The sequence below is a fragment of the Hibiscus syriacus genome, unplaced genomic scaffold, assembly GCF_006381635.1.
Source record: "Hibiscus syriacus cultivar Baekdansim isolate YM2019G1 unplaced genomic scaffold, ASM638163v2 tig00111398_pilon, whole genome shotgun sequence".
Classification (NCBI taxonomy): Eukaryota; Viridiplantae; Streptophyta; class Magnoliopsida; order Malvales; family Malvaceae; genus Hibiscus; species Hibiscus syriacus.
In genome coordinates this window covers 502261-639726 of record NW_024063081.1, presented here as the reverse complement: position 1 = coordinate 639726, position 137466 = coordinate 502261, and the positions used below count along the sequence as shown (strand labels likewise).

Below are 137466 nucleotides of genomic sequence, written 5' to 3'. Positions count from 1 at the left end.
TAATGATAAAATATATTATATTCTTAATAAAAATTAACTTCAAACCATAATAATAATATTATTAAAAATAGATGTCACAACGAATGGGTTTGTTCAAGTGATAAATAACTTGATATCGCTTAAGCATTTCTTAAGTTCAAGTCTTTATGTATGCAGAAAATTCCTGTTGGAAGACTCGTCCACCCCAACCAGGTGTGCGACCCCAGTTAATCTGGATTAGTAAAGGTGAAGCCTTAAGAATTGGGAGAACAAATGAAAAAAAATGTCACAGATTTTAATAACAAATTTATTGATTTATCCATCTTTAAACTATTTGTAAATGATTAGTAATAATTATCATTACCATGCAATTACAAGTCTTCCTAATGTGAATGAAAAAAGAAATCAACATAAATGTATTTGAATTTGAGACGTGGTTTAATTTATATTATTGAAATTTTAATTATATTATTGGTTTTTTGTTTTAACTTTAATTATACCTTAATGCTTCATGTTTGCATTTTTTAAGAAATAGAAAAAATTGATTCGAAGTTTCATCATGTCTGCATGTGTTGTGAGATCGTGGGATTGTTTGTCCTTTGGAAAGACATATTGCCTCCTAAATCTACCCCGAATTTACGTGCTTTTGATATTGATGGCTGGTTGTGTACAAATCTAGCATCATATGCTTCATTTGATGGTTTTGATGTTTTCTGAAAGTTTCTATGTTTCTCATTTATATGGTAAATATAGAAGAGACAAAACGACTGTATTCAATGATACTTGCTAATAAGTTGATGTGATGCTATACTGTAGCATGAATTGAGCTCGATATTTTATTGGTTGCCGGAATTTTAGTGTTAATCCTCAGTTGAGTTGCATCGAAGACATCATGTGGCAAAGGTTGTCGGGAGGATGTTTTTTCTCTCTTTATATTGATGTTTTTTTACCGGAATTTTAGTGTTATTGCTCTATATTGATGGTGTTGTTGCTTTAACTGTTTTGTTTAATAAAATTTTCTTTTTTATGAAAATTATAAAATATTTTTATTTATCCTTCTAATACATTTTAATTTTACTTTTGCAAGTTCTTTTCTTTCTTCTAAAATTGGATTAGTTTATCAGTTTTATAGTTGTAATTGTTAGATTACCGTGTAAATATTACTCCTTGAAAAGTTAAACATTTATTTTAAAGAAAAATAGATAAAAATATTTCTATTAATTGTTAAAGTTTTCAAAGTGACCATTTAAACGAAACAATTTTAAATATAAAAATAATAAATTTATTAAGACATTCAATTCTATAAAAATGAATTGGATTTTTTTTTAAAAAAATATTAGACAGGGTTTACTTTTGGTAGGGATTTTATTTATTATTTTCTTGAATATATATATATAACTACAATCCAGTGAATCTTATACCGGCAGGGCAACTATATAAATAAAGTAGGGAGAGAGATTATGGCATTTATCAATGAAAATACTTTCAGCGAAATCAATGATTCATATAATCTCCATTTGTGCATTCAAAATTAATTATCATTCAGAGTTGAAACTTGAAGATTCCAACACAACTAGCTCCTTCAGAAGATGAATATATATATTCAAGCATAAAACATAGCAAAACGACATCAATGATTCACATAATCTCCATTTGAGCATTCAAAATTATCATTCAGAGTTAAAACTTGAAGATTCCAACACAACTAGCTCCTTCAGAAGATGAATATATATATATATATATATATATATATTCAAGCATAAAACATAGCAAAACGACATTTGTTGTAATTTCACACTCTAAACCTATTTGGCATTTAAAAATTGCACAATCATTCATTATTATAGGTTTTCAAGATCCTTCTCCTTAAACACAATCTAATTTCTCCTTAATGTACACTAACCTTTCTTTCTTTCAGGGCTTTCTTAGCACTCTTATTTCCAAATCAAAATTACATCAGTTTTGCTATGAGAGACCCAAACATAGTTTCAATCCCCTAACAAACAGCTCTACTATTTCATCCCTCTGCTGTCACCAGTAGTTTTGAGCTTGTAATTATGTCAAAGCTAAACGATTTTGCTCCAATTTAAGATGTTAAAAGTAACTCGGGTGTAAATTGTCTTCACTTACTCAGTTGGCAGCCACTGAGTCGGTTCTTGGACTCGCATCCAAGAGTTGATGCAACTTGGCACCGGACTTTTTCTCGTACATTTCACTCTCTTTACCTTCGTTTTTGTTCGTAGTGATTTCCTGTGCCTGCCCCAGTTGAGCAGCTTTCAGTCCCTCCTGTATCACAAAAGACTTTGAACAAGTCATTACAAGAGGTATGGCAATTTTAGAGTTAAGGGGGATAGATCAGGCAAGTGCCAAATTAAAATCGAAAAGGTACAGAAGGAAGCTTAGACTGCAAACCACTAATGAAGCATTTTCTACCCTTAGTTTATCTGATTTTTCAGTTAGTTGATTTATTTCAGATCTGAGTGTTGCATTCTCTGCAGTCAAGGACTCAACTTTACGGGCAAGCTCTTCTGTCTCGGCCTACAAAATAATAATATGGCATCAGCTTCAGATTATTCATTGTTATACTTCAAAGAAGGAATTTCGTAAGTTTTTAAGAATGCGATAAGCAAAGGTGTAATACATATTTCTTGTACCTGCTTCCTCAACCTTGACCTTTTAGCAGATTCTCTATTAGATTGTTTCCTCCTCTCGCGTTTCAGCTCCCGCTCATTCTGGTTAAATCTCATTTATGTTAGCAACAGATTAAAATAGCACAACCCAACGTATACAACACTAAAATGTGCATTAACTATCCACATTCAAAGGGATTAACTACTTCAGAATGCAAAAAAGTGGATTCAAATTATAAGCTAAATCACATAGTTCAGATGAGCAGGACAGAAGTAGAAATACAAGAATTCCACTAACCAATACCTGCATCCAAACTTCAGTAGGCATTACCCCACAAGGTACGTACGTAGGACTGGATTTAGCATTAATAGAGGGAGGGTTCCTAAGCTCCAATGCTGTGCTCATGCCGGGAGAAAGTACAGCTCCGATTGGTTTGGGAGAGAGAGCTGTAGTTAACTCCCTTGCAGCAACTGCATTAGTAGGCTTTGCCTCATTTTTCCCATCTCCACCTGCTAAAACAGAGACAATAATCAATAAACCTAAACCTCCAGACATGAAGGTGGACCAAATGTATCCCAAGATGGAATAGTATTATTCATTCTTTTCATTTTCTAACACAAGTTACTTTTAGAAATCACAACAATACTTTTGCTTATCAAGGACATGAATCTAGCCTAGGTAGTGTACATTAAAGGAACCATGCAATTGCAAAATGCCTCAGATTTGACAACTACCCACTACTGTACAGAAGTCTGACTAAAACTTCAGGTCAACTATATTATTCATCAAGAATATACGTGGTGAAGAATGGAGTCATACCAACGGTTGGTGTTCCCTCTCTGCTTCTTTTCCGTCTACTTTGATCCGTCTGACCAAAGATGCAGAGATAAAAATAAGCTTTAGCATTTTGTCCTTAAAATCATTTTCTAATATACCAGTCAAATAAAACTAAGAAACAGAAAAGTTGCTTGAAAACAGGTAAACCAGATGGGAAGGAGATCTTACCCCAGTCGTGTTCCCATCACTACCATCAGTAGAACCTTCAGTCTCCACACTGTCCACATAATCAATAAATAAGTCAAGCTATGAGGAAATGGCCTTTGGATGTGTAATCTCTAACAAATGAGTTGCTATGGCAAAGCTCTTTGATCTTCTTAAAATACTAGTTTTCCCTGAAAAAATTAACAAACCTCTGGGACATTCTAGGCTCAGCGGTGCCCTCATCTTTCTCAGCAGTACCATTGCCTATTGACATAGGAAGGCCATCAAATCCTTTCATCTTTTTTGTTAAACCCCGTTCTGTATTACCTGATGACTTTGTAGGAGTTTCCACAGGGGTGGCAGTCTGCAGTAAAATGCTCCTGTTATATTCAGCACTTACAAAACACAATATGCAAAAAGTAACATCCCCAAAAGTAGTATATGTGCATGTGCATCCACAATAAGCATGAATAAAAACAAAATAGCAACGGTTTGAAATGAATCACTCAACAGACAACTCACTGCAGGTGATGATGAAATATCATGACCATGTTATCCTTGGATTTCAAGAGTAAACAGATAAAAATGCATTAAGGTATAATATGGTACAATAAAACCAGCATTTCGGATGTTATTTAGCATTCATATCATACCCTAAGGGAGAAAAAAATGCAAATTTTCTTTATTGTGTTGCTAGCTGTACCATAAGAAATCTACTGAGTATGACCAAGTTGGCTGTTGTATAAAACAGACAACTGTCAAGATATATGGCAGAAGAAAAAGAGAATTATGTGAGTATATTCCCTATACAAACTCAAACATCAGAAACTACACATACTTAGTAACTCAGGAAAAGCTAAGTTCCTAGATAATTTGGTACAAAATTAATACTGTAATTAACAGATAGTGACAAAGTAAACTTACTAAAGGAACTGCAGTATGGGCATAAACTCCCCCATGCGGGTACATTGTTGCATAAGGTGTCCCATAAGGTGACATCATCGGCTGAAAGAGTAAACAAATAAGTATTATTAATATTTTTTACAGAGATATTCAGTGATGAACTTAAATGAAGTTAAATGCCTCAGAGATGTGGGCAATACCTGTGGAGGACCCCACATATAAGGGGGAGGAACATGGCCAGCTGCCACAGCCGAGTTGTAATAGGGTGCCATTGCGACTCGAGGACCATAATATGCCTATATATGTAATATAGAACCATGAAATCCCCATTAGCAATTTCATTAGCAACAGTGTGCAATTTAGTTGAATAAATGTCTTAACAACAGAAGTGGGAAAGAGGGAAATGCATGAATAAGATGATAACCTGCATAGCTGCCCAATCAGGATATGCCTGAATATTGGCCTGATCCTGTGAATGGAAAAGTATCGACCAGTACTATGATATGAGCATAAAAATTTAATAGAATAAACACAAAGCAACTTGTGCAACTACTACGTTAGAGATCCTTTCCCTAATTCAATTTGGATAATCATAAACAGTATAGTAACTGTTTTTTTGTTCTAGGATTATAAGCTCCATTTTATCTCTAGTTTCAACAATTAAACATGCATAATAGCTTAGCTTACCGTTTGCACCGATGAAGATGATTTTTCAGAATTAGACTTTCCTTCGTCACTTTTTCCCATTGTCAAACACCAAATCTGAAAACCTATCTTCTAGAAATTTATTTGCCTCTCTGTCAACTGCAATCAAGGAGGGAAACATTAACTTGTGCATCACAGTAAAATTTACGAGAGCAATAGAAAGGGTTCAGAAAAAGTATTAACAAACAAAAAAGGGTTAAACAGTACAGAAAGTAACTTTTCTCTAATACTCTTCATGCAAAACATAAGCCGGTGGTTTGACTTGGAGAAGGCCAATAACCCCCCATGTTGGAGTGCAGACCCAACTAATAAGATGTTGTTCAATGCTTAAAAAACACAACATCAAATTAACAAAAGCTAAACTTGTAATCCTTGAACTGGATTGATGCATGTCAATAGCTACCCATAGCAACAATCATGATTTCCAGATATCTAATTGTTCATCTTCGTGTTAATCCAACCAGCTTCATATACAACTCTACATAAATAAAAACGAGTGTAGTATGACGCAATATTTAATGTTTCATTTCCTAATATCTTATCAAATTAAACCAAAGTCTTGTCGGGCTCTTTAAATATAGGATTTTAAGTGTAAAATCCAACAAATCAAATCTGGCCTTCTAATAACCAAGTTTCAGAAGATAAACCAATATTGAAACTCGACTCCTCTTAAGACTTTAACCGTATGCTAGCACTCTTGGCGGCTTTGGTAAGATAAGTTGGCATAAAAGCATGAACACAAATAGGGTTCTTTTGAAAAGTTGATGTAACCAACAAAGGGTTTCATTAAATTTCAGTAAATATAAATTTTCATTAAAAAATAATCCCTGAGAAGAAATTTTTGAAGTTTATGTTCACAAAATAATAATAAGAAGAAGAAGAAGCCTTATATCACAAATAAGTACCAAAATATACAACTTTTTGATCTAGGTACCTGAAGGTTTTTTTTTTGTTTTGTCAAAGACGATAACTTTAAGTAATCAAAAAATACTTTAGTACTTAGATGAATAAGTTAATACTTTAAGTATTTATTTGTGAATAAGCCTAATAATAATAATCCTTTGAATGAATAGATATGTTAAGGTGCTTAACCGAAAAAATATGGAAAGGAGGGGGTATAATCGTCTTTCAAGTACCCACTCCTAAAAGTTAAGAGCAAGAACAACTTTCGAAAATATAATCCACCGGATTAATCTAACAACTAAATGACAAAAATACCCTTGAGACGGCGGTCGAAGATTTCTGCACTTTTCCTGCAAGCTTTTCTCTAAGCAATTACTTTTCGTGTGGATTATGAATGCTTGAAACTTATTCAAAATCTGTCCGTCAAAACAGTCGTGCAGATTCATAGTTCCTCATAAAAAATTTCAACGAACTTAAATAGATCCATGAAATGGTAAACGGTAAAAGTTACAAAAAAGAACCAGGAGATGAAGGACGTATACGAATACTTTTTCTAAATCCTACAATTTTCCGTTATATGTTTTGGAAAAGTTCAGTTCAGTAAGGAGTTAGAGACTTTTTTTCTTTCTCCAGAACAATTAAAAACTTGAATTGAATCCACAGCCCTACATTACCTGACAACTATTTTTCAAAATAAAACTCCAAAACCAGATTTAATTCCCAAAAGACAAACTTTGCCGCACGTTCATCAGCCTTATAAACAACCAAAAAAAGACAATAAGCACAATCCACTAACCAAATATATTGGCAAACTCCAAGTTATTTTTTTGAAAAAAAAAACAACGGGACCTTAATTTCAACATACCCGAAAAAAGCAGAATCTTGAAACCCTCCTCCTCTCAGCAGAGAACGCCTCAATTGGGAAAGATAAAATTCAAAACAAACTAGTTAAGAAGAGTGCATTATATTGAGTGAAAAAACAAAGAGAAAAAGGTTTGTGTATTTGTTTTCAAATTCCGTAGAAAGAGGGAGATATTTAAGAAGGGAGGGCGTGGGAAGGAGAAGGAGAAGGAGAAGGAGAGGGAGAAAAGAGAAGAGACAAAGGCAACAGCCACGTCACCAAAAAACGTGTCGTGGAAAAGGCACGTATATAAATACAGCGTATATACGGAGGGGGCAAAGTTGGGTTGTTGCGTTGGCCATTTTTATTTATTCAAAACATCAGATATACCCTCCACGTGTTGCTTATTTAGTCCATCTACGCATATCGGGTAAAGGGGTCCACCCTATTCCACCCCTCATGTGGGCTTACGTGGTCATGTTTCGTAATTTACATTTTTATTTTCCAATATTTAATTCAACTCTGATTTAACAAATCCTTTGGAATCCACCAATTGCCACTTGTTCATGACCTCATTCTTCTCGTGGGACCCACGCCTGTCAATTAAGCAATGTTACCAAAACCGGACGAGATGGTTGGTTTACCGATTACATGATGCGGTCAACCTCTAAAATCAGTTTTACAATAAATCGTTAAAGAATCAATAAAATCAATTAGGAACCGATAAAATCAATGTGAATCAACTGAGAATCGGTAAAATTGGTGTAAACTATTGGTTCTATTTTTAAAAAAAAATATTAAATCAAACGACGTCGTTTATTATAATTTTTTTCGGCGTCAAATTTATTTTCTGATTTTAGTTATATAATTATATTTAATATTTTTACACTTTTACTTTTAATTGTTAAGTATTGTTTGTAAATTTAAATTTAACTTTGTATTTATTTATCATATTGTTAGGTGATAAAGATCTTGATGTTATAGACTTTCAAGTTCAAAATGATGTTATGGAGTTTTAAGTTCAAAGTGGTGATGGCGGTGATAGTTCAACTAATAAATAAATTTTTCCCAATATTTTAGAATTTGAGGGAATCAATTTCAATAGATATTATGATGATTGATACTTGTATCAATTATGTAATTTTTTATTTAGTTGTTGATGAATTTCATTAGGTATTGACCTTAAATATTATGTTGTAGTTGATTTGAATCATTTTGTTTCACTTAATATTATGGTATTTAACTTATATATGTTATGACTTGTGATATTTTTATATATTTTTAATATTGTGAACTTAAAAAGAGTGTTATATATATTAATATTGCTTTGAATATTATGTAAAATTAAAAAAAAAATATTATTTTATATAAATCGATTTAACCGCGATTTAATCCGGTTAAACTAATGAATCAATGAACTAATACCTTCATCGATTTAAGATCCGGTCCGATTTTAAAATCATTGCAACTAAGCATTGTTTTTCTTGATATTTTAATTCTCGTTTTCTTTTCTGTTTCTCAATTTGCAAATTATATTTTTAAATAAATCAATTGTAAAGCTGGGAGTTCCGACGGGGCTTGTTTCATTTTTATGCAAAATCTTGATTATAAAATAATTATTTTAATTTAAAACTAACTATTTTATCGAATTTTTTATAACTAATAAAATTAATATGGAGTAAAATTTTAACTCTCAATTTTCATATGTTATCATAATTTAATCATAATTTTAAGAAAGTTAACCTAGTTCTCTCGTTTATCAAGTTTTGAAATAGAATTAGTGGGGATAAAATCATCTCCTAAAATTTTAAATTATTATATATATATATATATATTTTTATTGATAATTTATTTCCATCTCTTATAATTTATAAGTTCATCATTTTTAAAATTTTATAAATTCATTCCTTAACATAAGATTATACGTCTGTAGCTGAGAATAAATAATTTATTTTACAGTTTAGTGATTAAGTTAGGATCTAAAATTCAAATTTAGCTAATCCTTCTTTAAACGAATCCATATGAAGCAACAGTCATGTCTGATTTCAATTTGGAATTAACTCAGTTAACAATTTGAAACCAAAGATATCTGATTTCATTTCTTTCAATTGGTATTGGTAGTACCAATACCAATATCAATATCGGGTCTTAGAGTAACATTGAAATCGACAAAAAGATTTATTCAAAGCCTCTGAATAAAAATAATTTCAATGTTAATATTGAAAGGGGAATAAGAATAAAACAGGAGTGTTTGTGCGAGCAAAAGGGGAAAGAAGAACAGTAGGAATAAGAACATTAACAATTATGGGTCTGGTAAGCCATGGAACACATTCCGTGTTATTCACAATAAGAGCAAAAAAGTATTGAAGCTACAGAAAAGATTAACAACAAATTTGAGTTTCTAAGCATGATTATTAAGGAGGTCTTGCAAATCTCTGTTTCCATAGATATTGTTTTACAATCTTTCTGGGTTTTTTGGGTTTCAGAATCTTGGTGGAATTTTATTTTGTGAATTAGTTTAATTAAAAGTTAATTACTATATATCTCTTATTTATTTTAGGTGTTTAAAGTTTGTTTTAATTAAAGTACGCGTGTAATGTTTTTTATTATTTTAATATGAATTCTGCCAGTGCCATTAAATGAATTTTGTCAACCAATCAAAATATGATACGTGACATGTTTATAAATTTTTGAAATTTTTATTTGAAAAAATCAAGAATTATTATTATTTAAAAACACCTTAATTTTCTCTAAATTCTAAAAAATATAGAATTTTTTTTTTTTTTTGAAAAAGTGAGTTTTGTATGTTATTACTGCAGGGAAACGTACAAAACCATGCCATGCCAAAGCAACAAGGAACAAACAGCACAACTACAAGATACAACCAATACAGCCATGGGGAAGAAAGCTGTCCAAGCACCAAATAATCGCCCATTGGCAGCACAGAAGATCTAAAACGCAAGGCAAAACAACCCAACATGCAATCAACAGCACCACACACCGTACCACACTTTGCTGCACACCCAAAACATGCGAGAGTTCAACCAAAATCACGCGACCAATGCATCAAAACTCAGCAGCCCCCAAACATCGAACAGCTCGACACAACAATAAACAAGGCATACAACCAACCAAAATGCTGCAAAAACGAGCCAAATAAACAACCAAACCGAGACAGCAAAACAAACCACCCAAACAAAGCTGTTAAACGCCCCACAGTAATCACCCCTTGACAGCCTGAAAAGAACCACTGCAACAACCCTTAAACCATAACCATCTCGCACATCAGATACCAATACCAAACAGCAGCAATGTAAAACATAAAAATATCCACTAGACAGAAAAACAAACACACAGAACAATCAAAACCAGAACTATTAGACCCCTACCAACCTGAGACTAATTTAACGAGCAAGATTTAAAATGGCAGCCGGATTACTAGCAACATTCAAGGGGCTGTGAGAGGCCACTTACACTTGAACAAGTGCCCAACTCTCAGCAGGATCAGCTCAGAGACCTACTCACCACTCCAGTTTTTACCATTGAAAACCGAATCGTTCCTGCAAGCCCAAACAGTCCATATTGTACCAAAAAATAATAATTTCCACAAGGGTTTGGGTGTTTTCCTTGTCACCAAAGCATCCCAAGACACTAACCAAGCCTTAACACTATTAGTCATAACCACTGAGAAATTCCAGAAACCATACCACTTCACCCAAATTCCCCAAATGATCGGGCAATGACAGAACAAATGGGAAACAATTTCCCAATCACTATGGCAGAAAACACACAAGGTCGAGCTTAAGTTTGTCACTCCCCGTTTTGAAAGTTCAACAAAAGTGGGGCTCTCTGTCTTACGACTTTCCAAACAAAACTCTCTACACTGTTAGATTGACCAACACCGAGTTTACTAAAGTAATTCTGCCAGCAAAGGGAAGCATCTTCCTTTTCCACCCATCCAGCCTCGATTTGAACTTCTCTTATTAGAGTATTATGCAGTTAAGGTTGTTATAACTGTTTGGAGGTTGTTGTAACTGATGGTTAATCTGTTATATATTCTATTGGGCTAATCAGTTGGGCTAGCTGATATTATAAATAGTGGGCCTGTCCACTTTGAAATATATGAGAGTATTTTTTATATTTTCTCCAAAAACTTTGTATTGTTCTGATTCTTTTTGGAATAACACTAAACTGTTTTCATTTCTATTGCACTTCTTCTCTCGTTCTCTACATGCTGTTCATAACTAGATTCTTAGTGGTTACTGTGTGTTTCTCCTATCATGGTATCATTCGCCTAAACTTCCTGCGGCCATTTGCCTTCCGTTATGCGTGGAGATTCTGTTCTTTGTTTTTATCTCGTGTGCCCTAATTTTTCAAATTGATGCTAGATTCCTGATGTTGCGTTTTTTATCCTTGTCGAAGTGATGTGCCTCCTTCGTTTGGTTTCTGAACAGTTCGATTACTTTCTGCCCTCTGGTCAATTGTTCGATTTGGTTCTGATTCGACTCTTTTATTCATCGATTCTGGTGAAATTGCTCCATTACTGTTCTTGATCGATCTTGCATAATGCTCTTCGATTTGTGCTTATTGCTTCTTAATTGGTCTGGCTTACTGCTTCTTCATTGTTCTGGTATACTGCTTCTTTGTTGTTCTTGTTCTGCTTTGCTATTCGTATTTCGTTCTGGTTGAAAGCTTGTGTGACTGGACTTCTGCCTGTTTCTTTTCTTTATGGCAAATACTGCCGATGACAATCCTGTTAGTACTGCTTCTGATGTCTCCTCTAGATTGTTTTCTACTAAGAAAATCAATGTGACCTTAGATGATCACAACTACCTATTATGGCATCAACAAGTATTTCTTACTATTAAAACTCATAGGCTTCAAAAATTCATAGACTCTAACATCTCATGGCCTACACAGTATGTTACTAGAGATGGTGTTGTTAGTCTAAATCCTGAGTATGAAATTTATGAAGAGCATGATGGAGCTCTTGCTTCCTGGTTACTCTCCACTGTTAGTGAGGAGGTGATTCCTCACCTCATAGGTCTCAATACTGCTGCTGAGATATGGAACACTTTCCATAGGTTGTATAGTGGCAAAACTACCTCTAGATTGATGACTTATAGGAGAATGTTTCATTCTCAGAGGAATGGAGACCTGAGTATGAGGGAGTACTTGATGAAAATCAAGACTGTCTGTGACAATTTAGCTAGCTGTGGTGAAATAATTTCAGAACATGAACATATTACTGTTATACTGAATGGTTTGCCACCTGAATTTGAGTCAGTTTTTACTGTCATAACTGCTACCCCTACTCTTCCAGATTTAAGGTCTGTCAGTACTATTTTACTGGATGCTGACACAAGACAGTCACAGTCCTTTAATCATGTCACTGTCTGTGCTCACATCACCACTCAAGCTACAGTTGATCAAGTAACCTCTAATAATGCTTCTTATTTTGACAATCAAAACAAGGGAGAGGCTGGTGATAATTATGGTCATAACTTTAATAATAATACCAGCAATAATAGAGGTAGAGGTCAAGGACGTTTTTCATCCTCTAGACCGCAGTGCTAGTTGTCTGGTCGAATGGGCCACCTTGTTGAAAGGTGCTATTACAAATTTGACATGAATTATAAGAATGAATCCTCTCGACTTACTCAAAACAATAATAATAAAGGCTACTCTGGTGTTCAAGCTAATGTCAGTTCATATTGTCCCAACAATAGTAACATCAACCCTTATAATTCAGTATATTATGCTCACCCACCTACAGCTCCTCAAGCTCATCAGTTTTCTACAGCCCCTCTGGTTCACCAGTTTTCTGCAGTCCCTCAAAGTCCTCAGTTTTCTATTTTTCAACCACAAGTTTATCCCTCTAATGCTCAACATCAAGTACACTCAAACACTCACAACATGTCTTCATTTCCTGCTGGAAATTTAAATCAGCTCACATCTGTTACACAACCACAATCTACATCTTAAGCCTATATAGCCACACCTGAGATAGTGGATGATAATGCTTGGTATCCAGACTCTGGAGCAACTCACCATATAACAAAAGACTTGAATAATCTACAGATTAAAGATACTCACCTTGGAACAGGTAATGTAATTGTAGGCAATGGTAACTCACTTCCAATACAGTATACTAGTCAGTCTCATTTCTATGTTAACTATAATAAGTTTCATTTAAACAAGTTGTTGTATGTTCCTAACATTACTAAAAATTTCCTCTCTGTTTCCAAGTTCACTCAGGACAATCAGGTTCTGCTTGAATTTTACCATGATTTCTGTCAAGTTCGTGATCTGTAATCTCGAAAAGTGTTGTTAAAAGGAGGTCAATATGGAGGGTTATACAAACTCAATATTGCTATGAATAATGCTTGCATGTCTGTTGGTGATGAATTGCATGTTAATAGTTCTAATAAAGAAAAAATTTCTTCAATAAGCTGTCACATTGTAAATACTAGGGTGTCTGCAGATGTGTGGCATAAAAGACTTGGTCACCCTTCTAAAGAGGTGTTACTTTCAGCATTAAATCATTACAATGTAACTCTTTCTGATATAAATAAAGAACAGATGTTATGCAAAGTGTGTCAACTTGCTAAGTCACACAAGCTGCCCTTTTATGATTCACTTACTGTTTATAAACAACCGTTAGAACTTATAGTTTCATATGTGTGGGGTCCTGCTCCTGTGTATTCTAATGGGTTTAGGTTTTATGTTGCCTTTACTGATGCTCATAATAGATATACTTGGATCTATTTCTTGAAATAAAAATCTGAAGTTAAATTTGTTTTTCTTCAGTTTCATAGACAGGTTGAAAGGCAATTTGGTGTCAAACTCAAGGTTTTTCAGTCAGACGGAGGAGGTGAGTTTGGTGCCCTTCGAGCTTACATGAAAGAACAAGGTATAGTACACAGACTATCTTGTCCTCATACTTCAGAACAAAATGGTTTAGTGGAAAGAAATCACAGGCAGATAGTTGAGGTAGGTCTTTATATGCTAGCCCAGGCTTCTATGCCTTTAAGTTTTTGGAATGATGCTTTTTCTAGTATTGTTTTTCTTATTAATAGGTTACCTACACGTGTGCTGTCTGGTATTTCACCATATGAGAAATTTTTTCATAAAGCACAAGATTACAATTTTTTAAGAATTTTTGGTTGCACATGTTATCCTTTTTAAGACCCTATAATCAGCATAAATTTCAGTTTCATTCTTCTGCCTGTGTTTTCTTGGGGTATTCACCTGCACACAAGTGATATAAGTGTTTAGACTCTAGTGGTCGTGTCTATGTGTCAAGGCATGTTAGATTTGAAGAAAATGAGTTTCCATATCAGCAACACCAAAGTTTTCTTACTTTTCTAGTTTGTCAGATTTGAGCAGTCGAAAGCGTCCAAATGTCAATAGTATTTCTCAAAACAATTTCTTTTATCCTTCCTTTCTTTCTATTCCTACTAACACACACAATCACAAATCAATCTTACCATTCACTACACCATCAACATCATCATCTTCACCACATATATCATTACCATCACAACAACTCATCACATCTCCACTTTCTTCTCCTAATGCGTCTCATTCAATTTTACCGTCCACTACGTCATCATCGTCACCACATGTATCATCACCATCATCATCTCCACCTCCATTTTCTTCTCCGAACTTATCACATTCAAATTTGCCATCCACTACACCGTCAACATCATCATCTTCATCACCTCCACCTTCACCGTCACCACCACCATCTCCACCTCGGCTACTTCAGAATGCTCATCCTATGGTTACTCGTGGTAAGGCTTGTGTTTTTAAGCCTAAAGTGTTGCTTGCTGAGACAAGTCCTCAAGATCTAGCAAATGTCTATGAAGCATTGCAGCATCCTGCTTGGTGTGAGGCAGTTCAAAGTGAGTATAATGCTCTTATGAAGAATGGTACGTAGGAGTTAAAGCCTCTGTCACCAGCACGTAAAGCAGTAGGCTGTAAATGGCTTTTTAAAGTAAAAAAGAAGCCTGATGGGTCAGTTGAAAGGCTTAAAGCTCGTCTAGTGGCCAAGGGTACTCTCAAATGGTGGAAAGAGATTTTTTCGAGATGTTTAGTCCAGTGGTTCGAGCAAGTACAATAAGAACTATACTGGCAGTTGCTGTCATGAAAGATTGGCCACTTAGACAAATTGATATCAACAATGCGTTTCTCAATGGGACGCTAACAGAGGAAATATACATGTGTCAACCTCCAGGTTTTGAGCAAAGAAGTGAAGATGGGAAGGAGTTGGTTTGTTGTTTGAAAAAGGCTCTTTATGTGCTTAGACAAGCACCTAGAGCATGGTTTGAGACCTTGAGGAAGTTTCTGGTTGAAAGCTTGAGCTTTGTTGCTTCAAAAGCTGATTCTTCCCTGTTTATCAGAAACTCGTCGTGTTCTCAAGTGTTATTAATGGTATATGTAGATGACATAGTTATCACTGGAAGTCAGGTGATAGAAGTGGATGCCGTAGTGCAAGCAAATAACAAGGAATTTTCACTTAAAGATTTGGGTCAGCTAGAGCTGTTTCTTGGAATGCAGGTAGAACATTCTCAAAGAGGCTTGTTTTTGAATTAGAAGAAGTATATCTCTGAGCTACTAAAAATGTCAAGCCTAGATGAGTCAACTCCAACTCCTACTCCCATGGTTGTTGCTCCTAAACTCCAAGTAAATGATGGACAGCTGTTTGGTGATGTCCATCTTTATCGTAGTATTGTAAGAGGTCTGTAGTACATATGTTTAACAAGACCTGACATTGCCTATGCGGTTAATAAGGTGAGTCAATACATGAGCAGTCCATGTGATACTCATTGGAGGGCAGTGAAACGTATACTGAGGTATCTCAGTGGGACACTTGAGTATAGGCTGGTTTTCACACCAACTAAAAATTTTAGTCTTTTCTGCTACACTGATGCAGACTGGCCAGCCTCGGTTAAAGACAGGCGATCCACAACGGGCTATTGTGTGTACCTTGGAGGCAATCCAATTGCACGGTGCTCTAAAAAGCAAAGTGTTGTCTCCAGGTCTACGTCAAAAACAGAGTATAGGAGTCTTGCTAATTCTGTTTCTGAGTTGGTTTGGATTGAGCAGCTACTTGGTGAAGTAGGGATTAGTGTAACTGGAAAGCCAGTTGTATGGTGTGATAACACCTCTACAATCTCTATGGCAACACATCTGACTCATCATGCTCGCATAAAGCATGTAGAAATTGACATTCACTTTGTGAGGGAAAGAGTTTTGGATGAACAGCTTAGTGTTAACTTTGTTCCCTCTGCAGAACAGGTAGCTGATATACTCACCAAACTGTTGCATCCTGCAGTATTTGGTGACATGCAGTCTCGCCTTGGTGTAAAATCTTGGGCAGAAGTCAGTGATACCAGCTATGTCAAGCAAATCTGAAAATGCCAGGAAAATGTTGAATTGGTAGTTCAGATTAGTAGAAAACCCAGAGAATATTAGAGTATTATACAATTAAGATTGTTATAACTGTTTGGAGGTTGTTGTATCTGATGGTTAATCTGTTATATATTCTGTTGGGCTAATCAGTTGGGCTAGCTGATATTATAAATAGTGGGCCTGTCCACTTTAAAATATATGAGAGTATTTTTTGTATTTTCTCCAAAAAAACTCTATATTGTTCTGATTCTTTTTGGAATAACACTAAACTGTTTTCATTCCTGTTGCACTTCTTCTCTCGTTCTCTACCTGCTGTTCATAACTAGATTTTTAGTGGTTACTGTGTGTTTCTCCTATCATCTCTATCATCTGTTTCCATATCTCCATAGAATTCCTGACATGACCCAGTGGTAAGCCAAGATACTGCGTCGGGAAAGAGTCCAAGCAGCACCTAATTGACTCAGCCCACACCTTAGCTTGCTCCAGTTCAACACCAATACCGTACAACTTAGTTTTTCTCAGATTTAATTTAAGGCTGGAAGCAAGCTCAAAAACTCGAAAAATCCTTTTTAGATTTCTAATCATTTCACCATTGGCTTCCGAGAAAACAATGAGTTTGTCCGCAAATTGGATGTGAGACACTCTGAATCTCAAATTCCCCATTAGGACACCCATAAACAACCCAATATCCTCGACTTTGCACAGCAGACCGCTAAGGGCCTCTCCATCTAGGTTAAATAGCATCGACAAAAGCGGACAACCGTGCCTAAACCCTCTTTTGATTTTAAAGCTTTTTTACGGAGACACATTCACTAAAACCGAAATTGAGTGGGTTGAAATTCATAACCTCATCGAACTACGCCATCTCGGACCAAACCCATGCGCCGCATAACAAGGTCCAGAAAATCCCAATAAATAATAGAAAATATAAAAAATTAAAATTATAAGAAAAATTAAAATTTTTAAGGATACGGCCGCTCTCATTCCGTTCATCCCTGACAATGTTAACCAACCTCGGCACTTCAGCAAGAACTGCCAAAGATCTTGGATAGTTGGTGGAACGACGAGTAACGTTCCTATAGGTGTTGGACGGAAGAAGAATAAGCACTTGGCCTCCAAATACCGTCAGATAATAGTTTCTTCCAGCGGAGTACCGGTAATTTGTAACGGCATATTGCAATGGTGCATTTCCTGTGGTAGTTTTCATAGAATCTTTTTACTTTTTAATTATTACGTAATACTTTAATTAACGGATTAACATGGAGTTAACGATTAATTGATTAAAATCAAATGAATCGATAACGGAAATTATCAAAATCATTTTCTTAACTAATGACCAAAATCGGTTGGACCAAAAACATAAATAACCATTCATATAGTTTACTAAAAAATATACTTTACCATTTAGTTTTAAGTAAAATATATAAAATATCATTAAAGTATGTTTAAATAATTATTTGTCATTCTACTTTTAAAAATTATAAAATAGTTCTTATATTAATTAAATTATTGTATTTATCAAATTATTATAAAGTGATTATTAAATTTTTATCAAAATATTACAAAATATTCATTAGATTTATCAAACTTTTATACCTGTTATAATACCACAATAATTATTTTGTAATAGTTTAATAAATTCAATGATTATTTTATAATTATTAAAATTTTAGTGACAATATATTCATTTAACCGTATTTTAGAGATCTCTAGTGGAATTTACCCTTTTATTTTTTTTCAACTGCCAGACCCATATCTTATGCAAAGGGAATCGACAGTTGAGATTTCGTAAATCTGAGGGATAAAAGTGAACCACGATGCCAGGAAAAGATAAAGTATCTCTTTGCCAGGGCAATTTTTTATTGGGTAAACTATGAAAATATTCCCTTATGTTTACGGTCTTACCATTTTGGTCACTATTTTAAAAATTAAGGGAAATGGTCCCTAATTTTATCAATCCATTCGATTTTAGTCCCTCATTTGTTAACTCTCATTCAATTTTAATCCTTAAATCATATTAGGGGATTAAATAAAATGGAATTAAACAAAACAAGGTTAACAAAAATTAATAACGAAGGGACTTAAACCGGATAAACAGATGATATGAGTGATCATTTACCATTAATTTTTAAATTAGTGACTAAAGTCAATCACACTCTAAACAAAAGGGAATAATCGCATATTTTACCCTTTTATATTTTAAAAAATAAAGCATCTAAATACGTATGCAGAGTGGTCCCCACCTGCACTGTCACATGTCTCTGTGTGAGTTGAAATGGTCCCTCATAAAGTGACGTGTCTCACGTGGGTTGACTTTGAAACCAGGTGATCCCACCCCCACAGCAGAAGTTTGCGTAGTCGGCTCACGTTTATGACGTTTGGACTTTCTAGACATCTTCAATGGCTCACGTGTCATTACCAAATCTCCACGTGGGAGGATCCCGTGATTACTCTCCCTCTTAATCAGGAACCTTTTGACCTTATTTTTAACTGTTTTACTTTACTTGATCAAGGGCGGGAAGGCAGTGTTTTGAAAATTGGACAGTTCAATCGAGAATAGTTATCTAGTCCGATTTATTCTACACCGGTTGAACCGTTATTAGTAAATCGGACAAAATCGTTGAACCGTTTAAATCGGACCGGCTGAAAACTCGAAAAAAAAACGGAAAAAATCACCAATTTTGTTTTTTTTTTTTAAAAAAAATAAAATCAAACGACGTCGTTTATTAAACGAGCCAAGTCGAACTCGAGTATTACTGAGCTTGACTCGAACTTGAAAACTTTAAAAGTAAGCTCAACTTGACTCAAACTCACGAGCTAAAAATTATCAAGTTCAACTCGAACTCGAAATATAATATTGAAACTTGAACTCGAAAAGGCTTAAACTCAAAAAAAATTTAGAAGCTCGATTAAAGCCTAAAATTCGAGCTTGATTGAAGTGAAAGAATAATTCACTCAATGCTCACAGAAAGGCTCAATGATTTTGAATGTCAAATTACCTCTATTATTTATAGAAGTTAGTTGGGATGTTCTTCTATGTTTCTTAGCTATGTGAGATTGTTTTGTTTTCATATTTTTACTCTTTAGACTTTTGGGATGCTCTTCTATGTTTCTTAGTCATGTGAGATTGTTTTTAAAAAAAAATTAAATCAAACAATATCATTTTGTTATGATTTTTTTAGTCCCAAATTTATTTTTTATTTATAGTTATATAATTATATTTATGATTTAATATGTTTTACCTTAAATATTATGTTGTATTTAATTTGAATCATTTTGTTTCACTTGATTTTATGGTTTTTAACTTATATATGTTATGACTTGTTTTGAATATGAATTGTGATATAAAAAATTATTTTTTATTAAATATTTTTGGTATTTTTATTTAATTTTTTAAATAATTATGATGTCGTCCGATTCTTCCGACCGGTCTGACCAATTCAACAGTTTGAACCAGTAAATCGATAGCATGATCGGTTCGTTAACCGATCCGATTTTGAAAACCATGCCCGACACTCTAGTATTCTTTTAAAAAAATTTACGTGACTCTCAAATTTTGTTTACATTTAATGTGACTTTCAATATAAAAAAAAATTAATGTGACATTTTAATCAATAATTTTTATTGTTGATGGTTATAATATTTATATTATATTTTATATTGATGACATGATGGTTAATGATAATTGATGTGATGATCCATGATAACTGTTAACATAGTTGATGACATGATAAATAAATTAAATTATTTTTTAAAAAATTTAATGGTTAAATTGATTTTTTATGTTTAGGGACTTATTTTTTTAAAATAAAATATTTTTTGGTTTAAAATATGAAGTATTCAATGTATAATGAAATACCAAAATAAAAATCAAATTGCTAAATATTAAAAATACATATTATTATTTTTATGTTGAATTTAATTTAATCTTTATTTATATTAATCTAAATCTGTTCATCATGCACAAATTTTGTTTTATATATTAACTTTTAATTATCTTAAAATCAAAATGTCTTTCTAATTCTATTTCACTATTTTTTAAAATTAAAAATAAATATAACAGAATCTTATAAAAATAAAATTGATTTATGAATTATCATGAAATTATATTTATACAATTAAGAATAGTAATTTAATGAATATAAGAAGGGTCTCAGGTATCCTTTTGCCAAAAATAATAATAACTTACACGTCAGTTTTTGTTAAATACAACTCTATAAAGTAAATGAGGATATGAACTCTATGTACTTGAGGTTTTTTTGTCACTCCAATATTTTTTTAAAAATTTCAAGGAATAACAAATTCGTTTCTACAAAATAAAAATAAAATAAAGCTCACATTAAAATTGACATGTATGAATATAATAATATAATTATACTACTAAATCACAAATTAGAATTCACCTCTAAATTCAATGAATCATTTAACAATAACATTTTCAATTACTCTAGTACATGTATAATATATATTTTTTATTTTTTAGTAATTTAATTTATTTTTTAGTAATTTAATTCATTTTTAAATTTTAAAATTATTTGCTTTTTAAAAATAAATAAACCCCTGAACTTTGAATAAAAACCAATATGATAACCGAACTCAATAAAAATCCAATTTTCCAGACGAGGGTGTCGACTAAAAGTTGAAACCAAACATTAATTGAATAAAAAAGACAAATTTTTCTCTTCAAAAAATAAACTCAAATCGAATTTGAAATTTTCTCGACTCTAGTTTATGAAATTATAACTCGAAATCAATTTAAGTCGAGTTGAAAATATCAATTTTTTAATGGAGTCAAAATTTGGTTAATCCTATTGACATTATGATCAATTAGACTCCAATTACGAAAATAATAATAGACGAAAAATAACATTCCTAATTAAAAAAGTAAAAAGAAAGAAAGAAAGAAAAATACTAATTTTTAAATGTGTAGAGAGTAAAAAGAGTGAAAGCAGAGTTAGACGGATCTATAGTTTCACTTGAATTCAATTAATTTAATCTGCTTTAATATTTATTTTATTAATCTGATATATGTATAAGACAATAAATTTTAATAAGTTAATATTAAACGTTTATATCATTCATATTTATTGTGATTTAACAAAAGAATAACGATAATTTATTTATTACTAAAATAATTTAATTTGTACAATATAACTTAATATTTAAATAGATGCAAAATATTTTTGTGGGCTATAAAAACGCCTGTTAAACAACCAAAAGGATAATGGGGGCATCCTTACCGACAGGGTGACGCGTCGCCCATACACGTGGTTTACTCATAAAAAAAATGGTGGGACCCAGGTGACATGTACCAAAAACTAATACTTTATTTAGAAAAAACTCGAGCAAATTAAATTTTAAAGACTTAATAAAAAAATTACTTAATATATATATATTTTTTACTTAATATATATATATATATATATTTCATTTAGGTATTTAATTTTTTTTAGTAATATAAATATTTAATGTTATAAACATGATCGTTTTAGTTGTCTCAATTATAATGGTAGTTAAAAAATTTAGTTAAGTGATATATTATATATATTCAAAACTTTATTAATCTATTGACAACGTATAAATATTTTATAAATCTAGTTGTTCGAATCCAATAAAAAGAATAAACTTTCCTTTTATATTGGTCTTAAATAGTGTCATTCATGCAAAAATAAATGGTCATTTATGATACTTAAATATATATATATGGAGAGGTGATGTAAGGGTCGTGTTAGAAATATCAGATACATAATCAAAACTATACTTGAAGCCAGTTTTGGAGGAAGTTCAAACTTCAACATTCCAATGGGTCTTGGTTGGCTCAGTGAGCCCATTCGGTATTGAGCTAAGCCCAAACGTAGCCTCTTTTCAATTCCACAAAACATGATTGCAGATAGATAGGGAACCAACCAATCATCATCCACAAATAAATTTCTTATCCACGTGTCCATCACTCCATTCGCTACCACAACGCTAACCCATTCTTCCCCCAGTAAACTCGAATTTCATACAAAAATAAAGCAAGGATACTGTAAACACAAGGCAGCAGAGTATAGGATTTGTAGCGTTCAAGCGGCCGCTTACCAGCGATAGTTTAATTTCAAAGAAATGGCGGCATCATCTTCCATGGCGGCCACCGCCGTTTTGATCCCACGTGTTCCCACGGCCGTAAGAACCATCCGCTGTTCTGCCTTGCTGCCCCTCCCTCCTAGCGTTTCCGCTGCTCCATTTTCCTCGTCCGTAAAACTAATTCCAGGTACAGCTGTTGACAATAACGCCTGCTTCACTTGCGAAATTCGCATGCCTGCTCTTCCATTTGTTTGATTTTATTGATGAAAGGAAACGAAAGCTTAAATGTCAAGTAAATTAAGAGTTGAGTTTTATATTCCTAGCACCGTCCTTAACTGAGAATTTCCTTTTTGATCTTATTGAAATGAAATCATTGGCGCTGGGGGGGGGGTAGTGTAGGATTAGAAAACTTGGATAGTTCTTACTTGGTTTTTCTGTTTGAAAAACAGAATCCCGGAGGTTTCCTTTGCTCCAAACAAAAGCCACAGAGGAGAGCTCTGTTGATGCTGGGGAGCTTTTCTCTGACTTGAAAGAAAAGGTGAGAAAACTTGGGCTTACCACCATTAAACAAATCCAGTCCCATTAATCAATTTTTTGCTCTTTTAACCTGCTGGGGCAGAGTACTCACTAGATTTATTTTTTTGGTGGTTTACTAGTGGGATAAAGTTGAGAACAAGTCCACAGTTATTCTTTATGGTGGCGGGGCAATAGTTGCTGTTTGGCTCTCATCTATTCTTGTTGGTGCCATTAACTCAGTCCCTTTGGTAAGTTGACTCCTAACGTTACACTATCTAACTTGTTTCATACCCTTCACTTAAATTGCTAATCAAATCTGAAATCAATGTATTTCAGCTCCCGAAGATAATGGAATTGGTTGGACTTGGATATACAGGATGGTTTGTCTACAGATACCTTCTCTTCAAGGTAAGATCAACAAGTGCATGAAGGGAAAATGATACATATATTTTGAACCACCCTCTGAGAGTTACAAATGCTCAAATTTAGCTTATATTTCACAGTTGGTATTCAACTTGGACTAAATTACAATTAATTTCTTATTGGTTTTCAGACTATATAGAGTAAGAATTGTCATATATGTGGAAACTGAACTATTTGCTAACAACATGCTTATTTCTTCAGTCAAGCAGGAAAGAACTAGCTACCGATATTGAGGAACTGAAAAAGAAGATTGCTGGAACTGAATAGATTCAGAACATTGGCAATGGCATATGCTACCCTGTAAAAGAGAAATCCGTATTCTGTAATAGTAGGATTTCTTTGTATGAATTCTTGTCGCCTTTATATTTGCCCTGTTCCTGGAATAAAAGCTTCGTCAATTCTACGTGTATGACTACAATTTCCTGGTACAAAAAAATGCCATATTTAGTGCAGAGAAAGTAGCTCATTTCTTCCATTCAAATGTGCATTAAGTTGTGATATATTCCTTTTACCAACATATTCCTTTAGCAAGAAACTCAAGCATGAAAAATCTTCTGGATTATCATAGTTGCATTGCAACTATTTTCTATACATTTAAAGGTCCAACCTGAGGAACAAACTGATTTCATACATGAGACTGAAAAAACATTTTTTAAAAATTGCACATACCTGTATCGAACACATACTTATATCACGCCTTAATCCAGGACTGAACACATGAAATTGTCATCATCACCTTGGTTACAATCAAACGATTGTGTGATTAAAGGCCTTCCAATGACAGCAGCAATGCTTCTGTTTTGCAGTGATAATCAATGAACCGATATTCTTCGTATAAAAATCAAAATCTAACACGAAGATGACAATGAGGTGAAACAGGAGCATCAGCTAAACATCTAAATCAGGACTTCCAGGAATCTCAACCTGAAAAAATTGCTTGACACTATGATAAGAAAATATGAAAAACTACACTACTATAAAACTCAGAAATCAAAGCCGGAATCCAATCATATTGAAATCCCCAATGGATTAACTACTCAGAAGAAGATGATAACATGAAAGCAAATAGCCAAACGAAGATTTCATCATCAACAAGCTTTCCTCATAAATCAACATATACTCCATTGCAATATTAAAATCAACACAAAATCTGAATACATGTCAAATTTAAGGAGAAAACAATATATAAGATACAAAGGTAAACTCATGTGTTATAACGTAAAAATCCAGCATCCATAGTGCTTAATAAAGCATAAACATTTGCCAATAGCATCATCGCGTCTTAAAATAAATTCAAAAATGAAAATAAAAGGAACTTTAGATCTTATCAATGTCCTCGTCCTCGAACTCAATGTAATCATCACCGGCACCATCATCTTCCTCATCAATGCCGCCAGCAATCCCTTCATTCAACCTTGTATTCTCCGGTAGCTCTCCATAAGCCTTCAGAAGCCTAGCCTCGTCGGGCATGTATTTCAAGATGACGTCAGCCTTGTCGTCTTGATAATCCCTAAGACCGACGAGGATGATGTCGCCGGCGGCGATCCATACTTTCTTGTGCATTTTACCGCGGATGTGGCAGAGACGCTTGGTGCCGTCGATGCACATAGCTTCGCATCGGCCGTTGCCCAACATGCGGGTGACTTGGGCGTATTCTTGTCCATCTTCTTTGAAAATAAGCTCGCGTTTCTCGTCATCGGCCTCGTTCTTTCCCCTCTTTCGGTTCTTTCCTCCCTTTCCCTTGTTCTTCGGCATCTTTGGTTCTTCGCAACGATTGCAGGCCGCTCTTCCTGTGATAAATAAACCCTAGCTCGCTTTTCTAATTTTAATTTGAATACAGATTGTTTTGTTTTTGCTATTGTTTCTGGAAAAATAAAACTTGGAATGCCTAGATTTGTTTATATATATAATAGAGGAGTCACTCGCGTAATTTCCCAACTGAATTATTAAAAAAAATTATATCAATAAATTGCTTGCCGAACAAGTTAATCCCCCATATACCTAATAATATCATTAATTAAATAAGTAAAACGAATTTTAATTGCAATATAAGTTGAATAAAAAAATTAAAAGAAGAACTGGTAAAGTACAGAAATGGTCCTCTGACTATGGGATATTACTTTGTTGAGTCCTCCAACTATTACAAGTTACATAATAGTCCCCTAATTATAGGAAGTTGCTTTGTTGAGTCCATCAACTATTAAAAGTTACAAAATTGTCATTAGACTATTCTTTATGTTTCAAACAAGTATTTGTTTGTTAAAAAATTAACGATAGTCTAAGCTAGATGTTAACTTGCTAATTGAGATATGATAAACTATGATCTCATAGTCTCGAACGACTATCATATCTTAATCAGTATGTGAACATCCAACTCATATATTGTTAATTTTTTAACATAAAAGGACGAGTTTGAAAGATAATGAGTAGTTGAGTAACTATTGTGTAACTTTTAATAGTAGAAATACCTCCCTATAATTGAGGGACAATTTTGTAATTTTTAATGGTCGGAATACTCAACAAAACAATATCCTATAATTGAGAGACCATTTGTATACTTTATCCTAATTTTAAAAACAATTGATGGAAAATAAAAACACGAGTCTGAAAATATAGTATTTTAAATTTAATAATTAGTATAAATTAATAAAATATATAATTTTTTTTGATTTTATATTTACTATTTTCAAATAATGAAATCAATGTCATGTTAAATAGTGACATAATGGTAAAGAATTTTAAGTTGGTATTATAAGGAAACGATATTAATTTGATTCGATTACAAAAATCTATTTGATCAATCCAAATTCAAACTCTACCGAATCTAATTAAATATTAAGTATTAACAACACGAAGTTATTCAACTTAAACTTGAATTAGTTTTAACTTGAATATGATCTAAACCTAAAATGATTTAGAACCGAGATGATATGTAATTTTTTATTTGTCAACACCAGTAGGAGTGAATATTTAATCAAATCGAGTAAATTTTTTTGAGTTGATGTGTCTTATTTTATGATTCAAATTTTATTTTAATTTTTTTAGTTAAATCAAATCTATAAAATTTAAATCTATTTGTTTGAGTTTCTTTTTAAGTTTAATTATAACTCTTTATATAATATTATGATATATATTTATTTCACTTTAAACAACTTTCTCTAATCATATAAGATATACACATATATTTCTTCATATTTTTTATATGTGTGAGTAAGACTTATAATGTTATTTAATAAAACAAATAACATTTAGAATCATGAAATATATTTATAATGTTATTTTCAAAAAATAGATTATCAAGGACAAAATATTAATGGAAATATAAAGGAATCAAAGAAATTAATGAAAAAATTATTAAAAAAATCAATCAGAAGATCAAATTTAATAAAATTAAATTAAATTACAAAAACAATAATTTTTTTTTGTTAATAATAAGAGTTAAAGTTACATAGGTATTCTGTAGACTTAGAGAAACATGCGGTTTAAATATGATCAAAATGGACTTAAAAGGAAGGGGTAATTGAAGAAATAAAAAAAATGTATAAAGTTAAGGAACTAAATTGAAAAAAGAAAAAGTTGATTTTCAAAAAAAAAATTGAAGCTACATAAGTATTCTACAATGATTTAAGAGTGTGTGGTCCAAATCCAGTCAAAAATATATTTATAACGAAGGAGAATTTGAAGAAATAAAAAATAAAAGATTAAATTATAAAACAATCATTTTTTTAAATTGGTAAATTCAAACTTAAATAAAAAATAAAAATTAAATTTAAATTAACTTGACTCAAATAATTTAAAATTAAAACAAATATTTTTTAAGTAAAATCAAATTTTCTCATTTTTCTATTAAGCTAAAGATAATTACTAGATAGTATATGTTCTAAGTACACTCAATCACCCTTGCAATCATTGTTGCTCGAACCCATAACCTCTAAAAATAACAATGATTCATCTAACAACTAAGATAAATTGATTCATGCCAAATATTCTCATTCTAAATACTAAATATTAGGAAATACCACAACTGAATGTCATTTTCTTCTTAGCATTGGTTCAGTCAGCAAATACTTTTGACAATGGACCATTCGTTTGTCACGTGATAAGAAATTAATTAGAATATAATATAATTAATGCATACACTAAAGTCAAGATTATTATATACATATATTAGAAATTGAATTATTCATAAAACTATTTAAAATATAGGAGTAATAATTATATTACTTTTTAATGTATGATCGAAATTATTTTTATTATTATTTTGGAAAATCATATTCTATCAAAATGTTATATACATCAAATTCATATATTAATTTTAATTATATTTTCTATGTGCAAAATAAACTTGCATGTATAATTCGTTCAATGTTCAACTATTAAATTAAATTAATTCAATAATCAGTTTAATTCATGTGTCAGTTAAACACAATATTAATTGTGTTTGTATTTTATTTGTTTTAACCCAGGGTGTGGCTCTGTATGTTATTGTAATGTTAATAGTAATATTAAAACAAGGAGTAACATCTTGCAATGCGTTATTGCCATTTAAGTTTCAAAAAGTCGCGATTCAACATGATTTTTATGTGATCAACTTTTTATATATTATGTCATTTTATCCTTAATATTTAGATCAGACACAAATCATAAAATAATCACTCTTGTATATTTCATCTCATGTTTCTTAATATTTCATATAGAATAAGCCCGATGATCATAAATTAAGAAAAAGAAAATGCCATGAACTAAATTGAGGATGCAAAATCAAAACACAATGAGATTATACATAGATAGCAAAAAAAGAAAAACCATTGAGAAGACGGAGCTCCCTTCACTCCAATACCAAAAAGGATCAAGGTAAGCACGTCTCCAAGTTCATGCAAACCCTCGGCTGCGAACTCTTTGTTAAGCATCCATGGGCACTCATGAACTTGCAGCCGTACCCCTACCCTTCACTTCCTTTCAGTTTTGGAGTTCAGAGAGCCCCGTTTTAACCCACTATTTATACTAAATGCTGTGTTTTCTTTTGTTGCAGACACAAAGTGGTCAAGTTGCAGACTAAATGGATGATTGGGGTCCTTTTATAGACCTAACCAGGAAGATGATTAAGCAATCTGGGCCGTCCAATTACTAATTTAGCATCAATTAGTTGAATCTTTTCAAGTATCCAATACCCATAGTTAATATATACTTTAGCAGCTGGTTGCTTTCCATAGTGGTCCACTACATACAAACGTGAATTTTAAACACATTATCGGTCCAAGCAATTTAATTAAGCATCAACAATGTCATTAATTAAAACGAAAGTGTTTCAGATTCTTCTTTATAATTATATATGCATAGAAGTAGCACTACCAATCTACCATTATAGATGATCAATTTCTGAACCGCTTTTACTTTGTTTAATGCCCTATCAAACTACATATTTTTTAGAATAAATAAAAATCAATCAGAGAACCCATAGAATTACGTTAGTTGATAAAATGTATTATTATTATTCTCCTTAGAGATTTTAAGTTTAAACAATTATATTTACAAAATGTATATTTAATATCATAAAATAAAAAAATCTAAATAAATATTATTTTGTAATCGACACAAAATTTTAAAAACCCTAACCATCCCGACTTAACTAATTGGGTACGTCTAAATGCGATCATTCGTGTCGACCATCCAAATGAAATATATTTCATGGCCAAAAAGAAAATGAAGTACAAATCAGATATCGTTTAATAGATGCCGCATTTAATGAAATATCAAATAATTTAGTATACAACTTTCACAAATGTCGGCAATCACTCGAGAGCATGAAATAATTGTAGTAAACAAATAAAGCATCTTCATAGAAGGGTAAATATATTTTAGCATATGAACTTTAAAATATACATACATGATCACTTATATTTGAATAAGTTTTTTTTAATTTATGTTTTAAAACTAATGTTATTGATTTATGACAAATAGATGTGACGATTTAATCGACTGATCTGACATTATTTTTAGCACGTAAGACGACTTCCACAGTGATCGATTTTCTAAGGGTGTTCAAACAATTAATTCGATCATCGATTGAACCGGATTACCCAAAACTTATTAAACGAACCAATTTATTTTAAAAATAATTAACTGAACCGAACAAAGTTTAATAGGTTAATTTGAATTTAATAGAAATATTTTTTATTTGGGTTAAATTTTGATTAAGTCTTAAAAGTTTAATAGGTCTACTCTAGTTAAAAAATAGTTGAATCATAATTCTTAAAGGTTTTGAGCTTAATATGTATATGTAACATATATAGTATATTATATCGAACCCAAGCTTAATGTTCGCCTAGACAATCGAGCCCTAAAATCATATCGAACTCATGGAAAGGTAATTCCATTAGATTGATAGAAAATCTTATCTATTAAATCTTTAGAGGACACCGCATACACACACGGTTAACCAATACACTATCTCCTTAAGATCAAATTATATAATTTGTAAGTAACAAGAACTAAATATGTAATTATATCGATTTTTTTAACTATCACGTCACTCTCTCCATTAAAGGTTAACTTAATCATAATTTAAATAGTTAAGTGATTTAGTTGATAAAATTAAAAGATCGATGGTTAGATTAAAATCCACTTCTAAGTAAGTAGTCATGGGTGTAGTTTATATATTTTTTAAATTGAGGGACGAAAACACAATCTTACTAATAGTACAGTGACGGTAAATGTAGTTTACTCCAAATTTAAAGTCCAAATTTCACATATTTACCATATCTTGCGATTTTTGAAAATAAATTTATACAAGAAATATTACAGGGATGTTTAGAAAGCTATACATTGCACACGTAAAAGCTTTATTTATGAGAAGCTTAGCGTGCAGAAGCAACAAAACTGTGGGTTCAAATTTGGATTTTTTGGTCCCTTTCTATTTTCATGTAATTAAGGGATGACTCTGGGTCTTACAGAAGATCTATGTACATTGTTACATCTTTCCATGATTTCTGGAGTCCTTCACATGCTCAAAACCTACCCCCTTCATTGCATTTGCAGGATCTTTTCTCTGCATCCTGAAAAAAAAAATCTTTAGCTTCAGTTACGTTTCGTACATATCAAGCACGCTTTAATTTAGGCCGAGAAACATTCATGTTTTATAAGACTATGGTTCCATGAGAGGAGCCTTCAAGTTTTCTTCTGTCATGCTTAAGTCCGAAGAATCCACTAAACGATTTCAGTAGTAAACGAGTCTTGTTCTCTCTAGAGGTTCTAGGTTCGAACAACTGTGTGCGCGTTGTCAATAGTTTAGAAGATTTTGAATAGCTTCTCTAAGTCTCCGGAATCCCGATGTAGGATTAGGGTGTTAGAGGTAGCATCTTGATCCTTGCTGTCTAAAGGTTATTAGTCAAAATTATTGCTTGTAACCCTCTTCATTGAGGAAATTGAACTAAAGTAAACAATGTTCCAATGTGTACAAACTTGTAGAAAGAACTTACCACTAGTGAGCTCAGTGGGGAGATTGAGTGACTCGTCTGCTTTAAATATGTCGCTGATGAAATCCTGAAACCGAGAAGAATATGCTTTGGGGTTTACAGCTGTAATCATCCTCCGATCGAACTGCAACGACTTGTATGCATGCTCGATTCGCTTCATCATGCTGTAGTTTTGGGAGAAATCCACTATTCCAAAGCACAAAAGTAAATCATAGCACTCCCCAGACTTGAGATTTTCATGTGATGTTAGAGTTCTGGTTCCGTTCTTTGGTATGTGAACACCACGCGCCGACATTTCTTCGCCGAAGCTAATAGCTTGACTGCAAGAAAGCCAATGTAAAACGATCAAATTCCTCACTACATTGTCTTTGAACCCCACATCAAATGCGACACTTATTTTAGGCTTAAAAAAAATATTTACCTTTTACCACCTGGTAGCCACTGATCAGCAAAACTCAATTCTTCCCTGAAGTCAATTGGATCTGCAAGGCAGGAAAGCAGACTATGCATTATAAAGCTTAACACTAGTCCTTGTAGCTAGAGGAACATGTGGGAAAGGATGAATGGCAGAAGAGATAACTTTTCCTAACATATTCTGGTTCAAAGGATATGACAGCATTAGAGTTTAGAACAGTTAAGCTTCTTACAAATTCTGATTTTTGGCCTTTTACTTTGCCTTTAAGCAACAAAGAATGATGATGAATGAGTTTCATTTTCACCTCGAATTGAAGGCGCGGGGGATATAGGTGAGGATATATCACTATGAAGCCACGAGTCGCAGGAAATTCTCGTTCCATCACTGGAACTATTGTCAACAGAACCTGAAGAAAGACAATAAAATGAAGGTAAATTTTCATTTAAGATATGCACTTTTCTTGGAAGATTTAGTCAATTTGGTATTTTCAAATAATGCAATATTGTTGTATTTCCTCAACATAATCTTTTTCTGTGATTTACATTTTCCAAGAACTGAGTCAGCTCTTAGCCTTCTCACAAGAATAAAGTGATGAAGAATCAAGATCCTTTTGATGCAAGTAATTACCTCCACATTCGGAGTCCGAAGAAAGTGAACGTCCGGCTTCCAAGAGATCTGTGAGAGAATAAAAGCTTATCAGAAATCTTGCTCTACCTCTTATAACAAGATAGTTTTTCATGAAAAAGTGAGAATTTATGAGGAACAAATTCACCTTTAGGTGACCCTTTTATATGGAAACCAAGTAGCAGACTGTAATCCATGATGCCTGCAGCCTCGAGAAAAGCACAATCATGCTTGATTTGCCTAACAAATAAAAATACTATAGTTAATCAACCAAAGATCATGCATGTCAGGTAACACGCTTGCACACACAAAAGGGGGGAGGGGATTACTGTAAGAGTTGTATACAATAATGATCAGGCAATTGCATAAAAATCAAGTTACCATTTATCAGGAAGAAAACTACACCAAGAGAGAAGATATAGATCGATGGACTTACTTCAAAAGCCTATGTCGAACCAGCGGTTCAAGGTAAAAGTGAAAATCAAGATTGGATTCCTTATGAAGAATTTTCGCACGGAATCTCCCTTTTTCAACTCTTCGACCTTGTAAGGAGCCTTTGAGGTCATAACACCGGTGCAGCAACAAATCTGATTTGAATATGTTTGCAACAACCAAAAAATAAACCTGTTCCCCCAATTCCGAAAAATATCAGTGCATATTATTAACAACCAAAAGGAAGGGAAAGCTCGTAGTTACGGTAATGCAAATTTCAACAAAGATCCCTAATTTAGAATCCCTTCATGGAGGAAGACATGCATCATGTACCTCTTGGTTCCCTGCATTTTTAGTTTGCATCCCTTGCAATCATCAATATCTTTGCACTTAATTTATGTGACAAAGATCTTCCTTGTAAAGTTTAAATCTATGGATTACATTGAAAAGAAAAAAAAAGCAGTATGAAAAACTTTACTATGTAGATAAAAAAACGTTCCATTTACCTTAGCACCTCCGTCCGGCTTTACAACATGAACTCCATAAAGCTTGTTCAAGACCGTGCTGCGAAACTTTCTGATATGGTTATAATAGTCTGGAAGCATTTCTATGAGGACCTACATCAAACATTTAGACATTTTTTTCTGATTCAGAAACTAATAAATGTCTATAAACTACTTTTATGTCAGAGCTTTATTAAAGTCCAATCTCTTTTAGTTCAAATTTAAGAAGATGATTATTAATTTCAACATTATAGATCAACCCAAACCCACCCGTTAAACCGAAAATGTACAACTTATGAGCAACATATATGATTTTATATCATGCCTACTGGAAAATATTCATTAGTAGATGAAAAACAAAGGCTGATTTCATTACCCTGACTTCGGATTTGCGTAGTGTTTTGACTACGAATCGGTTGTCCGTGGACAAAAGGAACAAGTTGCCAGGTCTCAAACTTGATGTAACTTTACCTAAAATTTCGTCACTACAAATGGACATCATGTAACATTCATTGTTGATATTGTCGAACTCTTGTAAAAGCCTGGAAGAGGAATATCAACAAACAGTTCAGAGATGAAATAAAAGAATCCAAGGATTAAAGCGAATGAAAGAAAATTGACAAAACCTGAAAGCTCGAGGACAATAATCTTTCCATTCAAAGGCAGTAATTGATCCTGGAGGGAGATTAAGGCACTGCTGTCTGGAATAATGAACCCAATATCTTTGCGAATCTGTTAAATCCGAAGCTGAGATTTCCTTGCTTGACCGTGCCATCTACTTCCCTCTATGCCAAAACGATTTAAAGATAAATTCCTTTTCCTTTTTTTTTCCTCTCTAAAGGAAATGCAAGAATATTAAATTCCCAAAGAAAAAAGAGTTCCTTTTTTCCCACTATATATTTGGATTTTGAAATCTCCATTATTCTGATTTGCTGTAAAATGCCCGGTGGAGAGTGGAAGGCAAAACAGAATTTCGCGGCTGAATAAGTAATGAGAAATTGAAAGTGGTGTTCTATTTTAGGACAATCTCGTGTCCAGTTAATTTAGTTTAGTTTATAGCCGCAAAACCGTTAATATAGTTGGTTTGGTTCTTTTTTATTTGGCAACCACTGACAAATGGCCTCTCGGCCTAAGCCTTTCGAGTGTTCCAATTTCCATTTCGTTATCTTCGCCCTCAATTGCATTTTTTGGTAAAATACGCAAATGGACACGAAACTATGTTGAATTGATCCTTTTCACCATTGAAGTTTCAGAAGTTATAAAATAGTCATTAAACTTATTGAATTGTTATAAAATGATCACTGGACGTTATAAAATAATGATAATTTTTAATAAGTTTAGGTACTATACTAGAATAGTTTGATGAGTTTAATGATCATTTTTGAAATAGTTTGATGGGTTTAATCTTCGTTCCTTTGAACAAGCAACATGTAGAAATTTCGTGACTATTTTCGTCCCTTGAACCCTGAGCTAAAGATTTCACACGTTCCTTTAGAATTAACTTATTTTAAGAACTTAATCATATCAACTAAAAAACAAAATAAAGATAACAATAAAATTAATGTCAAAATTACTGAGTAGCTAAGTTTCTTCCGAGAAAAAACATGAATTAACTGAAATGATCCCTGTTTGTACTCATCTAAAAAAATATCATTGAACATAACTGAAATGATCCCCGAGTTTAAAGGCAGTGTTACTTAAAATGTGTAAGGAATGAATGAAGCAGAGTTAAATAAAAGTATAAGTTTTGCCGACGGTCTTTCTCAAAACAGTGACAGAGGCAGACACTGTATGTTATCTTTCAAATTCATGCTGCCAAACCCAACATAAACCCAATATTGACAAAAGTTGTGTGGTCCAATGTCTTGAACCAATCACATTGAACTCACTAGCATGGGAAGTGGGACCCCATCACCGAGTTCTGACTCCCAAAGATGAAGGGTAAGTCCTTATCAGAGGCAGATCAAAGTTACGAATCTCCATATTCATGCTCAATCCAAGCTTTTACATTTTCATAAATGAGCTGATACATCTTGTGTAGATTTTCTTTTTCTTTTTTTGGAATCGAGATACATTACAATCATAATGAGAGAAACTAGAATATAATCAGAAATACATCATGGAGCAATTTCAAGTCTTGGTTCAAAGCAAAAGCCTGTGAAGAGCTGAAGAGGGAATTTCTTCGATACCGGACACTTGACCGACCATTTCCATTGTTTCTTGTTCATGTCGAAAACAAGGAGAGCTGGAGCACCATAGCTCTGGATATATATGAGATTGTTGGTACCACTACTGGCGAAAACATCATCCAACTCGCCGAATCCTTGGAAGAACTTATGGGGCATGCGAGTAACCTCTACCCAACTCGTCCTGTTAAGAACCCAGATTCCAATGCCCTTGATTATATCAGGTCGATCCTGCTTCCCGATTCCTCCCACCATTACCAGCTGGTCCTTGACGTTCATCAATCGGCCGCAAGTAAGTGGACCTGGTACTGGTATAAAACTCCTTACCGATGGGGATGATCGGCTAGAGAGATTATATGCAACGAGGGCATGCCGGTCTTCTGGTGTACCAACCCCAGTTGAGTAAATTAGAAAATATAAAACCCCATCACAGATCACACTTTCATCTCCACCTCTCCATCCTGTCAAAACCTCAGTCAAGGAGGTTGCCCACATCATTGTTTCAGAATCATAAATATGTATCGAAAGGTCCCATTGGAAAAAATTACCGGTAACTTGTTTAGATTTCACAATGTATACAGTATAATTCAGAGACGTCCGGTTCACCGAGATTGACAATGCACTATAATCAGAGAATTTCATACCAGGGGGCTGCTCAAGCTTCTTGTAAATTTTGGTGATTGGATTACAGACATACAACTCGCTTCTACTGTCATTGTCCATGAAACAAACCAAGCCACATGATGAAGAAATGAACCAGTTTGGAGTCTGAATGCAGGGAAGTTCAATGCTGTACCACTTCCGATGAATGGGGTCATAGGCATAACCAACCGGTTCATCAGAACTTGTGAACATAAAATACCAAGGCTTCTGCGGTAGGTCACGTGAAAAGTTCCATAAAAACCTTTTGGAACTGACAATCTCATGCCATCTTCTACACACGGAACCAGCTCTGAAAATGCTTGCAATCGGAAGATAAGCCAGAATTCTTTCCAACAAGTCATCGGGTAGGATAGAGTCCACAAGAACTGTTGTTTCTTTATTACCTTCATCACTAAATTCTGAGAACGAGTCGAACTTGCCAATGTCTTCACACATGTCATCAATGCAATGGCTGATCCATGAAGTCTCTCCTTCCATGATTAAGAGCAACCTAAAGAAATTTCCTAAGAATCTAACAAAAACAATATTGAATTTCCTTAGGAATTTCCTTACAAAAAGCAATACACCAAGGAAAACATGCTTCTAAATTTTCTGGGATTGCATGCATGCCTACCAAGGATATGGTATCAAATTCACAAAATCAAGAAAAGAACATCAAATCAAGACATCTAATCATCTGTGCGGAAGCTAAAACACATTCTAAGGAGATACAATAAGATTAAGGAAACAGATCAGCCAACATATTAAATCAACTGCTGCTCACAAGCAAAATGATTCCGTAACACATATTTTCAAGATAGAAGATAAATCAAACCCATGAAAGTTAGTGAAAATACAATAAAATTAAAATCTTAGCAGTGAACAGAAAAATGCGAATCACTGATTTGTTACTTGAACAGGGAAAAACATTTATAGATTGATACTGATACATAAAGGAAACGCTTTTTTAACCAGATTTGTAATTAGAGAAAGAGAATTCAATCCAAACCAAGCTGTGTTCCTTTCAATGACAAAGAAAAGTACAATCTTTTCATGAATTTAGCAAACCCTAAAGTGCTTTTAGAAGAAATCAAATAATGGTAGGTAAAACAGGAGAAGGATTAGGCCATCCTTACCTATCTATCAAAAATCAAACAGAAAACCCCAAATAACTGAAACAAAAAAAAAATCACAAACTAAACCAAACATGAGTAGATTTCAGACAAACAAATGGATCAATAAACATATAAAAGGTTACAAACCTGCAATGGAGCTGGTTCCAGGGTAACTGAAGCAATGGGTGTTTTCAGATTTTAACAAAAGTCTCGAGATTTTTAAAAAAATAAGCAAAGGAGAGTCAGTTCAGAGTTCAGGCAGGTAGAAATAACAGCTTATAGGGGAAAAGGACGCCATTAAACAACAAGGACTGGGGGTAATAAGTAAAATGTCTCTACTTTTTGTTTCCCTCAAATAGCAGAGAACAAGGGAAATGGGTTGCTCCAAGACTGCTTATTACAAATTCCTAAGCAAAACCCATTACTTAGTTGGAGAGGAAACAGAGAAAGGAGACATTTTTTTTCCGGCTTTTCAGTGTTTCCTTTTCAATAAAAAAAAATAGGCAGAGGCAAGAGACGAAGAGAGAAGGCGGTTTTTTCTAAAGGATGTTGTCGTGTATAGACTTTAGCCTATAATCTATTAACATAACAGAGAAAAAGAAAGAAATGGGAAATCATTTATTTTATTTTATTTTATTTTATTTTATTATTAAAGTTGGTTTAAAAGCAACTTTCATTCTCAACTGCAATTACTAAAAAATTCAGTATATTAAGATTTTGTTGGGTAATGTTGTCTAAACATACTTTTGGTATAAAAATTAAGTTTGAAATCAAAATTATTATAAACAGGTAAAATTTAAAGGTAAAATTACATTTAAAATAGTAGTTTTAAACCAATCGTAAAAAATAAATTTTCTTATTTTTCTGGTTTAAATTTTTGTTTAGAAGCAAATTTATACTTTTACGGTGATATATGGGCTCCACTCTTTTCTCCAGAAAAAAAATTAAAATTTAATTATTTTTATAAACTATGTATTAATTATATATTAGTTACGTTTTGTTCAAGAAGAAAAATTAAATTCATTTTCTATTTTTATTATAATTATAGTTGTTATTTATATTTTTATAATTTAATTTGATATTTTTATATATTAAAATATTAACAAATTTAAATTAATATATTTTAATTTACATTATAATGTCTAAAAAGAACATTTTATCTTATTAAAAATATTTTTGGATAATTATACCAAACAATTAAATTTTAAATTGGCCCTAATTGACATAAGTAGTCTAAGAAACATTATTTTTATGTAAGATCTTAAGTTTTAACAGTTACATATATAAGAGACATATATTATCAATAATTTAAAAATCATGAACACATTATCTTATAGTAATCCCAATTTATTTTAAAACAAATTCACCTTATTTCTAATTTATTATATTATTTATTCATCCAAAAAAATTATAGTCCTTCAAAAATCTATTTTTTAAAAAAGTTATGTTTTGAATTTATATTTTTTCCAAAATTATAATCTTAATTATTTTTTTAAAAAATTAAATATTATTGAACCACTAAAATGTAAAAAAAAAACATTTTTGAAAATTTTCATAAAGTTTTAAAAGCAACTCTGAGTTTTATAAAAAAAATTATGGGCATTTTATTTTTATGATTTTTTAAAAAAAATTATTTTGATTACATGTGACAAATTTTATCGATCCACCTCAATCTCTAATGGAAATGTCATAATTTGGTGTGATAATTGAATAATAATAATAATAATAATACAAATAATAAATTGATAAAAATAAGCTGTAGGTGCCAAACTAATGATTTAAGGGTCAAAACATGTACCAATAAGTCATTCTAAAACTCATGAGAGGGAATAGTGTGATCCTTGTTCTTTTTTGTTTGCTTCTTGAAAATTACATGATGGGTTAAATTATTTGCAAATGTTATATAAAAAATATAATCAACACTAATATCAAATATTGAACCATACCCAAAAGATGTACTATCTTCTAATTTAATCACTCATTCATTCTAAAACATTTTTAAGATTATATTTTAAATTATTTAATTCTTTGAACATTATATGAAATTATTGAAAAATAAATATTATAATAATATTTTTTTTATTTTTTCGACTATATTAATATTCCATTAGCTTGCGACATCAATTTACGAAATAAATTTTGTATTTAGTATAGATAGATTATTAAGGAATAAAATTTTTAATATACAAAAATATGAATATTGAAAACACGACCTCCATATAAGTATATGAATATCTTAATTTTTATAATTCAAACCATTAATAAAAACATAAAATGAAATATGATTATTAACTTATTAATTTTATATAAATATAAAGTACCTAAAATGATTATAATACAATAAAACACAGGGAGGCACAATAATCCACAATAATTGAAAACTAACTGATATGATTTTTTAATAAAAATACAATTATTTATATTTGTTTTATTAAAATAAATAAATATTTTAAATAAAATATTTTAGAAAATGCGGAACTCCTTGTGCTTTGCCCTTTGTATCAAAAGTTTGAGAAAATTCGCAGTTATCTTTGTTTAAATTATAAACGTTCCTTTTAGATTTTGTCTGGTAGATTATAAAGAAAATTGAGAAAATAAAAGAATGAAAGAATAGAAAAGTAAAAAGATAAAAAAAAAAATCTTTTTATTGTTGTGTTAGTAAGAATTGGTATTTGTGTGTTTTTTTAAACGTAACAGGAATTTTGTTAAAAGTTCTTGTATAATTCAATTAAATCGAGACTTAATCGAAACAATAAAAGAGGAAAAAGAGAACTCTAAAATTTATTAAAAGTCTCTAATAATAAGAAGAGCAATACTATCCGGTACAAACAGTTCACCAAAGAACGACCCTAACATATACCAAGACGTACACACATCAATTAATCCATCGACAATCAATCAAGATACACTATAAGAATAAATGACACAACAAAACATATAATTGATCAATACATATTAATGTAGTTCTGTGACATCTTTAGCAAGCATTCATAAATTGTCATTCTCTGACATCTTTTATGATCACCTTAGACAACAATAAACTCGTCTCATCGTCCTCTACAAATTTTTAATTTAAAATTTTCTGAAATCCATTTTGAAACTCACACAAATAAACAAAAAAAAATTTATTATTTTTAGAGCTTTGAGACTTTCTCAAATTGAAGGGGTTTGAGATTAAAAAATATGAACATTGAACAACATTCATTCAAGAAAATGAGAAATATACCTCAAAATTGACCTTATCATAGGACCATTAGAGAAAATAAAAGTATTAAAGCATTGAATCTTTAGATAGATTCCATAGATTTTAAGTGAATTTCGTAGAAAACCTATATGAATAAAACAAAGAGGAGTGAAATGTAAACATTTTGATATACATCTTGCTGCAATGATAACTAGTGATAGACAATGATTGATCAACAATAATGACTGAAGGAGTTGACAATTGTAGGTTTGTAAATGAGACGAGATAGATCGTGAGTTAATCGAGATTGGCTCGATCAACACTCGATAAATACTCGACTCGAGCTCGAGTTCGAGTTCTTAACAAGCTAATTGATACTCGACTAAAAAAACTCACAAGCAACTAAAAAAACATTATATTAAAATTTTATTTTTTAAAAAATATATTATTAATAAAATTAACATTTATGTGTTGATTTTTAAATATAGTATAATATTTTCATGTACTTAAGGTTCGAGTTCGAGTTTTAACTTCAATCGAGTTAAGTTTAATTTTTTATTTCGAGCCTTTTCAAGCTTCAATTCATTATTTCGAGTTCGAGTCAAACTTAAAAATTTTAGACTAGCGAGTTTTTGAGTGAAGTCAAGCACCATTTTATAGTTTCCGAGTCGAGTTGAACTTAACAATACTCAACTCAGTTGGTTTTGCAACCCTAGACAATTGTCTCCAAGGAACAAAATGATACATAGATTAAGTCCAATACCAAAATATGAAACATTTTAAAGTTCAATTAAAATCATAACACAAACTAAAGTTCATACAAAAGAAAACGACCACATCATCATTCTGTTAACAATCTATCAACTCAATGCCTACGTTGAAACAAAAATTATAATTCAATGTTAAAATTAAAATATTTTAAAGTTGATTAGTAAAACATGTAACTACATTATATTTATATTATATATTATTAAAAACAACAAATTTAAAATGATATATCAAAACTCGCCACATAAAAATATACCGGTAAATCTTATACCATACCAAATTCATGATTACAAAGCATTCTCCATTTCTCCTCATTTGAGGCATCAAGTTCAGGCTCCAACCCTCGTTCTCCATTTCGATCAATTTAAATGGCTTGAATCATCGTCCAAGGCGTTTTCTTTTTCAAGGTAAGGAATCGACGTATTAAAGTAAATGGAAAGCAGCTTAATTGGACGCCAGTGACAAAGATGATGGTCGGTTAATAAATGATCGATGAGTGAATATCGACGGTGATGGTGGTGAATGGTCGGTAATGGTGGGTGGGTGGGTGAGTGAGATATTTTGGAGAATTTTTTGGGTTTTTTTTGAAAAATAGGAATTTTTTTATATAAAAATATGAATTTTAATTTAAAAAAATTAAAGGAAATTAAAAATTAGGTCACATGTCACACACTAATTGATTGATTGAATTTTAATGAACTTTTTTAAAAGTCGTCATGAATCAAACGCCTAAAATGATAATGTTTGCGAGGGAATACATCTATTTTGACCTAAAAAAATAGACACCTAAATGAAAACAGACATATAATTTAGATATATTTTTTCATATTAAACCTAATAAAAAATTGGAAACAATTTGCTGGTAACAACATATCGTCATTTCATTTAAAAAAAATGATTGTAGAGAGTTAATGCAAATAAAAACATGTTAAATCGAAAAAAGACCAATAAATAAAATAAAAGCACATTCATTTTAAAATTATATAGAAAATTTTAGGAGAATATTATAATGCACATAGTACAAACAAAATAGATTACAAGGGACAATTTTATTTGTAGCAATATTATAATGCACACAAAATAGATGATGTGTCATAACGTTATAATGACATGCTAATATCACCGTAATTTTAACATTGGATGATCCAAATGTAACGTTAAAAATGATTTTTATTTAAGTGACCAAAGCAAAATTGCATAAATAGGCGAGTTGCTAAATATGTAGTTCACCCTAAAATTTTAGTTACAAAGTTGTTGTAGCAAAAGAGAAACGAAAAGGGTTTATTGTAGCAAGTGGCAACACCTCACCCACTACTATACCCACTTTCCAGCATAGCCATATTGTGCACATTTAAGTCATTTCTCACTTACAATAGTTTATTTGTAAATCTCTTTTTTTATAAAGGAAGGGGAATAGTGTTATCAATGGTCAACATCTTGTCTTGTTATACGTAGATTTTGTAAGGAAACCCACCAAATACATTTGAAACATAAGTCATGGGTTGGTCAGGACAGACAGAAAGAGGTGCTTAACCCAAAATTGAAAATGATGTTCTTGGTGCTAACGGCCACGCTCGGTCCTATTGGTAAGATGCATAAATTATTATGAGTTTGAATTTTATACATCTTTAGTTTGTTTTATGCTTCCAAATAGATTTTTTTTTTTGAAGAAATTTATTTTGTTGATGTCTCAAGGAGTTGGAACTATTTCGGGTGCCCCTTCAATCACCACCTCGGATGCCTCCTTCGGGGAATTCATCGAATTACCTCCTTTGGTTCTCTAAAGTGCCTTCTTCAATCTCTTTGGATGTCTTTTTTGATCATATTGATAATAATACTATAAAACAAAACGTTAGCGTTGATATGATAATTAAAATAAAAATCATAGAAAAGAGATTTATAAATGGTGTCGTGATAAACACTTGCTTTAAAAGTAGTTGTGTCTTGATCGGTGTAATCGTTGCACGAGACGGTGTCTCCTGAGGTTAACACGGGTTCTCTAAACTCCATACAGACAGAATTTAGAAACAAACATTGACTATGTTGTTCTTCTTTTAGAATTCAGAAAGACTAACTCTTTGTAATAGAAAAAAAAACATATATGAAATTTCCCCGGATGATTTTGAAATGCAAAACCACCTCGATGTTATAGGTTAGGAAATCCAACTTAAAGCATGAATCTAGGTGCTATTATGATTGTATTAACATTGAACAAAATACTACCTTACAATCTATTCAAATTATTAAAAAAAAGAAGAAGAAAATAACGGCTCCATCTTCAATATAACTTTGTGTTTCTAAAAAAAATTATAATTACATCTGTATTTAATGATAAGATAAAAAAATCATCAAGGAGTCATTTAATCCAAAAAAATCATTTGGACATAATGTTTATATAATCACTTGTGTCCATGCAATTATATATTTGTAGGGTTAGTTTGTCCTCGTGCAACATCATTACCATCTCATATAACATATGAAACAGCACAGTCGTTGAAAAAAACTACGCAACAGGGGAAACAATAGGGATGGACGTAAAATCTGGAGATTTGAAAGGGAAAACAGAGGCTTTGATTTTGCCACAGTTCCTCCTCAGTCCCACCATGGATCGCTGATACTAGTAAAACCCTTGAGATCTATAAATTAACTACTACTACTATATTAGCAGAGACTCGAATCAGTCATAAAAAAACCTACATCGAGTTGCGTGTTATTTGTAGCGAATGAATACACATGTTAATAATACATATTTTTATATAAGATAAATAAAAATAAAAATAAAAATTCAGGATAAATATAATTAATAAAACAATTAATTAATCGAGGAAAAATATTAAATTTTATGATAGACAACCTGTAAACCCGCCACTGTCTACATGGTGGTGTCTGCTTTGTCAACGTTGTAATAAAAAAAGCTTGATAACGTAGGTGGTGTCTTAATTCATTTACATGCCGCCCACAATTCCACAACTGCTGTATTTCTATACAAACTGCAATGTACTTTAACTGTTGAGTGAGGACAACCCCTTTCCTATACAATGTGTCAGACCAGATGACAGAATTGGCCCAACCGGCTAGGCAGCTAGATATAGGCCATCATCTTGTGAGAAAAATAATTTTGTCATATAAGATGTTTATTATATTATTTGTTAAATTAGAGTTTTTTTATTGGTCATATATTCTTGAGATTTTTTTTATTTGTATGAAGGCACCATGTAATGTGGAATATTCTCTATTTGTTTTAATACGTTATGAAATAGTAAATTTTTTATATTTAGTTTAAAGACTCATGAAATACCTGAATTCTCTGAATTAATACTGTACAATTCACCTTAGATGGAGAAATTATTCATTGTTTGGAATATATTACGAATTTCCCCACATCATTACTTAGTCATTTTGCCCTGAATATAACCTTATGCCCCGTAATATTAATAATAATAGATTTTATGAGTGTAAATAAATAAAATATTAGACGGATTGTTCTAGAAAGTTCACATGATGTTCTTTTATTAATTTTTTCATTAAGTTAAATAAATAAGTATAAATAATTTTTTTATGTTCATTTGATAAATGAACATATATGAATATATATTTGTTCGGTTCATTTATGTTCACGAACAATCTCATTTATTGGATTGTTTATAAGCTCATTTATCAACTCGTTTATAAGTTCATTTAGTCGGTTCTATTTTTCATTTTATTTTTTTTACATTTTAAATATTAGTGAAGGTAGAGATAAAATTAAACATAAAGTGAATTTTAGAGTTTAAACTATGAAACATGATGAGCTTAAGGAGTAATGGTGTATTTTACCATTTTTCTTCGGCTTCTAAAAAAATATAGTGGTGATTATTGAACATTAAACGAACATGTTTGTATACGTTAAATGAATATATTTATAGACATTAAACAAACGGATATTCAAAAGTAAATAAATGAACACGAATATGATACTAAATATTTAAACGAACAAGAATTTAATATGAACATATTAAACAATAAATAAATAAACATGGATTCAACTTTATTTATTCAATCTCTATATATTTGTATCCTAATAATAGTGTGAGTGAATTTGTTACATGTTATCATGTCAAACGGTCAGGTCTCGTTAATCATTAGGAGTTGTCATCAAAGCCCAATTTACATATTTCCCAAGCTGTTGCCAATGGCCCAGATTGCCATTAGAAGAGTTCCTTCTTCCTTTATCAAATGCGAAAACATATAGGGATGAAGAGGGGAAGAAAGCGGTCGACTTTTTTTAAATTTAAAACTATATATTTTAGATTTTTTTAGATTTTTAATTAATAATATATTTCTATTCCTCTAGAACTTTATCATGCCTATGTCCCTGTAAATACAAATAACAAAAAAGATAAATTATTTTATCAATTATTATCGTTATATTATCTATGATATTAATCGGTAAAGATTAATTATTTTATTATTTTTACTTTATCAAAATTAATTTTTTAGAGGTACAACTAAAGATTTATTCTTGAGAAAATGATGACATAAAAATAAAATGAATAATTTTTATAGATCATAATGAAATAGATTTATATAATAAATTTTTAGAGGTACAAACTTGTAAATTTTCGTCATTTTCACATACTAAATTTGATACGTTTATTTTTACACATCAATCGGAGTTAACGTATGCATATTTGTTTGAATGATTAATTTTTTTTATATATATAGAAAAAGAGAGAAGGAGAGAATGTTTGGAATTAAAATCTTAATTAAGATTAAAATAATATCATTTGTCATTATATTACATATTTAACTTTATTATTTGAATAGTTAAAATTATTTTTAATGATTTATATACTATAGTCAAATTATTATTTTGATCTTTATTTCAGCCACTTTGACTACTTTATTTTCATATCGACCGTCACTTTAGCCTTTCGTTGTTAACTATTAACAAATCTTGATGTGATCCAATGAGACTTCGCCACATGTCAAAATAAATTAAGCTATGTTAGGAAATATAACGAGAACAAGTAATTTCCCTATAGCCAGATTTGTGAGAATACGAAATAAAAGCGGAAAAATAATACCCGAAAAATTGATAATGGAGTTCAGCCAATTGTGCTTACGTCTCCGGACTGCTGCAGATATTTTACTGAAGAGAAAAATTACAAGTGTTTACAAAACACACTTGAGAGAGAACTGGAAGATTTTGGGATGATTTTGAAGCTAAATGAGCTAGGGTATTTATAGTTGAAACTTATGGACTAATCTTGTAATTACCCTAAAATACAATGGCTCAATTTGGTGATTAACCCTTGCCCAAATTCAACAAAATTAGGCAACCTAATTATTGTTGAATTGTGTAGCCGCCCATGCATTGAATTTCCACGCCATGTGCTTTTGAATTTCAACAATCTCCCACTTGAAGACTGATTTTAATCTGTCTTCACACCTCGATCAATGCAGCAGCTTTTCTAGTCTTGTTACTCTAGCATGCCAACTGAAGTTGAACACAACTTCAGTTTGTCTGTGGTCACCGTCTTTGTCAACATGTCTGCCGGATTTTGAGCTCCGCTAATCTTTTCAAGTTTCAAAATCCCATCTTCCAGAAGAGACCGGATAAAATGATATCGCAATTGTATATGCTTCGTCCTGGAATGAAAAGACGGATTCTTCGCTAGATGGATAGCACTTTGACTGTCGCAATACAAGACATTGTTTTCTTGTTTCTTGCCTAACTCTTCCAAGAAACTTTGGAGCCAAACCATCTCCTTGCTGGCTTCCGTAACAGCGACATATTCTGCTTCAGTTGTGGAGAGAGCAATTATCTTCTGTAGTTGAGAAACCCAACTCACTGCGGTTCCTCCTAGAGTATAGACATACCATGTAGTGCTTCTTCTGATGTCGACATTTCCGGCTAAGTCATCATCTACATAGCCTGTTAGTATCGTATCTCCACCTTTGAAACAAAGTGCTTTGTTTGTAGTACCCCGCATATATCTGAGGATCCATTTGACTGCTTCCCAGTGTACTTTTCTCGGATTATTCATGTACCTGCTAACAGCTCCCACTGCTTGAGCAATATCTGGTATGGTACAAACCATGGCATACATTAGACTTCCAATTGCTGAGGCATACGGCACCTTCACCATGTGTGCACGTTCTTCTTCCGTCTTTGGAGAGTCTAAAATGAACACCTAAAGGTGTACTTACTGGTTTAGCATCTTGCATGTTGAACCTGGAGAGTACTTTGTTGATGTATTCAGCCTGTGATAACATCAAAGTCCCCGACTTTGTGTCTCTCTTGATCCTCATCCCAAGAATCTGCTTTGCAGCGCCCATATCCTTCATAGCAAACTGCTTCGACAATTTTTGCTTCAAGTTTATAATCTCTTGCATATATGAGCCTGCAACGAGCATGTCATCAACATACAATAATAAAATAATGAAGTTGTTGTCGAACCTCTTGATGTAGCAACAATGATCTGCTTGGCATCTTGTAAAACCACTGCTACTCATGAAACTATCAAACTTCTTGTACCACTGTCTAGGAGCTTGTTTTAAACCATACAAGCTCTTTTTCAACCTGCATACCAGGTTTTTCTTGTTTGCCTCTATGAAACCTTCTGGCTGCCTCATATAGATTTCTTCCTCCAAATCACCATGAAGGAAAGCTGTCTTTACATCTAACTGCTCAAGATGTAAATTCTCTGCAGCTACAATTTTCAACACCAGTCTGATTGTAGACAGTTTTACGACTGGAGAGAAAATTTCATTGTAGTCAATACCTTCTTTTTGCTGAAAGCCTTTGACAACCAATCTTGCTTTGTAGCGTTTTCTCCCATCGTGCTCTTCTTTGATCCTGTAAATCCACTTGTTATGGAGCGCTTTCTTGCCTGGTGGTAATTCAGCTAATTCCCACGTCTGATTTAACATAAGTGAGTCCATCTCATCTTTCATGGAAGACTCCCACTTGACTGAATCATCCACCTGCATCGCTTCATCATAGCACTCGGGTTCACCATTGTCAGTCAGCAACAAGTAGTGCAAAGAAGGCGAATACCGTTGGGTTGGTTTAGGAATTCTGGAGGAGCGTCTCAGTTCTGGTGTGCCTGGTTCTTCCTCTTGAACTGTTTCAGGACTGATCTGAACATCATTTCCAGAAATCTCCTCGAACTCAGCAAATTCCTTTGTTTCAGCTTTGATATTACTTGATTCTGCGGTTGACCTGTCTTTGTACATCACATTTTCATTGAAAATGATGTCTCTGCTTCTGATGATCTTTCGATTTTCGTAGTCCCAAAACCGGTAACCGAACTCATCACCACCGTAACCAACAAAGACACATTTGTTGGACTTGGCATCAAGTTTACTTCTTTCAGCAGAGTTTATGTGTACATAAGAAATACAACCAAACACTCTTAAGTGTGAAAGGTTTATTTCTTTCTTGCTCCAAGCTTCCTCTGATATTCCGCCATCCAAAGGAACTGAGGGCCCACGGTTGATCAGGTAAGATGCAGTGTTGATAGCTTCAGCCCATAGAAATTTGGGCAATCCGGCATGTATCCTCATGCTTCTGGCACGTTCATTTAGAGTTCTGTTCATGCACTCTGCTACACCATTCTGTTGTGGTGTTATGGGAACTGTTGTCTCCATCTTGATCCCATTGTTTGCGCAGAAATCTCTGAATCTACTGTCTCTGTACTCTCCTCCATTGTCAGACCTCAACCGCTTGACTTTCAAACCAGTCTCATTTTCCACCATGGCCTTCCATTTTCTGAAGGTATCAAAGACTTCTGATTTCTTCTTCAAAAATAAACCCACACCTTCCTTGTTGAATCATCGATGAAGGTGACATAATATAGTGAGCCTGCAAGAGATGGAACTGGGGATGGTCCCATACATCAGTATGAATCAATTCTAACCTTTCTGCCTTGGGAGTCTTGCCAATCTTTGTAAAGCTGACTTTCTTTTGTTTTCCAAAGATGCAATCCTCGCATAGTCCGACATCTACATTCTTTAGATCCGGCAGCTTCCCTTTTGACAAAAGTATCTTCATCCCTTTCTCGCTCATATGGCCAAGCCTTTGGTGCCATAAGTTTGATTTTCCATCAGCATCTGCTACTGCAATGATATTCTCTAAATTTGAGGTTACATAGAGAGTACCAGTCTTCTTACCACGAGCAATGACGAGTGCTCCTTTGGTAATCTTCCATTCACAGCCTGAAAAGGTTGTACTATATCCTTCTCCATCAAGCTGTCCAACAGAAATCAGATTTCTTTTTAGGCCAGGAATATGTCTCACTCCTGTCAGCTTCCAGGTGGTCTGGTTTGGCAGCTTTAGTCGGATATCTCCTTTTCCGACGATCTTCAAGGTTTCATCATCAGCAAGATGAACCTTCCCAAAATCACCACTGACATAGTTCTCCATGATTCTTGGCATGGGGTGGAGTGGAAAGATGCCCCTGAATCCAAGATCCATGATTCAATCGGACTGTTGACGCTTAGAATCATGGCATCACCTGTCTCCTCTGTCACGTGGCAGATTCCTGTGCGCCGGTATTTTCTTCGGTGCTCGGCAATCTCTTTTGAAGTGACCCTTCTTGCCGCAATTATAACAGGTAAAATCTTTATTTCCTGTTCTTGATTTTCCCCTTCTGGATTTTGATCTGCTACGATTTGAATTCCTTTCTGAAGTTCTCCCTCTGGACTCCGTGTGCAAGGCTGAGGAGGTTGATGCTTCACCCGATTCTCTCCGTCGAATTTCTTCGCTCAGTACCAGATCCCGAACATCGTCGTATTTTAATTTGCTGTTTCCCGACGAACTGCTGACTGCTGTAACGGTAGCATTCCAACTGTCTGGTAGAGATGATAAGAGAATTAAAGCTCGAACTTCATCATCGAATTCAATTTCCACTGAACTCAACTGGGTTGTGATTGTGTTGAGTTCATTTAGGTGTTGTGCCACCGATGCCCCTTCCGCCATCCGCAAATTGAATAATCGCCTCATCAAATGAACTTTGTTTGAGGCCGATGGCTTCTCATACATACTGGAGAGAGCAGCCATAAGACCCGCTGTGGTCTTTTCCTTTGCTATGTTGAAAGCAACATTACGGGATAACGTCAGTCGGATAACTCCGAGGGCTTGTCTGTCAAGAAGAGCCCAGTCTTCATTCTTCATGCCCTCTGGTTGTTTTCCTGATAGGGGTTGATATAGATTTTTCTGGTACAGAAAATCTTCAATTTGCATCTTCCAAAATCCAAAGTCCGCACCATCGAACTTTTCAATTTTCACCTTCCCTTCGTTTGCAGCCATCGCTCCCACTTGAATCTGGCTTCTTTGGATCGTTTTTGACAATTTATGTGAACCGCCGTGTATTAGAACACCTCCGTCGACAAACTCGTATTGCCGACCGAATTTCACTATTCACGAAATTCACTATTCACGTGAATAGTAACCTTGCAGAAAAATTGACAAAATTCACAACCAAAAGCTCATGATACCAGTTGTTAGGAAATATAACGAGAACAAGTAATTTCTCTATAGCCAGATTTGTGAGAATACGAAATAAAAGCGGAAAAATAATACCCAAAAAATTGATAACGGAGTTCAGCCAATTGTGCTTACGTCTCCGGACTGCTGCAGATCTTTTACTGAAGAGAAAAATTACAAGTGTTTACAAAACACACTTGAGAGAGAACTGGAAGATTTTGGGATGATTTTGAAGCTAAATGAGCTAGGGTATTTATAGTTGAAACTTAGGGACTAATCTTGTAATTACCCTAAAATACAATAGCTCAATTTGGTGATTAACCCTTGCCCAAATTTAACAAAATTAGGCAACCTAATTATTGTTGAATTGTGTAGCCGCCCATGCATTGAATTTCCACGCCATGTGCTTTTGAATTTCAACAAGCTATCCCTACACACTGAACATTTCCATGGAATAAAGTATATATAACGTTGTATAAACCTGTTTGTTCAGGTTTTGTTATTTCTTTTTTACGATAGTCATATGAGTTGAGAGTATTTTCAGATTAGATAAGTTCAACGTTTTTATTTGGAAACCAAAATTTAGTCGGTTATTGCTAAAAGCAGATATCTACTCTGATGTCAAGCCTAAATTCTTTTTTTATTATATCGATGCTGAATTATTTATAAAAGCAGAGGAGTTATTTACGAGCCAAAGAAAGAAAAACAGATCAGGAACTTTCAGAAGCATGAATGAAAATCTTCAAACTCTGTAAATAGGAGTCTATTAAGTCTTTCTGCTTTAGATGCATCGGGGCAGGGCCTAGCTAGCTCAATAACAACTTGTTCTTGTTCTTGTTCAGCGCTTTGTCCATATATTTCTTTAAAGGTAGTGTATTTTTTTCTTCACGACATTCTAGAGCAGTTCAGTTGGTAGAGCGTAAGACTCTTAATCTTGTAGTCGTAGGATCAAGTCTCACGGTGGACAATTCATAATTCTGACTGTCGGAGATCTTCTACGTAAGCTGCTCTTAACCTGGCGTTGGAAACAACCTACTACTTTATCTCCCCTCACTCCATTACATATGAAAATAGGGTCAGCTAAACTTGTTGATTGTACGAACAACTCCTATGATCCTCAGAACCCGGCTGCTTGAGGACTGCTTCTGCCTTTGTGCTGCAGAAGCAGATGATTCTGACTCCAAGTTTCCGCCGTTAGCAAGATCTGGAGTTGACGAAGAATGGCATATATTCTATTTGCTTCGCCTGAGCTCGTTTGAGAACTAGATGTTGTTAATATACTCGCTGCTGCGGATTGAGTCCGATCGAGTCTGTGCATGACTTGAACTTACATAGTTCAAACAATATCTTAAATATAACATAATGTAAACAGAAGGTCTTCTCAATCTTTTTCTTTATAATATAAATAATTAATAATTTTTTATGTAAATATAAGTCATTAATTTTATTTTAAAAAATAGAAAATATTTAAAATTATAATAAAGATTTACGATTATAAACATAAACTAAACACATAATTAGAACATTATTTTATAATCATTAACACAAGAACTAACAACTTGAGATCATACAAAAAAAGTTAAAAACCAATCTGAAAAGTTCAAATAAAATATAAATACAAATAGATATGACTGAATCGGCTAACGAACTATACCATGAGATCAAACTACTGAAAGACTATCGACAATCGCAAACCGAAGTTAAGCATCGTGAGAAAACTATATCCGAATAGAAATCAAGTATCCAAATCAAATTCGATGATCCAAAGCAGGAAAAATCAATATGGTAACAAATAAGAGACATCTTGATCAGTCGAGACAATGTCAAATCAAACATTGAGAAATTTAATAAAAAAGAACGTCACACATAAAAAAGAACAAAACATATAATAAAGGTAAAGTTATTCGAAACTAATAAAACTAAGACGTGGTACAAAAATATAAAGAAAAAACAAGAATACAAACGGTTGATAATCAACACCAAAATTCAAAATATTTGAATATATTAATTGTTCTTCTTAGATATCATATTTAAAACTAGTTATATTATAATTCATTGAGTGACGTTAGTGATTAAATGAAATGTTATTTTCTCTTGAAGTCTTAGGTTCGAGCTACTGTGTCTACAAGATATATGTACATTATCAATGATTGATAAAAATTATAAACATGTATTATCTTATAATCTCCCAAAATATTAAAAAAAAAAACTAGTTTCGTTCGCAGGTTTTAAATGTTTAAATAAAGCCCAAAACAATCTAACAAATCACAACCCACAAAATTATTGTTAACACGTTGATTCAATCTTATGAAGTCGGCCTTGACCGGAGATTCACCGGTTTGGGAAACGTTAGATACAGTATAATAGAACAACAGAAGTAAATAAATTAACCAAATTAATATCATAACCAAATTAAAAATGTACATAGGCAGGATATCAGTTGAATTTAAATGTTTAATACAACAAGCAAACCCCGAAAATCACAACCCACGAATTTACTACTAATTCCTTGATTTTTACTCAATCTTATGGAGCCAGGCTTGATCGGACACTCGCCGGTTTCTGATAACAAAAGTTGTCACCGACGGCCAAAGGGCCGGACGAGCATCATTTTTAGCCGACAACCCCCGCCCGGAAGCCCATCTGTCATGGCACCATCTGATGATGACCTTGCATGTTTTTTTTTTTTTCCATTTCCTTAATCATTCTATGCTCCTTTATCGGATGACGGCTGTACGGTTTACATCATAGTGAAGGTATGGATTCTCGTGGGATATACCCAGTGTAGAATGTGATCTCTTCATGATCTTTGATTGGGATCCTCGTTCATCAGATCACGGAGTTGATGGCGGAGAAGCCGTACATTGCCGGGACATCCGAACCCAAAAGAACCGAAGCGCCAACGTTGAGAACCCCTGGAACCTACCGGAGGGTCGTCGGACCTGAACCGCGTTCAGAGAAGGAACCCTCACCGGTATATACGGCGACCCGTTACGAATAATGTTACCGACGAGCAGCCGGACGGTTCCCACCAGGGTATCACGGAAGATACCATCAGCGAAGATTTCGATCGAAATGCCGGACGTTTCGCTGTAAAGAAACTCGGGTGAAACTCTAAAGAGGAATTTATCGTTCCACGTTGGGTTTTCACCGCCGACACGGTCGATGCATGTAGAAAGCTTGACGGCGGAATCGATCCAAGCGAGGGCGTACGTCTTCATGCGACGGAATTTGGATGTTTTCTTGAGTCCTTGGGCGGATATTAAAGTAATCTCTAAAATGTAATTGTTATCCATCTCAGCCTAGGCCTTACCTCTATCTCCTTTCTTCCTCCTCCTCTTCCGTTCCTGTTTTCTTTTCGTCGATCAAGAACGGAAAAGGAAAGGAAAGAGGATCCTCTCGTTAGAGAAGCATTTCGACGGGAGGGGTATGGCCGGCGAGAATATGCGGACGGAAAAGACGAAGCGCGGAGGAGGATTTCAAAGGAAAGGTTCAAGGCAATGGAGGAAGAGTAGGATTAGCGTTTATATTTCGCAGGGTCGAGGCAAATGCGAAAATTATTGGGCTGTTGTAACTGGAATAGTAAATTTGGACCAAAAATCCCAACAATACTAACACGTTTTAAACATATTTTTTTAACCTCCAATAACAATAATTCATATAATAAATTTTTAGGATGAAGTACATAAATGATCCCTAGACTATAGCATATTGTGTTTTGAGTTTCTCATCTATTAAAAGTTATAAAATGATCCCCTGATTATAGGTTGTTGCTTTGTTGAGTCCATCGACTATTAAAAATTACAAAATGATCACCCGACTATTCATTATGTTCTAAAATCATCATTTTCTGTTAAAAAATTAACGATCATCTGAGTTGGACGCTAAAATGTTGACTGAATATGATAGTCGCTTGAGATTATGAAGCCAAGTTTTATCATATCTCATTCAGTAGGTTCGCGTCCATCTTAGATTATCGTCAATTTTTTAACAAAAAATGACGAGTTTAGAACATGAATAGTTGAGTGATCATTTTGTAACTTTTAATAGTCGATGGACTCAACAAAGTAACACCTATAGTCTAGGCACCATTTTGTAACTTTTAATAGTCGAATGACTCAACAAAACATATGTTATAGTCGGGGACCATTTATATACTTTACCCAATTTTTAAAACTAAAATTCCTTATACAATTTTTAATTAAGTAGGAATTACTTCAAAAAGTATTTGTATTAATTAAGTTATTCATGTCAAAAACGTTTTTTTATCAATTAAATACTAATTCAATTAATAATATTACGACAACAGTTTGGACAACATAAATTTTTTTGTATAAATATATAGTAATTATGTAATTATCTTCCGTTAAAAATGTTTGAGGTTATGAATGCTTTATGATGGTGTAGTTTTTATGTGTTATTTTAATTTCCATGCACCAAAAAATGTACGAGGTTGGGAATGCTTTAGATTATGTAACTTCTGCTTTATTTTCGTTCAAATTTGGTTATCATTTTTAAAAGTAACATTTCGATCATTTATGTTATTAATTTATAACATTTTGATCATTAGAACGTTAAATGATGTTAGTTTAATGATATGGCACGTTTGTAAAAAATAATTTTTTAATTTAACCCCTAAATTTTAGATAAAATATTAATTTAACTCCTAAATTTTGATAATTTGATATTTAAACTTTAGATAAAATATCAAGAGAGTCCATAAACTTGTACCAATATTACATATAACAAAATATAGTAATTCCTCCTATCAAACTGCATGTGCCTCCGTCATGAGGACGCCTTTATTATCATCGATAAGAAAAGCATATTATGTATATTGTTGACAAAAAGGTGAGGTTATGACGGTTGTTAGTTGTTCACCCTATTCTGATTTAAGTGGAAAGTCTAACCGATTGTTATATACAGGAGGAGAGGAGAGTAGTCGGACTAAAAATGATGATGAATCGTTGTCAATAGAGAGAAAACATGGGAGAGAGTTCAGTCATCTTTTATCAGCTTTACATGTTAACTTGTATATTGGACCTTCTAATTGGTGTTGGCCTAAGATGATGATGGCTAAGCGTAGTTGACAAACAAAATAGATATGATCGTCAGATATTAAATCATAGATACGTGAGCCTACTAGAGGTCACATCGAGGGATTGTAGTTATCTAGACTCTAGAGAAGACGTAGCTCTAAAAGCTTCGAGGAACTCTTGAGGATATAGAGCTATGGATGCCTCAACACTCGATAGATAGAGGAATGAAAGTAGAGGTGTGACTTCGAAGAAGATCATAAGGAGGTACAAAAACAGTCTCTAACTCTCTATTGGTTGAGGAGATGTCATAAAGTGGCTTGACCCAAGACTTATAGAAATCAAGTAGGCCACTTTTACATCGAGTGAAGTTTCAACGTGTATACATATATCATACAGAGGTATACACATATCATGTAGAAGATTCTCGAAGCTTTAATGAAATAATGGAGAAAATAACATCATCTCAGCACTCTTCAAAGGTAAGGATAAATACTTATAGTCGTAGCAGAGGTGTATCAACTCTCTTTGGCTGGTCGTTAGAAAGATTGTGTATGGTCCCCTTAGTTATGGTGGAGCAAAGTCATGTTCACGCTCCTGATTAAAGAGCAGACAAATTGGTACCCTTAGAGAAATCCAACAAACGGGTAGATATATCTTCTTGGTAGAAGCAATAGTGAATTTCAAATTTCCTCTTACTAGGACAAAGACATCTCGACACTCGTAATAGCACTAGAGAGACTCATATTGCTAGAGCAAAGGCATCTCAACATTTTTTTAGAGAATTTTTATGCTTGAGCGGCTAGAGTGTGAAACGACTCCACATCCCGATGTAATACCGCAAAAATATGAAGAGACTCATATTGCTAGAACGAAGACATTTCAACTTTTTGGCCAGTGTTAAAGAGATAGAGAAAGAGTCCATTTAGTTAGAAAAGAGAAGAGACGTCTCCACGCTATCGGGCAGAAAGGATACAACTCAATACCTTCGGAGAAATTTGACAAACAGGTAGAGGCTTATTCTCATTAGTAAAAGTAACGAGGAATTTTCAATTTCTTATTGCTAGGGTAAAGACATATAGACACTCATAATATCAATGAATATTCTAGAAATAATCTTCGAAAGATTCTTTTAGGCTATAGTAACTAGAGTGTGAGGCAATTCTGCATTCCCTATTGTAATAACCATAAAATATACGAAAACATCTTTACAATTTCGGGATGAAGGAATTTCAATGTTCTATGAGCAATAATGGAGAGACTCATATTACCATAATAGAGGCATCCAAACTCTTTCAACTAGTGTTAGAGAGATAGGGGAAGAGTCATTTTAGTTAAGGAGGAGCGGAGATATCTCCACACTCTCGACTAGAGAAGAGGGAACTCAACGTCCTCGGAGAAATGTGATGAAGAAACAAATGCATCTTCTGTATGGTAAAAGCTATATGTAATTTTCAATTTTCCTTGTTAGAGAAAAGACATCTCCACACTCATAATAAAAATGACAAGTCTCGTATTATTGGAGCAGGGATATCTTAGCATTCTTTGGAGGATACTTTTAGGTTGTAGTACTTAGAGTGTGAGACAACTTTATATCCCCGGTGTAATATCGTAAAACAAATGGAGATATCTGGACACTTTTGAGGTGGATGCATCTTAACATTTCGTAGGTGACAATAGATAGACTTTTATTGCCAAAACGAAGGCATCTTAACTCTTTCGATCAGTTATAAGAATATATCAAAAGAGTTCTTTAGTTAAAGAGGAATAGAGGTATATCATTACTCTTGGTCGGTAGATAAGGCAATCCAGCCTATGGTGGCATTGTAAGTGGGGAAGATGGATCTTCACACCCCGAAATACACTTTAAGTTATGCTGAGGCAACTTTGTCTTGGTAGAAGTGGTGGGATGCCATCTCCCTCGCTAAGGTAAAGATATATTGGTGCTCGTTAAGTAGGGATGACAATGGGTGGGGTCGGGTTTTTGGGTCACCCGACACGATCCGAGAAGAAAGAGTCCTCCACCCATGACCCGACCCGACCCGAATATATGACTTAGAAACCCGACCCGAAATAATTAAAAAAATATTTTTATTCAATAAAAACAGTGACTTAATTGAAAAAAATTATATATAAAGAGGTAATATTATAATTATCCCTAAATATATAGGTAAAATTATATATATTTTTCGGATCGGGTCGGAACCCGTCGGATTCGGGTTGAGTTGCCACCCCTATCGTTAAGACATAATGGAAGAACTCCTATTAATAGAGCAAGACAACTCGATCCTTTGAATAAATTTTAAAGTCATAAGACACGGAGGGAACTAAGAATTTATTGAAACGGGTTTAAAATATTTTTTTATTTTCATAAATAATATTTTTTAAATATTAATTAATACTTAAAAAAATCGACAGAGGCTATTGCTCCTCTTAAACCCCACGAAAGTCCGCCTATAATTGTAGAGATATTTTGATGCTTTTGAAATGACGTAAATTGTGCGAAGGCATCTCTACGCGTCTACAGGTTCTATATATGTTTGTTCCGAGTAATGCTTATGCTAAATGTCTAATATTGTGATTGTCAAGATGTAGTTTTGGAAGACATATCCAGGTTCTATGTCTAGATACTATATATATATATATATTCATTCAATGTTTTGCCCAAGATAACTATTTAGCTCAGTTAATAGAACACAAGGTTTTTAATTTTGAGGTCATGAGATCGAGTCTCACGGAGGGCATTTCATAATTCGGAGGTCTTCTACGAAAGCTGCTCTCAACCTGATGTTAGGGGCACCTACTATCTTACCTACCCTTACCCCATTAAATATGGGAACAAAGGATAATCATTTTTATTCAATGTTTTGCCCGTGTTAAAAAAATCTTCTATTATTGTTGTCATGATTCAATTTGCCCATGTTATTATCATGAAGTTCAGATAGAGTTTGACACAAATGTTCATTTGATGTTTTACCTTTGTTAAAATATCCTGTATTGAGGTGCTTATGTTAGCTGCCTGATCAACCAAAGTTGCCCAGAATCAAGCTTGGGCTAAGCCATAAACTGTAATTAGTAAAAGCAAGGCCGAGAGCAGTACCGAATAAGAAAAGTGCGTCAAGAGATCCTCCAAATACTGTTTTTTCCTGAAAACTGTCGTTGAGGATCCTCTCGACGGCAGCTATAGTATCCATCTTCGGAAGGGACGAAGCAAGCAAAGCATAGCCGGATGAGATTGGTGTTGAAGACTTCGGAAGCGGCGGCGGAAGAGGAGATGGCGTTGCATAGGACTGGTAGGAGTGAAGGTCGACCAAACCAGTTATGAGCTACGGTCGTTGAGGCAATGAACTGCTTCATCGGAAAGTTTGTGTTTTTCGCTGCTTCTGCGTGGGGTTTTGTTTTCCTTTTGTTGCTGACATTTGGACTTGTAAGGTAAATTTAGGGTCTGTTTGTTTAGCTGTAATTGGTTTTTCAGAAAATGAATTACTGGAATTTGAATTACTGGAATTTGAATTACTGAAAAATGAATTACTAGAATTTGAATTCTGGAAAATGAATTACATTTCTGTAAAATGAATTACATTTCTGGAAAATGAATTACATTTCTGAAAACATCTGGAAAACGTTTTATGATGTTTGGAAGATGTTATTTAAAAAAATTTCGGTATATTTTAGTGAAATAAATTTTATAAATTATATTAATTATTTATTAAAGTAATAGTACTATATTATATTTTAAAAATATTAATTAGTATATTTTAATATCTTTACTAAAATATTATTGAAATATAAATAATATTATTCATTATTAAATATATAAAAAAAATTATTATATATTATTAAAATAAAAATATAATATCTTATATTATATAATATAATTGATTATTTTATATATATTAAAAATATAATATTATATTATTATAAATATTAATAAATATTTTAAATATTTTAATAATTAATATTTTGATGAAAATGATATTAAAATATTTTATTAATATTAAATTCATAAAATAAAATTATTTTGAGTATTTTTGCTTTGAAGTGAAAAGTTCGGAAAATGACTTACGGAAAATGAATCCGTAAGTCATTTTACAGAAAACACAAAGGAAATTCTGTTACTAGGAAAATGAATTACATTCCGGAAAACGAATTACGTGAAACGGGAAAACGTTTTCCGGAAAACGAATTACGTGAAACAAACAAAACATTTTCCGGAAAACGAATTACGTGAAACAAACACAGAATTCGGGGAAAACCAATTCCGTAATTCCAATTACGGGAAACAAACAGACCCTTAGCCCAAATACTTGTAAGGTAAATTATTTAGCACAATAAAGTGATTCGAAAATTATTTTAAAATTTACAATATTTTTACGGTATTTATAAAATTCATTATATCGATGTGATAAATTTTATAAAATATATTAAAAATTAAAACTCATCCTATGATATAAAATAAAATTATATAAAATTTATTACGCCGATATGACGTCATACCAACCTAACAAATTTGGACATAATAAGTTCTACGTATACCGTAATAAATACCTTAGAACTCAAAATAATTTCCTAATCATCCTATTGAGTTAAATAATATAGCCACTTAGATTATTGTACTGATTTTGATTACTTGTAGAGCATGACACTTTTAGGTTTTATAGTAGTCTTAACTCGAACAAGAAGCGGCATTTTAAAAAAATAATAATAATAAGAGAAAAAAAAAGCAACCATATAATTGATATTATTTCATCAACATACACAACATCAACCGCACCCTTAGATAACTTCACTCAGTCCAACGTATTAGATTTGAGGAAAGCTCAGTTTGCAACTTCAACAGCCCTACTTTTCGCAGGCTTCTTGTAGGAGGGTGCAAATCTAACTCTTCTATACCCTGTCTTGCTCGACTTTTTGGTCCTTGCCATCCTGTCTTCAAGCTCTTTCACTCTTTCACTCAGGTTGGATATGGCACTAAGTTGATCTTTTCCAGCTTCCATGAGTTTCTCCATGACCTCCTTCAGTTTCTTGTTCTCTTCCATCAGCTTCTTGTCTTCTCCGGTCTTGGCCAGGTCATGCACTGCATTTGATTCTAAAGGAGCATCGTCTTGAAGCATATTAGTCTCGCTTCCCTGCTTTTTCCCTTCTTTCTCTTCAGTTCTTGCCGGCTGGCTCTGCTGCTTTCATCTCCTCGAAGAGGACTTCTTTCTCCCGAGTTGCTTCGCTTCCTGCCTCTTATTCTGATGATGTCATATGGTCAGCAGGTATCACGCCTGAATCATCCTCACGTTGCTGCAGGTCGTCATTGTTTTTTACATCCATTGTCGAGTGAACTTCCACCAGTTCCTTTTCTTCATCTGTTGTTGAGTGAGCATCCTCCGGTTTGAAGACTATCGAATTTGTCATCGTTGACCACCTTCTGCTCCATCTCTACTTCTGGCTCACGGCTATTAGTAAATTCACCCTCTTTTTGATCTTTTGCACTGTAGTTTGATACTGCCTCAATTGGTTCCTCATCAATTACGTCAACTGGCAACCCCTAACAAGTCAATCTCTTGGTCTGCTTGAGTGCACTCATCTGGCAAAGACGGATTGATTGCCGGATCAGATTCTGTCTCGGTATTGCTATTTCCGATTTCATTTTAAGGCTCACAAACGGCTACCTCATGATCAGCCTTTGGTAATGAGCTAAGTTTGTCATCTTCTGAGCTATTATCCACTGGAATCTGATCATTTACTTCCACCACCTCAGGTTTTTCCTCTTTTGATAGATCATTCACTTCCAGTTTATCATCTTCTGAGCTATTATCCACTGGAATCTGATCATTTACTTCACCACCTCAGGTTTTTCCTCTTTTGATAGACTATTTGCTTCCACCAGCTCATCGGCGTCAAACTTCAACTCAGGAACAGATGACATGTGATTCATATGCTCAAGGCTGGGTGGCATATCTTCCTCTTTGATTGTCAGTACTGTATGATGCTCGATATTGACATCCACGGTACTACTCTCTATTTTCTCATCTAAACCTTGTTCGACACAGGGAAGCTTTGCAGCTTCCTCATCCTTACTGGCATCCTCTATATGTTTAAGGCATTCCTGATCTGACTCTTTAATGTTGTTTAAATTCTCACTAGTATCCTCAAAAGCTGTTGTTTAAATTTCCATGCTAACAATTCCAGCAGCTTGACCACTAGAATCAGCAGATTCAGCACTACCAAGATCCTTTATCTTTTCTTCAGGCCACTTGCTTGCTAGACCATCGAGCTTTTCTTGCAGGGTCACTAGCTCTTTTACTAATGATTTCCTTGCATCTCTCACACTTGAGAGAGAGCCCTAAAAACCAGACACATAAACCAAGATTGAATAAGCATTATCTCACTTAGATTGCCATTTTCCAATAATTGTATTTCCTGGAAATCAAAGAATTACTTGATAACATACTGAAATGCAATCCTATTAATAATATTTGGTACCACAAACAAATAAAGCAAAGCAAATAATCCATACGGGCAATGCAAGTTTCCAGATTTAGTTAACCAGTTGTGTACATACCTGAATAGTATCCAGTCGTAAAAGGAGAGTCATTATTTTTTCTCCTATTAATAGTCTCAGCTTATCATCTTTGTCACAAACAGAGGAAGACTCGAGAGATTGAACGCGATTTCTGACCTCGTTGACTTGCTCACGAACATCAGCTATTTGCTTCAGTTTCTTCAATGGTTCCCATTTTCTTACCTCGAATCCTCGGAAGGCAGATTGGATGACCTTGGCTGCTTCATCATCCGGTATTCTTTTTGTTTCTGCTTTGCATTGACCATGAGCAGGCTCAACTGTATTTGCAGCTTTGTCACTGCCAACTTCCTTCTCAGCTCCCACGACTTCCTCAAAACTTTCTTTTGTTTCCTCTTCAGTTTTACTTTCATGACTCTCTTTTTCTGTTCTTTCCACAGTAGGCTGCCCCAACACTTCTTCGGATTTAGTAGATAAGCTTCCTTAAACCTGAGCCTGATTAGCACCAGTAGTTTCTCCAGCCTTGTTCTCCTCGGATCTTTCTTCAATCACAGGAATGTCTTTTCTCTTTTTTTTCCCAGGTTCCACATTGTCAAGGCTACTACTGGTGTTTTGTGTACTTACTGCAGTCTCTTCTTTCTTGCCTGGAGCAATGGAGGCCTTTGTCAATGTGTCTTCTGATTGTCCTTTAGAAGGGCTAGGAGACCTTGAATTGCCCTTACCGTTTTTCTTCTTTGGAAGGGGATCAACTCTCAGACACACAGGAGGCAGCTTGGATGTTTTCGGAGGGGACAGAGATTTTCTTTTAGCAACAGTCCCAAGATCATCTTTTGAGGCATCTTCAGCACATTTCACACTTGCATCCTTAACGTCTGTCCCTCTCTTTACAGTCCCTTCAGACTTGCCTTCCTTCACTTCAACAGGAACACATTTTTGACTAACCGTTTTCCCCTTTGTTTCAGAAGCATTCTTGTTCTGAGAGGCTGAGAGCTCTGTATGTCCAATTGAGGTTTGTCGGTTTTAACATCACTGACAGAAGGTTCTACTGGAACATACTCAACTGTGATTGGGGCTTGTTTTGAATTATCTGAAGCAGTTGTCCTCCATAGTCCACCTCGGTTTTCATCTGCTTCTTGCTTCCTATCAGAATTTGGAGCCCATAAGAAAGGGAACGGCATCTGCATAATTTTGTCTTGTTTCTGTTGGTCTTGAGATTGTTTCTCCCCTTCACCCTGCGCCAAAGATTGCCATCCATTCATGTCAAGAGGTAACCAACCGTTCCAAACTCTCGGCTTCTGTTCAGTCGGTTTTGAACTTTTGGGAGGCTTATCAACACAAGGTACCTTACCCGCGTCACTCATCCCTATCCGATCATTATGTTTACCACGTTCCTTACTTTTCATATACTCGGGTGGAATCCACACAATTGGATATGGAAAACTTCTTGGTTGAATTGGAGCCACTGAACCACCATCCTTTTCCTCAGCATCATTCTCCTGCTCTTCAATCTTTAAACTTCTATTATTTTTCTGGTTGTGAACATGATTAGGACACCCACAGCAATGATAGTTCGAGTGTGGATCCATATCGTATTCCCATCTAGGTTGTTCATTTGAAAAATGTGGTGGAGCACAATAAACCGGATAAGGTTCAGTAAATGTGGGATAATTTGGATAGTTGTTAAATGGGGGTGATGGTGCAAAATGAGGGCAAGGTGGTCTGTGACTATAGCAACCAGGGAAATTGCCATGACTGCAGCAACCGTGATAAGGAACAGGGTACCTGCAGCTACAAGGCCAAGATTCATACATAATGGAAGATTGAGACAGATCGGCCTTGAAATGAGGTGGAACAGCCTCGAAACCAGGGAAATAATGTTGAGGGTAAGGCGTTTGATTTCTCAGGATAGGATTTGAGTCCATGTAACCAGAAAAAGGCATCATTTTTTTTTTAAACCAATGAAGTGTCAAAGCCTGGTGATATAGGTTGATCAAAGAAACGCTGCAAAAACAAAACTACTGAATAAACCTGTAAAAGAAAAACAAGCAACAAAAACAACGTTATAAACAGCATAGAAAAAATTGCATCCATCGAAAAATCAATTTCCTGAACAAATATTTATCACTAACATACAATTTACATCATAGTACTGTGAACTTGAGCTGTAAACAAATCAACGACTCAAACATGAAATATAATATCTGCTGATATACACCCATCTTGGAAACGAAAAATCAAAACATAACATCAAACATGAAAATAATGACAACGCCATACAAAATATACAAGCATGTGACAATCCGTATATAATAGAGATAAATTGATCCCATTGAATAATCTCAGTGATTAGTGCTATTCTCCCTAGCTTCTAGATTCGATCAGCTACATAGGAGTGTAGTTGTCAATGGTTGAGAAAAATGATAAACCAATAAAGTCTTGTACTATTCAAAAAAAAAAAAGATACAGACAGCTACATAGTAATCACCTTATACTATTCAAAAAAAGATACAGACAGATTCATACAATAAAACAAAGCAATGAACGCCAGAAAAAAAAAGGGATGTTCTCATCTCATACAAAAATCAATTAATTATTCATAAACTGGACTTGCCATTCACAAAATGAATGCCGAGAAAAGAAAACGAAACGAAAAAGGAGGAGAAACGATTACTTACAGCTAATTTGATCGGAGAAACAAAGATGAAAGAACAAATCGGAAAAATCAATCCATTCGGTTCCACAACTCCACGAAACTCAGCGATCGGAGCGAATCTATACCCAGTAGGAATGAGGTTTGTTCTAAGGCTTTGAGTTCGAGATCAAAATTTTTGTTGTACCGGGATTATATCTAATCTGATATTTGAAATGTTCGGGATTTGGGATATTTATAGTAGCTTTTTACAACTTAAAATGAACATTTTCTTCTCACTTCGAGAGGTTTCGAGTTCTCTTCCCGCGAACCGTCTGGAGTTCGGGCCACGTGGACGTCTCTCCTGACGTCATGTATGAGTGCTTGGTGGACAAAGAATTATCTTCTCTTCCAAACGTTTGCCCCCGCATCGGACAGCTGTCGAATTTCAATTGCTTTTAAATTTTAGTTTGGAGAAATTATCATTCTGCCTCTCTTTTAATTTGATCTCGTCCTACACAAATTATGGATTTTTCCTTTTTAATAAGTTTCTTAATTTGATAATTGATTTTTTTACAATATTAATCTCTTTATATTAGATTTATTAATATCTTATTAACTTTATGTTTTAAGTTAATTTGATAATAATTTAATTAAAAAGTAATTGATATTATTATTTTAATTATGATATTATATAATAGATTTTTATATATTAAGAACCGAAAATCGAATGATGTTACGAAAGATCGTACCAAAGGGGACCCGAAAGATGTTGAACCATTGTTAGCTGGATTTTATTTTAATATATTACAGAAATTTTAGTATAAATAATTAGGATGACTTAAGGATGAGATATTTGTTAAACTTATGGTTGCGACTATTTTCTCCTCTAAGTTCAGTGTTCCTTGCTGAAACCTTTCTTCTCTATCTTGTCTGCTTTTTTCTATTTCTTCTATTATTATTACTCAAAAATTATAAGAAAGTCTATGGCATTGATGCTCTCGTTGAGAATAAGTCGGGTTGAGCTATGGTAAATCACACAAAGTCGATTAAAGCTTTGCAAGGTACATTGACTCGCCATGTGTAACTGTTGAGTTCTTTGTGAATGCACGCGAAGGAGCAGAAACAATTGAACGAAAAAAAATCAAAGGACACTTCAAGATGTGGAACATCAACTTCTTGTCATATCCTCGCAGATGGGACTAACGTCCAAGGCACATCCTGAAATTAATGGATCGGGGAAAGTTGTGACTAGGCAAAACAACTCGAGCATAAAGATCCTCCAAGTGTTCAATAAAATGTCAACGTCAACAGACACTAAAACTTTCAATCAACCAATTCAGGATAGCGAGAGAATTTTTCTATTCATCAACCCAATGATTACGGATTCTCGGAATCGGCTCTCCATGACAAGGAGATGAAGGGTGAAGAATTGTTATACATGACTGTTGGATTATGTATGATGATTGCATTTGATAGTAACTTTCATGAGGATGGAATTGCTAAGTGGTGTTTCATCTGTTATATGTTTTAAGGATGGAATTGCTCCCGAAAATATCAATAAGTGTTCTTTAGGGATTGTTCATGCTTGCACTAACCAACATGGGAATCAATGCTTATAAATTTTAATGAGTGGTGATCTTGGTGTTGGAAAGAGCACCCTTTTGTTGCATATGGCTGCACTAATGGGGCGTGACTTTGATCAGCCTGCTTGTGTTATATATGAATAAGGTGAAAAGAGATTAGAACAAATTAGCAGCAGAGCTGAACGTACAGAGATTAGAGCAAATGAACTTTACCTTTATGTTCATATAGATATTGAGGACGTATTGGTGAAAATTCAGCCCCTCTCATCACAACCTCTAATTGTTGATTCAATTCAGAAAACTAACTTAAAGAGAGTTACTGAAGTGCTGGAGGTCTGTCACAAGCCAGGAAATGCACATCAACTTTGTTACGGTTTGTGAAGAAAACCAACATTCCAATTCTTTTGGCTGAATATGTAAAACATTCAATGATATAGCAAGACCTTGTGTCTTGGTGCATATCCTAAATGTTGTCTTATATCTGGAAGGGGCAAAGTGTTCATTACATCATTCGTTTCAATCTGTGATGAATCGTTTGTGATCAATCGATAAGTCATGAATTTTTGAAATGTCACAATTGGGGTTACAAATAGTTTTCAGCGATCAGATCTCTGATTCAGAGTTGTTAGCTGTACTTGTTGTTGATGTAACCATGGAAAAATCTCGAGCATTTCTTAATGAAATTCTGTCATTGTGTGTATCTAGCTCAACTGTTTTTAGACATGTGAATGAAATCCAAGCAAATAGAGTTGATATAATTATCTTCGTCCTTGTTATGGAAGATGGTATGAAGATCAGGAGAGTGCTATTTTTCTAAATGTTGTCGGTGAAGTATTTTTGGCAAAGATTGATGGGGGTTTTACTGTAATAGCATCAATTTGTAGCAACTACTTAGAGTTTTCTATTTCTAGTGCAGTTGCGTTCACTAATGAAATTGAGCTTGGTGATGAGTTTCGCACGGTACCAATGATGGAGAAAAAGAGTGAGCACAGTTGCAAAAATAGAATATAAAAGTGTATTGTACCCAAGTCAGCGGAGAAATCATTAACAACTCTTGATATGGGGAAGATGGAGATTATCGTCTGCAATGATTTAAAGAGATACATCACTGCATGTTTATAAAAAAATGAAAGGAATTGAACAAAATTTCCTTTGGCTGTTACGAAGGAATCAAGGAATTCAGCATAAATGTATTACTTTGGAGTCTTGAGAACATGGTTCTCTTTGGAGGCATGGATAATGTTATGAATAGAAAATCGAATGATGTTATGAAAGATCGTAATTAGGAGGAAATCACTGTTAGTTTATTTTATTTATATTGTAGAAATATTAGTATAAATAGGTTAGGATGACCTAAAGAAGAGATACGTTACCACTACTTTCTTCTCTAAGTTCAGTGTTCCTTGTTGAAACCTTTCTTTTCTATCTTGTCCTCTTTTTTCTATTTCTTCTACTGTTATTACTCAAAAATTGTTGGAAAGTTCACAACATTATGCTTTAATAAATCTTTAAACAAAATAAATAAAAATTAGGGTAAATTGTACGTTTAGTGCCCCAACTATCACTTTTGTTTCGTTTTGGTTATTCAACTATGTTTTGTTTCAATCAAAAGCATTCATAACGTTGTTTTTTGGTTTCATTTTGGTCACTCGATGGAAAAAAATTAACGGTGATGCTAACGTGTCACTATAAAGTAATACCATGTTATCATTTAATTTTTTTTAAATATCACATCAATAGTTATGTTAATTTTTTTAACGGCGGTGACCAAAATGAAACCAAAACGTAACGTTAAGTATGATTTTGAAACAAAAAAATAGTTGGTGACCAAAAAAGAACAAAAGTGATAGCTGATGTTTAAACATATAATTTAGCCTAAAAATCATTACCTAAGATTTGAATACATGATAAAGATATTTGTATTAATTTTTTACTACAATAATTTGTTAATTTAAATGTTTTTTAATAAAATAAAAAATTAAACATAAAAAACTTAAGTATTTTCAATCAATTTTAAAACATGTCATTAATTTTTCTATCTATATATAATTTTTTTTCTTTTTAATTTTAAAGTGTCTACTTGAATCTGATAACTTTGTGTGTTAATTAAATTAAAAAATTAGAAAATATATAGAATAAAATACTTTTTGGTAGCATTTATTGGTTAGATAAAGAAAACATACAGTGACACCAATTACATGGAAATGGATTTAGGAAAAGTCATCTTGCACGAATAGGGATATATCAAGGGACAGGTGGAGACGATTATCTTATAATTTTTTTAAATTTTATATTTTATATATTTTTATTGAAAATATTTTTGTCCCCTAAAATTTATAAATATAATTATCTTATATATGTCCGTGTATAGGAAGGTTACCACTTCCACCTATAAATACAAATAATGATCTGTTTGACAATACTTTAAGAAGTGCTTTTCAAAAGTAGAGTTAGAATTATGAAGATTGGGGGATGATTATAATCCAAAACTGCCTTGCATGACAAGTATAATTCAGTTGTATCCTAGTGTGGCTGCAACTGAATAATGTTAGGTTATATTTGTTGAAATGTTGCCTCTAGTTTTTTATTGTTATTCGCATGAAGAATTTATGGGTATTATTAAATACTGGTAAGAGAAAATAGTGATGTGATCTCTGCAAATTGTAAGTTTTATTTTACAAGGTGTGCATTTTCTGATCAATGTTTTGTGTTTATAATTGATAACTGGAAATATTATTTTTTCATAATTGAAGTTGAATAGAATAAAGTTGTATATGTGAATTTTTTTTTATAGAGGTCATTAATTTTATTTAAAATAAGAAATATCCAAATCACAATAAATATTTATAATTATAATAGTAAATTAAGCACATAATTAGGATAATTTTTTGTAATCATTGAAACAAAAACTAACAACTTAAGACAACATAAGTACCATACAATGAAAGATTAAAAACATAACCAAAACTCGAATAAAGATAATATAAGCAAATCTGATTGTATCGGCAAACAAATCACAAAAGAGAATAAAGCTACTAAAAGACCGCAAACAAACCGCAAATCAGATTGGAGCGATGTGAAAAGATATATACAAACGCATATCAGATATCTAAATCAAATCCTAGGGTCTAATGCAGGGAATATCAACAAGATATTTGATAAGCGTCATCTTGCTCAGTCGTGATGATGTCAAACCAATCCTTATAGAAAGATAAATGAAAAAAGGTCAAACGATCCAAAAACACGCCAAAAGGAATAAGAAAACGTTTTATAAAGACAGATGAAAACATGTCATACGAATAGACTTATTGAAAATTAAAAAAGAAAAAGAAAATAAATATGCGACATGAGCAAAGAGAAGGACAATAAAGATACTGACGGTCGACAACTAACATTAAAGTCAGAGCCGTCGCCTATCAACAAACACGAAAAAAAAGAGATGAACGTACACCAATTTTAAATTTTAAGTTGGTACTTACATTATATAAATCATATCATAACAAAAAAAAAACTACATTATCATATCTTTTATGATTTATCGATCAAAATGATTAAAATAAAAATAATTTAAAACTAAATGATTAAATTTACAATATTTTAAAATTTAATAAAATTAAATTAAAAATAAACGTAAACGATGAAATTTATAGTTTATTTTATAAAAAATGACCTTACATAAATATGATGCTTATATTTATCGAGTCTACTCGAAAATTAAAAAGTCGGAAGTCACAAGTTAATTAATATAAAAACTTAAAATTTACTCTTAAGTTATTATGATCCACAATTGCATTATCCAATTGATGTAAGCAATTATATCAATGGGAAAAGGGGACAATTTTGTCAAGACAATAAGGTGATTTTTTTTCCCACTTATTACATCTTCATAATTATTTTCTTAAATAAAATACTTCAAACAATAATATAGAGAAGACACGTCACATATAAATAATGATATTATTTAAACATTTTCTAACATACACCCTTACAGTCACACTATTTAAGAAAATAATTTCTCCCACACTCTTTAGATAATACATTGTTTTCATCACATTACCCAGCCAAGTTTACAGAAAGAAAGGGCATAACCATATGATTTGATAATTCCACTTGAGAGAAAAAAATCTAAGGGCAAAAAACAAAATCGCCGGTGCTAATACTAAATTCCAGCTGGAATATTGAAAGCGAAAGTATTATGAATATCTGTCGCCAAATCCATATCATTACAGCAGAGCCACCCACCGCCACAATCATTTATGGACGACGCTAATTCCATACACATCATTGCATCATCATGATTCATACCTGGTATTTGCCGTACGGTAGTTAAGAAAAATCGTTATTGAAAATATTAATATATATTTTTATTATTTTTGATAAAAAATTATTTAAAAAATTATTTTTTATCTAAAATATTAGTCCTGTAAAGTGTTTAATATTAATATTTTCGATAAAAAATAATAATATTTTAAGTAATGTTTTACTAGATATGTTAAACATTTTTAGTAAAGCACCCAATAATATCATTTACGATAAAAATAATAATGTTTAAGGTAATTTTTTTATTAAAAATGTTAAAAAATAACAATATTTATAGTAATATATTTTCTTAGTCGTATATTAATGTTGTCGCATCTTATATTTTCCCAGTATTTTCTGCTCATTGCATGTTCCATTTTGGTACCCAAACTTTAATTTTTCTTCAAAATCATACTTAATGTTTGGTTTAAGTTTGAATTTGATACTCTCATTAAATCATATTTAGTGTTTAGTTTAGTTCAGTTCCTAAAAACTGTTATATAGTTTATTTATCTTCTTTGATATTGTATACAATATTTTTATTTTATCTATGAAGTAAATATTTTTATCAAAACAATCATGTTTTGAAGAATATTTTCTGAAATAATCTTGGTTGTTTATTATGACTAAATAAGTTTGAACTATTTTATAAGAATTTTATTTTGATTAGAATAAAAATATCATATATTTTTATTTTTATAATTCAAATATAAAATTTATTTAAATTTATGATTGATTCATCATTATCTGAAATCATTTATAATTATTGGAAAACTTGACTTTAACTATAATTAAATATTGGGCAAAGTACACATTTAGTACTTAAACTATCAGTTTGATCTGTCTTAGTACTTAAACTTTCAAAATTTTTAAAACCATACCTAAAGTTTAGTTTTTTATTTCATTTTAGTACCCTGCCATTAAGTTTTGAAAAAAAATTGAAGTATAGGTACCAAAACACATTTAGTACCTAAATCATACTTAACTTGATTTTTTTTAAAATTTAGATACTAAAACATATCAAAACTGATAGTTTAGGTTCTAAACGCGTTAAATATTTAACGACGGAGTATCAAAATGAAACAAAAAATAAACTTTAGGTATGATTTAAAAAAAATTGAAAGTTTAAGTACTAGAACAAACAAAAACTGATAATTTATGTATTAAATAAGTAATTTATCCTTAAATATTTCATATAAAACGGTTACCCGGAAAAATCATAAACATAAAAGGCTATTTTGAGAAATAATTATTGGAAGCATAATTATGTCACGAATTAGGTTAAATATTTATGAATAGAGAGAGGATTTCAGACAATAGTAGAAAGGTTCAAGAAGAATTCTTAATAATTTCTCAGATAATTTGCAAGGATCCCTGGTACAATGTTTTATTCATTCACGTTATCCTGTCAACGGTAAATAAAATCTAACTGGCGTATATTAATTAATTTTATCTCTTCTTTGGTAGGTTTGATTGATGTTGGGCCACCTACATGGATATGATTGGATCTTTACTTCATTTCGCATACTGGGCTCCTCCTAGATCTGCTGCGGTTAGCCGAGTCTCATCACCTGATAACATTTTGCAATCCCTAATTCCCTTTTCTCTTATGTGTTCATGCCCAATTTTAGATCTTCCTTCTTCAAACTTTATCCTTTCAGCTCCGATCGTGACAGATTGTTAATGAAAAGGAAATGTCTTTTACATCATACACACTGCAAATGTTTGTGGTTCAAACTATGAATCTTTTAAAACAACAATACTTCTTTTTTATCATTAAAGTCTATTAATGAGTTCTGACCTATTTCTCTAAAATCTATATTTGTTTTATTTTTATTTATTTTATTTTTAAAATTTTATATTTATCAAATAATTAAACTATATTTTATTTATTATTAAATAAAAAATTAAAAGAATATAATTTAAATTCAAACCCTAATTTATCAAAACCGCCTAAATTAAATGACAAAAAATTATTTATCTAAATTGGATCCATCTAAAAATTCATTTTATATTAATATAGAAATAATACTATAATAAAAATATTATGGTATTTATTATTAGATAGAAATATTGATTAAGCTTCAAGTTGACATTGTTAAATGAAAGAGAATCTGGATGGGCCATATGAAGTAAAAAATAATGACCGAAACGGGGTCAAGCGTGAACTACCACATTAAACGCTACCACTTTGGAATCAAATACAACGGCAACGCTCTCGCAGAAGAAGGTGGAAAGTCATTTTCCCGTGCTATTAACTCCAATTCTCTCCGATTGCTTCTACTTTACTTCCCCCCCCCCCCCTTCTTCTTTACTTATTATTTCTACTTTCTCTCCCAAGTTTGTTTAGCTATTCCACCAAAAACCTAACCCCCAAATCTCCTTATTACTTCCATTCCTTTATCGTTAACTGTAACTTCACTTCTCCTTTCTTGCTGCTGGATTTCTTCAATTTTCTTTTCCAGGGGTTTGAGGTTTAATAACAGAAGGTGACTTAATGGAGGTGGAGTTACACAGGCCTGATAATCCTGCCATGATCTTCGACGAGGTCTCCATGGAGCGTAGCAAGAGCTTCGTTAAAGCTTTGCAGGTTCATTTCTCCATCGCCAGTTTCTGTCTTTTTGAACCAGATCTGGATATCTTTTTAAATTTGATTTTATTTTTGTTGACTTTAGAAGTCACTGCTTGATTGTTGACGGGAAATGCGAGGGAGAGAAAATGACATGAGTAAAGAAATTCCCTGTGTTTGCCTAAGATCAATTATGTTATCGCTTTCTTAATTATTATTTATTTTGGCGTCTTAATAAGAGGACTTCACGGTTTAATATTGGTAGATCGTAGCATTTATGACTGAGTTAATGGGAAAGTAGAGTCATAGGCTCATAGCAATGGATGAATCTATGGTAAGGTAGATAAAGACTCTTACTGTGTTTATTGGAGAGCAGTGTTTGCTTGATTTCCATTCATGAGTCTAGAGGCTAGAGCACGTAGTATTAGTCAAATAGAAAGCGAATTGAGTTGAATGATGCCCCGAGAAAGCTCTTTCGAGTCCATTATGTGCTACAATGTAAGAATTTCATATTAGGAGGAAATTGGGAAGTCCATGATTCTGAATGCAATATCTTCAAAAGTTGAGACTTCTATATGGTTTGCAAACTTGTTGTCCCTGTTTGCCTTCATGAATTTTGAAACTTTCCAGCATTGCATTGTAATGCTTTTGATAAGTTGGACCCTTTTGTTTTTATAGGAGCTCAAGAACTTAAGGCCTCAGCTCTATTCAGCTGCAGAATACTGTGAAAAGTCTTATCTACATAATGAGCAGAAGCAGATGTAAGGCGGTCTATTTACTTTAAGGCCTGCTTAGTTCCTTCATTGTTTAACAGCCTTTTCATTTTCATGCAAGCAATATCATGATTGACTTGCACATTATGCCTCTGTAATTATTTTCTTTTGTATCAAGCTGTTATGCTTATGCATTTGATTGTGTTTGGTTTACTTCCATTGTTCTCTTCTTATAATGCAACTCTTTTCTATGTTGGATACATTTGTTAGGGTACTGGACAACCTGAAAGATTATGCTGTACGTGCTCTTGTTAATGCTGTCGATCACCTTGGCACTGTGGCTTACAAGTTAACTGATCTTCTTGAGCAGCAAACATTGGAAGTGTCCACCATAGAGCTAAAAACATCTTCTTTAAATCAGGTAATCTCTTTGTACTTCTCTTCTTTAATATGCTAGTACAATAAATATATGGAATGGAGGGCCTTAACTAATTTAAGTTTGTTAATATTAGAAACTTCTTACATGCCAAACATTCACGGATAAAGAAGGTCTCAGGCAGCAGCAGTTGTTGGCATTTATCCCAACATCACAAGCACTACATTTTACCGAGTAAGTGTAGTTGATAGAAGCCCCTCCATTTCCTGGAAGCTAATTAGTGGGTTGAAGTTTTGTATGTTTTCTCATTTTCCTCCCTTTTGTCCTTTTTTTTTTGCTTCTCTTCCATTGCAATTTTCTCGAAGCCAGATTCTGTCAGCAAGAAGGTACATTTTAGTCCTCAGGCAACGACAGATGCTAGGCAAAACTATTTTAAGGCTAAATCTAGTCTTCAGCCTTCAGGTATAGTATTTCTTAGCTGGCAGGACCTCTTCTAATTTTAGTTGTTTTCTGCATTGTTGCTATATACTTATTGAAGGAAGACAGTATCGTGCACTGAATAAATGTTTTTAACTATAGATACTCCTGCATCAAAAACTCTTTCATGGCACATATCCTCAGAAACCAAGTCTACTTCCAAAGGGACATCACAAACTTTAGCAAGGTGAATTTGGCTTAAAAAATTAATGTTGAATAGAAATTTTCCTTTCATTGTAGTTCTTCTAATGTTCTGCTGAGAGCAAGAAGTTATTAACATTGCTTACCATGCAGCAATGAAATCTCAAAACCTTCTGGTGCATCTTCTGAGGTTTTCCGATTAGTGGGTATGTACATTAGATCAGTAGCTCATTTAGTATTTTTAATAAAAAGGCTTTAGATGATCAGACTTATATTTTGAATGTAATTCTGGCAGAAAATGGAAATAATGCAAGGAAAAAGTCTGCAGCGGCACCTTTTCCTGCTTCTAATGCATTGGTGCCATCATTGGGTATCATACAAAGGGTAATGTCTAAATCACCAAGAATGCATTCATGCTTGATGTTCTTTAAATTGATGCTTCTATGTTAACACTAGAGTTGATGGATTTATCTCCAACTGTTATATTAGTTCCTTTTGGTATATCAGTTGATATTTGGTTAGTGAGGCTGAAAATGTTCAATTGCATTTGTTAATTTTAGAATTCGAAACATTTATGTCCCCATTCAAAATGATTCACTAGGAGTCAACTTTTGAGTCCAAGTGGGTAATATAAGTTTCTCTGGTGGATATTCCTATATACTTTGTTGCTTTGCATGTTTATATAAAACCACCGTTGTTTTTGACAGGAGTTAGAGGGTTCCAAACCTTTGACAACATTCAGGTCATTTGATAACCCAAATCGTCAGATTATACGAGCACCTGTCAGGAGCAAAAGTATGCTGGCAGCTTTCTTTGTCAAACAAAAAGCAATGAAGCTAAAGGCTGGATATGTTGCATGAATCTCCATTAAAACAAGCTGATGAAGACGATGGTGGCGGCACACTGTAAAATATCTTCTTTAGGGGGATGGAGTTGCCTGTAATTACCCTCCCTGGTAATTTGGCCCAAATGAAATTCCCCCCCCCCTTCCTTTTTCATTTCTCTTATATGGGTTTTGAATAATGAGCAATTTGTATAAAATTCCTGATGAGTAACAATACCCACTCATCAATAATTGGTCCAATAATCCTATAATTGGAGCTTCTATTTTCCATCTCATTGGAGAGAATTTCCTGTTGGTCATTAGCACTTTCGTTAATGTAAGAGAGATGAAGCAGGTTATAAACTGCTAAATATATAATTTTTCCCGCTAATAATTTATGCAAACCAGGTGTGCATTTTTGGATATCAAACTTGATTAGAAAGACAAGATATATGGGTTTTTGGATTGACAAAATAGTGATCCATATCCGGTTTTCAAAAAATTATATATTTAATTTCAGATATCAAATTTTTGGATTTTTAAAACGGATGTTTAATTTTTAAAATCAAATTAATATTAATAATTTTTTAATAAACAAATAATAGCAGTAAAAAATTAATAATAATTAAAATATTAATAATAATTAAAACAACATTTATGTTTCTATTATCGTATTTTCATTCACTTACTGTTGTTCATTGATAAATTCTATCATGAATATATCGAAATGGATCAAATATTGATGTTGGGAGAAAGAAAGTAATTTCTTGCAAGGAGAGGTTTGTAGTTTTGTTTTGGACAAAAAAAAAATGTTGAAACTTATAAAAAAAATAATAGTGGTGTTTTATTTTTATTTTTATAAATTTAGAGTGAATATAAAATAATATTTATTTCTTGCATACACATTATTCAAACTTAAGATTGTTAGGAATAACAATAAATTTCTTTACCAATAGATCATGACACATAAAACCATAAAGTGTTATAATGATAAATTTAACTTCCAATATTTATGTAAATAATCTTTAGAGCATATAGTTAAAAGTTCTTAGTTGACATTTTTTTTTTGGGTGTGGATTTAATACTTATTAGGAACAAAATTTCACTTCCTTTCCCATAGAAATTGTTAAAAAAAAACTCAATATTTATATATTTTAATAATTAATCTAATAATTAGATTAATGAATTTTTTATTAAATATAATACTAATATTTTGAAGATTCAATTAAATATTTTAAAATTTGAGAGCAATTTAAAGCCGGGGTTATAGGTTGAGGGTGTTGGAGGAAATTAATCCAAGAACAAATGCCAATTTACTGTAAATTTCCCCAATCGAAAATGAGTGAAGAGAGAATATCATCGAAGTAGGAATTTGGACTCAACACCGACAATCATATCCTGCTCAACTGTTTACTTCTACTATAAAGCTAGTACTGCCATGAATCGTCGTTTACAGATCCGATCTCAAAACACGTTTCCTTACACACAAATTTTTCGACCCCCTTGTTGGAGTCTTTTTGTTAGTTTAAAAATTCATAAATAAGTTCGTTTGTTTATGATCTTTAGTATTACCAGCAACAATGTCATCCTTCTTGCACCAACGGCCTATCCAGAATCCATTCTCGAACGGCTACCCGATCTCCCCACGTTCTTCATCAACCTCGCAAAGACCCATTTCGATCTTCAGTCCAACGAGCCTGATTATTCTCCTCTCCCTCATGGTAATCCTTGGAGTGTTCGCGCCATGGTCAGGCATGCCCCAATCCATATTCTCTAACTCTAAAATGACCTCTTCTCCTATTTCCAAATGGCGAGACTACTCTTTGGCCGAAGCCTCTTCTTTCGTGGCCAAAAATGGTACCATAATTGTCTGCGCAGTGAGTCATCCTTACTGGCCTTTTCTCAACAATTGGCTGATTAGCATCACCAGACAGAAGCACCAAGAGAAAGTCCTTGTCATAGCTGAGGATTATGTTACTCTTGACAAGGTTAATGAAAAATGGCCTGGCCATGCCTCCTAGTCCCGCCAGCTCTTGATTCGCAAACCGCCCATAAATTTGGCTCTCAGGTTCAATCTCGTCTTTGTTTTTGTTTATTGAAACTTATCTCTTTCTTACTTGTTAGCGTTTTCAATTGATGCTAATTGGGTGCTTGATTTAGGGATTCTTTAATTTTACTGCCAGGAGACCTCAGCATTTGTTGCAAATCTTGGAGCTCGGCTACAATGTTATGTATAATGATGTTGATATGGTGTGGTTGGAAGACCCCTTCCCTTATATGGAAGGAAACCATGATGTTTACTTCACCGATGACATGACTGCAGTATGTATCAGCCTGTTTTGCTTTTAAAATTGCTTAGTTTCGTACTTGGAACTTGGTAGTGTAAACCCAAACAGTGCTGTGATGTATTTGCAATGCAAGAATAGCCAAAAAATTCATTAAGATTAAGCCACTCTGCATGATTATGAGAAATTAATAAACTTTGGCTTATCTTAAGCAATTCTACTGTCACCATGATTATTAAGCCATGAATGCTAGTTAAATTGGATTGTATGCAATGAAAGGCTATCCTTGTTTATTTTGTTTCATTTTTCCTTTTCTGGGAATTGAGATATAGTAGTAAAAAAATGGTGAGAATGGAACGAGACAATATCTTGTAATTAACCTTAGTCACCCCATTTCCCTGGACTCTAGGCTGCTATGCACTGGAAATGTTTTGCTGACACTGCTTCTTTCTCATAAAGTTGTTTCCTGCTTCTTCTCTTTGGTTGATCAGGTGAAGCCACTGAACCATTCCCATGATTTGCCACCTCCAGGGAAAAAGGGTCGCCCTTATATTTGTAGTTGTATGATTTTTCTGCGTGCCACCGATGGAGCAAAGCTAGTCATGAATAAATGGATTGAAGAACTTCAAGCTCAGCCATGGTCCAAAGGAAAGAATGCAAATGATCAGCCTGCTTTTAACTGGGCGCTACTAAAAACTGCTGGAGTGGTATGTATGCATCTTCTTGTCATTTCAATTTTGGGGTTATAGCATATATGTACCTGATAGTTCTCATTTGTATTCTTCTTTGTCAAGTGAATTTTTTTTGGTGCCATATTTGCATGTTTTCCTGAATTCTGGCCAACACTTCAAGGTTCGGAGTTCGGACAATATTATGTACTCGTTCATCATGCCATAATTTGAAAAACATTGCTGATTGATGTCCTTTGACTAGTGCTGCACTTAGTGTATTCATATTCAAATGAATTATGTGTAGTTGCATCTTTTGGCAATCTGTTACATGGGAAATTGGCTTATATAGTGCTAGAGGAACATCTATGATTAGTCCAATCTGATATTACTTAGAAATATCTTTTGCATGTGGTCTTACTTGCATTTCTGGTTCATGGCAAACTGTTGCTTTTGGTTTGGGTGTGTAAAGACTAGGATGTGGGATTTGTGGTTTTTATGAGCCTTCTCTCTATCATATTTGTAATCGATGGTGTGTGATCTATTTCTGGTAGTAAGATTTTGGTTTTCTTCTAATCATACATTGATAATATCTCTTATAAAAAAAAATACATTGATAATATGTTCTGCAGGTGGATCTCTACCTGCTTCCTCAGGCAGCATTTCCAACAGGAGGATTGTACTTCAAGAACAATACATGGGTGCAACAAACCAAGGGAATGCATGTCATAATTCATAATAATTACATCCTCGGCTTTGAGAAGAAGATCAAGCGCTTCCGAGACCATGGCCTTTGGTTGGTTGATGATCATGCCCTCGAGTCCCCTCTGGGCAGATTATGAAAAAGCCAAAAGACCATGTGATTGCTTTCTGCACAACCAATTGCAACCCCAAGGACCACCCTAAGAGGTGGAGCATCCAGTTGGATCATCTTCTTCTCGAAACCATCTGCTTCTAAGCCCTCGGATCAACATTGATCTAGCTGATGACATGGACCAATAGCAGTTGGAAATGCTCATTTCTTGATTTTTTTTCTTCCATTTAAATAGGGTTCAATCAGGGATGAAGTCCAAATATTCTGTTGTCCTTCACTATAACATTTTCTTCCAGACCTGAGGAATCAATCAATTTTTGTCACTATAACATTATGCAAATACAATTTGTTATGTGCTGTATTAGATCTATGTATGACTCACCTAAGAGCTATTCTTTGATAGCTTTATTGAGGATATAATTGCAATAATTCATATCAGAGAAGCAAAAAGTAGAAATTGCGTTCGCCGGGAGTCGAACCCGGGTCTATTGCTTGGAAGGCAATTATCCTAACCGTTGGACTACAAACGCTAGTTGATAATTTGTTCATCTGTTAAGATAATAATTAGAAATAGCAATTACATTTTCTGAAAATAAATCATTGATAAACAATCCGAGCTACGTTTTGGTTGAAGTTAATAATCAATTCATGTTTCAGTAGTTTTATCAACAAATGCTTTACTTTTATCAGAAGGCCGATGTTACTTAAACTAAAATATATTTTAAAAAAATCCTTCTTAATTATTCAAGTAGGCCAAAGAGAAATAAAGGAAAATAGTAAGAGATTACAGCTCTCACCCAAATTTTATCGCTCTCTATTCATCTTTTACAAATGACCATTGAAATCTATCTGAATGCTATTGTTGCTATACCCTTCTTTACACACAAGCTTCCTCTTTCTGTATTAAGACACCCACTTCTACTCTCTGCTCTGTTTCCTTCTTTCCTATTTTAGACTGAGCTTCCCTTCTTCAATGAGAATGTAAATGAGTTCCTTGGAAAACGGGATCTCGTTGAAGAGAGCCGCTAGTAGGAACGAAAGAAACCCCTTCCCCACCCGACTCAGATCGAGACTTTCTCGCCTTTTTCTTTTCGAGAAGCTAGATTATCTCCAATGGATTTGCACCGTTGCTGTTTTCCTCTTCTTTGTGGTGTTCTTCCAAATGTTTTTGCCTGGTTCAGTGATGGACAAATCTCAAGATTCCTTCTTGGATGATAAAGGTTTGGTATTTGGAGAATTGAGGTCTTTGAAAGAGATGAGTGGGCTAGATTTCGGTGAAGATATCAAATTGGAACCGACTAAGCTTTTAGAGAAATTCCAGAGAGCAAATAAGCAAGTCAATTTGGAATCTCCATCTGGTTTCAACCACAGTCAACACCGTTTTCAATATAGAAAACCTCAGCTTGCACTGGTTAGTGAAAATTGTCTTTTATTTTTATTATATCAGATTTTATTGTTGGATCTTCTGCTGCATCCTGTTATTAAGAGTTCTTTTTTCACTTCAAATGCTTGAAGGTCTTTTCTGATCTATTGGTTGACCCACAACAATTGCTAATGGTGACCATTGCAACTACATTGAGAGAGAGAGATTATGAGCTTTAGGTAAATGACATTCACTTCTTGACAGTTAAATCATTTACGAGTTGATATATATCTATGTGTGTGTGTGTGTGCATGGAATTCTGCTGCTGAGTCAAGAACACTCTAGCTGTCTTTTCAGTTGAAAACTTGGTATATTTCTGGAAATGTCTAGAGTGATAGCATAGAATATGACTAACAAACTCTTTGAAGATGAAGTTCACGGATCGAATGAGATTGCCGTTGATTGGCTGAAGTAAGTGCCTTTGTTTGTAATCTCCAGAAATTCCATTTCAGGATTGATACTTCATTTGACAGTGTTTAATTGAAGGTCTTCATGTTATATATCCAAATTACTGAATTATTTATATATGTATCTGTTTTGTACTTTAGTTCTTATAATATGAAATTTGATCAAGTGATTGTGGAGTCTTTTGCTTTGATTCAGGATAAGACATCCTTTTCTTCCTTAATGATTGAGTTTCTCCTGTATAGAATTTTGTTCTTTTGGGTATATAATTGCTATATATTCTTTTACAGCTATGATGGCATACTTGCTAGCTCTCTTGAGGTCAAGAGTGTATTTTCTAGGTAAGATATTCTATTTTTCATATGTAAATACTCTGTACCTATTGCTTTCAGAAGTTTAAGATTACTTTAGCATACATGCTGAAGACATTAATCTGTTTTATTTGATCTTTTACCATGTATGTTTGAAAATTTCACCGGATCTGTTACTTGTCTGAGTCAATTAACATGAATGAGTTTACTTGTTATAGTTTTATGCAGGAACCTTTCAAATCTATTCTGCTCGCTGTACGTTCTAGAGAATACACTTCAAGTGGGCAGATTGAGCTTGTGAATGATTGGAAAAAGGTTTTCACTCGTGCTACTGTTGTCGTCTTCCCAAACTATGCTCTTCCGGTAATGTTTCTTTAAAATTATTTCATCAGCAGTTCACTGTTAATATACTAATAACTAAAAGTGGTGATAGTATATAGGTATTATCTGTTGCCATTAAGGTCTGAACAATGGAACAAATGCATGCAACTGAAGTGATCGTGCTCCTATTTTATTAGAAAATATCTGAGTAACTGATTTATCTTTTGAGCCAGTTTTTACTTTCATTGCCTAGTGCACATGGTTTCACCTGTTCTTCTAAGAGTGCCTTATAACTTGTTTTTGCTTCTAGTGATTTGATTTGTTACTCTACCTTCTGCAGATGATCTATTCTACATTTGATTCTGGAAACTATTATGCCATTCCCGGTTCTCTCACTGCAGTATGGAAAGGAGAGAATACAATGAATTTGTACAAAGATAATCAGCGTAAGAAAATGGGTTATGGACCTGATAAAGTACTCATTGCAATTGTTGGAAGTCAGTTTATGTACAGAGGCTTGTGGTTGGAGCATGCCCTTATTTTGCAAGCTTTACTGCCCCTCTTTTCTGACTTTTCATCCGACAATAATTCAAATTCCCATCCGAAAATTATTGTTTTAAGCTGTGATTCAACAGGCAACTACAGCATGGCTGTTGAGGTATGGCCATAATCACTTAATAGTTTATCGAATGCTGTGGTTAAATTCATTTGTGGACATAGTTTTAGAGCTTCTCACTATTTTTCTCTATTTCACTCATATTTCATTTTCCCCAGAGAATTGCTCTTAACTTAAGATACCCTAGTGGTGTTGTGAAGCATGTGGCAATTGACGAAGATGTTGACAGTGTTCTTAGCATGACTGACCTTGTTATATATGGCTCTTTCCATGAGGAGTCATCATTCCCAGAAATTTTGATGAAAGCCATGTCACTTGGGAAACCAATCATAGCACCAGAACTCTCCAATATTAGGAAATATGTAAGCCTCTGTCACTCTTTTCTGTTCATGGATATTCGGGATTATTAGGCAAACAAACTACTGACTTGGTAATAACAATTAGGTTGATGACAGGGTAAACGGATATATTTTTCCAAAGGAGAATATTAGAGTTTTGACTCGAATCATTTTTCAAACGATATCAAATGGAAAATTGTCTCCATTGGCACACAATATTGCTTCAATTGGGAGAGGAACTGTTAAAAACTTGATGGTTCAGGAAACTGTTGAAGGTTATGGCTTTCTACTGGAAAATGTTCTCAAGCTTCCATCCGAAGTTGCACCACCTCCTAAGGTTGTTGCAAATCTTCCTTCAAAGTTGAAAGGAAAATGGAAGTGGAACCTGTTTGAGAATTTTCTAAATTCTACTTTCAAAGACAGGAGTTACAAATTTTTAAACACTTTAGAGGAACAATGGAACCATTCTCGAAGGGAGAAGTTTGGTCCATTAATTTTTATGGATGGTTCCTTTTCATATGAGATTAGGGAGGAAGAAAAAAAGATGCATGTTCTGAATACCAAAAGGAGACGAGAGGAGCAAGAAGTAATTGTTCTGGGCAATAATATGGTACCCAAAAGTTTAGCTGAACAATTTCAGCTGTCCTTGTTTACGTTGTTCCTTAATGAAGATTCATGCTCTTTCAAATGTCTTGTAGTTGAAAGATAGAACAGATAAATCTCGTGGCACCTGGGAGGATGTATATCGAAATGCCAAGAGGGCTGACCGTATGAGGAACGACTTGCATGAAAATGATGAAAGGGAGCTTGAATGTAACACTCCCAATCCGTATTCGACCCGGATACGAATCTGAGGTGTCACATTGACTTTTCAAAACGTTTTTTTTATAATTAGATAAAAATATAAATTCACAATTTAAAGAAAATGAATATTTTACATCAATTAAAAATCAATTGGTTCTACAAACACATCAGAACATATTAAACTCAATTTTAATTGTACATGTCAATTATATTGAATATAACAAAATACATAATCATATCTATTTCTTTTTCTGATATGTACTTCTTAAAGAAAATGCGGATCTGTCTTGCTCTTCTTAGTTTTTTTCTCATTTTTCGGAATCTACGTGTAAAACACTCACACACTAAGTCGATAACTTAGTGAGACATAAATAAAATTACTATAATATATCATTACTAATTCCTGTCATGCACACTTCATGTAATCATAATAAATTATAGAATGCATTATGTATTAAAACATAAATAAAATACATATCATTTCATTATTCTTATTATTATTCTTATCATTGTTAACCAAACAATATATATATATAATCATATAATTTTTGTAATCCATTTCCTATCACAAAGGCATTTATGTCACATGTAATATGTTCATTGTTATCTCTTTGTTAGCTCATGTACACATGTAAGAATTTAAGGTATGCGAGTACTTTGAGGTTGTGCACACATATGCTGTCACCACAGCTCGTATAAGGGTCCATTGAGTGGCATGTGAAATATGTCCCGAAAGACCTATCCATATGTTCCGAAGAACATAGATAACATTGTCCATATGTCCTGAAGGATATAGGTAATCATGTTCATATGTCCCGAAAGACATAGGTAATCCTCGACTCTTGGCATGCCAACTATACCTGTAGCTCTCATGACACATAACATGGGCATTATTATTATTTATATCATTTCACATATTCACATTTACATATCACTGTTCATATGATTTCATATTCATATGTCACTTAAGTTATAACACTTCTCATGCGTTCATATAACATGTATACCATTTCCATCTCTTATTCACATATGTTTCCTGTATATCATATATATCACATATTTATATAATTCCTTGTGTTCATATCATATAATTTATATTGTATTCTTATATACTCACATAATTTAATTATATGATTTTCGCTGATTTATTTCACTAACATGTATTCACACATATCAACACATATATTAATGCATACATAATAATCATGCCAATCATATGTTTGTATTTATGACTTCATGCACTATGACCATGGAAAATAGACTTATTGCAAATCTATTTCCATTTATCATCATATAATAACTAATATGCACTCACCTGTTCATTTTGAAATTTGTTTACGCTCAATGTCTACATAATCATACATTTATACATATCAATATTCCAAATAGCATACTTTGAGTTCTCATCACTTAAACTGAAGGAAAAAGTCTATTTCATTTTCCCTTTGACGTAGTATCGGTACCCACTATAGGGTATCGATACTACCCTAGCTGGGGGTATTGATACCAACCTTGGGTATCGATACCAAAATTACATTCGATATTTCTTGGTATCGATACCTCCCTTATGGTATCGATACCCTTTGAATGCCTTTGATAATTCTAGACTTGAGGTATCGATACCTGAATGATGCAGTACCGATACCCTATGCCCATATTTCACTTTTTAAGCTCGAAAATTCACTCATTTCAGCTCAAACACTTCATGTTTCATCCCCTTTCATATACTTAACTCACATACACATGCTTAAACCCATTAATACTCATTTATCACATCCTTAACCTCATTAATACTCATTTATCACATCCTTAACCTCAAATCCTATCCTTCATATGCAAATCAAGAATTACACCACATTTTATATGTGTTCTAATTTCAATTCTCTCACTTCATATCTCTTAATTCAACTATTGACAAGTCAAATTTAGTTTCAAATTTCACTTATCAACTCTTTTCTAAGATTTCATTTAAAAACTCCTTATCTTTAATCCTTTTTAACTTAATCATCTTAGGGTTTTAAGAAATCTTAAGTTTTCTTTAAGCTTTTCTATCACCCCAAGAATCAAAACCAACTTTAAAACGAAAGAATTAACCAGCTTGAGACCAACTTACCTTATCAATGGAGCCACGGGAAGAGGGAGAAGAAAACCAACCAATACTCCATAACTTTCTTTCATTTCTCTCCATCTCCACGTGTTGATCTCCTATATAAAGGGAAAAATAAAATCCTTCCTTAAAAAAATCATTTTACCCCTTACTTCACTTAATATTTACTAAACAATCATCCACAAACTATTACCAATTTAATCTCGGAACTTTTCAATATTTCAAAATCAGACCTCAAAGTTTCAACAATTCCATTTTAGTTACTAGCCCCGATTTTGGGATATTACATTGAAAGGATTGGTCAATCATTATGTATATATGAAACTTATTTTGGTGAAGGAACATGGCCTTTCCTGCACCAAAATTCTCTTTATCGCGGATTTGGATTGGTAAGCTGGTGAAAGAATTATATGGGTTTTCATTCTTCTTTTGTTCTACTTATTGGTTTACTTAAAATGAAATTAAGAATTTCTTTAAAACTCATTTTTAGACAATTGGATAGCCATTTCTCCTTCAAGCAATTAAAGTTGTATAAAGAAAGCATGAATGTGCTGTAATTCATAATTTTGAATGGCACTTAAAAAATATGTACAACTGATGTTGCAGTCCACCAAAGGTCGAAGACAAGGGATGGATGATGTTGATGGACCTTCTCGTCTGCAACTTCTTAACAACCCATACTACCGAGACACTCTTGCTGAATATGGGGCCTTCTTTGCTATTGCTAACCGGATTGACCATCTGCACAGGAATGCCTGGATAGGGTTTCAGTCATGGAGAGCAACAGCTCGGAAGGTAACGGAAAATGTCCAACCCCTCTCTTCTTTATGATTTTGTCTCTATGTATGTGTCTTCTTTGTTTCTGGATTAATTGGTGAGAATTATGTCATTTGGCTTAGCAACACCTTGAATGAAATATATCTTGATCTTTTAACAGTCATTTTTACTCATAATTGTGGGACAAAAACAGGCATCCTTGTCTGAAGTTGCTCAAGCTTCATTGTTAGATGCCATCGAGAAGCGAAAGTATGGTGACGTACTATACTTTTGGGTCTGGATGGACATGAATCCAAGAAACAGCATGCAGAGGGACTTTTCGTCATTTTGTGATGCTATAAATGCTGGAAATTGCAAGAGCTGTGAAGTTGATCAATTATTTCAACCGCAAAAGTATGAAATTCTACGAAAAAAATACCTTGGTATCTTTACTTATTTATCATTTCATCGCAGGTTGTATTCTCCGAGACTCTTAAAAGGATGTATGGCTTACAGCACGATTTGAACTCTTTGCCACCCATGCCTGAAGATGGAGGCACATGGTCCTGTCATGCAGAGTTGGGCTTTGCCAACAAAGTCCTTAGAGTTCGTTATGTTTTCAAGGTGAGAGCTGTTGAACTTAATGACTTCTCTGCATGAACAGTTGAAACCATGTTGATCTGTACACATTTTGATGTCTGATTTGCATTTCGCAGGATGTTTGTAGATGCATTAGATGCACAAATGTATGATGAGCACCATCTAAGTGGTTACTGTTATCTCAGTTTCTCAAAGGTATACTATAACATGCATTTTCATGAAAGTTAATCTCAAATGAGTAGGGAGTAACTTGTTCATCGAACTATCTGAAGTCGGTCCCGGCCTATAAGTAGCCAAACTCCATTTTCAATTTGGTGATTGCATTCTACAGGATAAACATTGCTACTCACGGGTGCTTGAGTTGCTTATAAATGTTTGGGCATATCACATTGCACGCCGGATTGTATATGTGAATCTTGAAACTGGTGTGATGCAAGAATACCACAAGTTGAAGGGTCGTAGGGGTAAAATGTGGATCAAATGGTTTTCATTCAACACCTTTGAAGATACTAATATTTTTATTATTATTATTATTATTATTATCATTATCATTATTATTATTATTATTGTTATTATTATTATTATTATTATTATTATTATTATTATTATTATTAAATATATTAAATACATATATAAATAAATATTACAAGCCCGAATGGAAGCCCAATTACAAACAGTGGCCCAGACCCAAAATCCTACAGTAAACCCTAAACCCAATTTAGGGTTTATATCATCCTCAGCCGCCATCTTCAATTCCAGCCGTTGGATCTGGTTTGATCCAACGGTCCACCATTTGCCAGAGGAAACCCTAGGGTATCTATACCCTAGGGACACGTCCCAGCGCCGCCGTTGTTGGTTCCAGAAGCCTTCACCGCCACACCCACTCCAGCCGCACACGTCTTGCCCAAAATGGTGAGTCACCACTGGAAGTCCGGTGACTCACCGAAGAACTTCTTTCGGACCGGTCTGAGACGAACACCGGTGGTGGCTATAAAAGCCACCACCCATCTGCGAAAGAAAGAAAAAAGAGACAGAGAACGGAGAAAAAGACAGAGAAAGAAAAAAAAACAAACTAGTACCAACGATCTCAGCAGCAAAGAACCAGAAGAAAAGAGAGAAAAAGGAAGAAGAGACTTACCGAGGAAGCCTCGACCACCGGATCTCGTCAGAACCTTCGAAACATCGAAGGTATTTTTGTAAGATTCGCTCCGATTAGGAGCTTTTTAAAGGAAGAGAACACCGGGACCGTCCTTAGGACGGTCCGATCTATCTATTAGTATAAAAATAATTTTTTCCGGCCACCGGATGCGGTGGCCGGCGGTGATATTCACGGCGGCCCACGGTGGCCGACCGATAACCGGCTTCCCTCCGATGAGGGAAGCTAGAGAGAAGGCAGAGAGTTTAAAACTCTCTCAGTGAAGAGAGAGAAGAAAATGGAAAATGAAGGTTGGCCCTTCGGGCCAGCCGGTTTTGGACTTTTATAGTCCTTCCTGAACGACGTCGTTTCGGGAAGGATTATGCGCGTAATTATGAAATAGTTAAACCCCGTCCGCAGTCCTTCGTATTTGTAAATTTTACATTTTGGTCACTAAACTGAATTTATAATAATTTTAATTCAGTCTTTGAATTTTAATTTTATTCATTTTAGTCCTTTTTATTAAAATAATATATTTAGGATAAATGACAAATTTAATCCCTTAATTTTAATAAATAAATTTTTTATCCCTAGTTCATATTTTTAATTAATTTTATTATAAAATTTGAATTTTAGATAATTTCATTTTGGTCACTAAATTATTAAATTAGAAAATAAAATATTTAATCCCTATAATTTTAATTAGATTTAGTTTTATTTTTATTATAATTTAGTTATTTATATGTTTTCATTTTACTGCCTAAAATATATTGTTTTAGTGATATTTTTATTTTTTATATTGTATAAATATTTTTATATTCATAAATATACTTATAATAAATAGTAATTTTAATATTTATTTTTTAACATCGAAGAAAAGGACAGTCTTAATACAACTGGATGTCCTATTCTGGTATTTTAAAATTAAACAATATTATTTAAATTAATATTTATCAATATCAAAGAAAGAGCTGTCTTAAGGCACCTAGAAGTTCTTTTCTGATATTTTTAAATAAATAAATATTTTAAATAAATATAATTTTGAAAATAATAGGATTATAAATTAAATATATTTTTAAATTTTTAAATTTTAATAATAAGAGACAATTTATAATTAAAAAGTACCAATTTTGGGCGTTGTAGGGGTGCTAATCCTTCCCTAAACGTAATCGACCACGAATCCCTTTTTATTATTAAAAAGAACGAATTTTTGGTTATAAACGCAGATCAGTTTAATTTTTTTTTTTTAAAATTGATGTTTTCTTAAAACTCTTTTAAAAGATATTTTTTAGGTATTCGACCTACCTGACCCAAAAGGCCGATGGCGACTCCCAAATTATTTTCAAAACCATTTATTCACATCACTTTTCCCGCCAAATATAATATTTCGTGCCCGGACGAAAGCCGGTTACGACAACCTTAAAGACCATGGACGAGGATTTAGCCGAGGAAGCAGATTCTGACCACCCAAAAGGACGATGGTTATGGCCATGACAGGTGAGTTTGTCTGGCAAGGTGCTCTTGACAGAGAGAAATCTCCGGAACAGGCAGAAAGAGACGAGGAAGCAAAAAAGTAAGGATAAACTAGAGAGGATGAGGCATAAACACCATCAAAAAGCATTGGGGAAGTATGTGAAACCCCTTGCAGAAGATGTTGAAAACTCAAATTCAACATTACTAACATCAAATTAGTTCCATTTATGTTTTGCATGGTGCAAAAATTTATATATTTTAAAAGAATCAAATACCACATTCTTTAGATAAGTTATGAGAACCTTTTGATAAGTTAGCCCAACTTCTTTGTAGTGCTTTTATATTAGAAGTTTTTAGCTCATTTCAAATTTGTTTACATGTGAGTATTACTGGTCATTGATGTTCATGAATGGCTCAAACTGTATACTATCTACCCTTCAATTTTAAATTATATTTTTGATGTACTTTCAGTTTTATTCTTTCACAAGTAACGAAATTGATATTATGTTAGTATAAAATTATTATTATTCCATAAAATTCATAGCACACTTACAAGATTTGACATACAATGAAATTTAAACATTGCCTTTGATGGAAGAACTGTATCCAGTTTGGTCATCATAGTACTTCGACCAAAGCATCACACCTCCATACTTGGCAGACCCTTTGATAGTGGGGAGCACTTTCGATGTAAGATCGGCTACTGGAATGAACCCACTTCCGGCTGCTGTTGGGGCTGCTGGAAGTCCTAAGAAAATATTAGTTGCAGGAATGTCTGTAGTCCATTGCTTCCATGCATCTTCTAGATTTCCAATGCTTCCAGATGTGTATTGGCATGGTGGATTATTATAGAATTGAACCCAAACATTGTCAAATAGACCAGTTTTCAAGGCACCGCCGACCCAAGCATCAGGGAAAGGGCATTGAGGAGCAGCGGTTAAATACACTTTCTTACCTCTTTTGCTGTATCCTGAAAGGTACTTTGCAAGGTCGTCCCAATGTTGGTTCGTTCCTCCTTCGATATCAAAGTCGATTCCATCTAAGATGGCATCACCTAGTGGTCGAGAAGACGATGTTCCCCCTAAGAAGTTGTTCCAAAGATAAATAGCCACCTGCCTTGCATCTTCAGCTGAGGTAAGGTAGTAGCTTCCTGCACCTCCTCCGATTGAAAGCATTACCTTTATGCCTTTTGCTTGGCAGGATTTAATGTCGGAACTTAAACCAGTGCAGCCGTCGCTGTAGGGATCGCAGTGACCGGCAAGGTTGATCATCGGAGTCTGACCATTGCCGAACGTCGGAAGAAAAGCTATGTTAACAAAATCATAGTTACCCGTGGCACAAGTCTCTGCCAAGGTACCCTCATTTCCGTTTTGACCCCAGTAAATAGCAATTCCACCAGCATCAACATTAACAACTAGTAACAGAATCATTGAACAGAAAAAAGCCAGCGGCCTTGCTGGAGTTAATGTCATCTTTGATCTTAATCTGGTTACCGAAATTAAATGCAAAACCTTTTCTTTGATGCTTGGGGTATTGTGAAAAACTCTTATATAGAGGAGAAAACAGCTTTTCATCGACGACGGGTTTGTTCGGATTTATTACAGAAGAATAATCACTAAATCCCCACTGAATCAACGGCATAGAGTAGTGGAATAACGTAGACGATTTGTTTGAAAGTGAATTTCCACGTCCATCTTCCACCATTGTCCACTTTTTTGGTGCCTTACTATTGGCTCCTTTCCCTGAGTTGCTAGTATATAGTGAAAATCAAACGTTAACTATGAAGTAGAATTCTATCTCAGATGTTTCTTACATAAATGGACAAAACAATTGTCTACTAACATTAATTAATCCAACGGCATTCACCATGTCCCCATGGCTCCATGTCCAAGTCCAGTAGTGTTTTGCTTAGGTGTGGATGGTTCACGCGGTGACGACCCGTAGGTGTCCTCCGCTGTATAGAAAAGAGCTTCGTCGGTATCCGCCTCAGCCACATTAATTTTATGTTTTCTGATTCCATCTATTTTTTTCATTTATTCTAATCATTTTAATTTTTTATTGTTTAGATTTTAGTATATTTAATATTTTAATCTAATTATTTATTTATTTCAGGTTCCTTGTAATTAAGACTACACTTTTAATTTCTAATTTTGTATATTTTTTATTTATTTTATTATTATTATTATTTTATTTTCTTTCTTAACTCTAATTTTATTTTTTTAGGGAATACAATTAAATTTCAAACGATTATCAAAGGTAAATAATTCGTATTGTGTTTAAATTATTATTTAAACTTCTACTTTTCGCGATTAAGACAATCGATAAATTAAAATGGTACCGAAAGGGCAGTTCAAGGATGCTAATCATTCATTGACTGTAACCGACTCCCGAATCTGACATATTTTTTTGTAAGACTCAAATCAAGTAAGAAAATAAATTGAGGTGTCCGATCAACATAGTTTTTTTTTTAAAAGATAAATGATCGATGGCGACTCTAACCCATTTATTTAAGTTGAAGCCTAATTCCGGATCCACAAAAAAAACGATTGTGACAATAACTACAAAAACAAGACTAAAACTTGTACAAGACAAGACAAACTTTCACCATTTAAATAAAAAAAAAAAATATTAGTTAAAGAAAAACAAGAATCTTATATCTACAAAACAAATCTTAGATCCACAAAACAAAGGTTGGTGATGGTTGATTCATCACTCAGCGTTAATTAGATTGAGATAAACGATAAGTGAACGTAAGGAAAAAAAAGAAAGTATAATCTATCAAATAAAATAACGATAAAAATAGAAAAGATAAAAAGAAAACACTGGAGGAAGAGAGACGAGATGGAAGGGTTGACAATCGACTTTTTATTATTATTTGAATTAATATTTTATTCATCAAAGACGTACATGCTAGTAATATATTATTGTAAAACAAACATTTAAGCAATGACTATAATAAACAAATTAGAAGGAAAAAAAGTATTATATCGTGAAAAAATTAATATTTGAAAAGTTATTTTATTTTAATTGGCGTAGTCATAAAATGGGTGTCATCCCGCAGTTAATATTTTTAGATTTATACACTCAAATAAGAAAGATGAAACGGTCGATATTATTCTTTTTTTTAATACCATCAAAATCCATAAAAAACAAAAAGAGAAATAGAGAAAAATAGAAAAACAAATGATACGGAAGTTGCTCTCAACCTGGCGTTGAGGGCAACCTACTATCCTACCTCCCCTTACCCCATTACATATGGGAATACGATCATCTAATTTAATATAATTATAATGGGTAATATCGGGGCGAATGGGAATATAAAGATTGAAATTTCTCCTTATTGATCCAACAATCATTCTCATTCTGGTTTTCATATTGCACCGGATAAGTGATGATAGACAAGATGATTCTCAATGTTAAGAAATATGCTACCTCAAAACAAGGACATGATTGTTAGTAATGCATGGATTCAAGTGGTATTTATGAGTTTTGACAAAGATTTCCACTTGATTAGTCAAGAAGTAGTTTTATGGTATTTGGTTGAGAATAAACATCAAGTGATGAAGCTAGTTAGAGATGGAGAAGTTTATGACATAGACGAACATGGGAGGAGGAGGAAGAGGAAGAAGAGGGGACCAAAAACATCGCATGTTGGAGCTGTCGGGCAAATGTCGTTCTTTCAACATTGAAATTGTGGCGACATGCTTATGCCATAGTTTGATTCATATACTATGATTTTTTTAGATTAGTTACAATAACACAGGAAATAATTATGGAATACGCTGGTCCAGTTATAAAAGTTTAAATAAAATTCAGTAATAAGGAGAAATTGAAGAAAAAGGATGATTGTCAGAAGTGGGATTTGAACCCACGCCCTCTTTCGAAGACCAGAACTTGAGTCTGGCGCCTTAGACCACTCGGCCATCCTGACAACTCCGTTTGTTGTTTTAAACAATAAAAATTAATACAAGTAAATAAAATAAAAATAAACAATTAGTTCATAAGAAAGAAAATTGAAGAAATATATATAGATCATCTCACCGTGTTATAGAATCACGAATACTAACTAAATACCCTGTCTTGAGGGCTTCGGCCCCAAGTAAACGACACCTTATTAGCAGGTAAACTTGGGGGGAGGAGCATCCACCCATGCTTTTCATCTTTAGCAGCTATTCCAAACTTCAAATTATGGCAACCATGAACTTCTTTTCGTGTTACTTAAAAGATGACACTTTACTCGAAATTGTTAAGATAATTTGGTTTCATTTTTTTATATATATTTTGTCGCGTTTAATCTCGTGTTATGCGATATTCACTTATTCCGTACTTTCTGTTCGTTCATTCAAATTTGGTTCTTCACTAAATTCTGTTGGTCAATATAGCCTTGCAAATAGAATACCCTCTTCCTTTTAATGTCAGCGGAGCATGTTGCGAGAACAATTTTTCTAATGCTTGCAATTATTACACTATTTCTCAGTTTTTATGCTTCTAAACGATCATTGTTGCATTCAATACAAAGATATTATTATAATTAATTTTAACCATAAATAAGAGTTAATATAAAATCAAGTCTCAGATTTAAAAAATTAGAGTCAAATCAAGTTATTTGAATTTCTCCTAAAATTTAATAATCACTTATAATATTATAGTAAGTATTTGTTTTAATTTAAATAAATTTCTCTAATCATATAAAATATACATATATTTTTATATTATTTTTCATATGTATATAAACTTTTTAATTTTATTTAATAAATCAATATCATCTTATATATCTAATATTATATGATTTTGTCGATGAAATAATATAAAGAAATCAAGAAATTGATAAAAGAATTTTCTTTAAAACAATTACAGTTAAAAATTCAAATTTATTGTTAAAAATAATAATGGAAATTGTATTGATATTCTATAATGATAGAGGAATTTGTTGTTCAAGTTTAATAAAAAATTAACTTAAAATAAAAGAAAAATTAAAATATATAAATAGTCATATAAAATTATAAGATAATTTTATAAAAAAATCTAAAATAAAAATTAAAAGTATATAAAGTTTAAATTTGATTAAAAATCAATTTAATATAAATAAAAAGTTAAGAAATAAAAAAAATATTATAGACTAAATTACAAAACAGCAAATTATTTAATCAAAACAACGTTATTTTGAAATACATTTTTCCAAATTAATAAAATCCAAACTCAAAAACCAACTCACTGATTTGAATCGACTCCACTCAAAATAACTCAATTCATAAAATTTTGATTTCTTTTTTCAAATTAAACCTTAGAACCGACCGAAGGCAACACAAAAACAAGGAAACACCCTTATCATTATAATTAATAAGGGGCTGCCCCATAAGGAAACAGCACAAAATCAGGTGGCAACCAATGTAAAAAAGCTAAACGTTTATCAAAATGAAACAAAGTTAAATTATAACATCATGACCTCGTGGTGCCATTTGTAAGCTTGGCATATTGCTAACTAATTGCATTTTGATGATGCATGATATTTTGAGCTGAATACCAAAACATTAGTAAAAGTTTGATTGAGGAAGAAATGCCTCTACCTCATGTGATTTGAGCACACAAACAATACCCTGGAAACCAAGTAGCCAAATGTTTGTCTAAACCTTCTTGGTCTTCAAAGGACCCTTTGGAATTCTACTCAAAACCTTGGCATCAAAAACTGCATATTGCTTTTTAATCTCGATCATTGCCTTCTCTGCAAACGGGTCAAATTTGTCTTCATACTTCTCATAAAACACGGGCACCGTATGCAGCAACACGAAAGCTAATGATGATATATAAAATATAAATAAAAATTCAGTATATGGAAATCTATAGATAAAAAATACTTGGGGCTAAAAAAGAAGAGTTAGTGTTATTACATATATAGAACAAGGTCAAGAAGTGGCACCAACTCCCCACAATTGACAGAACCCAACATGCAGCTATAACCTGAAATTCAAATCAAAGAATGGAAATATTAGTAATTCTCCCAATCAAACTTAAGACAAAGCATCCCCAAAGGCATGGAAACACACACACCATAAGAAACTCCTTCAGATTTCTTCCAGATGCAATATCTTGCAGCAGCTTGAATGCCCGGTTAATTCCAATCGTCATAGCAGAGGCAACTTGGACAAACGGCTCTTCTGGTAAATGAACTTCAGGGATGTGAGGTGGAGTCCTATAAAGAAAAGGATTGGTTATGCAGTCTTTAAGAAATCATACAATATCTTAAGCTCAACAACCAAATAACCCAAAGCTCCCGTAAAGAATGTATAAACTTACTTGTGGATGAAGGTATGAGCATTGGACCACAAGGACATTAGTGCAAGACAGAGTATCGAAACGTGACAGATTAAAGTAAGTAGGTGGTATTCAATAAGTTCAAAAAGGACCCAAATTGCAGTTGCTCCACCGAGTACACCTGCTGAAATCTTCTTGTTCCTCCACAAGAATACGTCAGCAGCTGCAATAAAATATTTACCAACAATATAAGAATGGAGAACAACAACATCAGAGCATTTAACACAAACAAAAGCCATTAATCTACAACAAGAACTTCTCTTTCTAAAATTCTTTATACCCTTAGGGGAATTAGATGAGTACATTTTACTCTAATAACGTTTTAAAAAAAATGCTATGCTTTGATATATTCCCCATAATGCAAACAAGAAAACGGCAAAAGTAAAAGACCCAAAATCTTAAGATCTCAACTCAAAGTGCATTTAAAATATCAAACAGATCACGAATCATAGAACAAAATATAGATCCACTGATGTTACATCAACTAAACTGTAGTAAACTAAGTACTAGATTATATCTTTTACTCTCATTTGCATCAAGTCCATGAACGAACAAACTTAAAAGCATAAAAGTCGTGTTCTCATTAATGAAATTTGAAAAAAGAAAAAAAAAAGTGAAATGAGAGAGTTCGGAGTTCGTACGTTTTCCACCGCCAAGAACATGATGAACTGGCTTCTCTCTTCCAAACAACCGAAAAATCTTAGACTGGACGGTCGAATCGGAATTCGGTTTCTCATGATCCGAGTCCGAATCCGATGTTGAATCGTGGGAGTGAATCTTCTCACTGATCTTTTCCATCACCGACTCCACAGCCGACTGCTTACTCTCCGATTCATCCGCCATTGCTAAAAAAATCCGAACCAAACCACGAAAATGACGGATTCCCTGTCTCCGATTCTTACGGGGTCCGAAAAGTATATTGGTCTGTGAGAGCTGAAGTAGGACATGTAGGGCTTTACGATGTGAATATATAAACCGTCAATGAGTCTGAGCCTGAGGTTCGGACCAAAAAGCGAAGGCTCGGAAGGAATTTTGAAATCAAGAGAGCTATGGTAGGGTGCGGTGGGGTCCAGCGTAAATTGGGTTCTGAATTTCCTTCATTTTTTCTGATTGGACGAACGTGATGGCGGTGCGGGGTTTTGAGAAAGGTTCACCGAAATGGGCCACGTTGCTAACATGTTTTCTTTTACAGACGTTGCTAACATGATAGTGTCATGAATAATAATAGAAAAAGATATTAAAATTTTAAAATAAGATTAAAATTTTAAATTTAAATATTATAAATAATTTAAATTTAGAAAAATATATATATTATTTTTTATTATATTTAATTTTTATTAATAAATTAAATATTGATGCTTTCCAGTAGTAGTTTCGGGTTACCATCAGTGGGCTCCACGTTATCTTAACATGAAGGGGCAGGGTTATTTTTTTTTCTGGTGGTGGTGAGAGGGGGGGGGGGGAGATGATAGTACGTGTGATTTTAGAGTTTAATTTTTTTTAATGTATGCGGTGATTATTATTTGTTTAGAGTATTTTTATATAATTATAGATTTTTGATTTATTAATCAATAAATTTGGATCGTATATTATAGAGGTAATAACAACTCTTTTAACTCAGTTTATTTTATTCGCAAACATTAAGATTCAAACTTTTGATCTTACTCAAGAGATTTAGTGTCTTATTTCACTATACCAACCGATTGTCAATTTATTTAAAATCTTTTCTAAATAGTAACAATGTCTATATACATTGTAGACATAGATTCGATTTTAGATTTTAATTTGTGACGTAATTGAGTAGGAAATTTTAATTGTCGTCGTGGTTGTGTATTTTCTTAATAGTATATAGTTGTGTATTTTAAATGACACTTTAGAATCCATCATTATATTATTATAATATCAATTTAATTTTGAGTCTGATTTTTAATATATCATTTTTATAAAGTGTTTAATATTTTATTTTAAAATATATTTTAAGAGGTATGTCCGAATAAAAGTAAGGTTTTTATCTAAATATCACACTAAAAATTAATATATAAAATAATATTTTTGCAGTTTATTTTTCAAATTGACATCCTTTTGTTCTACGTAGGGCAAAAATGCTTTATATCAAACACATTTTTAAAAGATATTATCTATTGAAAGTATCTTTGTTTATGTGGTAATAATACAGTAAGAGCCTATAAAGATTGGACTAGAATGAATAAATGAGTCAAAAATATCAAATAATTATTCAAAAATGTGTTTCGCATTCAATATGTATCTTTGACATGTATTAACACGAGTCAATCCAGACAACAATAATAACACAGATGTATAGACTTTTAAGTAATGTCTAGAAGTATATATTTAATCACATGAAAAAACATGGATCTAAACAACTTGAGATTTAAAAATCTCAAGGTAACACATGATGATTTTGAGTTTTCATGTACAAGTTTCGAATTTGATCAAACTTATATCACTACGACAATCAAAGTTAATTTTAGATATTAAGATCCAAAATATTTCAAAAAGCAACAACATACATATCAGGACCTGAATTTGGTTAAGTTTAGGATTTGTCTTCCACAACTCAACCTCATCAACTATGGGAAGATTCACAAATCTTACGTCGTTTTGATATTAATTTTTTTTCAATTGTATAATCGTAACCTTTTAAATATACACTCATTGAATAATTAAAGACAAAACTTATACACTCACATTGTCACCATTGTTCGGATTAGTTTGTGCTATTGCAAATATGTGTTTTTGACACATATCACACACGTTACTTCTTATTTAGTAGATTTGGTACATTTTTTTAACATCGGCCTCTTGTTTTCTGAAGATACTCATTTTTTTATTATTTATATTATTATTATTATTATTTTATTATTAATAAATATTATTACAGGCCCAAATCATATTGGACCGGCCCAATTACAAAGGACCCAACTAGCCCAAACCCATCCAAAAACCCTAAACCCAGATTAAGGTTTAATCTCTAACCCTAGCCGCCTCATCATCACAGCCGTTGGATCTGAGAGATCCAACGGCCCACACTCATCCAGCACAAACCCTAGGGTGATGATACCCTAGGGACACGTCCCAGCCGCTGCTGCTACTTCCAGAAGACTCCACTGCCACACCAACGTTCCAGCTTCCACCACGTCTACCGAAGACTCCAGAAGGCCGGCCGTAACCGCACACGTCTCCCCCAAACGGTGAGTCACCACTGGAAGTCTGGTGACTCACCGAAGAACCCCTTTTGGGACCGATCCGAAGCCATCACCTGTGGTGGCTATAAAAGCCACCGAGTCCCTGCCAAAGAAAAAAAGGAGGAAGAACGGAGAACAAAAAAACCAAAACCAGCAGAGAGAACAACCAAAAACTGAGAGCAAAGATACAAAAAGAAAAAAGAGAGACCAACTCACAACAACTAGCAAAAACCAAGAAGAGAGAAGGAGGAGTTTACCTTACCGGAGAACCCCAAACGGCGTTGGAAAACCAAAAATACCGAAGGTATTTTCCTTAGATCTAGGAAAATCCCTAACTTTTTAGGATAAAAGAATGGTGAAATTGGGTTTAGGGTATTTAGATCTTTGGTTTGGGAATTTTTGAAGTTTTCCGACCACCGGAAACGGTGGCCGGCGATAGTAATCACGGCGGCAGACGGCCGCCGCCCGGTAACCGGCTTCCCTCCGATGAGGGAAGCTAGAGAGAAGCCAGAGAATTCTGGCTCTCTCTCTGCTTGAGAGAGAAGAGAAACTGGGAAATGAAGGCTGGCCCTTCGGGCCAGCCGTTTCAGACCTTAAATAGTTCTTCCCGAACGACGTCGTTTCAGGGAGGACTATTTGTGCAATTTTTAATTGTTAAATCCCGTCCGCAGCCATTCTAACTTGTAACTCTTACATTTTAGTCACTAAATCGAATTTATAATCCTTTTAATTTGATCTCTAAATTTTAGTTTTATTTATTTTAGTCCTTTATATTAAAATAATATATTTAGGATAAATATCATATTTAGTCCTTTAATTTAAATAATTAATATTTTAATCCCGAGTTTATATTTTTAATTTATTTTAATCTGATATTAGAATTTTAGCTAAGTTTAATTTAGTCACTAATTTTAAATATTTTCATTTATTATAAAGCTTTATTTCTCTAATTGTTTTTTTATTATTGTTTATTTATGTTTTAATTTTACTTATTTATATAGTTAATTATATAAACATATAAATATATAATAATAATTTGATTTTTCATAAAATATTTTTATTATATTTTAATATTTATTTTTCAATATCGAAGAAAAGGACAGTCTTAATACAACTGGATGTCCTATTCTGGTATTTTAAAATTAAATATTATAAAAAAAATTATTATTTAATTTTATTCAAATTAATATTTATTAATATCAAATAAAAGAGCTGTCTTAAGGCACCTAGAAGTCCTTTTCTGATATTTTTAAATAAATAAATTTTTATATATATAATTTTGAAATAATATGATTATAAATTAAATATATTTTGAATCTTTAAATTTTTAATAATAGAGACAATTTATAATTAAAAAGTACCAATTTTGGGCGTTGTAGGGGTGCTAATCCTTCCCTAAATGTAACCGACCACGAATCCCCTTTTATTATTAAAAAGAACGAATTTTTGGTTGTAAACGCAGATCAGTTTATTTTTTTTATTTGATGTTTTCTTAAAACTCTTTAAAAAAATAATTTTTAGGTATTCGACCTACCTGACCCAAAAGGCCGATGGCGACTCCCAAATTATTTTCAAAACTATTTATTCACATCAATTTTCCCGCCAAATAAATATTTCGTGCCCGGACGAAAACCGGTTACGACATTTTCCTTTCTTCTATTTTGACCCAACCTTCATAGAACACTAAAATCGTGTGGGCAAAGGCGCTTTTGATAAGAAATGCCTTCGAAATTGCGTCTAGTGTAGACTTTCTTTACCTTACATGATAAAAAGATGTATATCCGATAAATAAATTAAAAAGGATTTTATGTTGGATATTAATCTTTTAGGGTGATATTTGGGTAACAAGACTATAAAAGTCAAGAGATTATAACTGAATTATTAAAATGTACTCTGATCATTATATAAACTTACAATTTTAGTATTTCTAAGGGATTAAATTGAAGTATTATCACTTTTGGAAGGTCAAAATGCAATTTCACAATTATATTAACTTTAAATTTTACAATTTTAAAGAGATTGAAGTATTACAGCTATGGTTGCTTGAAAGTGATTAGAAAGCTATTGAATCGCTTCTTCTTCTTTCTTTTTAAGATAAGAACTCAACAGATAACAGTTATACCAGAATTTTGTAAAGTACCCGCCTCCGCCTGCAGCAGAAACATAACTTCAGCCGGGGATGTCGAAAATAGCTGCATTCCAATCGGCTTTTCCCTGGACATCATGGCGACTTTATCTGCTACACCATTTAGTTTTATTCAAATCAAACTCGAATAATTTATACGCCTTATTGGCACTACAGACTAATACATCAAAGTCTATGATTTATAAATTATTTAGGGGCAAGAAGATGTTACTTTAATAATTCTAAGTTGGCATCTACAAACATTTTCAACCAAAATAAAGATTGGAATCTGGAAAGAAATGAAGCTTTCTAAGATGAAAACTATGGGTAGGAACTGAATCCTACATCAATACATATGTTAATCAGAATGGCCTTGGCGGCTTCTCTAACACAGCGGAAAAGAACACCTCACCATCATCTTTATCTCGTTTTGGAACAACCACCCATTTGTGTTTCCTATACCTTAGCACCTTGAATGCCTCCATGTAATCCTCCAAGACATATTTCAAACAGAAGAAACTGTCGATCCAAAGCAGTCCCCCTGGCCTCAAAACCCTGGCCCAATCGAACAACAAGAAGTCCAGAAACTACCAAATCAATCCAACCATCCAGAAACCTCGTCGTGTGTATCAAATCCAGGGTGTTGTCGAAGAATGGAAGCCGCTGGTTTACGGTCAAATAAAGAGCGACTACTCCTCGAAGTGCTATCATCTCGTTGAGCGGTGCCCCGAGGTTGATTGTTGATGAGACAATCGTCACATTGAACTCCCTCATCCTTGCTGCAAATGTCCCAGTTCCTACGCTGAAATCTAATCGGATTCTGATCTCCCCGGGCTTGATTTTCAGCACTTCCGGTATTAAAGAATCTGCTGTTGTGTTTGTTTCAGGGTCTAATTCGACCGGTTGGATCCATCTCGGCATTTCGTGGTGTGACGGATTGAAGCAATCTGCAAATTTGAAGAACCCTTTGCGGGTGGTGTTACCGAACATTTCGATCGTCGGGCAGCTTCCATATGGACTCCGTGATGGGGAAAGGCTGAGTGTATAGCCTCGGAGCTCTAGCGAGGCACCGTCTCCTCGGTAACGGATCGCAGCCTTGAACCATTAGTTTTTGAGCTAGTTTCCAATCGTAGTTGCAGTCTTGCAGATTTCGCCGACATCGTAATCCATGTACTCTTCGAGCTCCTCCATTGCAAAACAAGCATGACCGATGCTCGTGAATGTGCCATTAGCTCCCATGAAGTTCTGTTTCCCTAATCTGTTCGGCTTGATCCGAACATACTTTCGGATCTCTTTGATAAAGAAGTAATCCGCAGGCCCATCGGATTGATGAATCGGTTTCACCAGGGGATGGTTGACGGTCGTGTTTTCAATGTTCCGCACCGGTTCCTGCATCGACTCGATTTGACCAAGAATATCAGCAAGGAAACGACTATGTCTAAGCAAGATTTCCGATGAGGACGACTCCTTGGACATACTTTTCCTCAACTCATCCATTTCTTGTCGGATTTTCCGAATGACAACCTCAAAATTTGCACTCGCTTCGCCTCCATTTCTACTGGGATTCGAAGGGTTCACATTGCAGAAGGAATCAGTAATCAGGAGAGATCGAATAGAATAAGATCTAGATAAGGTAGCAACAGAAACGAGAAGAGCACAAGCACAAGCACCCAATATAAAGATGTCCTGTGAACACTTTTCCATGTCCCCGTCTTCGCCAAGCCATTTACTTTAGCCATCTTTATCTTATCGAGAATGAGAAATAACCTCTCCATCCGGAAATTCATTCTAACAATAAAAAGCCTATCTATTGAGTTAACTCGGAAAGAATTGCTTAATGTACAATACAAGCAAACTTGAGAAACATAGAAGAAGATGAAGGTGAATTTGAGCAAAGGTCCTATATTTTAACAATAAAAATATGTTGAAGCAAGAGGAAGATGGGAAGATTTTAAGCATAGGGCACATGGGTGCTTTGAAGAAAGCACTGTAATGGCCAAGTCAACGCTCCTTTAAGAATCACATGTCAATCAAAGCGTCAATCCCCAAGTCCAGATTCAATCTCCCACAACCGGTGTTATCTTCCTAAACAAGTTAGGTCATCTTCAATGGCGACGATAATTTTTAAAGGCTTTGGGATTTGTGAGAGCTTCACTCACGTTGTCATTAAGAAAAATGAATACATTTTCTTTACACAACTTAGGTGTCTGCATATGCTCAGAAGCCTCTCTGTTGTGTATTGTACTTTATTTTAGCACAATTGGGAAAAAGAAGTGATTTTTTCTTTCTTTCAATCCATTAATTCTTGTCAAATCTCAACTGCTTAATAAAGAATTTGAACCAAAGCAATATAGCAGTTGAATCAGTGTCTCATTGAAATGAACAACAGAAAACAAGTAAAAAATGGTGCAATTATGCATATACAAATGCTCTCTTTGATTGAAACCCACAACAAATCAACCACCAAAAGAAGTCACCTTCGACTCCATCGATCCGAGGCGTACTGGGACAAAGGAACGACTTCAGACAAAGGTGTAGACAGCGGAGTGGGGAGCGGCGAGTTCCGGCAAACGGGACAAGACCCGTTGAGTTTCAACCAAGCGTCAAGACAAGGAGCATGGAAATAATGTCTGCACTCGGGCATCATCCTCAACGTCTCCGAATCTTTATACTCACACAAACAAAATCGAGCACGTTGCGTTAGCGTTAGCGGGATCCGCCGCGGACGATTGATCTTTACTGAACTGGAACTTGGGGTAAGAGTTTATAACGGCCTGGTCGAGTCCCACGACGGAGTTGTCGTTTTCATCGTCTTCGGCGACGAAAATGATCCTGGGGAGGGTGATTCCATCGGAGTTGGTGGTGGTGTTGGGAGAGAAGGCGCCTGGGGAAGAAGAGGAGGAAGAAGAGCGGCAGCAGATGTAGGAGGCGAGGAGGATGGTGGAGAGGAGGACGAGGAAACCGAGGGCGATGGCGATGGAATAGCCGAGGCCTAAGTTGGTGAGATAGTTGGGGAAGGGTGGACATTGGAGGGGAGATGAGGATCCATTTGGTGGAAGGAAAGAGAAGAAGAAGGGTGGGCAGAGGCTGCTGCTGTTGCATTTAATACTGTGTTTGGGGTTGCCATTAATTGTGCTGCTTTGCATTTTTGGTTGCAAATTCAAATATTGGGGAAATTCAAAGGGCTTTAATAAAATTTAAATCTCAGTTCAGAGCTTAAAAGTTTAATCTACTTAATTTAATTTAAGCACCTCACTTGGCAGTAGGTAGTTGACACCCTATTTTTCATATTCATTGCTTTTGTACCCAATCACTCTGACTTGATGAGACCTCATTCCCTCCAGGAACTCAAGGATTGGGGTTCAAGACTATGATATAAGATTAGGGTTTGTTCAGTAGAAAATAAATTTCGAAAAATAATCTATGTATAATGAATTATATTTTTAATAAAAATTATTTTATAATATTTAGATGATGCTATATAAATTATTTTCCACTAGTTGATAATTTTTTTTATAAATATTAAATACAATAAATAATATTATTTATTATAAAAAAATTAGTATTATTATTTTCAAAATATTAAAATAATTTATTCAAAAAAATTTATTTTATTAAAATATAATTTCAATAAGAATATTAAAATTAATATATTTTCATAATAAAAATATTATAAAATTAATTATTTAATTATTTAAAATATTATATATATGAAAATAATAAAGATTATTAATAATATTAGTTATAACCGGACGATTAGACGTGCTAGATGGATTTGGGAGGAAATTAGGGGGAAGAAGAGTAGCAAAAGTTGCTTTGATTTCCTCTGCCTACTTATGATCGGCTTCAGCGTATGGATCTAACGGTGGTGAATGAGTATCTTTTATGGATTTAATCTTGAGGTCGTGAGATCGAGTCTCATGGAGGGCATTTCATAATTTGGAGGTCTCCTACGGAAGCTGCTCTCAACCTAGTGTTGGGGGCAACCTACTATCTTACCTCCCCCTTACCTCATTACATATGGGAACAAGGGACAACCATTTTAGTATGAAATCGAGAGATCATATTTCTCTTTAATGCTTTTTTCTAAAAATGAATTTGGTCTAGTATCCTGGGACTTTGTGGCATTTCGAGATCGAATCTTGGTTGGTATGAGGAGTTTGCTTGGGCATGTTTGAAGGGTAAATCTTTGCTAGTAGTTATTTGAAAGATTTCTTGCAATTCTTTTGTGTATAATGTGTGGAATGAAAGGAATGCTAAACATTTTAGAGGGAGATGTCGAACAGGTGAGGAGATTCTTGATTGTATAAAGAACATAGTTTTCATTCGTTTACACAACAAATATATATATACATAGGAGGGATTCGACTAATGTCAGTCGCTGTACAGTTTGGGATTAGGGTAGCTCTTTGGTAGAGGTTCTTTCTATTGCACTTAGTAGAAGGTGTTGTTTTCTCTTGGATAATAAAACTTGATTTATCTAAAAATAAAAAATCTCAAATATTATAAATTGATGTAATTAAAAAAAAATCATCATCCATATTATATTAACCGAATATCTTGTTTGGATAACAAATACATACATCTGTATGAGCAGTTTTAATAAATTTCCACCCAAATTAAGCATAAAAATGAGGAGAAAACAAATGAAAATAATAGAAGGTAGAGAGAAAAACAAACAAAATTGTATTGCAGTATAATAAAGAACAGATTAAAGGTTCAAATAAAAATAGATAAATGAGTAAAACTTGACTAGTCAATTAGAGAGGAATTATTAAAGATAATCGAATGTTTTTAAATTTATATTTATTTCATTATAATTTTTTTATTATTTTTAATAAATTTTAAAGATTTTTTTTATAAAAATAGAGGATGATATCATCATCCATATACAACAAAGTTCTATATGATCAGAATACTAAAAGTTAATATCATGTATAGATGTATCAAAATAATTAATAAAATTAAAGTTCGAGTATTAACTTAAAAATTCTTGACGTATTAATTTGTGGAAGGTATCAACTTAAGAGTGATAATTAATCAAGCAACTTTGATGGTAAAATAATTGTTGTTATTCTTTGAGGTCTCAAGTTCGAGCACTATGAATGTCAGGGGTGTGAACATTCAGTATCAAATAATTTAGAGTTATCTTTGAACAAATACTATCTTGTACTTGTCCTAAATTAATAAAAATATTGAATGTTAATCTAAAGTAAAATTATAATTAAACTAAGATCAAATGTAAAATAATTATTATGAACATAATTAGAATATTAAAATAAAATTCATAAAATTATAAATATAGTAGGGAGGTATATGCTCTATAATTAAATCTGGTCGAGACCTTATAAACAGGGCTCCATGTAAACAGTCCACGTCTGGATGAAGGACTGGGCTCGGAGATTAGATGTTATAAGATGAGCACGAGTTTTGTTCTTTGTAATAATATTGCATTATTGTACCAATAATCACTTTCGTCTGACGAGACTAGGTATTAGATAACTAAAATTAACAGTTTGAGTTCTATTATTAACAAACGTATTAAATTAGATGGGAGAGTCATCTTCGCTTATGTAATATTTATTTTTGATTAATCGATTAATAAATAAATTATATGTGGTTATAAAAAAAATAGTATTGCATGAGGAGAAAAGAATAAGAAATGACGAAACCCAACTAGGACAGATTTACGGTCTGATTCTTATTCTTTTGCAGCAGTCGTCGCTTTTTCATTCTCTTGTAAAATTTGAAATGATTTTGAAGCCTGTGACTACATCTAACACTAGTTTATAGCAATTCAATTATTCAAAGAATCAATGCGACTGAGACAGAGTTGTTGGATATCTGACCAATTTCCCTAATACTAAGGCATTTGGATCAACTTCCCATCGGGGTCCCCCCATGCGTAATTTGCCCTATCAAACTAACCTTTAAACACAGGACATGTCCGGTCCTTGCCAAAACTTATAGCCCTTCAATTCATTATTGAATTCATGCCCTACTTTTCAACTAAAAGCCATTTCACCTTGAATTAATTCCCTACTCCACTAGTATAAACCAAGGGGAAATTACTGTATTTAAATGCTTCGCTTATTTTTATGTATTGTGTTGTATTTCCTCTAAATCTTCTTCATAAACTATACTTTTATTGTTATTCTTCTGTCTATCAAAATTTTCAAAAGAAATTTTTTATTGATCGAAGTCTCGGAGTTCTTAAAAACTTTCAAAATTCTATATCCACTAACCAGCCGTTATCCCTTGATGTTATCACTGACCTAGGGATAGTCATAACCATATTTATTTATTCTGTTAAAGTCAAATTTATTGTCTGACAGTCATATTTATTTATCCTATTAGTTTATGGATAGACTCGAGCACTAAGGGATTTGTATATAAACCCTCATGCAAGGCTGGAGGACAAATCTCGAATCCTCTCTTTGAATCACACCATATGTCATCTTCTTCAACTTATTATTAATTCTCCATCTTCTTTATTGAACTACTGATCACAAATAAATTGTTTAAAACCGTCATAACGTATTTTTTCCATCAACATACTGTAATCTTTATAAGGTAAAATTATGATCATTTATGGTCGTAAAATTATACAATATTTATCATAATATTACATATATACGTTCCATAATGTGTAAGGAAACATGTCATTGTATCTGAAAGTAGTCAAGTATGTAAACTATATCCCGGCTAGGTAAGTGTGCACTCCAAAATTCAAAATTTCTCCTATTAGTTATTCATTTAACTATGTTCACCGTAAAATTTTATTTTTGTCCATTCACATATAAAAATTTTATATTATTAATATATGATTACCCTAAAAAATATTTCTGAATCCGTCACGTCCGGTATCTTATAGATCAACCTTCCGCTTGCATTTTTGTGCTTGAATTGCTTGGCTGAAGATGTCCACTGTCATGGAGCAATTCATCTTTACAGTAACATGCCTCTTTATAATGTTCAACATATTGACCCTTCCTCCAATTCTCGAGTAGCTGCTCATGGTCAAAGTCCCCGAGCTGGCGTCTGACATCAAATTCGGACTGGCCAAGAGCCGATCCATGATAATATCGATAGTAATATTCATCCGCACGGTTCGACGGGGCTTCGCACGGCCTGCGGGGCCCCGGGCATTCCCAACCACCTTGCCATAATAGTAAAGAGTTGTGGTGGTATTCCTATATTTGAACGATGCTATGTTGGGATTTTTAACTGACACGTCGGCTCTTACGGTGATGTTGGAACCCGGCTTAGGAGTTGTGCCGTTGATTAGCTCCAGGTTTGTAACCGTGATGCCGTTCATTTCGATGGTCGGATCCTTGACTCGAAGAACCGTGAAAATCAGAGTTATGACCACTGCAGCTAGAACGGTGGTTAGAGCAGCAATGGAACCTAAACATTTGATGAATTTCTTAGGTCCAGCTTTACTCGGATGCAGAGCTGCCTCTCCATCGTCGCTCTTGGGAAGGTCCGACGCCGGTGCTAGAGGCTTTGCCTGGTCCATTTCCGCCATGGGAAGAGTTGAATCGGGAAACTAAGGGAAGGATGTTTAGGAAATCTTGGAGGGATATAATTTTGTGGTTTTATAATGTTTTTAGTTCGTGAGTCTGCTACATTTTAATAATGCAATTGACGCATTCTTGATTTGATTCCATTTTTCTTCTTCTTATTTGCGTTGCATTTCAAATCCCAGGCTGCTCCATGTTGACTTGGAGCTCATTTTGCATCCTTGCTTTGAATTTACACTTCCAGTATTAAATGGTTTCCATTTCTTTCATACAAAAGTCATTACGTATGGAGAAATTTAATCAATTAATTAATTAGCGTTACACTATTACGTGTATGATAAGGCACTTTAGATTCGAATGTTGAAAACGATATTATTAAAAAGGAAAAATATAAATTTTAAATATGAAGAGTAAAACAAACATAAAATATATCAAAAATAAAATGTTGAGGTGGCTCCCTTTAATGAGACTAACGTGGTTTCCTGGCATTGATAAATTTATGAACATCAACATCATCTGAGGCAACTGCTAACCACTTCTTCTCTGCAATTAATAACCGGACTGACCTTATTTTTCTTCAATAACCATACAAATTGAGAGGTTTCCAAATCATATCGGAAAGACATAAAATGGAAAGAAAATCAAAAGAAGTCTTTGAGAGTAGGAAACTTGATCTTTCTTTTCGGAGAGACGGGGACGATGACGTGTCCGACGATCAGAAGATCAGTTGTCGATAACTAAAAAGAATAATTTTATATAATAAGGTGTGATGAGTTGAATAATGTCATGACAAATATATATATTTTTTCTTCTAAATTCTTGTCATCAAAGAAAAATACATATTTCACATGTTATTTGTATCTAATATCTATAACAATATAGCGAAGCTATCCAATACACGAGATAGCTAAATTAGATATTAACCTTTACCTAAATCAGTTAGGTCATTAAAGATTTTAAAGTGGTTTTCTCAATTAACTTTGTTAGAGTGAGCTGTTGTTAGTTGTAACTAACTGGGTTTATGTTAGTTGGTTCAGTTGTATGCTTTGGGCTATAAATACTATAAGTTAGTCTGAGCCCATCAGTTGGTTATTGCATAATAATAATAAGTCGGACTTATTCTCCCGGTACCTTTCTCTGCTTGCTCTCAATGGTTTAATCTTCTTAAACAGTTCATATATTCTTTATTTTATCTCCGGCAACCGGTTAAATGACTCACCGGATGTCTATCCTAGTATCATTCGTCGATCATTCTCAGGTTGTTGTTTTCGTCACAAAAATTATTTAACCGGCCGTTATTTTTTTTCATCCGCGATTGTCCTCGGCCGTTGACAATTAACTCTTATTCCCTTGGCTGTTATCGATTCGTTCGATCTTAATTCTTCGGTCATTAACTCTTATTAAGTCATCAACGAAAATCTTAATTAAAAATTAAAAAATAAGCAAAACCCACCTAAGTGACCAAAATCTAACGTGGACTTAAAAACCCTAACACCCATATAATTACTCTCCTCATTCTTAATCTCTTAAACCTTCCATAAGTTAGCTGATAACAACGAAAATGCTCCTCTTTCAAGTCGTCTGATAGAAAAAAAATGGTACAAGTATTTGAGTGAATTGTTAAGTCTTTTGTCATTTGGTTTAAAGAAGAAGAAGAAGAAGAAGAAGAACCCAAAAGACATAGACAGACACTATCCATCATCGGAGTTATTCAAAGTCTTATTATTGATATACAACTTTCTTATCTTAGAGTATGATATGCTCAAAGGTAAATTTAGTCACTTCAAGCTTTATGGGCCTTTTCTAGTCTTGGGATGATGATGAAGAATGTAGTCTTCTAAGGATGTGCTTTTAAGCTTTCATATCATAGGCTTAGGGCAATGATACTAGTAAGGAATACTGATACTAAATGAATATAGTAGAATTTCCTAATATCTTATAATATCAATACTAAGATAAGAATATTGGTAATAGATGGACAATAATGATACCTAAAGAATGAGTATTGATACTCATTTTTAAAAAGGCCTAGGTTTTTATGGGTGATCTTGAGGTATTGATATATTGATTCTTACTTTCTTCAATATAAGATGTCATTAGAAAAATTGCTCCTTTAAATATATCTGTTTTAGGATTTTTGGAAGAAAAAAATGAAAGATGAAGAATAGGGAAAAAATGAAGAAGATAAGGTAAGCTCATGAAAATAACTTTTGCCCCCTCTCACCCACGTAAATGCAAATCAAAATTAATGAGAGACCAACTTTCTTCCAATTTTAAAATAACCATCAATTTTAACTTCAAATTCATTAGCTGAGAGTCCAATCATTTCATTGTATATTAGTGTAAATATCATTAGGTTTTAAATAAGTCCAAACTGAATGAATAAACTTTTATTCATGTTTATTTGTATATTTTTAAATTTGCTCCTGTTTGTTTTGTATTCATTAAAAAAATTCATGTTTGTATATTTAAAAATTATTCATATTTGTGTCCAACATTAAATAAACATATTCACAAGTTTAATATTAACAAATAATTGAATATGTTTACAAATAAATAAAAATATATATGTGAATAAACCCAAGTTGACGTAGGAGGATATGTTCTCCCTCGATGATTCGTATATGAGCAACATTGTGTGCAAAGTATGCTTTAGTTTATTCAACTATAATAAAGATAAAAACTATAGTAGGACTAGATCAAAGAACGTTAAAAATCTATTTGTAAATAATAAAAAGTGGATCATAAAGAAACATTTAATTCTTATTTTTTAATATAAGATGATCAAACATAAAAATTAATAATTATATTATAAATTAATAAATAAAATAAAATATCGAAAATTAGGAAATTGAAATAAACATAATAAGGTTATCTAAGATATTAACATGAATTATTTATGCAACTTAACACTTTACATGGTAAGATTGATTATTTGTTGTTGGGGCTAATAAGTTAGTTAAAGTGATGAGGTGAATTAGGGTTGGAAGTTGATATTAAACCTAGAAAGGAATTGCATTTGCTTGAGAAGAGGGGTTAGGGTTTCCATTATCTTCTCACAAGGATGGTTGTGAATTCCTTCGTAAGTAGTCACCACGATGCTGCTGTCTTTTGCCAGCCTCTGAACCTGTTTCTTCACGTTGCATGTGGGATGCGTGCACCGGTAATAACTCCTATTCCATTTACAAATCAATAAATGAATATATATTCCATGCAATTTTTGTAATAAAAAAATATGCATGAAAACCCAAGAACAAACAAACATGGCAAAGTATGCTAGAGAAAACAGTAGTTTTGATTATAAATAAACCTTGGATAGTTGCTGTTTTTGACAGCTTTTTGCCCATACTTTCTCCACCGATACCCATCGTCCAAAATATCATCAGCACTCCTGGTTTGGAACGCAAACCTCGGCCGGATTGTCTTTTTGAACCGACAACCTTTCCTCTTCTCTTTGTTGTTTCCATTCTCAGTCTGATGGTCGCCTCCGTTTGGGGTCATCGAAGAAGGAGCTTCAATAATTGGCTTGCTGTGATCATCATGACCCAGAAAAGATTGACCGGAGAGGAGGCTAACCCAATCAATATCGGGGATCATTTGAGTATCTAAAGGAGGGTGAAGTGAGGAGGATGGGGTTGGAAGAAAAGGAGGCGTGGGAGGTGACAATAACGGTGGCACAGCCGGTGGTGGGATAGTTTCTTGGCCATCCATAGGTGAAGAAGATAAAATTCTGAGGGCTCCACAGGGAATATAAGGGGAGAAATAATAAAAGAGGAAGTGAGAATGATAGAGAAATGAAGATTAAAAGGGGGAAAGAAAGTGGTGTGGGAAGGTGGAAGAGGTTGGACTACTCCACATATATAGAGATTTAGAATAAGAATTGATTGAGTTTTAGGAGAGGGGAGTATATATATTCCTCTATATATCTTGCAACTTTGGTGGAGCCAACAACATCTCACCTACATTTGTTCAACTGCCCCTCCCCATCCCTTCCCCTCAAGTAATAAAAGGCGTCTTCCCAATCCTATACATGCTGCCTTCTCAACACGTTATCACCCCAACCATGCATATATATATATATATATATATATATATATATTGAGCTATTTAGAGGTAATAGAAAATATTGATCTCCTTAAAGAATTCGGGTTTAAGTTACTTCATCTATAAAATATGTGTTGTAGATAAACTAAAAATAATAATTTTAGATCATTTTTTCATTTTAATTTATACAAATGCAATATCAAATTTTAGATTAGATTTTCAAGTTGAATTAGAATTATCAAATCTATCATTGTAATTTTTTAAAAGGCTCGTTAAAAAAGTGTCCCTAAACTATACTCCATTTCTTACTTTAAACCCCTAAACTATATTTTAGTTAAAATAAGTCCTTAAACTATTGTATGTAACCACTTTAGATCCTACTATATTTTCAATTAGAAAATTCTTTTCCAAACAATGAAATATTGATATGTCGCACTAAATTAGGTACTTGTTTTGACAAAACATTTTAGGGACTTAAAGCAAAAATGAGCATAATTTAAGGTATAGTGAAAAGTTTAAAGACTTGTTTTGAACAAAAAGTTCAGAGGCTTCAAGTAAAAGAAAGGTATAGAGTAGGAAATTTTTTAAAGTTTAAGCCTTTTTTAAAAATATATTTAGTTTTGAGATAAGAGATAAACGTTAGAAAACATGCCTAGTCCCACTGGATCAAATTATTAGGACCTGCGATTAAGTCCCTCATAAAATTAAAGTCAGCTAGTCCATGACTGGGGAAGAAGAGTCCTAAGTTAGGTCACCCGCAAGACTTGGGAAATTCATTCATTACCAGGTGGTCAAAATTCCATTTCCTCTACCTCTACCCTTTAGTTTTATCAAGTCATCTACATTTACCCAACATCCGGGAAGGTAGACAATGGAATTGTTCAGCCAATCACAACACCATAAAACCCCAAACTAAGCTTACTTTTGTAGTTCATCATACCAATACCAAGACCATGGCTAGTCATTCAAATTAGATGCAACCATTATTGCTTCATAGATGAGAGGGAAAAGTAATAGAAACAAAGTGATATGAATACAACATAAAAAAGAAGAAAAATGACCGTGCATTAATAGTCACCAACAAATGGAGACTCTACTTAAAAAAATTGCCATCAGCTGATAATCATCTTCTTAAAAATTCAGCTTGTTCGGGAAAATAATCCAAGAGTTCATCCTTGGTCACCCAGACAAAATCATCACCCTTCTGGATATTGAACTTGCTGGTATCAATCACTTGAGACTTGAAGAAGAATCTCTGGGAAAAAGACAAGCGCACGAGAGGGAAATAAATATCCAAGCGAAGTGATGAATGTTAGTTATCTATACGTGATTGGTATTTGATTAACAGGACTAACAAAGATAAGAATTGTACAAACATCAGAAGAATAAAATGTAACCACTTCGCCTGAAATACCTTATATGGTTCGAGCATGTTCTCCGTCTGTTGTATAACCATATGCCCCATTGGAGCATTTCCAACGAAGTAAGAATGAGAAAGGTCTCCATGTACAGATTCTAAGGCAGACTCTGCACACTGCAAATATTTCGTATTTAAATCAAGTAATAATAGAAGAGAGAAAAAGAAAACAAGAAAATAAAACAACCATTACCTTGCGCAATGTCTCCTCAGAATCATAAACTTTTTCTGGAAAATGCCACGCTGGTTTCCCACTAGTAGCTCCATTACTATTACCATATAGAAGAAGGTACAGTCTTCTATCAAATGCTCTCTGCAATGACCTTCATAAATATAAAATTCAAAACTTTCTTGATTAGTATAGTATATTGTACTAAATTACTATGACGGCGCAAATATACTAATTTCATTTTTTTTATCCACACAAGCCACAACCACCAAGAGGAATATAATAGTTTCTTGAGAACAATGTTTATTGTTCCTATAGATTGTTAATTCCTGATGACATACATTTGATCTCTATCAAACAAAGGATAACCTATTGGTAACAGTGTTCCACTGAACGATATAAATGTACCACTTTATTTCTGTCATTCATTTTGTCAGCTTCCTAGAAATAATTAATTCATATTTCAGGCAATTTATTCCTGCAGATTGTTAATTCTAGCTAAAATATATTAGATCTCTTTCAAACAAGGAATGATCCCTTGGTAATGAAGTTCCAATTGTGAATATGAAATCTACCACTCACTTTCTGTCATTTGTTTTATCAGCTTCAGTGATCCTTGGAGCTGGAACATAGTCAATTTGGTAGTCACCTTTTCCCCTGTTTATATAACAATTTCACTTTATTTGCTGAAAATTGAAACAATTTCTGAATTTGCAAATTTGCAGTCGTACGTGTGTATGCATTGACAGAGCAAAGCAAGGAGAAAGAGTGTAGCATATATAATACAAGTATATAACCCAATGAAAAAAAGACTTTCTGATTGCTTTTATATTCCATTAAAACTCTCGTAGTAGAGCCAAAATTAGGCATCTTGAATCAACCTTGAGGCTGTTGTTTTTCATTTGAAGAAAGAAAATAGGCCTATATTAATCCACATTGTCTTCCCTGAACCAACTTTCAGAGGAATCAACTCGAAATCTCATGTGACACAAGTTCAATTCGATAAATCAACTGCTTCTCTGTTTTTAGTTACTTATTTCTGATTTGGATGTAAGAAAAAGTTTATGCAGATGAATCTTATCCGGCATAGTGTTAAGTATGGATCACAAAGGACCTAACATACAAGGAAACGCTCCTACTACAATATGTAATACAAAGGAATCAAATTTCAAACTTGCCTAGATTTAGACATGTCCAAAAATTTATCAGGATATTTGCGTCGATATTGCTGCCTCCATCGAAAGCTGCACAAAACAAAAGCGATTACAAACATAAAATCCAAGCCTTTCATCTCGTTCATTAAAATCATAATTAGTAGTGGAAACTTGAACGAAAAAGGATAATAATTTCGCGTCATAAGCCATCAAGCAGAGAGAAATATTTAGGGTTTTCTTCCCTTTTAAATTATTACAAGTGTCCTTTTTTGCATCACTGAGCTAATCATCTTGTTCTGAAGCAAATGGAAATCTAAGATATCCAAGAAGGAATATTCCCGGGTTTTCTCGGCAGTAAAACAAGGAGGGGGAATTAAAACTTACGATAACTCCTGAAACGCATAAACCACAGGATCCAATTTGGGAATAACGACGGGTAATCTCTCGAACAGTACGGAGGCCACAATTTTCTCGGAGGTCGTCGAAAACCCACGCGCCCCCACGATTGGTCGAACCAGCGACGTTAAGGATCCACGCATTCTCTGCTTACAAAGAGAAAGGCCCTGCTTAAACCCTAAAATGAAATTGCAGACGTGTATCGGTGAGGAGCAAGTAGAGACTGTACCTTTTTCCTCTCTGATTTTCTTTTGGGCCAAACAGACTTGAGTTGAGAATTTTCTTCTTTAGGAACCGAAATGCAAACAGTAAGGCCCTGTATAGCGAGCCAGTGGACCCGTGTGTTAACCGGTCCATTTGATAAACATCGGCCACACTGAATCTCATTATCCAAATACTCTTGGATCATTAAGGGGTCCATTTCACACCGCACCGAAGGCAACCGGCATCCCAATGGACTATTTTATACGAGGGTGTTTGATTCATGATATATAAAATTATTTTTTAGAATTAAATTAATAGAAAGTAACATCACTTTAGAAATATTATTGTATTATATTGCTTGGTTTGTTTAACAATATTAAAATATTACAGTGTTTGATTGGAAGAATATAAGATTACTTGAATGTATATTTTATCAAATTATCCTTATAATATATATTTTTTTCAACAAGTTAAACTTTAATATTACATTATAAATTTAACTTATAATTAATATAATTAATATTTCAAACTTATATTTTTAAATAATTTTCATAAAAATCATATTTATTTATATATAATATAATATAATATAATATAATATGAGAAAAACAATATTATGATCTCGAGTGGACCGAGATATTATATTTAATGTATAAGATATATTTTTAATAACTCAAAGTTAAATATTGTTTTAAATAATTAATTTTTTTACAATAATATTATTTTTTCATCACATAAATTTATAAATAATTAATATATTAAAAAATAAAAATATAAAATAATTTTAACTATTTAAATTTATTAATATTTTATTAAATCAAACTTTTTGTATATTATTATTATGTTTATAATTTTGAGTAAAGTGCGAAAAAAAATTGAGAATGATCCATATAAAAAGAGTTCATTATTTCAGGGGTGTTCTTGTCCAAAGTGATGAAAATTGTGTAATAAATAAGAATTTGGAGGTAATGACATTTCCACAATTTTAACCAAAAACTACTTCTATTAGTATAGGTTATTATCTGGTAATGATTTTTTTTGTTAACCAAACTAAGGTTGTAAACGAGCCGAGTCGAGCTCGAGTATTGTTGAGCTTGACTCGACTCGAAAACTTTAAAATGGAGCTCAACTCGGCTCAAAAACTCGCGAGCCTTAAATTTTTGAAGTTTGACTCGAACTCGAAACCATGAATTGAGACTTGAAATAAAAAAAAATAAAAATTTTAAACTTAACTCTATTGAAGCTCAAACAAACTCGAACCTAAACTTTAAGTGCATAAAAACCTTATATTACATTTAAAAAAGATCAACATATAAATATTAATATTATTAATAATTTAATACTTTTTAAAATAATATTTTAATATATTATTTTTTTGACTTGCTCGCGAGCTTTTTTGAGTTGAGTATCAAGTAGCTCGTTTCGGCTTGTTAAGAATTTGAATCAAGTTTGTTCGAGTCGAGTATTTATCGAGTTTTGACCGAGTCGATCTCGAGTAACTCACGATCTATCTCGTTTCATTTACCGCCTTAAATCAAACATGAGAATGCAATTTCAAAAAAGATTATTCCCCTTAATAATGATATTTACGCGAATTAAACATTCATAAGTTTAAAATCTAACAGGGATTTGAAAAGAAAAAAAATGGAACTTAAAAATTAAGTATATTTTTTAATAATTCGAGATGTAATATAAAATAATATATGATCAAATTTTTTTAACCAATTAATAATGTGTACATACCTTACAAACGTAATCCCTTGAACTCAAAATCTTTTATAAAATATTCTATTTTATCAACGAAACTAGTTGACGAATTTAAATTAAATATATTTAAAATATAAATTATATTTAGTTATATCGTCCAAATTCAGTCCAACTTGAACGATTTTATGTGTTTATATATAATTTTATTTTAATATATCATATAGTTTATATTACGTAAAATTAAATATATAATAATATATAATACTGAATTATAAGTTTTAAAAAGTGTATTAAGTTATTCGTGCACAAAAATAAAAAAAATAATGATAAAATAAAAGTATAAAATTGTCATTTTTAATGATAGTTATTAAATATAAAATTAAAAGTAGAAGAAATTTAAAAAATATGTTAATAGATTCAAGAGAAATTGATATTTATATTTCAAAGAGATAATTGTATCATATGTCCCAAAACTATAACCCTCATTTTAAATCAATCCTTAAACTTTTGAATATTCTAATTTCATCCTCAAATTCATCCAAATATGTAATTAGTTTCAACCATTATTTAACCTAATATTTTTTTGAAACATATAATAATATAACATGACCTAACGATTTTACTAACAAAGGATGTGATTAGTATATACATATAGTTTGTGATGAAATTGGAATATTCAAAAAGTTTGATCATAGTTTATGGGTGAAATTGAAATGTTCAAAAGTTTGAGGATTAATTTAAAATATTAGTTATAATTTAAAGATAAAATTAAAATATTTAAAAATTTAGGAATCAATTTAAAATAAAAATCATACTTTGAGTACATGTGACACAAGTAACTCATTTTCAAATTAAATCAAATTTAAATAAATTTAAAATGTATTATTTAATTTTGTACATAAATTTTTGTTCTTTTCTAATCGCTGGTTTGGTCTATCTACAATATACACAGTCCAAAATCCCAACTACCACCAAAAACAAAAAACATCATAACTCTTCGTTTGTTTATCTCTTACTTTTCTCCTCCCCTGGAACCTCGACGATGGCATTTTTAACCAAACTCTTCAAGACTTCTTCGCTGACCAGAGCCTGCCTAAGTCGCTGCATGAGCCATGTCCCAGAGAACACCGTGTACGGTGGCCCAACGCCTTAAAACCCGGACCAGAGAGTGACCCTTAACCAGTTGAAGCAAAAATACAAAAAGGGCGAGTCCATCACCGTTGTCACAGCCTATGACTATCCATCGGCGGTCCACATCGACACCGCTGGCATCGATATATGCCTTGTTGGAGACTCTGCGTCCATGGTCGTTCACGGCCATGACACTACGCTCCCTATATCCCTTGAGGAAATGCTCGTTCATTGCCGCGCTGCTGCTCGCGGTGCCAAGCGACCGCTTCTTGTCGGTGATTTGCCTTTTGGGACCTATGAGACAAGCACCAGTCTTGTAAGCTCGTGAACAAAAAAAAATTCCGTTTTAACCGCATTGTACTACTGGGAATGGGAATTGATGAACCTGCGCTCTCTGAATGAATTTTTCATATTTTTTAGAACAAAATTTTAGTCTTTTTAAGTTATCTGTAATTTGTTGAATCTCATCAAACAGTGTTGCTGGAAACTGGGTTTTCTGGACTGGAATGTTTGATGTTACTGCAGTTTGGATTATGAACAGGCTGTTGATACGGCGGTTAAGGTCTTAAAGGAAGGAGCAATGGATGCTATCAAATTAGAAGAGGGTCCCCTTCAAGAATCACTGCCGCAAAAGCCATTGTTGAAGCTGGAATTGCGGTTATCGGACATGTCGGACTTACTCCTTGATGGGAAATAAACCAAGTACGAGTAATTTTCCTATAACCAGATTAGTGAGAATGCAAAATAAAAGCGGAAAAATAATACCTGAAATTGATAACGGAGTTCAGCCAATTGTGCTTACATCTCCGGACTGCTGCAGATCTTTTACTAAGAGAGAAAATTTACAGGTGTTTACAAAACACTCAATACTCACAAGAAAACTCTCTAGTATTGGGAGAAAGAAATGATTTTTGGGATGTTTTGAAGCTAAATGAGCTAGGGTATTTATAGTTGAAACTTAAGGACTTAATCTTGTAAATACCCTAAAGCCTAGGGATTAATTGTGATTATCCCATTATCATTTTTCAACAAACATCTACCAAACTTTGAAAAACTATTTTTCAAAGAAACATTTACCAAACTTTGAAAACCATTTTCAAAGAAACATTTACCAAACTTTGAAAATCATTTTTTCAAAGTTGGTTACCAAACTTGAAAAACATTTTAATACTTTCAACAATCTCCCACTTGAAGACTGATTTTAATCTGCCTTCACACCTCGATTTATGCAACAGCTTTTCTAGTCTTGTTACTCTAGCATGCCAACTGAAATTGAACATAACTTCAGTTTGTCTGTAGTCACCGTCTTTGTCAACATATCTGCCGGATTTTGAGCTCCACTGATCTTTTCAAGTTTCAAAATCTCATCTTCCAGAAGAGACCGGATAAAATGATATCGCAATTGTATGTGCTTTGTCCTGGAATGAAAAGACGGATTCTTTGCTAGATGTATAGCACTTTGACTGTCGCAATACAAGATATTGTTTTCTTGTTTCTTGCCTAACTCTTCCAAGAAACTTTGGAGCCAAACCATCTCCTTGCTAGCTTCCGTAATAGCGACATATTCTGCTTCAGTTGTGGAGAGAGCAACTATCTTCTGTAGTTGAGAAACCCAACTCACTGCGGTTCCTCCTAGAGTATAGACATACCCTGTAGTGCTCCTTCTGATGTCAACATTTCCGGCTAAGTCAGCATCTACATAGCCTGTCAGTATCGTATCTCCACCTTTGAAACAAAGTGCTTTGTTTGTGGTACCCCGCAGATATCTGTGGATCCATTTGACTGCTTCCCAGTGTACCTTGCCCGGATTATTCATGTACCTGCTAACAGGTCCCACTGCTTGAGCAATATCTGGTCTGGTACAAACCATGGCATACATCAGACTTCCAATCTCTGAGGCGTATGGCACCTTCACCATGTGTGCACGTTCTTCCTCCGTCTTTGGTGACTGTTCTTTGGAGAGTCTAAAATGAACACCTAAAGGTGTACTTACTGGTTTAGCATCTTGCATGTTGAACCTGGAGAGTACTTTGTTGATGTACTCAGCCTGTGATAATATCAAAGTCCCTGACTTTGTGTCTCTCTTGATCCTCATCCCAAGAATCTGCTTTGCAGCGCCCAGATCCTTCATAGCAAACTGCTTTGACAATTTTTACTTCAAGTTTATAATCTCTTGCATGTGTGAGCCTACAACGAGCATGTCATCAACGTACAACAATAAAATAATGAAGCTATTGTCGAACCTCTTGATGTAGCAACAATGATCTGCTTGGCATCTGGTAAAACCACTGGTACTCATGAAACTATCGAACTTCTTGTACCACTGTCTAGGAGCTTGTTTTAAACCATACAAGCTCTTCTTCAACCTGCATACCAGGTTTTTCTTGTCTGCCTCTATGAAGCCTTCTGGCTGCCTCATATAGATTTCTTCCTCCAAATCACCATGAAGGAAAGCTGTCTTTACATCTAACTGCTCAAGATGTAAATTCTCTGCAGCTACAATTTTCAACACCAGTATGATTGTAGACAGTTTCACGACTGGAGAGAAAATTTCATTGTAGTCAATACCTTCTTTTTGCTGAAAACCTTTGACAACCAATCTCGCTTTGTAGTGTTTGCTCCCATCGTGCTCTTCTTTGATCTTGTAAATCCACTTGTTGTGAAGCGCTTTCTTGCCTGGTGGTAATTCAGCTAATTCCCACGTCTGATTTGACAAAAGCGAGTCCATCTCATCTTTCATGGAAGACTCCCACTTGACTGAATCCTCCACTTGCATTGCTTCATCATAGCAATCTGGTTCACCATTGTCAGTCAGCAACAAGTAGTGCAAAGAAGGAGAATACCGTTGGGTTGGTTTAGGAATTCTGGAGGAGCGTCTTAGTTCCGGTGTGCCTGGTTCTTCTTGAACTGCTTCAGGACTGATCTGAACATCATTTCCAGAAATCTCCTCAAACTCAGCAAATTCCTTTGTTTCAGCTTTGGTATTGGAGCTGCTTGATTCTACAGTTGACCTGTCTTTGTACATCACATTCTCATTGAAAATGACATCTCTGCTTCTAATGATCTTCCGATTTTCATAGTCCCAAAACCGGTAACCGAACTCATCACCGCCGTAACCAACAAGGCACATTTGTTGGACTTAGCATCAAGTTTACTTCTTTCAGCAGAGTCTATGTGTACATAAGAAATACAACCAAACACTCTTAAGTGTGAAAGGTTTATTTCTTTCTTGCTCCAAACTTCCTCTGGTATTCTGCCATCCAAAGGAACTGAGGGCTCACGGTTGATCAGGTAAGTTGCAGTGTTAATAGCTTCAGCCCATAGAAATTTGGGCAATTCGGCATGTATCCTCATGCTTCTGGCACGTTCATTCAGAGTTCTGTTCATGCGCTCTGCTACGCCATTCTGTTGCGGTGTCATGGGAACTGTTGTCTCCATCTTGATCCCATTATTTGCGCAAAAATCTTTGAATCTCCTATTTCTGTACTCTCCTCCATTGTCAGACCTCAACCGCTTGACTTTCATACCATTCTCATTTTCCACCATGGCCTTCTATTTTCTGAAGGTATCAAAGACTTCTGATTTTTTCTTCAGAAAATAAACTCACACCTTCCTTGTAGAATCATCGATGAAGGTGACATAATATAATGAGCCTGCAAGAGATGGAACTGGAGATGGTCCCCATACATCAGTATGAACTAACTCTAACTTTTCAGCCTTGGGTGTCTTACCAATCTTTGCAAAGCTGACTTTCTATTGTTTGCCAAAGATGCAATCCTCGCATAGTCCGACATCTACATTATTTAGATCCGGCAGCTTCCCTTTTGACAGAAGTATCTTCATTCCTTTCTCGCTCATATGGCCAAGCCTTTGGTGCCATAGGTTTGATTTTCCATCAACATCTGCTACTGCAATGATATTCTCTAAATTTGAGGTTACATAGAGAGTAACAGTCTTCTTACCACGAGCAATGACGAGTGCTCCTTTGGTAATCTTCCATTCATAGCCTGAAAAGGTTGTACTGTATCCTTCTTCATCAAGCTGTCCTACAGAAATCAAATTTCTTTTGAGACCAGGAATATGTCTCACTTCTGTCAACTTCCAGGTGGTCTGGTTTGACAGCTTTAGTCGGATGTCTCCTTTTCCGACGATCTTCAAGGTTTCATCATCAGCAAGATGAACCTACCCAAAATCACCACTGACATAGTTCTCCATGATTTCTTGGCATGGCGTGGAGTGGAAAGATGCCCCTGAATCCAAAATCCATGATTCAATCGGACTGTTAACGCTTAAAATCATGGCATCACCTGTCTCCTCCGTCATGTTGGCTGATTCATGTGCGCCGATATTTTTCTTCGGTGCTCGGCAATCTCTTTTGAAGTGGCCCTTATTGCCGCAAATATAACAGGTAAAATCTTTTTTTCCTGTTCTTGATTTTCCCCTTCTAGATTTTGATCTGCCACGATTTGAATTTCTTCCTGAAGTTCTCCCTCTGGACTCCGTGTGCAAGGCTGAGGAGGTTGATGCTTCACCCGATTCTCTCCGTTGAATTTCTTCGCTCAGTACCAGATCCCGAACATCGTCGAATTTTAATTTGCTGTTTCCCGACGAACTGCTGACTGCTGTAACAGTAGCATTCTAACTGTCTGGTAAAGATGATAAGAGAATTAAAGCTCGAACTTCATCATCAAATTCAATTTCCACTGAACTCAACTGGGTTGTGATTGTGTTGAGTTCATTTAGGTGTTGTGCCACCGATGCCCCTTCCGTCATCCGCAAATTGAATAATCGCCTCATCAAATGAACTTTGTTTGAGGCCGATGACTTCTCATACATACTGGAGAGAGCCGTCATAAGACCCGCCGTGGTCTTTTTCTTTGCTATGTTGAAAACAACATTGCGGGATAACGTCAGTCGGATAAATCTGATGGCTTGTCTGTCGAGAAGAGCCCAATCTTCATTCTTCATGCCCTCTGGTTGTTTTCCTGAGAGGGGTTGATATAGATTTTTCTAGTATAGAAAATCTTCAATTTGCATCTTCCAAAATCCAAAGTCCGCACCATCGAACTTTTCAATTTTCACCTTCCCTTCGTCTGCAGCCATCGCTCCCACTCGAATCTGGCTTCGTTTGGATCGTTTCTGACAATTTTTGCGAACCGTCGTGTATTAGAACACATCCGTCGACAAAACTCGTATCGTCGACCGAATTTCACTATTCACGAAATTCACTATTCACATGAATAGTAACCCGAATAGTAACCTCGCAAAAAATTGATAAAATTCACAACCCAAAAGCTCTGATTACCAGTTGTTGGGAAATAAACCAAGTACAAGTAATTTCCCTATAACCAGATTAGTGAGAATGCAAAATAAAAGCGGAAAAATAATACCCAAAATTGATAACGGAGTTCAGCCAATTGTGCTTACGTCTTCGGACTGCTGCAGATCTTTTACTAAGAGAGAAAATTTACAGGTGTTTACAAAACACTCACTACTCACAAGAAAACTCTCTAGTATTGGGAGAAAGAAATGATTTTTGGGATGATTTTGAAGCTAAATGAGCTAGGGTATTTATAGTTGAAACTTAAGGACTTAATCTTGTAAATACCCTAAAGCCTAGGGATTAATTGTGATTATCCCATTATCATTTTTCAACAAACATCTACCAAACTTTGAAAAACTATTTTTCAAAGAAACATTTATCAAACTTTGAAAACCATTTTCAAAGAAACATTTACCAAACTTTGAAAATCATTTTTTCAAAGTTGGTTACCAAACTTGAAAAATATTTTAATACTTTCAACACTCCTCAGGCAATTAGTGTACTTGGGGGATTCAGACCACAAGGCAAAAATGTTTCTAGTGCCATCAAGGTCAGTTTCCTAGATTTTTTTTGCCTATTACCTTTGAATATATGCATACGTTTGTCTTCTGAACATGTAGATTTGGTTTGGTTTATAAAGGTTGTCGAGACTGCAATGGCTTTGCAGGAAGTGGGATGCTTCTCAGTTGTTTTAGAATGTGTGCCAGCACCTGTGGCTGCTGCAGCCACGTCTGCTCTTCATATTCCCACAATCGGCATTGGAGCCGGTCCTTTTTGCAGTGGACAGGTTAATTTAGACTGTTAATCTTTTCTGGCTCTTTGAAATCTAGGTCCCTACGTTGCCTTAATTGTGTACCTTTGGTGTAGAATTCCGGTTTGTGCATCACTAGCTAATTGATTTCTTTTTGCTATCACAATCAATTGTATGATAATAGATGATGTCTTGGTAAATGTTCTAGTTTACGAACCAACAACTGTTGGTCAAATTGAAAAACAAAAAATGAAGTGAATTGTAGGTCAATCAACCTTAGAACATATAATGGGTTTTCTGCGTAGCATAAAGTTCTTTAATTATATGAGAAAATTCAGAGAGCTTGCAGTGACTAGTTTTATCGTATAACCGTTAGTTGTTGTCGTAAGTGGTCTCTTCATATTGTAAGTTTATAGCCACTTCTTAGGCTGATGCTATCATTAGTGAGGCCAGGTTTGATGGTATAACACATCAGTTCTTGGGATTTATGGACCTCAAGTTTATTCCTATCTATGAATCTTAGGTTAAAGTTGACCTTTAAATATAAGTTTTACTCATAATGGGAGCCTTTTAACTGTATCAGCTCGTGTTTTTGGCTCATTCTGTCATCCCGAAAAGTTTAGATTTTATGCAATAGCAGGTTACAGAAATTCTCTCATAGATGATGTAGAGAAAACTTAGGTTTGATGCAAAAAGCCCAACGGTGTTTCTTCTTGTAAAAGCTTCTTTAACTTCATTTTTTGTTGCCTGTTCAACCGTAGTGCTCGATATTCACACTATATGCTTTGAAGAGACTAGAAAGCTTCTTATCAAAAAAAAAAAAATAGACTAGAAAGCTGCATTTTTTTGTCATGGAATTTGTATAATCGTGTTCCCTACTATTTGATCTTTTACTTCACAAAAGCGAAACGGACGTTCTATTTGTTGACTTATGAATGTTTGCTGTTAGTTTTAATTGTAGTGTTGATACAGGTTCTAGTTTACCATGATCTTCTAGGAATGTTGCAACACCCTCATCATGCAAAGGTAAAGCTCACAATTACCCTTTCGACCTCTCAGATTCTCTCGTTTTACATATAAAAAAATGTTCTGTAAGGGTGGTTGTTTCATCTTGTGCAGGTTACTCCAAAGTTCTGTAAGCAGTATGCTCGAGTCGGAGATGTCATCGACAAAGCTCTCTTAGGGTACAAGGAAGAAGTAAACAACGGTTCATTCCCCGGTCCTTCCCACAGTCCATACAAAATGAATGCCAATGACGTGAATGGATTTTTTAAAGAGTTGGAGAAATTGGGTTTGAATGAGGCGGCATCTGCAGCAGCTGCCGCAACCGAGAAGATGAGCACGCACAAAGGCCAGATGCTGAGAAGTCCCAGAAGTGACTAAAATAAGGCTAGGTTTGTTCGGCTTGTACCTTAATCTAAATTAATCAAGAACCAAATATGGCCATTTCTATCAGCATCGTATATATTTACAGGCACTCCATGCCGATTCACAGTTGGGATGAAATAATTATCGAGTTCAATTCGTAGCTAATCCTTCATACTCCATTTTTATCATGGTTGAGAAATGTCTTTTGTACGAAGTGAATCACCCATGGAGGATTGAAATTCTTTATTTGAATTTAATAGACAAGCACAAGGTAGCATGCATGAAAACCTGTTGAATCCTTGGACTAATCATGGGATCATCATAGTGGAGAAGAGATAATTATAATCCCTAAAGGCTTCATCAATATATTGGCAAACATATATGGCCTCAAGGCACTCGGCGAAATGCAGTTTATCAACTTAAGCCATTAGAATTACCATGTTGAGCTATATCCACAACAAATCCAATGATAATAAACACGATTAGGCTGAATTTCAAACCCAGGAAAAAGCCCTGAATTGCCCTACTTGCCTCTAATTCTAATTGGATGAAAAAAATATTGTAAATAATATAGAACTAAATTATAAAAAAAACACACACACACATTCGGGTCAATCTTGGTTTAACTAATTTTTTTTAGAGATTTAACCGAATAAAAATAAAATTTAAAAGATTTAATATATATTAATATTTATTTATTAAGGTTAGTCGGATAAAATTATTACATGACACATTATTGAAAAAAATTAACAGTATTAAAAAAATAAAAATAACTTGATAAATTATGAGGTAAAAGTCTTAACAAGTAATTAAAAAAAACAAATAAATAAAAGTATATTTTAAACGATAAATAACATTTAAGCTTATGAAGAAAAAAAATAATCCAATCTAATCAGAATGTTAATCTTCATCATCACATAGAGAAAAACGGAACCAACAAACGTCGAATTTTCAGTTACAGGTTCGAAGGTGTCGACCATAAACAAAGAGATTCCGTCCTCCATCTCCCCATCAAAAGTAAAAGAAGGATGAACATTGCAATTCCCGTTTCAAGGCACTCAAAACTCCTCCTCCCTAAACCCCAATCGGCATCTTACATCCTCATCCGTCACCTCTCCACCGAGGCTAGCCCTCAACAAGCTCCGCAAAAGGATGACTTAAAAATCAACCAAGCAGTTCAACTCCTCCTCCAAAACCCACACGAACACTGGCCCTCCAATCAACCCTTGCACTCTCTTCTCTTCTCTTCTCCTTCACCATCTCCTCGCTTTCTCTACAATGTTACTCGCAACCTTGCTTCCTCTGCTCTGGCCCTTAATTTCCTCAAACACCTTCAACAAAACTCCCCTACTCAAAACACCCATTTTCTCTCTTATCCATTCCAAGCCCTTGTCGAGCTAGCGGGTCGAGAACTCGATTCTGGGCCTCCGTTATTCGAACTGTACCGAGCTTCGAAAGAATGGGGAATTCCTCTAACTGTCAATGCCGCCGCGATTCTCATTCGGTATCTCGGGTGCCACAAGATGGTGGATGAATCTGTTGTTCTTTTTAACGAACTCGACCCTTCGCTTAAAAACACGCACGTTCGCAATGTATTTATTAATGTTTTGTTAAGAGATGGACGTTTAAAAAATGCGCTCAATGTGCTCGATGAAATGCTTCAACCGTTATCCGAGGTTCCGCCTGATAAAATTACCGGTGATATTGTTCTTAGCGCGTTGTTGAAGGGAGATAGGAAAGGGAACAACTTTAGTGAGGAAAATATCATTAAGTTAGTTTTAAGTTTTGGGAAACATGGTGTTTTTCCGAAGACGTTTTGGCTGACCCAAATGCTTTCTAGGTTATGTAGGAGTGGGAAAATCAATCAAGCTTGGAATGTTTTGCATGAACTGCTGACACTGCGAGCGCCCCTTGAAACTCCTCCTTTCCATGTACTTTTGACCGGGTTAGGGAGGAGTGGAGATATTAAAAGAATGAATACACTTCTGGCTGAGATGAAGGAGAGTGGTATTCAGCCCGATGTTGTAACTTTTGGGATTCTCATTAATCAGTTATGTAAGTTAAGGAGGGTCGATGATGCTATGGTGTTGTTAAACAAGCTTGGTGAAGAAAACAGGAGCTGTGGTGTTTCAATTTCAGCCGATGTTATCATGTATAATACCGTGATCGATGGACTTTGTAAAGTTGGGAGGCAAGAAGAAGGGTTGCATTTGATGGGACGGATGAGGTCGATGAAAGGATTGGAACCTAATATAGTTACTTATAATTGCTTGATTGATGGATTTTGTAAAACGGGAGAGATTGAGAGAGGGAAGTTGTTGTTTGAGCAGATGAATGAAGATGGGATTTCACCTAATCTGATCACTCTTAATACATTGATTGATGGAATGTGCAGACATGGGATGATCAATAGTGCACTAGAGTTCTTCAATGATATGCAAGGAAAAGGGTTGAAAGGCAATGCAGTTACTTATACTACCCTAATTACAGCTTACTGTAATGTCGACAATATTGCCAAGGCAGTTGATCTGTTCGATCAAATGTTAATGAGTGGATGCTCTCTGCATTCTAAGGTTTGCTACAGCTTGATCTCTAGTTTGTGCAAAGCTGGAAGGATGGATGATGCCAGCAATGTTTTGTCGAAGCTAAAAGAAGCCAAGTTCCGCCCCGACATTGTATGCTACAATTCGCTTGTTAGCGGGTTCTTTAAGGAAAACATGCTAAATAAAGCTTATGATATCATCAACGAAATGCTGGAAGCAGGGATGAAGCCTGATAGTGTCTCGTATAACACTTTGATTACTTATTTTTGCAAAACAGGGGATTTTGAACTTGCTGGCAAGGTGATGAAACAGATGATTAACCAAGGTGTCATCCCTACTACTGCAACGTACGGAGCCCTTATTCAAGCATACTGCTCGAATGGAAAGATTAAGGAAGCAATGAAGCTCTTCAACGACATGAGTTTCCTATCAAAGGTTCCACCAAACACTATGGTATATACCAGTCTTATAGAATCTCTATGCAAGAACAATGACATCAAAGGTGCGCTCTCTCTGATGGATGATATGAAAGCAAAAAGGGTGAAGCCTAATACCACCACATACAATGCAGTGCTCAAATGCCTTAAAGAGAACACTTTGTTGGAAGATGCCTATAGATTGATGGACGGTATGATTGAGAATGCTTGCAATCCAGATTCTACAACCATGGAGATTCTCAGGGAGCTGCTTTCTGGTGTTGATGGATCAAAAATATTAGAAAGCTTCGTACAAGGAAAAAGGGTTTCTCCCCTTTAGTGCGTAGAATGGCTGCAAATAATAAGGATTGTCTTTTGGCATTGATTTGATGAATTGATTCAGCAGATTGCTTTCCCTTTGCTTTCCATGTACCATTTTTAAATTCTTGGGAATAACTGAGGTTTCTTTTGTCAAATAACCCTTTGAAGTATACAGAAAGATGGTCATGAATCATCCCCAAAACTCAATCTTCATTTCCAGTAAAAAATACATAAATTCTAGGAAAACAAAACTGTAACTTTTCCTAAAGACTAGAAACAAGAAACCAAATCTTTTTTCCTCTACAAGACTCATTAATGGATTGTTGGCTTAGATTCTACCAAAAAGGGTATGACATGTACAAGAATATTTTTTTTTAAATAAGAACATATCCGGGGATGTTTTAGATTCCACCGGCTGCAGTAGCTGCACTGTTAGAAATCCGGGAAATTATCGGAAAAAATCTCCGGCGACCATTTCAACGATTCCTTCTAAACCCTCGAAGAAATCATCACTCACTGCCGTGTCCATCCTGAACTCATCTTCCCCTTCATCCTCAACCAAATCCTTTCTGCTGTCCACCATTGTACTTTGAACCACAACTTCTTCATCCACGGAGATCGCCGGAGACGAACTGTCGGCGGGTTTAGCCGAGGAGGTTTTTATCGAGTCACCGGCGACGTCCGTTTGTGGAGCCAAAGGTTTCTGGCGGGTGCTGCCGGCGAGTGAATTCCGGTGCGTTGGAGCAGGGTGGCTGTGTTCACCCGTGTACGTGACAATGAACATATTGGGGTCGGATCTGTGACGTTCCACTTGTTTGCGAGCCAAACACCCCTGTGAGCTGCTACATTTGTAATAGCTCCTGTTAAACAAACCAAAAGCATTAATAGAACGCCCAAACAAAAACCAATCTTTATTATATGATCAAATTAAAGAGACAACCACGTGATTTACCTTGGATAAGGAGACCCTTTGATGGATTTTTGACCATATTTTCTCCATGCCCACACATCTGAAGATAGACCCTCTGCCGGAACTTGACAAACCCTTTTCAGCTGATTCTTTCTGTTAAACGAGAAAGTAACAAAATTTTTCAATATAATCCATAACAGATCCGAGCTGGTTATGTGAAAATGACTAGTTTTAATGTTGAAATTTACCGTCTTTTACATCGAGAATTATGAGAACTGGGAATCCTACAAGTGCTACTAGCTGGTGTAGCAACGCTTGTAATAGAGACAGCGTGAGACTGCTTATGCTTATGCTTATGCTCTTGCTGTTGTTTCAGTTTCATCTTCGAGGAGAGAGTCTGAGATTTGGGGAAGAAAGGCTTGTAAAGCTCATGCAGTTCCTCCCTATCATTTCTGGCTTCGAACTGATTTGGGAAAGACAAGATTTGACCCTTAAAAGGTTCTTGACTGGAAAAAGGTGAAAACCCCGATCGAGGGTGCAAATCCGCCATGGAAGAGCTGTCTACACCACCACCACTGCTGGTGGTTGTGACGGTGGCGCAGCCTCTCACCACCGCATGCAAATCCCAATCAACATCCATGAGTTTTGTATCCTTTTTTATCTCTTATTCTGACGCAAAGCTCAGAAAAGGAAAAAGGAAATCTTCAGCTGGCTCTTTGAAAAGATAGAGAAGAATATGAAGACAAAACAAGGCGCTGACTTCTGGTGGTTATGAAGATAGAAAGAGGGTGGTTTGTATTTGTGTGGGCTTTTGCTATTATTATATATATAAAGAATAAGAAAAAAATCAAAACTAAAATCAAAATTAAAAAAAGAAAGTCGAGAGAGAGAGAGAGAGCATCTCAAAGCCTTATCGTTTGTGATTTGTTGTTTCTATTACTCGTTGATTCCGACATTGAAAACGGAGTTGACTTTTGGGTAATGTCAAAGGGTTCTTAATTGTGAAGGAGGAGAAAAGTTCCACGCGCTCTGTTTTCATCTCTTCTAGGTGGAGGAGCCTCGTGATTTGCCGACAAAAGGTGAAAAGGGTAAGAAACATGAAGAAGAAGAAACATAAAACAGATAATAACTGCTATTTTTAGGGATAGAATTGGAAACAAACTTCAGCATGAATCAAAATATAAATATTGATAAAATTAAAATATATATAATGGATTAAGTATAAATATTAATCATATAATTTATTTTTAAAAATATAAAAGAACAAAAAAATTTAAAATATGTCAGCATGAAATTCTTTAAGGAACTTTCATTTCTGTTACAGCACTGAAAGGAGGAAACAATTCTTTTTTTCTTCTTCTTCATATTTTCCTTCTATTTCGAAAGGTTAGAGAGAGAGGAAAAGCGCGCGAGATCAAAGTGTTCATAAAGTTTATTGAAAAAATCATGTCATTGAACACAAAATACCAAAGTTTTTGAAAGAAATTTGATGATAAGTGAGAAATAAGTGAATTTTAGTTAGGGTTTATATTTGGAAAGAAAGAGTGAGAATTCTTGAAACCCAAATCTTATAAATGGCTAATTATGGTGAAATTTGGATTATTAATACTAAACTAGTCACTTAAGATTATAAATGATAATATGAAAGGTTATAGAACATATGTTCTCGATGCGGAATTTGTTAGTTTTTTGGCAAAATCCCACATTGGTTGTGTATAAAGAGGAGGGAAAATTCTTTTGTTATAAATAGAGTCCTCCTCCTTAGTTTAGCATCCCAAAAATATAAGTATTCTTCACTATTAAAGGCTATTTGTACTCTTTCTCTCTTTGTAATATTTCCTCTATTAGTGAAATATTATTTTAGTAGTGTTCGAGGAGGTAGGCATAATTTTGGCATAACCTCGTTAAATTTTGGTATTATCTTTATGTCTATTTAATAGCTATTGTCGGGTATAGTTGTTGTTAATTATTATCCTATTAAAATTACTTATCTTGGTAGTTATGTCTAAGGAAAGTAGATTTTAAGAGGGACCATTGTGACCCCTCCTCTTTCCTGGGAATATACATTGGGGTGATTTTTAGTACAATCGTTTTCACACTAGTCACCTAGATAATAGTTTTCAAGGTGAATTTGTTATTATTGGTGGAAATTAACTCGAATTCCACAACAATTGGTATCAGCGCTCTTAGTTTATTTTAGTATGCTCTGTGGTTGCGGCTTAGGCTGATCTTCCACATTAGAAAAAATTTCCTTGGGGTAATTGACATTCCGCATTGACAGTTATTAAATAGAATTTGTAGCAGAAATGGCAGACGACACAAAAACACCTGCAAGAAATGCTGTGACAAATGTTAGATTTGCAGTGGAGATTTTTGATGGCACCGGTCATTTCGGCATGTGGCAAAGTGAGGTTCTAGATGTCCTATTTCAGCAAAGTCTAGACATTGCTATTGAATGAGAGAAACCAGATGATGTTAAGGAGAAAGAATGGAAGAGGATCAATAGATTGGCATGTGGTACTATTCGATCGTGTCTTTCTAAAGAGCAGCAATATGCATTTTCTAAGGAAACTTCTGCAAGTAAATTGTTGAAGGCACTGGAGGAGAATTTTTTGAAGAAAATCGATCAGAACAAGCTCTACATGAAAAAGATATTGTTCCGCTTCAACTATGTACCAAGTACCACTATGAATGATCACATTACTAGCTTTAATGGTGACTGATCTGATGAATATGGATGTGATTTTTAAAGACGAATATTTGGCTCTGATGTTGATGGGATCACTTCCTGGTGAGTTTGAGTATCTTGAAACTACTCTACTTCATGGGAAGGTTGATGTGTCTCTCAGTGAAGTAACTACTGCCTTGTATAGTTATGAATTGAGAAAGAAACACAAACAAGAAAATACATGTAACACCCCCAACCCGTACCCGACCCGGATACGAGTCCGAGGTGTCACATTGACTTTTCAAACTTTAACTCTTGACAAAATTCAAAGAAAATTTAAAACTTTCCTTAAAGTAAAAGCAGTTTAGTTACGTAATTTGACCACAATAACCAAAATCGATCAGAGCATATTTAACTCAATCAATTAGTACATGCCAACTATATTCAAAATAACAAAAATCATTTAACTCATCTATTTTCTGATCTGAAATCTTGTAAGGGAGATGCTGACCTGTATTACTCTTCTTCTCTTCTCTTCTTGCTTCTGTACCCTACGTGTGAAACAATCACACGCTAAGTCGAAGACTTAGTGAGGCATAAAAAACTTATAATGCACTTTATAACATATATCAATACATGCATGTTCTGTTCTATCATGTTATACCAAATTACATGATTTCCCCGTATCATATAAAATCAATTCAGATTAATTACAGTAAATACATACATACACATAACTCATCATTAACAGTTCATCATGTAATCACATACTTTTATGCTTAGCCTTTTCAATCAAACACTATACACACACAACATCATATCATTTCTATAACATTTATCATATCACTAACATATATTTGTTTATATCTCTTGATTAGCCCATGTACATATGTGAGAACTATAGATATGTGAGTTTATGGAGGTTGTGCACTAATGCTGTCACCACAGCTCATATAAATGCACCAAAGTGCCACATAAAATTGCACCAAAGTGCCACATAAAATTGCACCGTAGTGCCGCGTAGAATTGCACCGTAGTGCCATATAATAATGTCCATAAGGACCACATATCATTCCTTAAGAATCATATACATATACTAGGGATCAAGTATGTGTCTCACCAGACTTCACACATGTTCCAAAGAATACATATATGTCCCGAAGGACCACAATATCCCGAATGACCACATATCATTCCTTAAGAATCATATACATATGCCAAGGATCAAGTATGTGTCTCACCAGACTTCACACATGTTCCAAAGAATACATATATGTCCCGAATGACCACATAGACCCTCGACTCTTGGCATGCCAACTATACCCCTAGCTCTCATGACACATAACATGGGCATTGTCATTTATATCATTTCACTTCACTTATTCATATCATTTCCTTTCTGTCGCGTACCACATGTACGTGTAATCATTGATCTTACAATCACATATTTCATATGGTCACTTGGCTTATTTCATTTCACATTGGGCATGTCTCATAGCATATATCACACATGCATATAATCATGTAACATATATAATAACCTATATCCATTTCAAGTATCCATGCACATATCAAAATCATAAATCAAATAACATTGTATTATTACATACTTTGTTCCATAGCCATATATTTACATATCTTATACTTACCTAGTTTACTCTATTTCACACATAGTCACATAATCACTTAATATACTTACGCATAGATCATTTTCATACCTAAATCATATAACATCCAATTCTTCCTCATAAAGTTATATATTATATTCATATAATATCATATTATCCTATAAGTAAATACTTATCTTATGGTTTGGTATCATCATTTATACTCAATTCCCTTCACTAATATATTATTCTCATATTACTCTATAGTCTAATCTTATTTAACTCATCACCTTTCTCATGTAGTCATATAAATCTATTATATTAATTCTTATAATTGATCACGTATACTATTAAAATGTATGGTCACCTATCATATAACCTATTTCACATTCTCATGCAATCATATAGACCATTCATATTAATTCCTATACTTATCACAATACATGTATTCACACAATCATTTAACACATATTGTAAAATATATCACATACCCAAATCAAACATATGCCTATGATCATAAATTAATGCATTCTAATATAGGAAATAGACTTGTCGCAAGTCTTATTTCCATTAAACATCATAAACTAACTTGTATACACTCACCTGGCCTCACTAGTCCATTCCAATCTCTTATCTTCCCTTTATATCGATCTTACTTGTCAATGATTCCAGAACTCGTTTAGGCTTTGAATCTATATAATTATACATTTTAAGACAATTATTAGATACATACACCTTGTAATTTGATACTAGCAACTTAAACGAACTTCTTAAACCAATATTTACAATTTTCCTTTAAGGGGAATCGGTTCCCTACTATGGGGGTATCGATTCCCTCATGACATTCTGGAAATTTTGTTCGTTTGAAGGGGTATCGGTTCCCCTTGAATGGGTACCGATTCCCCTTGCCCAGAAATCATATTTTTGAGCTCGAAATTCACTTCATTTCAGCTTAAACCTTCATATTTTACTTCCTTTAATATTCCTAACTTCCAAACACATATTTAAACTCATTTTTATTCCATAATCACTTCTTTAAACCCAAATTTCCATCATTTACATGGCATTCAAGAATCACACTAAATTTTTCAATGTGTTCTAATTCCAATTCTAACACTTCATACTTCTTAATTAGATTGATGACAAGTCAAATTCATCCATAAAACTTCAACAACCATACCATATCAAAATTTCATCTTAAAACTCATATTACAAATTCCTTCTTAATTCCTTTATCTTATTGTTTAAATCCCATATAAGCTTTCCTTAAGCTTATTTAATACCCAAAGAATCAAAACTAATTTATAAATTCAAGAATTAAGAAGCTGAAATTAAACTCACCCTTATGAAGTAAACCAACGGGAAGAAGAAAGAAGAAGAATGAAGCTTTCCAGATACTTACTCACCCATAAGCTTCTCTCTTTAAATAAAAGATAAATATCTTTTACATAAAAAGACCATAATACCCTTTTAATTCTTCCATAATTACCATTTAATCCACTATCAAAATATTACACTTTAAATCCCTAAACTTTTCAATTTTTCCTAAATTGATCACCAAATTCTGAAACTTTTCAATTTAGTCACTAACCCGGTATTGCGGATGTTACAATACAAGTGTCGAAGCAAAAGTTCTTGTTGTTAGAGGTCGTTTGAAGAGTCATAATAAAGTAAGGAGAGGGAGATCGAAGTCAAAGTCCAGATTGAGCAAAGATGAATGTGCCTTTTGTCGAGAAAAATGGCACTGGAAGAAATAATGTCCCAGGCTAAAGAATAAAGGCAAACTTGAAATGGGAAAGGCTGTCTCAGAATCAAATGTGGTCGAGTATGATGATACAGATTCAGATTTCGCATTCACTGCTACGCCATCAACTAGCTGTTCCAGTTCATGGCTGTCAGCTTGTAGCCACCATATGACCCCCAATAGAGAATGATTCTTTGATTTTAAAGAACTAAAAGGTGGAATTGTCTACACATCAAATAATTCCTCTCTTGACACACTTGGGATTGGTTCAATTCGCTTGAGGAATTAGGATGGATCAATCAGAACCTTAACAGGTGTCCATTATGTACCAGATTTAATGAGAAATCTCATCTCTGTGGGAACCTTAGAGTCAAAAGGTTTAGAAGTGAGGGCAAAATATAGGATTATGAGGATTATCTCTGGTGCACTGGTGATAATGAAGGGAATCCGGAAAAGAAACAATATGTATTACTTTCTGGGTAGTACAATTGTTGGGATAGCAACAGTGGCAGCTTCTACTGATGAACAGGAGTCAGAAGTAACCAGGTTATGGCATATGCGCTTGGGGCATGTTGGTGAAAAATCCTTGAAATTATTGATAGATTAAGGATTATTGAATGGTGATCGAGCTTGCAAATTAGCTTTTTGTGAGCATTGCATCAAAGGGAAGAAGACGAGGGTGAAATTTGGAACATCAATCTATGATACTAAAAGTATTTTGGATTATGTTCATTCAGGTGTATGGGGGCCTTCCAAGACAACTTCATTAGGAGGAACACACTATTATGTCAACTTTATTGATGATTTTTCTTAGAGAGTTTGGGTGTATACAATGAAGACAAAGGATGAGGTGCTAGGATTTTTCCTTAAATGGAAAAAGATGGTGGAGACTCAAACAGGCAAAAAAATCAAACGTCTCCGTACAGACAATGATGGAGAGTACAAAAATGATCCATTTCTGAAAGTCTGTGAAGAATAAGGTATTGTCAGTCATTTCACTGTCAGATCTACACCACAACAGAATGGG

General features: G+C 33.8%; 15 protein-coding genes, 2 non-coding genes and 6 pseudogenes across 22 annotated transcripts; 7 read left to right on the top strand and 16 right to left on the bottom strand.

Annotated features, from left to right (window-relative positions):
• Positions 1–1833: 1833 nt before the first annotated feature.
• LOC120161169 (common plant regulatory factor 1-like) lies at positions 1834–7122 on the bottom strand. 3 transcript variants are annotated; one of them, XM_039171433.1, is made up of 13 exons: positions 6968–7122; positions 6777–6855; positions 5182–5298; positions 4919–4963; positions 4695–4790; positions 4516–4596; positions 3801–3955; positions 3616–3664; positions 3430–3478; positions 2914–3122; positions 2634–2711; positions 2392–2517; positions 1834–2265 (listed from the first exon to the last, which is right to left on the bottom strand). In XM_039171433.1, the coding sequence occupies exons 3-13, from the start codon at positions 5239–5241 to the stop codon at positions 2110–2112; spliced, it is 1104 nt and encodes a 367-aa protein (XP_039027364.1). In that variant the 5' UTR covers positions 5242–5298; positions 6777–6855; positions 6968–7122; the 3' UTR covers positions 1834–2109. The 3 variants fall into 3 exon arrangements, with proteins under 3 accessions (XP_039027364.1, XP_039027365.1, XP_039027366.1); XM_039171435.1 differs by having other exon boundaries at positions 1835–2265; positions 2914–3119; XM_039171434.1 differs by lacking the exon at positions 6777–6855.
• A 15273-nt stretch (positions 7123–22395) lies between these two features.
• On the top strand, positions 22396–23843 carry LOC120161311 (protein CURVATURE THYLAKOID 1A, chloroplastic-like). 2 transcript variants are annotated; one of them, XM_039171589.1, is made up of 6 exons: positions 22396–22616; positions 22879–22967; positions 23086–23193; positions 23282–23353; positions 23570–23678; positions 23724–23843. In XM_039171589.1, the coding sequence occupies exons 1-5, from the start codon at positions 22469–22471 to the stop codon at positions 23633–23635; spliced, it is 483 nt and encodes a 160-aa protein (XP_039027520.1). In that variant the 5' UTR covers positions 22396–22468; the 3' UTR covers positions 23636–23678; positions 23724–23843. The 2 variants fall into 2 exon arrangements, with proteins under 2 accessions (XP_039027520.1, XP_039027519.1); XM_039171588.1 differs by having other exon boundaries at positions 22397–22616; positions 23570–23769.
• Positions 23844–23878: 35 nt separating this feature from the next.
• Positions 23879–25220, bottom strand: LOC120161312 (eukaryotic translation initiation factor 1A). The gene is made up of 2 exons (XM_039171590.1): positions 24573–25220; positions 23879–23890 (listed from the first exon to the last, which is right to left on the bottom strand). The coding sequence occupies exon 1, from the start codon at positions 25121–25123 to the stop codon at positions 24686–24688; it is 438 nt and encodes a 145-aa protein (XP_039027521.1). The 5' UTR covers positions 25124–25220; the 3' UTR covers positions 23879–23890; positions 24573–24685.
• Positions 25221–30146: 4926 nt separating this feature from the next.
• On the bottom strand, positions 30147–33623 carry LOC120161076 (phosphatidylinositol 4-phosphate 5-kinase 10-like). Its single transcript, XM_039171366.1, has 10 exons — positions 33444–33623; positions 33194–33359; positions 32821–32931; positions 32319–32506; positions 32031–32122; positions 31838–31933; positions 31563–31664; positions 31272–31325; positions 30847–31209; positions 30147–30423 (listed from the first exon to the last, which is right to left on the bottom strand). The coding sequence occupies exons 1-10, from the start codon at positions 33590–33592 to the stop codon at positions 30392–30394; spliced, it is 1353 nt and encodes a 450-aa protein (XP_039027297.1). The 5' UTR covers positions 33593–33623; the 3' UTR covers positions 30147–30391.
• A 1237-nt stretch (positions 33624–34860) lies between these two features.
• Positions 34861–37268, bottom strand: LOC120161036 (F-box/kelch-repeat protein At3g61590-like). 2 transcript variants are annotated; one of them, XM_039171342.1, is made up of 2 exons: positions 36908–37268; positions 34861–36169 (listed from the first exon to the last, which is right to left on the bottom strand). In XM_039171342.1, the coding sequence occupies exon 2, from the start codon at positions 36141–36143 to the stop codon at positions 34935–34937; it is 1209 nt and encodes a 402-aa protein (XP_039027273.1). In that variant the 5' UTR covers positions 36144–36169; positions 36908–37268; the 3' UTR covers positions 34861–34934. The 2 variants fall into 2 exon arrangements, with proteins under 2 accessions (XP_039027273.1, XP_039027272.1); XM_039171341.1 differs by having other exon boundaries at positions 34862–36177.
• Positions 37269–52886: 15618 nt separating this feature from the next.
• Positions 52887–53710, bottom strand: LOC120161222 (annotated as a pseudogene).
• A 6224-nt stretch (positions 53711–59934) lies between these two features.
• On the bottom strand, positions 59935–64512 carry LOC120161075 (BAG family molecular chaperone regulator 6). Its single transcript, XM_039171365.1, has 9 exons — positions 64407–64512; positions 62645–63759; positions 62376–62570; positions 61774–62213; positions 61380–61554; positions 61096–61298; positions 60881–61036; positions 60634–60756; positions 59935–60394 (listed from the first exon to the last, which is right to left on the bottom strand). Exons 2-9 carry the CDS (start codon positions 63672–63674, stop codon positions 60041–60043), a joined length of 2676 nt encoding a protein of 891 aa, XP_039027296.1. The 5' UTR covers positions 63675–63759; positions 64407–64512; the 3' UTR covers positions 59935–60040.
• A 1473-nt stretch (positions 64513–65985) lies between these two features.
• Positions 65986–67068, top strand: LOC120161073 (annotated as a pseudogene).
• Positions 67069–72536: 5468 nt separating this feature from the next.
• On the top strand, positions 72537–75635 carry LOC120161213 (protein ABIL1-like). The gene is given in 10 exon segments (XM_039171475.1): positions 72537–72835; positions 73493–73575; positions 73798–73948; positions 74040–74110; positions 74112–74137; positions 74273–74365; positions 74483–74567; positions 74675–74727; positions 74817–74905; positions 75229–75635. Coding segments are annotated over 10 exon segments (897 nt in total). The 5' UTR covers positions 72537–72742; the 3' UTR covers positions 75382–75635.
• A 1112-nt stretch (positions 75636–76747) lies between these two features.
• On the top strand, positions 76748–79410 carry LOC120161173 (annotated as a pseudogene).
• A 159-nt stretch (positions 79411–79569) lies between these two features.
• TRNAG-UCC lies at positions 79570–79641 on the bottom strand. Its single transcript has one exon. It is a non-coding gene; the product is annotated as a tRNA-Gly (tRNA).
• Positions 79642–79903: 262 nt separating this feature from the next.
• LOC120161072 lies at positions 79904–87300 on the top strand (annotated as a pseudogene).
• A 2619-nt stretch (positions 87301–89919) lies between these two features.
• LOC120161239 (acidic endochitinase-like) lies at positions 89920–90926 on the bottom strand. The gene has a single exon (XM_039171506.1). It carries the CDS (start codon positions 90870–90872, stop codon positions 89976–89978), a length of 897 nt encoding a protein of 298 aa, XP_039027437.1. The 5' UTR covers positions 90873–90926; the 3' UTR covers positions 89920–89975.
• Positions 90927–93247: 2321 nt separating this feature from the next.
• On the bottom strand, positions 93248–93331 carry TRNAL-CAA. Its single transcript has one exon. It is a non-coding gene; the product is annotated as a tRNA-Leu (tRNA).
• Positions 93332–94928: 1597 nt separating this feature from the next.
• On the bottom strand, positions 94929–96713 carry LOC120161177 (reticulon-like protein B5). Its single transcript, XM_039171442.1, has 5 exons — positions 96354–96713; positions 95695–95875; positions 95449–95590; positions 95289–95358; positions 94929–95191 (listed from the first exon to the last, which is right to left on the bottom strand). The coding sequence occupies exons 1-5, from the start codon at positions 96553–96555 to the stop codon at positions 95025–95027; spliced, it is 762 nt and encodes a 253-aa protein (XP_039027373.1). The 5' UTR covers positions 96556–96713; the 3' UTR covers positions 94929–95024.
• A 4684-nt stretch (positions 96714–101397) lies between these two features.
• Positions 101398–103088, bottom strand: LOC120161146 (annotated as a pseudogene).
• A 178-nt stretch (positions 103089–103266) lies between these two features.
• On the bottom strand, positions 103267–104189 carry LOC120161071 (annotated as a pseudogene).
• Positions 104190–107881: 3692 nt separating this feature from the next.
• On the bottom strand, positions 107882–108586 carry LOC120160996. Its single transcript, XM_039171304.1, has one exon. It carries the CDS (start codon positions 108569–108571, stop codon positions 107912–107914), a length of 660 nt encoding a protein of 219 aa, XP_039027235.1. The 5' UTR covers positions 108572–108586; the 3' UTR covers positions 107882–107911.
• Positions 108587–111519: 2933 nt separating this feature from the next.
• Positions 111520–112360, bottom strand: LOC120161168 (probable WRKY transcription factor 43). Its single transcript, XM_039171432.1, has 2 exons — positions 111877–112360; positions 111520–111739 (listed from the first exon to the last, which is right to left on the bottom strand). The coding sequence occupies exons 1-2, from the start codon at positions 112275–112277 to the stop codon at positions 111544–111546; spliced, it is 597 nt and encodes a 198-aa protein (XP_039027363.1). The 5' UTR covers positions 112278–112360; the 3' UTR covers positions 111520–111543.
• A 1293-nt stretch (positions 112361–113653) lies between these two features.
• On the bottom strand, positions 113654–116011 carry LOC120161142 (54S ribosomal protein L17, mitochondrial-like). The gene is made up of 7 exons (XM_039171404.1): positions 115976–116011; positions 115735–115892; positions 115375–115440; positions 114779–114853; positions 114221–114350; positions 114025–114144; positions 113654–113865 (listed from the first exon to the last, which is right to left on the bottom strand). Exons 2-7 carry the CDS (start codon positions 115887–115889, stop codon positions 113734–113736), a joined length of 678 nt encoding a protein of 225 aa, XP_039027335.1. The 5' UTR covers positions 115890–115892; positions 115976–116011; the 3' UTR covers positions 113654–113733.
• Positions 116012–119332: 3321 nt separating this feature from the next.
• LOC120161196 (3-methyl-2-oxobutanoate hydroxymethyltransferase 2, mitochondrial-like) lies at positions 119333–126395 on the top strand. Its single transcript, XM_039171460.1, has 5 exons — positions 119333–119466; positions 124593–124661; positions 124752–124898; positions 125835–125888; positions 125982–126395. The coding sequence occupies exons 3-5, from the start codon at positions 124767–124769 to the stop codon at positions 126243–126245; spliced, it is 450 nt and encodes a 149-aa protein (XP_039027391.1). The 5' UTR covers positions 119333–119466; positions 124593–124661; positions 124752–124766; the 3' UTR covers positions 126246–126395.
• Positions 126396–127240: 845 nt separating this feature from the next.
• Positions 127241–129652, top strand: LOC120161289 (pentatricopeptide repeat-containing protein At3g61520, mitochondrial-like). Its single transcript, XM_039171564.1, has one exon. It carries the CDS (start codon positions 127259–127261, stop codon positions 129527–129529), a length of 2271 nt encoding a protein of 756 aa, XP_039027495.1. The 5' UTR covers positions 127241–127258; the 3' UTR covers positions 129530–129652.
• Positions 129653–129943: 291 nt separating this feature from the next.
• On the bottom strand, positions 129944–131220 carry LOC120161004 (WRKY transcription factor 22-like). Of its 2 annotated transcripts, XM_039171312.1 has the most exons (4): positions 131126–131220; positions 130669–131063; positions 130463–130573; positions 129944–130370 (listed from the first exon to the last, which is right to left on the bottom strand). In XM_039171312.1, the coding sequence occupies exons 2-4, from the start codon at positions 131058–131060 to the stop codon at positions 129959–129961; spliced, it is 915 nt and encodes a 304-aa protein (XP_039027243.1). In that variant the 5' UTR covers positions 131061–131063; positions 131126–131220; the 3' UTR covers positions 129944–129958. The 2 variants fall into 2 exon arrangements, with proteins under 2 accessions (XP_039027243.1, XP_039027242.1); XM_039171311.1 differs by having other exon boundaries at positions 130669–131151.
• Positions 131221–137466: the final 6246 nt, after the last annotated feature.

Coding starts and splice junctions, on each gene's coding strand:
- LOC120161169 (XM_039171433.1), bottom strand. CDS start 5,241: ATGGGAAAAAGTGACGAAGGAAAGTCTAATTCTGAAAAATCATCTTCA. Junction 3,479..3,615: donor GTGATGGGAACACGACTGGG/GTAAGATCTCCT, acceptor ATCTTTGGTCAG/ACGGATCAAAGTAGACGGAA. Junction 2,712..2,913: donor CTACTGAAGTTTGGATGCAG/GTATTGGTTAGT, acceptor AGATTTAACCAG/AATGAGCGGGAGCTGAAACG.
- LOC120161311 (XM_039171589.1), top strand. CDS start 22,469: ATGGCGGCATCATCTTCCATGGCGGCCACCGCCGTTTTGATCCCACGT. Junction 22,617..22,878: donor GTCCGTAAAACTAATTCCAG/GTACAGCTGTTG, acceptor TTTGAAAAACAG/AATCCCGGAGGTTTCCTTTG. Junction 23,354..23,569: donor ACAGATACCTTCTCTTCAAG/GTAAGATCAACA, acceptor TTATTTCTTCAG/TCAAGCAGGAAAGAACTAGC.
- LOC120161312 (XM_039171590.1), bottom strand. CDS start 25,123: ATGCCGAAGAACAAGGGAAAGGGAGGAAAGAACCGAAAGAGGGGAAAG.
- LOC120161076 (XM_039171366.1), bottom strand. CDS start 33,592: ATGGCACGGTCAAGCAAGGAAATCTCAGCTTCGGATTTAACAGATTCG. Junction 31,934..32,030: donor TATAAAAGGGTCACCTAAAG/GTGAATTTGTTC, acceptor ATTCTCTCACAG/ATCTCTTGGAAGCCGGACGT. Junction 31,665..31,837: donor TTCTTCATCACTTTATTCTT/GTGAGAAGGCTA, acceptor GTCTTTCTTCAG/GTTCTGTTGACAATAGTTCC.
- LOC120161036 (XM_039171342.1), bottom strand. CDS start 36,143: ATGGAAGGAGAGACTTCATGGATCAGCCATTGCATTGATGACATGTGT.
- LOC120161075 (XM_039171365.1), bottom strand. CDS start 63,674: ATGATGCCTTTTTCTGGTTACATGGACTCAAATCCTATCCTGAGAAAT. Junction 62,571..62,644: donor AAATGTGTTCCTGTTGAAGT/GAAGGAAGGCAA, acceptor AATGTGCTGAAG/ATGCCTCAAAAGATGATCTT. Junction 61,037..61,095: donor AGTTTGACGCCGATGAGCTG/GTGGAAGCAAAT, acceptor GTAAATGATCAG/ATTCCAGTGGATAATAGCTC.
- LOC120161239 (XM_039171506.1), bottom strand. CDS start 90,872: ATGACATTAACTCCAGCAAGGCCGCTGGCTTTTTTCTGTTCAATGATT.
- LOC120161177 (XM_039171442.1), bottom strand. CDS start 96,555: ATGGCGGATGAATCGGAGAGTAAGCAGTCGGCTGTGGAGTCGGTGATG. Junction 95,591..95,694: donor GCTCATACCTTCATCCACAA/GTAAGTTTATAC, acceptor TTTTCTTTATAG/GACTCCACCTCACATCCCTG. Junction 95,359..95,448: donor ATCTGAAGGAGTTTCTTATG/GTGTGTGTGTTT, acceptor TTTGAATTTCAG/GTTATAGCTGCATGTTGGGT.
- LOC120160996 (XM_039171304.1), bottom strand. CDS start 108,571: ATGGCGGAAATGGACCAGGCAAAGCCTCTAGCACCGGCGTCGGACCTT.
- LOC120161168 (XM_039171432.1), bottom strand. CDS start 112,277: ATGGATGGCCAAGAAACTATCCCACCACCGGCTGTGCCACCGTTATTG. Junction 111,740..111,876: donor AAAAACAGCAACTATCCAAG/GTTTATTTATAA, acceptor TAAATGGAATAG/GAGTTATTACCGGTGCACGC.
- LOC120161142 (XM_039171404.1), bottom strand. CDS start 115,889: ATGCGTGGATCCTTAACGTCGCTGGTTCGACCAATCGTGGGGGCGCGT. Junction 114,145..114,220: donor CTGAGGAGACATTGCGCAAG/GTAATGGTTGTT, acceptor AAATATTTGCAG/TGTGCAGAGTCTGCCTTAGA. Junction 113,866..114,024: donor ACATGCTCGAACCATATAAG/GTATTTCAGGCG, acceptor TCTTTTTCCCAG/AGATTCTTCTTCAAGTCTCA.
- LOC120161196 (XM_039171460.1), top strand. CDS start 124,767: ATGGCTTTGCAGGAAGTGGGATGCTTCTCAGTTGTTTTAGAATGTGTG. Junction 124,899..125,834: donor GTCCTTTTTGCAGTGGACAG/GTTAATTTAGAC, acceptor GTGTTGATACAG/GTTCTAGTTTACCATGATCT. Junction 125,889..125,981: donor AACACCCTCATCATGCAAAG/GTAAAGCTCACA, acceptor CATCTTGTGCAG/GTTACTCCAAAGTTCTGTAA.
- LOC120161289 (XM_039171564.1), top strand. CDS start 127,259: ATGAACATTGCAATTCCCGTTTCAAGGCACTCAAAACTCCTCCTCCCT.
- LOC120161004 (XM_039171312.1), bottom strand. CDS start 131,060: ATGGATGTTGATTGGGATTTGCATGCGGTGGTGAGAGGCTGCGCCACC. Junction 130,574..130,668: donor AATTCTCGATGTAAAAGACG/GTAAATTTCAAC, acceptor CTCGTTTAACAG/AAAGAATCAGCTGAAAAGGG. Junction 130,371..130,462: donor AAAGGGTCTCCTTATCCAAG/GTAAATCACGTG, acceptor TTTGTTTAACAG/GAGCTATTACAAATGTAGCA.